Source organism: Podarcis filfolensis (assembly GCF_964270895.1).
Source record: "Podarcis filfolensis genome assembly, chromosome: 16".
In the NCBI taxonomy this organism is placed as follows: Eukaryota; Metazoa; Chordata; class Lepidosauria; order Squamata; family Lacertidae; genus Podarcis; species Podarcis filfolensis.
Genome location: NC_139620.1, coordinates 8,544,830 through 8,665,116, shown reverse-complemented (window position 1 = coordinate 8,665,116; position 120,287 = coordinate 8,544,830). Strand labels below are relative to the sequence as shown.

Below are 120,287 nucleotides of genomic sequence, written 5' to 3'. Positions count from 1 at the left end.
TTCCGCCTCAGTTGCCTAAGCTTCTTGCAGGGTTGTTCAGGAGATAAAATGGGAAGAAATTGTGTGCTACCTAGAACACCTTGGAGGAAAGGCAGGATATAAATATAATAATAAATGCTGCTACTATTTGTAATACAGTGGTACCTCAGGTTAAGTACATAATTCGTTACGGAGGTCCGTTCTTAACCTGAAACTTCTTAACCTGAAGCACCACTTTAGCTAATGGGGCCTCCAGCTGCCGCCGTGCCGCCACCACACAATTTCTGTTCTCATCCTGAAGCAAAGTTCTTAACCTGAAGCACTGTTTCTGGGTTAGCGGAGTCTGTAACCTGAAGCATATGTAACCTAAAGCGTATGTAACCTGAGGTACCACTGTACAAGGTGTGACTGGAAAGTTCGGTGAATGATCACAGAAATCGGAACAGCGAGAAATGTTTGAACATACAATCAGCATTGGAAACCCATGAAATGCTCACAATTGTGTATGGAGATGAAGCTCTAACTTGAAAGACAGTTTGTGAGTGGTTTAAGCGTTGCCGTGAAAGGCGTCGAACCATCAAAGATCACACTTGGTCTGGCAAACCGTCGATGAGCAGAACGGTGGCAAATGTCAACAGAGTTCGTGAGTTATTCATGTGGGATTGGCGTTTGTCCGTCCGAATGATGGCGGAAGAATTGCATTTTCCGCGTGAAATTGTTACTGAAGTTACTGAGTTGCCCCACCCTCCATCTTCTCCCAATCTGGCCCCACCGGATTTCTTTTTCCAAAACTGAAATCTTCGCTGAGAGGGCACAGATTTTCCAACATTTTACACGTCCAAGCTATTGTGACGAGGGAACTGAAAGCAGTACGAAAAGAGGACTTCTCCAGAAGTTTCCAATAGTTCTACAAACGTCAACGGTGCCTTGTATCAGAGGGGGCCTACTTTGAAAGCCTGTATGTTCAAATATTTATTGCTGTCCAATTTCTGTGACCATTCACCAAACTTTTCTGGTCACACCTTGTAGCATAGCTGTCAACGTTTCCCTTTTTTAAAGGGAAATTCCCTTATTCCGAATAGGAATCCTCAGAAGAAAAGGGAAAAGTTGACAGCTATGCCTTGTAGTGGATGTGGGTGGCGCTGTGGATTAAACCACAGAGCCTAGGACTTGCCAATCAGAAGGTCGGTGGTTCGAATCCCCGCGACGGGGTGAGCTCCCGTTGCTCAGTCCCTGCTCCTGCCAACCTAGCAGTTCGAAAGCACGTCAAAATGCAAGTAGATAAATAGGTACCACTCCGGTGGGAAGGTAAACGGCGTTTGCGTGTGCTGCTCTGGTTCGCCAGAAGCGGCTTAGTCATGCTGGCCACATGACCCAGAAGCTGTACGCCGGCTCTCTCGGCCAATAAAGCAAGATGAGCGTCACAACCCCACAATCGGTCACGACTGGACCTAATGGTCAGGGGTCCCTTTACCTTTACCTTTATGCCTTGTAGAAACACACACTACGGACACACTAGAATGGTGTCAGGCTAGGACCCGGAAGAATTTCCCACTCGGCCATGAAGTGCACTGGGAGGCTGTGGGCCAGTCACTTTCTGTCAGCCTAACCTACCCCTCATTAAACTCCTTGGGGTAGAGAAAGTGGGGGAGTAAATGTAATAATCCGGATGACTGCTGTTGTTTTATATTTGGGGGGCTGTGAAGAGGGCTTTCTCACAGTTCCCAAGTCCTGGCCCAGGGGTGGGCAACCTAAGGCCCGGGGGCCAGATCTGGCCCAATCGCCTTGTAAATCCGGCCCACGGACGGTCTGGGAATCAGCGTGTTTTTACATGAATAGAATGTATCCTTTTATTTAAAATGCATCTCTGGGTTATTTGTGGGGCCTGCCTGGTGTTTTTACATGAATGTGTGTTTTTATTGAAAATGCATCTCTGGGTTATTTGTGGGGCATAGGAATTAGTTCACTTTTTTCTCCAAAATATAGTCCGGCTCACCACAAGGTCTGAGGGACGGTGGACCGGCCCACGGCTGAAAAAGTTTGCTGACCCCTGCCCTGGCCTGTGGACTCTGTTACGTAGGGTTGCCATATCTTGAAGGGCAAAAAAGAGGACAGCCCGACCAAGGAAAGAGGTGTTTGTGCAGAACAACCTGAGCCTGAGCTGCTGCCGGCCCGAGTGGAGACAGGACCCCAGCTCTTACCTACCTGATCTTCGCCGCAACGGCCTCGCTTCACTGCAACGCTTCTGCTGCTGGGACATGGCGCCCTCCTGAGCAGGTGCATGTCACCCCCCAAAAAACAAAAGAAGCCTACCCCACCCCAAAATAAAAAACCTCCAAATCCGGACATTTCCTTAAAAATGCAAAAATCTGCCCAGATGGGCATGTTGGCCACCACAAGGAGGGCATGTCCTGGTTTTCCCAGACATATGGCAACCCTACTATTAAGGTAGTTCCCAGCAAGGCTGCAGAACAGTCAAGAGTACCTGTCATGCTTCCCTGCCTTAGATTTATTGTTTCTGATGGCGGAGATTGAGGCCGTTTTGACCAAGGCTCGGATGATCAAAACAGAGACTGGCATAAACCTGGCCTGGAGCCTGCGATTTTCATAATACGGTGCTGGTAGAAGATTTTGCTCCCGGGTCCAAACACAGAAACAGGCAGGCTGGATGCTGGAATGCTGTCCGTTATCGGAGGCTGAAACGGACAGGATGTTACACCGGCATTCAAAGGACTTTGCTTACTAAAAGAAGCCCCCCTGTTCCATTAGGAAGGCAAGGCTCACAGTTATTAAAATATGAGTCTGTGCTTTGATTTGCAAAACAGAGGGGGAAATGAAGGAGACGGCCCCCTGCCGCACACCTGCACTTTTCAAATGAATTGTTGAGGGGAGGGGGTCTGATAACCAAATACTACAGCATAACCTTCTCCCCCTCCATTTAACAAAATGTAATGCAGGCTTTCCAGCAAGCCCAGCAACAATTTTCTCTCCTTCCATCTCCCCCCTGCCCACAATTTTTTGAACATCTATGTCTCTCTCCCCCTGCCCGCCTCCAACCTCTTCGAATCATCATAAATCATTTTTTCCAAGATAGTCTGATGGTGTGGCTGCCTTGCCGACCTCACGCAGAAAGATAGGAGGTATAAATTATACCAACAAAAACAGAGTGGCTTGCCAAATTATTGGAATATTACAATATATCCAAAACAATGGGAGAAATTGGAAGGATCTCAGAAGAGAAGATAGACAGGGACTGGAAGGTGTTTAAAGGATACTTGCAAAACTATGTTGAAAAATCAGAACTCCTATTAGAATAAACAAGTTCTGTTTTGAATACTGAAATACTACCGTATTTTTCGCACCATAGGACGCACTTTTTCCCCTCCAAAAATGAAGGGGAAATGTGTGTGCGTCCTATGGTGCGAATGCAGGCTTTCGCTGAAGCCTGGAGAGTGAGAGAGGTCGGTGCGCACCGACCCCTCACGCTCTCCAGGCTTCGCACACCTCTCTGCAAGCAGCGGGAGCCCAGCGCTGGGCTCCCGCTGCTTGCGGAGACTTGCCTGCATGCCGAAGCCTGCGCGCGCTGAACTCAGCGCGTCCAGGCTTCGCGGACCTCTCCGCAAACAGCGGGAGCGGTCCCGCTGCTTGCGGAGAGTTGCCAGCATGCCGAAGCCAGCGCGCGCTGAGATCAGCGCGCCCAGGCTTCGCGGACCTCTCCGCAAACAGCGGGAGCGGTCCCGCTGCTTGCGGAGAGTTGCCAGCAAGCCGAAGCCTGCGCGCGCTGAGATCAGTGCGCCCAGGCTTCGCGGACCTCTCCGCAAACAGCGGGAGCGCTCCCGCTGCTTGCGGAGAGTTGCCAGCAAGCCGAAGCCTGCGCGCGCTGAGATCAGCGCGCCCAGGCTTCGCGGACCTCTCCGCAAACAGCGGGAGCGCTCCCGCTGCTTGCGGAGAGTTGCCAGCAAGCCGAAGCCTGCGCGCGCTGAGATCAGCGCGCCCAGGCTTCGCGGACCTCTCCGCAAACAGCGGGAGCGCTCCCGCTGCTTGCGGAGAGTTGCCAGCAAGCCGAAGCCTGCGCGCGCTGAGATCAGCGCGCCCAGGCTTCGCGGACCTCTCCGCAAACAGCGGGAGCGCTCCCGCTGCTTGCGGAGAGTTGCCAGCAAGCCGAAGCCTGCGCGCGCTGAGATCAGCGCGCCCAGGCTTCGCGGACCTCTCCGCAAGCAGTGGGAGCGCTCCCACGGCTTGCAGAGAGCTGCCTGTTTGGGGGCTGGGGTCGGGGGAAGCTCGAGCTTCCCCCGCCCCAGCCCCGCGCCTGGGGGGAAAATAATTTTTCCCCTTTATTTCCCCCCAAAAAAACTGGGTGCGCCCTATGGTCCGGTGCGCCCTATGGTGCGAAAAATACGGTAAATAAGATGGATAACAATGTGTAACAGAAAAAGAAGCATGGAATTAGGTTAAAGGTGTGTGAAATAAAGTATTAGAAGTGGAAAGAAATTGCAATTGAGTAGATTGGAAGTCTAACACAAAGGTGGGGTGAGGGGGGTGGATGGTGATGGGAAAAGGAATTATCTGTGGGACTGAGTGTAGGTATGTTTGAACATTTTTAAGGATTGTATGAAATGTATGTTTGTATGCTTGTATATTCGCAATGTGTGTATTAATGCTGAATTATTTTAATCATAAAAACTTTTCAAAAAAAAGAAAAGAGAATTTTTGCAGCGGATGCCTTGCCGACCTCACGCAGAAAGACAGGAGGTATAAATGGAGGAAGGGGGTGGGGTCAGGCCCTGGAGCTAAACGCAGCCCTCTTATTTGGCCCTTGGAATTTTCAAGAGGCCACACCCCTTTGCTCAACAAGCCACACCCCCTCACAGGCCCTGCTTTGCATCCTCCGGGAGTGTTTTTGCCTGGCTGGGATATGTCTTTGAACTCTGATCATGACTTTAGCTTTACTAGACAAAGCTAAGAGAGGGAGAAGTGTGTGTCTGTGTAGCAGCTAGCCTACTTGTGTTCTCTCTGCCCTGCCGACTTTTTCCTTTGGCCCCATTTGCCCCTGCGATGAGGACCCTGGGAGGCTGCTGAGCAGGCCCTGAATCTGCAAAAGTTTTCCCATCCTGAAGATAAATATTGCATATTAAACCTATTGTGAGGGATGCGGGTGGCGCTGTGGGTTAAACCACAGAGCCTAGGACTTGCCGATCAGAAGGTTGGCGGTTCGAATCCCTGCAATGGGGTGAGCTCCCGTTGCTCGGTCCCTGCTCCTGCCCACCTAGCAGTTCAAAAGCACGTCAAAGTACAAGTAGATAAATAGGTACCACTCCGGCGGGAAGGTAAACGGCATTTCCATGCGCTGCTCTGGTTCACCAGAAGCGGCTTAGTCATGCTGGCCACATGACCCGGAAGCTGTACGCCGGCTCCCTCGGCCAGTAAAGCGAGATGAGCGCCGCAACCCCAGAGTCGGTCACAACTGGACCTAATGGCCAGGGATCCCTTTACCTTTTACCTTTAAACCTATTGTGCTTTGATTTTTGGTTCATCGTCAATGGGCTCACATCTTTCCCTACAGCTTTTAAAGGTGGTTTACACCTTTTGTAGGGTGGGACGCAGGTGGCGCTGTGGGTTAAACCACAGAGCCTAGGACTTGCCGATCAGAAGGTCGGAGGTTCGAATCCCCATGACGGGGTGAGCTGAGCCTGGATAGCTCAGTTGGTTAGACCATGATGCTGATAACGCCAAGGTTGCAGGTTCGATCCCTGTATGGACCAGCTGCATATTCCTGCATTGCAGGGGGTTGGACTAGATGATCCTTAGGGTCCCTTCCAACTCTACAGTTCTGTGATTCTGTGATTCCCGTTGCTCGGTCCCTGCTCCTGCCAACCTAGCAGTTTCAAAGCACGTCAAAGTGCAAGTAGATAAATAGGTACCACTCCGGCGGGAAGGTAAACGGTCTTTCCGTGTGCTGCTCTGTTTCACCAAAGTGGCTTAGTCATGCTGGCCACATGACCCGGAAGCTGTACGCCGGCTCCCTCGGCCAGTAAAGCGAGATGAGCACCGCAACCCCAGAGTCGGTCACGACTGGACCTAATGGTCAGGAGTCCCTTTATCTTTACATCTCTTGTAGACTTACACTTCCACGGTTGTTGGGAGAAGCGTCCCACTGACTCCTAACCCAACATCCTGTTTTCCACAAGTGAGGCATGAGAGCAGCTGGCCTCTCTCCTGCCGCTGCTGCCAGAAGCTGGTCCTGAAAGATAGACTGCTTTCTACACAGAGGTTTTATTTGTTTGTTTGCTGTTGGTGAACTATCCTCGCCTGACTTCCATGTGTCTAATGCTGAACAGAGGAAGCTGCTTTACGCTGAGGCAGACCACTGGCCCATCTAGTTCAGTGGTGTCTGCACTGACTGGCAGCAGCTCCCCAGGGTTTCAGGCAGGGAGGTTTCCCCCCAGCCCTGCCTGGAGATGTTGGGGATCGAAGGTGGGACATTCTGCAGGGCTCCATCGCTCTGCTGCTGCCCTTCCTAATGGCTGGCGCTTCTGCTATGCTACTCAGAGCCGTGTGCCCCTGTCTCTCTGCTCTCAGCTAAAGAGATCGGCCGGCCTGGTTGCGGCTGGGTCACCGTGCCAGGTGGAGTGTGTGAGCCGGTGGAACTGACGTGGAAAGCCGACCTGCCAGCCTGCCATCTGCTGCGGTTCAGAGGGAGCCAGGAGATTGTGCTTCTGCAGCGAGCTTCTTTCTGCCTCGTCTTGAGGATGAAAAGCGGGGGCAGCGGGACACCATCCAGGCAGCTTGGCAGAGCCGGCCACGTGTTAAGCGTTTGGGGATGATGTATGCAGATCCAGCTGGAAGGTAGAGAGCAATGCAGCAGCCGGAGACTCAGAAAGAACAGGAAAGAGTCCAGAATATTTTGGTTTGAGGGACAGCAGTGGGGGGAAAGTTGCTGAATGGATCAGACTGGGAAACCCAGAGAGATGGGTGGCGTATAAATATTATCATCATCATCATCATCATCATCATCATCATCATGATCTATCTACCGTATTTTTTGCTCTATAAGACATACCAGACCACAAGACGCACCTAGTTTTTGGAGGAGGAAAACAAGAAAAAAGATATTCTGAATCTCAGAAGCCAGAACAGCAAGAGGGATCGCTGCACAGTGAACGCAGCAATCCCTCTTGCTGTTCTGGCTTCCGTGATAGCTGCGCAGCCTGTATTCACTCCATAAGACCCACACACATTTCCCCTTACTTTTTAGGAGGGGAAAAGTGAGTCTTATAGAGCAAAAAATACGGTATTTATTACTGATGCTTTTAGACACCATACATTCAAAGCACTATGGTGCCACTCTAAACTGTCATTCTTCCACGGTGACTTAACAGAACCTCTCTCTCTCCCCCCCCCCCATATTTTCAGGTATTTTGTCACTATGCTGAGGATTAGGGACTTCTGCAGGTTGTTTGCTTATTTAAAAGCTGAATGTGGATCTGGATTGGATTGAATTTATATTCTGTTGGAAGCTGCCCAGAGTGGCCTGGAAAAACCAGCAAGATGGGTGGAGTATTAATAATGATAATAATAAAAATAAAACAACAACAACAACAACAACAATTTATTCATTCATTCATACCCCACCCATTTGGCTAGGTTTCCCCAGCCACTCTGGGCAGCTCCCAACAGAATATTAAAAACACGATAAAACATCAAACATTAAAAACTTCTCTGAACAGGGCTGCTGTCAGATGTCTTCTAAAAATCAAACAGTTGTTTATTTCCTTGACATCTGGTGGGAGGGCGTTTCACAGGGCGGGTGCCACTACCGAGAAGGCCCTCTGCCTGGTTCCCTATAACCTCACTTCTCGCAATGAGGGAAATGGCAGATGGCCCTCGGAGCTGGATCTCAGTGTCTGAGCAGAACGATGGGGGTGGAGACGCTCCTTTGGGTATACTGGGCCGAGACTGTTTAGGGCTTTCAAGGTCAGCACCAACACTTTGAATTGTGCTCGGAAACGTACTGGGAGCCAGTGTAGGTCTTTCAGGACCGGTGTTATGTGGTCTCGGCGGCCGCTTCTAGTCACCAGTCTAGCTGCTGCATTCTGGATTAGTTGTAGTTTCCGGGTCACCTTCAAAGGTAGCCCTTATTACTATTATCTGTAGATTAATCAGGATGTTGGTTTGGCCTTCACGGTTTAGAAGACATCTGAAGGCAGCCCTGTTTAGGGAAGTTTTTAATGTCTGACATTTTAATGTATTTTTAATCTTTCGTTGGAAGCCGTCCAGAGTGGCTGGGGAAACCCAGCCAGATGGGCGGGGTACAAATAATAAATTATTATTATTATTACTACTACTACTACTACTACTACTACTACTACTACTACAGTGGTACCTTGGGTTACAGACGCTTCAGGTTACAGACTCCGCTAACCCATAAATAGTACCTCGGGTTAAGAACTTTGCTTCAGGATGAGAACAGAAATCGTGCTCCAGCGGCAGTGGGAGGCCCCATTAGCTAAAGTGGTGCTTCAGGATGAGAACAGAAATTGCACGGCAGCAGCAACCCTAACCTTGAAATGCGCTTAAAAAACAACCACTCACACACAGCTGAACCGAAAGAAGGAATCTCTCCCATCTATGTGACCTATTTTATTGGTATTGCAGTGTCAGCGTTTGGCTTTTCAGGAGCAGAGGAGGACAGGGCCAGGAAGACACACCCAATGGCTCTGTGGGGGGACACTGGTCTCTCTACCGAGGCTGCTGGTGATGGCCCAGAATGGAAGACCCCGCCTGAACCAGACCCTGGGTGGCTGGAGCACCAGTCTACACTCCATCTCCTCTGGCCACACATACACATATTGTTAGGAGACGTGGTCCTGGCATCAGTCTGTCCTGAGAGATCCCGAGAGTCCCTTCTTCTCGCAGGGTTGCCACCTGACCTTGTGGATGTATTGGTCAAATCTCACGGGTGGTCCTAGGAGCCCCCCTGCAAAATGTCCTTTTTTTTCCGCCAAGCTCTCCCCACCCCACACCTCTCCCCGCCGAGGGTTGCGCCCCCAGGGTGGCCTTCCAATCTGCAGCTGCTCCTCAGAGATGGAGAGTGTAGATGTGGATATTTAATTCTATATAGACACATAGATGATGATTATTTTTTCCCTGAGTTGGGAGCTGGTTCCCCGTAATTGGCACAAGCCAGGGGGTATGGGGTGGGGGGCAGGGAGAAAGCTGTAGTCCGTATCCAAAATGCCCTCGAGGCTGCAAGACTCACTGCCCCCTGTGCCCCATAACGCATCCAGACAGCCGTCCAGGAACTTGACCTCAGCCTCTTGGAAGGAACTGACTCCTCCTGGCTGCTTGGAGCTGACACCTCTGATCAATGGGAATGGAGGAAGCTGCCTTAAAATAAGCAGATCAGACAGCCAGGCCTGACCCTGCTGCAACCTTTTCCACCACCACCACCCATTATTTTTTTTAAGTGGGGAAGCTGGGGATCGAACCTACGACCTTCCGCATGCAAAGCAGGTGCTCTACTGTTGAGCTACCATATCAACCTGGCAGCCTGGAAGAAACCAACCTATTCCAGTATTGTCGTTTTAGCTCTGGCCGGCTTCTCTGCAAGCAAGGCTCTGTTCTCAGTACTGAATCTTGAGCCGGGGCAATGGCAGACAGCAGGGGAAAGGGCCCACAATCCCATATTGAGCGCGCCTCAGGCCAGCGTCCATAAAAAGCAGGGATTGGGTAGGGTGTCTCTCTGTCCTGCTCCATCTCCCTCCCTCCTCCCTCCCTCTCTCTTTAATCTTCCTTGGCCCGCCTCTCTCCGCTCGCTCCGAACAGGTTGGCCAAGGAGAAGGGCGAGCCCAGATGCTACTTGGAGCCGGAACCACCGTGGTTGATCTGCAAGAGGGAGTTGGTGGCATAGTTCTGGAAGAGAGGCTGCAGGAACATGCCGATGGTGCCAAAGACGCAGACGAAGACGAAGATCCACAGGAAGAGGCGGTCGATCACCATGGCAACGTACTTCCAGTCCTCGCTCACCTGGGGAAAGGGCAATGATACAGAAGTTAGCATCTGTCAGCTGGAACCCGTTTTGGCTTGGCAAGCACCTGTTGTGTGTGGGCCCACTTGTGGGGCCCGCTTCTGACCAAACAGGTGCCAGATCTAGGTAAGGTAAGGTAAGGTAAGGTAAAAGGTAAAGGGACCCTTGACCATTAGGTCCAGTCGTGACTGACTCTGGGGTTGTGGCGCTCATCTCGCTTTATTGGCCGAGGGAGCCGGCGTACGGCTTCCAGTTCATGTGGCCAGCATGACTAAGCCGCTTCTGGCGAACCAGAGCAGCGCACGGAAACGCTGTTTACCTTCCCGCCGGAGCGGTACCTATTTATCTACTTGCAGTTCATGCTTTCGAACTGCTAGGTTGGCAGAAGCAGGGACCGAGCAACGGGAGCTCACCCCGTCGTGGGGATTCGAACCGCCGACCTTCTGATCGGCAAGTCCTAGGCTCTGTGGTTTAACCCACAGTGCCACCTGTGTCGCAAGGCAAGGCAAGGCAAGGCAAGGCAAGGCAAGGCAAGGCAAGGCAAGGCAAAACAAAACACAACACAACACAACACAACACAACACAACACAACACAACACAACACACACACTCCACAGAAAGCCCAATCTGGGCTGTCTTAAGCATATGCAGTGCCGGGGTGCAAAGATCCACCCAGTGCCCCCCCCCGGTTGCCCAGGGTTATGGCATAATTGTATACAGTGGTACTTCGGGTTACATACGCTTCAGGTTACAGACTCCGCTAACCCAGAAATAGTGCTTCAGGTTAAGAACTTTGCTTCAGGATGAGAACAGAAATCGTGCTCCGGCGGTGCAGGGGCAGCAGGAAGCCCCCATTAGCTACAGTGGTGCTTCAGGTTAAGAACAGTTTCAGGTTAAGAACGGACCTCCGGAAAGAATTAAGTACTTAACCCGAGGTACCACTGTAATTATATGATCACTGTCTAATCTTAGGGGTGTATGAGGGGCGATTTCTGTGACTGTCTTGAAGGGACCCTGCACTTCTGAATTCGCCACCACACTCCTGGTCAGGCCCCTTCCTCCTTCCTTACAGCCAGTCCAATGGGTAGCCCTGGCTGTTAGCTTTCTCCTTCTGGGTCTCAGTTTTGCCCTTGTAGAACAGAGCAGATAGGAAGAGCAGAAGCAATTGGCCTTGCCTGCCATCATCTCTGGCGCCACCTGCTGTTGATCTTCTTCTTCTTTCTTCTATAGTGATCACTCATAGCTGAGTAAGATTGTCTCCCATAAACACGGTTTTAACAGTGAGTCCGTAAGTGACTGTGGAGGCCAGTTCTGGATCCACACATCCTTCCACAGTGGGGCATAAGTTCCCGGGCGCGAGTTCATCACGGTGAGGTTTGCCAAACGTGCTTTCCTCTTAGCACGTTTCTCCCTTTTGTCCTGAGTTTGAGTGTCTTCAAAGTCCATGACCACCTTTGGCAAAGGCTGTTCTCCAATCAGAGCACCTGCAGGCCAGTGTTTCCCAATTGTTGGTGTCTATACTACTTTTTTAGGGATGCGGGTGGCGCTGTGGGTTAAACCACAGAGCCTAGGACTTGCCGGTCAGAAGGTCAGCGGTTCGAATCCCCGCGATGGTGTGAGCTCCCGTTGCTCAGTCCCTGCTCCTGCCAACCTAGCAGTTCGAAAGCACGTCAAAGTGCAAGTAGATAAATAGGTACTGCTCCGGTGGGAAGGTAAACGGCGTTTCCATTCACTGCTCTGGTTCGCCAGAAGCGGCTTAGTCATGCTGGCCACATGACCCAGAAGCTGTATGCCGGCTCCCTTGGCCCATAAAGCGAGATGAGTGCTGCAACCCCAGAGTCGTCTGCGACTGGACCTAATGGTCAGGGGTCCCTTTACCTTACTTATACTACTTTTATTTTTGGTCCGCTGCCCTAACAGCCCCAATGAGTACCAGCCACCACAATTATTAGTGGGGTTTTGTTTTTTTTACAATTTCAAATGTTGCACGCCCCTCCCCAACCCCCAGAGAATCCTAAGTGGGGTGTGTGTTGCTAATTCTCCTTTTGTGATTTTTAGCCTCCTTCCCTTCCTGCCACAGAACCTGTTCCTGGGGAGAGGCAAGACCTGCTTAAATATTTTAAAGAGCAGACTGCTTAGCCTGCTTTTAAAGAACAGTTTCAGCCTGGGCTCCCCTCCACTTACTTTCTTTTCTGTAATGCTGGTTTTAATTACTGCTTTTGTTTTAGGAAGTTTTTTTTTGCTAATTTTGCAAACTGCCTTCAAACCGATGGTGAAAAGCAGAATAGTAAAGTTAGCATTAAACAAAAACAACAATAGAGTTCCCTGTGTTGATTGCACCCTTTACAGTTGTGTTAGGTAAAGGTAAAGGGACCCCTGACCATTTGGTCCAGTCGTGGCCGACTCTGGGGTTGCGGCGCTCATCTCGCTTTATTGGCCGAGGGAGCCGGCGTACAGCTTCCGGGTCATGTGGCCATCATGACTAAGCCGCTTCTGGCGAACCAGAGCAGCGCACGGAAACGCCGTTTATCTTCCCGCCAGAGCGGTACCTATTTATCTACTTGCACTTTGACGTGCTTTCGAACTGCTAGGTTGGCAGGAGCAGGCACTGAGCAACGGGAGCTCACCCCATGGCGGGGATTTGAACCGCCAACCTTCTGATCGGCAAGCCCTAGGCTCTGAAATGACAGCTCCCTGAAGGCTATCTGAAGCCTGGTTTGCTGGCAAACCAGGAAAGTCCTTCAGGTTTCTGCTCTGGGTCAATTTTATTTTCATTCTCATGAGGGCTAGAGCCCTGGATATGCTTTTAAATGAAAGCTGGGTTTCCAAGGCTTCTAAATTCTCTGTATGGGCCATACCTATACCGGGAGAATGGGGAGGGAGTCTCAAACACAGTACACAGAGGATACACTCGTCCTCAGCTCCAGCTCAGCTTCCAATTATATTTAAGTGTGAAATCTCTCATAGACCCATGTTTACATGGGGTTTTTAAGATTTATTTTCTGAAGTATGCCAGTTCTCAAGGGTGAGACCCAAATCCTTTGCCAGGAAAAAGCAAGAAGGCTGGGAACTTTGTGCCAAAAGGAATATTTGCTTATTGTTCACTTCTCATTGCCCACAAGAGTGTCTTTAAAGCCTCAGAGAGTTTTATTCTATTAAGTGGGTAATATGGAAATTTGTAAAATGCAAATCATAAAGGCTGGCTCAGGAATGGGGAGCCTTCTTTCTCCCTAAGGGCCGCATTCTGGGGGCCACACACACCAGTGATGAGCAGGGCAAAAATTGGGCAGAGTGCCAAATCTAAGTTTTACCTTTGCGCTATAAGGTAAAGGTAAAGGGACCCCTGACCATTAGGTCCAGTCGTGCCTGACTCTGGGGTTGTGGCGCTCATCTCGCTTTATTGGCCGAGGGAGCCGGCGTACAGCTTCCGGGTCATGTGGCCAGCATGACTAAGCCGCTTCTGGCGAACCAGAGCAGCGCACAGAAATGCCATTTACCTTGTGCCAGAGTGGTACCTATTTACCTACTTGCACTTTGACGTGCTTTTGAACTGCTAGGTGGACAGGAGCTGGGACTGAGCAATGGTGGCAAGCCCTAGGCTCTGTGATTTAGACCACAGCGCCACCTGCATCCCTCTCACCTCCAGTAAAGGTAAAGGCAAAGGGACCCCTGGCCATAAGGTCCAGTCATGGCCGACTCTGGGGTTGCGGTGCTCATCTTGCTTTACTGGCTGAGGGAGCCGGCGTACAGCTTCTGGGTCATGTGGCCAGCATGACTAAGCCGCTTCTGGCGAAACGCCATTTACCTTCCCGCCAGAGCGGTACCTATTTATCTACATGCACTTTGACGTGCTTTCGGACTGCTAGGTTGGTAGGAGCAGGGACCGAGCAACGGGAACTCACCCCATTGCAGGGATTCGAACCGCCGACCTTCTGATCGGCAAGCCCTAGGCTCTGTGGTTTAACCCACAGCACCACCCGCGTCCCTCCAGTAGTTTCCAGCAACTGGTATTCAGAAGCATTCCTGCCTTCGACTGAGGGTGACGAAGGGAGAGTCTCTCCGGTCTCCTCCCCCCCCCCCATCAGTGCTCAGCTGGCTTGGCCCCAAACCTGCAGCCTCAGAGCGCAGCCTGGGGCAGTGACATCACTCTGCTGCCGTTCCAGGTTCCCCTTCCTCTCGGTTCCTATGGCAACTGCTTCATACCTGACACCTCCCTGGTCCAGTGGGCATAGAGCATCTCCTTCTGCAAGTAGTTTCTGGCAAGGCTACCAGATCAGATGAATGATTTGCTTTGGTGGGGAAGGCGGTGGCGGTGGCGGGGGCTACCTTTAACCCATTGCTCTCTGGCCACAGATGGATGGGGGAAGGATTTGAACAAATGCCCGAAAAACCCCCAGCACCCCTTGTAATGTTTTATTATGTTTTTATGTATGTTGGAGGCTGCCCAGAGTGGCTGGGTCAACCCAGTCAGATGGGCAGCGTACAAATAATAATAATTATTATTAATTATTATTATTATTATTACAGTGGTACCTCAGGTTAAGTACTTAATTCGTTCTGGAGGTCTGTTCTTAACCTGAAACTGTTCTTAACCTGAAGCACCACTTTAGCTAATGGGGCCTCCTGCTGCCGCCATGCCGCCAGAGCACGATTTCTGTTCTCATCCTGAAGCAAAGTTCTTAACCCAAGGTACTATTTCTGGGTTAGCAGAGTCTGTAACCTGAAGCATATGTAACCTGAGGTACCACTGTATTATTATTATTATTATTATTATTATTATTACACCAACAAAGCAGCAGACATCCAAGAAATAGAAGTCTGCTTCTCCCGACTTCTCTCTCTCTGTCTCTCCCTCCCTTACATCCATATCTCACGGCACATGAATTTTTCATGCGCCTTCAGCACAGGGATCCAGCCGAGCAGAAGGGAAATATTGATTCTGGAGCTCGCCGGTGTCTCAGTTGGAGAACACAGCTGCCCTGCACTCAGAGGTGGGGAACAGGTCAGTAAAGGACAGGGTATTCTGACTCATGGCTTGGCAAAGGAGAGGCGGCAGGGAGATGGGGAAGAAGCAAGGAAGAGCTGTGTCTCCCCCAGGAAACGTCAAACGGATGGGAAATTGCCACAGCCTTTTTCTAAAAAAAACCCAAACAAACAGTGCATCATGTTTCAGGAGGTGATGATTCGAGATATAGTGGGGAAAGCTTTGTAAGAAGTGCCCTGACTGATCAGAACGAAGCGTCGAGTTATACAGCGGTTCCTCGGGTTACAGACGCTTCAGGTTACAGACTCCGCTAACGCAGAAATAGACCTCGGGTTAAGAACTTTGCTTCAGGATGAGAACAGAAATTGTGCGGCGGCAGCGGGAGGCCCCATTAGCTAAAGTGGTAACTCAGATTAAGAACAGTTTCAGGTTAAGAATGGACCTCCAGAACGAATTAAGTTCTTATCCCGAGGTACCACTGTAATGTGTTCAGGCAGACGTGTCCAAATCAAACCCTTAAAGGCAACCACTGAGTTTGTTCCCCAGCTACTGGAATTCAGAGGTAGACTTTGCCTGAACAAGGAAGTTCTACATAGCTACATAGGTAAGATTACCAGATGTCCCTGTTTCCTGGGACAGTCCTCGGGTTTACAAATCAGTCCCTTGACAAAATCCATCTATTCAATAGGAAGTTGAAAAAATGTCCCCAGATTCATTGAAAAAAATCTGGTAACCTTAGCCCAAGACCACACATTGAAAGCAACTGCAATTGCAATACAGTGGTACCTCAGGTTAAGAACTTATTTCATTCCGGAGGTCCGTTCTTAACCTGAAACTGTTCTTAACCTGAGGTACCACATGAGCTAATGGGGCCTCCCGCTGTGGCGGCACGATTTCTGTTCTCATCCTGAAGCAAAGTTCTTAACCCGAGGTACTATTTCTGGGTTAGCGGAGTCTGTAACCTGAAGCATCTGTAACCTGAAGCGTCTGTAACCCGAGGTACCACTGTACCACGTTAAACGCTCATGGCTCCTCCCCTTGCAAAGAATCCTGGGAACTGTAGTTTAAGGGTGCTGTGAGCTGTTAGGAAACTCCTGTGACCCTCAAACGGCTACAGTTCTCAGAGCTCCCTGGGGAACAGGATGCAGGATTAGGTAATAATAATCTTATTATTTGTACCCCACCCATCTGATGGGTGATTAGCTTAGTCCAGCAGGGGCTTTTCTTATGTCTTTATATCAAAGACAGGAAGTTTGGTTTTCACCCAGAGATCATTGCCACTGTATGTACATGTGGTAAAGAAATAAATTAGAAAGCGAGTCCTATCAGGTGTCTTGGGACTAAAGGATGCTGTCATGGAAGCTTTAGCTGAGATTCCTGGATTGCAGGCGGTTCGACCAGATGACCGCTCTCTGAAGCACCCACTCTCCTTTAAAAGGCGTTGGGGAAAACTTTGATGGGGGGGCCTTGCAGAAAACTGTGAGCAGAGGGGGCTGGAGGAGCTGCAAGGGAATAGGTGAGGGATAAAGGGGGGAATGGGAGTGGGGTTGGAGGAGTGAGCAGGAGGGCAGCGCTAGTATCCTGCACACACACACACACACACACACACACACACACAGCAAGCTAGTAACTTTTCGTGGTGCGACTCATGCAACACGTTGGGGATTAATATACACAGAACAATAAATATACATACTTTATCAACCTTCTGAGAAATATACAAAACATTAAACAAAGCAAATCAGTCTCTTAAGCTTAAGCCGAGAAAGAGTATTCTCGGAATGTTAGAAGGATGTTGGAATGAAGTTACGCGGTTTTAGCAGAAAGGTTGTAAAAGATTAAGTAAAAATAGATTGTTAATTGGTGAGAATGTAAAGTTACATTATATTAAGATAAATTATTAGGATAAGAACAAAGATGGAAAGGATTTGCTGAAATAGCTAATTGAACTAGAACACAAAAAAGGGAGGTGTGAGAAGGTCAAGGAAACAAGCAAATGAAAGGTAAGTTATGGAAGGATTGATTTGTTGTTTTTTTTCTTAATTGTTTTTTTCCCCTGTGTTTTTGCTCTTTCTTTTCTTTTCTTTTTCTTTAATTTTGTAATCTTTCAAAACCTGAATAAATATTATTTTTTTTAAAAAAAGAAAGAGTATTCTCTATAAGGTTGAATTTCAATTTACGTATCAAGACTTTGAGATTAGATCACTGAAGAAGCCCGGAAAACTACCTTGGGAGTGGCTACCTGCAAGCCCCAGTTAAAGGGCCCCATCGGGGGCGAACAGCGGCCTCTTGATTACTTGGACTGCCAGGGCGAAACAGGTGCAAAATGCTGGCACCCTGTCGTCTACAACTTCATTAACTTTATTAACATCTATCTACAACTCCACTAGCATCTCTCGGTATTGTGAATAACACCGAACTGACCTTTTGTTGGTATCTTCATGAACTTATCTAAAAGACTGAGTTAAGCATTTGAAAACTCTATTGAAACCAGACAATGTAAGTTCATCTTAGGCTGGGTAGTTCGCAAATCTCTGTGGCTTTGTTTAATGTTTTGTATTTTTCTCAGAAGGCTGATAAAGTATGTATAATTATTGTTCTGTGTATATTAATCGCCAGCGTGTTGCATGCATGAGTCGCACTACTTCTGTCAGCAGTACAGGTTGCATTTTTCTAGCATAGTAACTTTTTGTGGGCTTATTTCAGGCCCTCCAAGGGTCTCTATTTTCCAGGGATGGTCCTGATTTGCAGAAGCCGTCCCGGTTTCTGATTTGATCCCGGAATGTCCCACTTTCCCTTAGGACGTCCCTATTTTCATCAGAGAAATGTTGGAGGGTGTGGAGTGACTCCCGAGCCAAGGAGATCAGTAACTACAAAACCATTAGAAGACATCAGAAGGCAGTCCTGTATAAATGTTTTTAATGTTTTTGTATATGTTGAAAGCCGCTCAGAGTAGCTGTGGCAGCACAGTCAAATGGGTGGGGAATTATTAGTATTCTTTAGGAACAGGACGTCCTTATTTTCTTAATAATATTAATAGTAATAATTTATTTATACACCACCGATCTGACTGGGTTTCCCCAGCCACTCTGGGCAGCTCCCAACAGAATATTAAAAACACAATAAAACCAACCAACAATATCCCCAAAGATAAGAAGAATATATTCCTCTATGTGACAGCGGCGGCTAGATTACTAGTGGCAGAAAAATGGAAAACAGGAAAAATATTTCAGAATGGAGAATTAAGATCTGTGAATTTATGGTGATTGCAAAATTAACGGCATCAATTAGGGGCTGCCCCAAGCAAAAAATTAAGAGAGAGTGGGAGTGTGTAGAGATACATATGAAAAAATATGGATATGGAAATTAAGTTTAACATAAATGTAAAAGGAAAGACTAGCAAGGCTACAAGATGATATTATAAAGGATATGACTATTACATATAAATAACTGCTAACACAACAAGAAGCAATAATACAAATGCCAATAAGATCTCACATGAGTGAGGGGAGGTTGGGTGGGGGGGAGGGGTGGTATTTGGAAAATTATTGAGAATGTGATATAAGAGTAAAATGATTGTGTTTGTAATTTGAATTATTTTGAATGATTGTGGTTGTAAGTTTTTTTTCTAGTTTTTACTCCTTTTTCTGTCACAAAAAACTTTAAATAAAAAACAACAGTGAAACATCAAACATTAAAAACTTCCCTAAACAGGACTGCCTTCAGATGTCTTCTAAAAGTCAGACAGTTATTTATTTCCTTGATGGGTGGGTGCCACCACCAAGAAGGCCCTCTGCCTGGTTCCCTGTAACCTCACTTCTTGCAGTGAGGGAACTGCTAGAAGGCCCTCGGAGCTGGACCTCAGTGTCCAGGCTGAACGATGGAGGTGGAGACGCTCCTTCAGAAAAATGTTGGCGGGTATGTTATTTACAAGACTGACTTAAGGCCACAAAGCCCCACCACCACCACCACCCTGCCCTCAAGCCCCTTCCCTTCCAGACACTCACACTCTGGTCGTCGTCTTCGCTCTTCATATGATCCGCGATGAAGCGTACTCCGTCCACAGCCTCCTCCAGGCCGCAGCAACAGGGGCCTGGCGGTGGCACCGTTTGACCCGGCCTGTCCCGGTAACCGTTGACTCCCGGCTCCGACGTTTCCGTAAAGGGCCTTCCCCCGCCATCGCCGCCGCTCCCCGTCCCGAACTTCTTGACCGTGGACGGGTTGACGTAGCAAGTGCAGGACCTGGCTCCTTCGCGGAGGAAGAAGCTCCCGGTCGTCCGCTCCTGGTTCTGCCGCTTCTGGCGCAGCCTCTGGCGGGCGCAGTTCTGCCGGGGCTGCTTCATGAAGAGGAGGGTGGGCAGCTTGTCCAGGAAGACCACCTTGACCCAGGGCGGCATGGTGTGGGTGGTGGGCGAGCGGTGGTGGACATTCAACACGCAGACGCTGGTGACAATGGAGAAGGTCACCAAGACCATGGTGAACATCAGGTACTTGCCCACCAGCGGCACGTCCAGCGAGGTGGGCGGCACGATCTTGGAGATCAGAAGCAGGAAGACGGTGAGGGCCAAGAGGACCGAGATGCAGAGGGTCATCTTCTCGCCGCAGTCGGAAGGCAGGTAGAAGACCAGGATGGCTAAGGAGGTGATGAGGATGCAAGGGATGATGAGGTTGATGGTGTAGAACAGCGGCTTGCGGCGGATGATGAAGTCGTAGGTGATGTCCACGTAGGTGGAGTCGTTGGGGTTCTCATTCCGCCGTCCCGGCAGGGCGATGATGTCCCACTCCCCGCTGGGGGTGAAGTCGTCCAAGCTGGCCACCTCGCTCTTCAACACCAGGTCGATCTCCGTCCGGTCGTAAGTCCATGAGCGGAACTTCATGGTGCAGTTCTGCTGGTCAAAGGGGAAATGCTTCACCTCGATTTTGCAGGCACTCTTGTAGATGGCCGGAGGGAGCCAGAAGATGCTGCCGTCGTAGGAGACCACGGCGTTGGAGTAGAAGGACACCTCGTACATCCCGTCGGCGCTGGGGAAGGGGAGAAGAAGGGGAAGCAATGCTCATTGTTGGTCTAGAACAGGGGTCCGCAACCTTTTTCAGCCGTGGGACAGTCCGCCGTCCCTCAAGCCATGTAGTGGGCTGGACTATATTTTTTGGGGGGGTGGGAAATGAATGAAGTCCTATGCCCCACAAATAACCCAGAGATGCATTTTAAATAAAAGGACACATTCATGTAAAAACACGCTGATTCCCAGACCGTCCGCGGGCTGGATTGAGAAGGCGATTGGGCCGGTTCTGGCCCCCGGGCCTTAGGTTGCCTACCCCTGGTCTAGAAGGTGCATGTCAGAGGCTGGACTGAGGAGGAATGGTGGGAGCCGCTGCCCTGAACCTTCCCAAGGGCAGGAGGACAGTATTGATTTAGAACAGTGGTTTGTAGAAGGGCATAGCCCAGAGGTGAAAAGCTGGGAAATACTGGATAAGGAACAGCTAGAAGAGGAAACACCAGCAGAGGGTCAGCTGGCAGATTCAGTGTCCTTGGACAGCATTCCAGACCCCCCTTCACCTAGGACTAGACGGGCTCCAAGAGTGATAGAACAGAGAGCACAGCAGCAACAAGCTCAGGTTACCCAACATAGGAGTGGCAAAGATTAATGGGGGCAGAGGAGGGGAAAACCTTTACTGGGAGCACCGCCATTTCTCGAGAGATATGCATTTCTTTGTCTCTCGCTGTGTTTATTAAAGAAACTAACTGGTAAGAACGCTGCTTTCATTTGATCTGCTTATTCACTGCAATCAGGGGAGGGATCCGATTCTCCGAAGCCTGACGGTGCAGGTGCACAGATCAGAGCTTACACACCATGTGCACAGCCCTACCCATGCCATCAACACGTTCATCATAATGCAGGCCACCCGGACTCTGCCTTTTATTCTGTTTATGAATCGTGGCCCATAACATAGTTTGAAGCGCTTTCACAGTAGGAACCTCCACAGCCGAAACAATGAAAAGAAGAAAATTGGTCTATAAAACCGCTTCCCTATATAAAAACAATTAAAAACTATTTAATGTTGGACTGGACGACCCTCGTGGTCCTTTCTTACTCTACAGTTCCATGCGGAAACCAGGGCTTTTGTTTCAGCCGGAACTCAGTTCCAGCACCTCTCAGGTGGGCGCCATTGCCATTCTAAGAGAACAAGGGAGGCATTCGTGTTTCGTGGTGAGTTCCAGCACCTCTCTTTCTAGAACCAACTGCACTGGCTCCCGGTGGAGTACAGGGTCAGGTTTAAGGTGCTGGTTTTGACCTTTAAAACCCTATGCGGCCTAGGACCCACATACCTACGGGACCGCCTCTCCTGGTATGCCCCACGGAGGACCTTAAGGTCCACAAATAACAACACCGAGCCCCGAGCCTCAAGGAGGTTAGATTGGTCTCAACTAGGGCCAGGGCCTTTTCAGCACTAGCCCCAACGTGATGGAATGCTCTGTCACAAGAGACTAGGGCCCTGCGGGACTTGACATCTTTCCGCAGGGCTTGCAAGATGGAGCTGCTCTGCCTGGCCTTTGGTTTGGACTCAGTCTGACCCTTATGTTTCCCTCACCTTATGGTCCTTATTTATCAGCTATTTTAAAATCAGGCTGCATTTTAACCTGTATTTTAAATTGGTTTTTTTTTCTCCCTCTCTTTTCCCCCTATTATGTTTTTACTGTGATTTTATTTTATTGGTGTTAGCCGCCCTGAGCCCACCTCTGGCAGGGGAGGGCGGGGTACAAATAAAAATTATTATTATTATTATTGTTGTTGTTGTTGTTGTTGTTGTTGTTATTTCAGATCCAATAAACGTACAGTTACTCTGTCTCTCACACATATACACTCACTCTCAATCAAACATACACGGTCTCTTTCTCTCTCTCTCTCTCTCTCACACACACACACACACACACACACAAGCATGTTCCACTTTCTAACCTGCTTTTAAACCACCTCAATCCCTATCTAGCAGCAGGCAAGTGTGGTGTAGTGGTTAAGAGCGGTAGTCTCGTAATCTGGTGAACCGGGTTCGCATATCCGCTCCTCCACCTGCAGCTGCTGGGTGACCTTGGGCCAGTCACACTTCTCTGAAGTCTCTCAGCCTCACTCACCTCACAGAGTGTTTGTTGTGGGGGAGGAAGGGAAAGGACAATGTTAGCCGCTTAGAGACTCCTGAAGGGGAGTGAAAGGCAGGATATCAAATCCCCCCCCCCCAAAAAAAGCAAGTGTAGGGGACCTTTGGCCCTCCAGATGTTGCTGAACGACACCTCCCATCATCGCTGCCCATTAGCCATGCTTGCTGGGGCTCATGGGAGTTGTAGTCCAGCAACGTTTGGAAGGCCAAAGGTCCCCTACGCCTGGCTTTGAAAGCTCTTCTGATACCGCGGCGTTGTGACAAGGAGGAAGATGGGGCCAGGGTGGCCCCTCCAGATGGTTCTGCAGTCCATGAATTGCAGGTTCACTGTTGTCGTCTGAGATCCGCAAGCATTAGACCAAGGGCAAAGAATGCCGAGGTGCACCAAATTGAAATTAGGGGTTGCTGGAAAAGTTTAAAACAGGGATGCAGAAAAGGGAGGTATGGGGAAGTCGTTGAAACAAGGTTTAAGAAAAAGAGGTTATGAAATTATACATGTTTATATGTTTGTTTGTTTATGTATTGTCAGTTGTACTGTGTCTTAATATATGTTGGAAAATTAATAAAAATTTATATAAAAAAAGAATGCCGAGGTGCACCTACTTGTTGTAGAGCACAACATCCGGAAGCCAGATGTGTTTGGATGGCAGCCGCACCTTCTTCATGTCATCAAACTCCTCTGGGTTCCACGTAAGGCGATAATCCTCCCATTCCTGCAATGGAGAGAGAAAGAGAGATGGGGTGGGGGGTGCTTGACACAATCGGGATGGCCAAATCCCCAAGCCTGACCTGAAGTCTCCAGTTTTGCCTCACTCCTTCCAGGTGGCAGGGGGAGGTCCTGAATCTCCAGGTAGGTGAGAGTGGCTTATTTTGGGTTTTTTTTAGTATTAAAAAGATGCATGTGGCTTGCAAGGTTCTATTAGGATATAGTTCTGTTCCACCTTAAAAGAAACAGGCATGACTGTTGTGTGTCACATGCCTGTTTACTTCCAGCACAGGCTTGCTGGGAACGTCCGTTTGTATATTGCTATTGCTTTGCTCTTTTGTCGGACACGAAGGGAAGCAGACATGTTTTTCCTTTGTTCCTGAACTATGCTGAATAAACACCTATAAGTAATGCTTACACATGTCTCTGGCAACTTACCTGGGTCAGCCACACGTTGGTGGTCATGATCTGCTCCCGCTCGTGCTGTCAACAGAAGAAAAAGAAAAGGCATCAGAACAACAACAACAGCAGCAACAATTTATTATTTATACGCCGCCCATCTGGCTGGGCTTCCCCAGCCACTCTGGCGGCTTCCAACAAAATACAGTGGTATCTCGGGTTAAGAACTTAATTCCTTCCGGAGGTCCATTCTTAACCTGAAACTGTTCTTAACCTGGGGCACCACTGTAGCTAATGGGGACTCCTGCTGCCGCTGCACGATTTCTGTTCTCATCCTGAAGCAAAGTTCTTAACCCAAGGTACTATTTCTGGGTTAGCGGAGTCTGTAACCTGAAGCGTATGTAACCTGAAGCGTATGTAACCCGGGGTATCACTGTATTAAAATACCACAATACATCAAACATTAAAAGCTTTCCTAAACAGGGCTGCCTTCAGATGTCTTCTAAAAGTCTGGTAGTTATTTTTCTCTTTGACATCTGATGGGAGGGCGTTCCACAGGGCGGGTGCCACTACCGAGAAGGCCCTGTGCCTGGTTCCCTGTAACTTGGCTTCTCGCAGGGAGGGAACTGCCAGAAGGCCCTCGGCGCTGGACCTCAGCATCCGGGCAGAACGATGGGGGTGGAAACGCTCCTTCAGATATACTGGACTGAGGCCGTTTAGGGCTTTCAAGGTCAACACCAACACTTTGAATTGAAGTGAAGAACACGAGAAGAGCCCACTGGGTCAAGCCAATGGCTAGTCCAGCGTCCTGTTCTCACAGTGGCCAACCAGATGCGGGCAGCTCCTGTGCACAAAAGCCATCCCCGCTCCTGCAGCTTCCAGCAACTGGTTCTAAGCAGCATTGCTGCCTTCAGTCGTGGAGGCATTGTGGCCAGTAGCTACTGATAGCTCCTGTCCAATCTTCTTTGAACACAAGCTCCAGCTCCCGGCATGGCCAATGGTCAGAGGTGGTGGGAGTTGTAGCACCACAAGCTTTGGGGAGGATGACACCACATTATAGAGAGTACTTACATTATGATGGTTACTCGGTACAAGCAATGATCACCTTTCAAGATCTTGAGAAGCAGTTCCTCCTCTGGCAAAGAGGAAAGCTCCGCCTCCAGTGGGGAAGGGGCGGAGGGACCAGGAGATGCTGGGGAGAGCCTCAACACCGAGCCTGAGCAAAGCGGAGGGGAGGCAAGTCCCCCTTTGCCAGCGCCCACTCTGCGCAGTAGGTTTCAGCGCAGAGAGGGGAGGAGGAGGATGGGGGTCACACGACTGTTATGCTGGGGGAGATACAAGGACCGGCCACTCCCAGATTCTGCTAGCGACTTAGCCGGACATGAACTTGTGATGCTCTTCACTGTAAATAGTTTACACTAACAATAAAGCCTGGAAAAGACAGGTTGGAGTCTTGCCTGTTTGCTCTCGAGCAACCACACCACCACCTGACATAAGCCAATGGTAGAAGAGGGACGCGGGTGGCGCTGTGGGTAAAACCTCAGTGCCTAGGACTTGCTGATCGTATGGTCGGTGGTTCGAATCCCCGCAGCGGGGTGAGCTCCCGTCGTTCGGTCCCAGCTCCTGCCCACCTAGCAGTTTGAAAGCACTCTTAAGTGCAAGTAGATAAATAGGGAGCGCTCTATAGTGGGAAGGTAAATGGCGTTTCCGTGTGCTGCGCTGGTGCTGGCTCGCCAGCTGCAGCTTCATCACGCTGGCCACGTGACCTGGAAGTGTCTTTGGACGGCGCTGGCTCACGACCTCTAGAGCGAGATGAGCGCGCAACCCCAGAGTCGGACACGACTGGCCTGTACGGGCAGGGGTACCTTTACCTTTACCTTTAGAAGAGGACCAGGAAAAATCCAAAAAGGAGAACCAACTCCTAAAGGTCTGGTCTGATCATCATAAGCAAGAGACCCCAAAATTATAAAGGAAAAGCACACCCTTACACGATTTGCAATGCCCTGTGAGCGAGCAAAAGGACAATTTCTCTATAGAAGAAAACACTCTAATAAATCAATTCTGGTCATTCCCATCCTCAATCCAAGCTGAAATTTTAGAAAGACTAGAAACATTAAGAAACAGACCGGCTGGGAAAGACACATATAATGATACCAAGGTAAGGTAAAGGTAAAGGGACCCCTGACCATTAGGTCCAGTCATGACCGACTCTGGGGTTGCGGCGCTCATCTCGCTTTACTGGCTGAGGGAGCCGGCGTACAGCTTTTGTATTATAGGAATCATGTGGCCAGCATGACTAAGCCGCTTCTGGCAAACCAGACCAGCACATGGAAACGCCGTTTACCTTCCCGCCGGAGCGGTACCTATTTATCTACTTGCACTGGCATGCTTTCGAACTGCTAGGTTGGCAGGAGCAGGGACCGAGCAACGGGAGCTCCCCCCGTCGCGGGGATTCGAACCGCCGACCTTCTGATCAGCAAGTCCTAGGCTCTGTGGTTTAACCCACAGCGCCACCCGCGTCCAATGATACCAAGGAGGATGACCTAAAAAAGGGCCAGATTTTCTCCAAAATGATTCCTACACAGGAATATAACTCAGCAAGGTGAAAACTGTTTGACTGTGGAGCAGGTTCCCTCAGAAGGCAGATTCTCCTTTTAAGCAGAGATTGGGTGGCCATCTGTCGGGGATTCCTTCGCTGTGATGCCCACCTTGCAGAGGGTTGGACTAGATGACCATTGAGGTCCCTTCGAACTCTGCACTTCATTGATTCTAAAAGGGCAGCTCCAGGGAGAAAGCTTCCTCCAGACTTACAGAAGACCTCTGCTTTGAGCAGCATTTGACCCGTTTGGCAGTTCCCACTTCCCCATCTATCTATCCATCTATCTATCTATCTATATCTATCTATCATCTAATTTTATTAGTTTTTTAACATATCATTTTATTTTTTTAAAAAAATAATATTTATTAACAGTTTAAAGACTATAAAAGAAAGAAAAAGAATTCAACAAAACAGTACAATACAATGCGAAAACAAAAACACTACATTACAATAACACTAAAACATTAAATTAACAACACAAAACAAACACAGTTTAAAACACATCCATTAATTTCAGTGTCTTATCTTTCATTCACTTGTTTCCACGACTTCCTCACACCTCCCTTTTCGTATTCCATTTCAATTAACTGTTTCAGCAATTCCTTTCCATCTTCCTCTGTTTTCTGTCCTGTAATTTGTCTTAACTTATTCTAACCTTATTTTTTTCCCTTTAATACCTTAAAAATCTATTTGTACTTAATTCCTTATAACATTTCTGCTAAAGCCATATAACTTCATTTTAACATATCATTTTCAACAGTAATTAAACATACTTCTACATCTTATTCAATTTTTTTTTACTTCCATCAGTCCTGTCTGAAAATTTTCCAACCTAATCTCTTAGTATGCATTTCTTATTTTCCCTATTACATTTCAAACTCATAACCAATATCTCTATATTTTTCTACTTTGTAACAATTTGTATATTTCTCCCTACAAAACTTGTAATCCTAGACATTAATAGACAAGATGTCAAACTGTTCTTATATGCAACAACTGCGGCAAGAGTACTGTTAGCCCAGAAATGGAAGCAAGAAGAAATTCCGACGAAAGAAGAATGGCAGACGAAATTAATGGACTATGCAGAATTGGACAAAATGACAGGAAGGATTCGAAACCTGCGGGACCAGAGATTTACAGAAGATTCGAAGAAGTATATGAATTATTTGAAGAGCAACTGTAACCCACTTCCCCATCTTGGGTACGTACCACGCTGATGAGCTGGGCCAATGATACCATCAGCTGCACAGTGACCAACTCGGATCCATTGGTGGCTGGGCGGATCAGCTTGTTGTACCGTGACGGATCCAGGAGATGTTCTACCAACCGCTCTTCCGTGTCTGTGCCCAGGGTCCCTGCGTGATGGCGGAGAAGGAAGCAGGCAGAGTAAAGCAAACACCGTTCAGAACGAATACAGAGCATACGCACAACAAGGCAGACATTCCTACTGTAATGTACTGAGTTGAATAGGATCCAGAATGCAGCAGTCTGATTGGTCCTAGAACAATAGGATCCAGAATTCAGCAGTCTGATTGGTCCACAGGAGCCACCCAATCCAGCTCCAGGTGGAAGTGAATCCGCAACCTGATTGGCCTACAGGAGAATTCCAGAATTAGCCAATCACATGGGACCCATTGTGTAAATAATGTATATAAAGCAGACTGTTAAGTTGTGGGTGAACATATCAGACGACACAGCGATTCTCCAAACAGCTCATGTTTATTCACAGGTCAGAACAGAACTGAACTGAAGGGTTCAGTCAGCCTGCTTATATAGAGCTCCAGTACAACGTAACTGTAACAATTTTCTAAAACTATCCAATCACTGAATGTCACTTTCGATCCCTTATTTGCATAACTATCTACAGTATCCCCCTGCTGGCCCAGGGTGAGAACTTCAGTACATAACACAGACATTCTGCGGGAACTTCCATTCCTCCTCACCACTATGAGCTGAATAAAGAGCATGAAATCCACTATCAACTCCGAGTATATTTCACCTACTTATCTCTTTTCACCAGTGAGCCATACAGCTTCCTAAATCAGGATGTTCAGTGATTGGTATTCAGACACTGACTGCCTATTAATACGCACGTTTCGTTGAGCTACCGTGGCTGTATTAAATATCAGTAAGCCTCCCTCTCATTCAGTGTCTCCTCTTTTTAGAAAACTTTTTTTTTTTAAGATTAAAAGTTTACATTCACATATCAGACGTGCAACATGGAAATAAGATTCCAAGGAATCTCCTGGACTTCCCTCCTCCCCTTTGTGGGTCCTGTTGTTAATCACTTCCTCCGGCATCTTTTATAAGAATCCACATCTTTTACATTTCCATTGTGTCCAAAATTCACCCTTAAACTACAAGCGATATTCCAATCCTAGTAACGATTTTAACTGTTTACAATGTTTTTTTTAAGATAGGTTAGATAGATAGATAATTTATTACAGTCGGAGACCAGCTTATAAAACACACTTGGGGGTACAATCCAAAAAGGAAAACAAACATTTAAAACAATGTAAAAGATAGGTTATAAATTCCCCCCATTCCTTATTAAAATTTTGGTCTTCCTGTTATCTTATTCTTCCGGTCATTTTAGCCATTTCCACATAATCCATCAACTTGATGGATCTGCTGTCCTTCTCTGGTAGGGACTTTCTCTTCTAGTTCCATCTCTTCTAGTTCAGTGTTTCCAAAACTTGGGCCTCCAGCTTTTGTTGGACTACAACTCCCATCATCCCTAGCTAGCAGGACCAGTGGCTAGGGATGATGGGAGTTGTAGTCCAAAACCAGCTGGAGACTCAAGTCTGGGAAACACTAGCTTCCTTTTCCTGAAGACACCTTTCGGTCACATCTTGTGACAGAAACGGCCCTAAGCCAATGAACATTTGTACGAAAAAGGACTATTTTGGGGAGGGATTCAGGGCTCCGTCCTGAATCTCTCTTTCTCTCTCTCTCTCCTCTCCACAAGGAGCTCCCCTGACCACAAGCAACAGCCTCTCAAGCAGGCTCGTTTCCAAGCCAGCTTCCTGATGGATAGCTAATCCCCAGGCATTCATGAGCCCATTTTGGCAGGCTGTTAAAATGTCACCAGCTCTTAGCTTGCTCAGAATTACGGCCTGCCCTGATCCAGCAGCCCTTGAGCAGAGCCAAGGCTGCAGCTGAGTAGACATGGAGGCTGTGTGTGTCTTGCTCTTCCTGTCTCCGAATCCTTGCATGGCACCAGCGCCAATAGGGACGCGGGTGGCTCTGTGGCTTAAACCACAGAGCCTAGGACTTGCCAATCGGAAGGTCGGCGGTTCGAATCCCCGCAACGGGGTGAGCTCCCGTTGCTCGGTCCCTGCTCCTGCCAACCTAGCAGTTTGAAAGCACGTCAAAGTGCAAGTAGATAAATAGGTACCACTCCGGCGGAAAGGTAAACAGCGTTTCCGTGCGCTGCTCTGGTTCGCCAGAAGCGGCTTAGTCATGCTGGCCACATGACCCAGAAGCTGTACGCCGGCTCCCTCGGCCAATAAAGCGAGATGAGCGCCGCAACCCCAGAGTCGGTCATGACTGGACCTAACGGTCAGGGGTCCCTTTACCTTAACAGAGCCAATGGTAAGTGGAGCCAGCTTGCTCGAATTTTGTCCCCTTCACCCTCCTCCTAAGACTAGGGAGGAGGAAGGTGACAGACAGTGTCACCCCATGATCTGGGAGTAAGTGCGAAGGCAGCCAGGTGGGGAGTTGACTAAAGGCAGGCAGAAGTTCTTGAGGTAAAGCCTGAATGGACCAGCCTTCATCGTGGCTGCAGCATTATCTGAGTCACGTCCCACCTATGATTATCAACTCTTTTTGTTTCTTTCTTCCTGGGCTCCTTTTGCTTTTAGCTGTTGGATAACAGGCTGAAAGCCAACAGGTCAAGCTAGACCTGGTGTGGCGGTACGTAGCAAGGGAGGAATTTGGCCAGCAGCCAAATTTTCTTCCCAGCTGTCACCAAAGAGGCCTATTTCAAAAATCTCACTCCTAACTCTCCTCTGCACCTCCTTCTTCAACACGGTAATATTCTTGTCGTTCCTGTATGTGTGCCTATATCCCCACACTTGGTGTTGGTTGAGGTTTTGGTGAGTGGTGCGTGTGTGCCTTTTAACTCCGAAAGCCCTTTTAGCCTCGCGCACAAAGACCACTTAAAAACAACCACATGCCGTAAGGATGAGCGCAGCTAAAAGGAAGCCATCAGAAATGCATTAAAACGGCGGTATAAATAGAATTTGAAAGGCCAACTGCATCAGGCTCTCTCTCCCTCAACTGCCACCAGGTAGCAGTCATTCCAGCAGGCTACGTCAGTGGGAGAGACGAGAAAGGCCGTCAGCTGAAAGGCCAGTTTTGTCTGGCACTTTCTACCCCTGAGCTGCTTCCATTCCAGCTCCTCATGATAAGAGTTCCTGTTTCACTTTAAGAAATGGTGCCTGAGTTTACTTCTTTCCTCTTCCCTGCTTGTTGCCTTTTCCTTTTGTGCCGTCGCTTTTAGGCCTGCGGGCAGGTAATGCCTTGTTTTAATTTGTAGTCCACAAACTGCTCTGCGAGCCCTTTGGCTTAAAAAAGGGAGTTCAACCGCTCTAAGGGAAAACAAAGAATTTTTTTTCCTTCCAGTAGCACCTTAAAGACCAACTAAGTTAGTTCTTGGTATGAGCTTTCGTGTGCATGCACACTTCTTCAGATACACTGAAACAGAAGTTGCCAGATCCTTCTATATAGTGAGAAGGTGGGGAGGGGTATTACTCAGAAGGGTGGTGGGAATGGGTGATTGGCTCTAAGGGAGTCCAACTGGGACGCGGGTGGCGCTGTGGGTTAAACCACAGAGTCTAGGACTTGCCGATCAGAAGGTCGGTGGTTCGAATCCCCGTGACGGGGTGAGCTCCCGTTGCTCGGTCCCTGCTCCTGCCAACCTAGCAGTTCAAAAGCGCCTCAAACTGCATGTAGATAAATAGGTACCGCTCCGGTGGGAAGGTAAACGGCATTTCCGTGTGCTGCTCTGGTTCGCCAGAAGTGGCTTAGTCCTGCTGGCCACATGACCCGGAAGCTGTACGCCGGCTCCCTCGGCCAGTAAAGCGAGATGAGCGCCACAACCCCAGAGTCAGCCACAACTGGACCTAACGGTCAACTGCTCTAAATAAGTAACACTGAGAGGGGGTTGTGGTGGGACCCTGATGGTTCTTAACTACTGTTAAAATCTTTGCCAAACGGGACAGGCTCTGCCTGGTGTCTAAAAGAAAGCTATTAAAGGTATGCTCTTTGGCTGAGCAGGGATTTGAACCCAAGTCTGCATCCCGATCACTGAATCCCAACAATCTAACTACTAGATCACACTGGTTCTTTGTTTGTCTCCATTTTCATGCACTGGAACATAGAAAACTGCTTTGTACTGAGTCAGGCCATCTAACTTAGAATTGTCTGCACTGACTGGCAGTGGCTGTCCAGGATTTCAGACAGGGGATCTGGAGATGCCTGGATTTGAACCTGGGACCTTCTGCATGCAAAACAGCTGCTCTGTCACTGAGCTATGACCCTTCCCTTAAATATAATAGTAAGATTTGATTATTCCTCATCGTGCTGATTTAAATAGCAAGTTGTCTCCTACCAAATCAGACCATTGGTCTGTCTATACAGTGGTACCTCAGGGTACAGACGCTTCAGGTTACAGACACTTCAGGTTACAGACTCTGCTAACCCAGAAATAGTACCTTGGGTTAAGAATTTTGCTTCAGGATGAGAACAGAAATCGTGCTCCGGTGGCGTGGTGGCAGCGGGAGACCCCATTAGCTAAAGTGGTACCTCAGCTTAAGAACAGTTTCAGGTTAAGAACAGACCTCCAGAACGAATTAAATTATTAACCCAAGGTACCACTGTATCAGGGTTTCCGAAACTTGGGTCTCTATCTGTTTTTGGACTACAACTCCTATCATCCCTAGCCAGTGGTCAGGGATGATGGGAACCAAAAAAACAGGGTTTGGGAAACTCTGATCTACATTCACTGGCAGCAGCTCTCCAAGGATTCAGACAGAGGAGTGGGGCTCTCTCCCAGTCCCAGGTGGGAATGCTTGGTGCCTTCTGCATGCAAAGCATATGCTCTACCCTTCCCCTGGGCCAACGATCCCCTGCTGGATTGCTGAGACATGCTTTCATTTCCTTTTTCCCCTCCCTGGCATCTGTTAGCTTGAGGGGAAGTTCAGATTAAAACAACAACAGAACCATTTTTTAAAAAAAAAATACATGAAACAGGAGTGTTGAAAGGGGCATCAAGGGAAGGGGAAAGTTTAAGAACCAGACATTCAACAAGCACAATTTTGCCCCCTCCCTTTAGCTGCTGCTGCTGCTGCTTCTGCTGCTGCTTCTTCTTCTTCTTCTTCTTCTTCTTCTTCTTCTTCTTCTTCTTCTTCTTCTTCTTCTTCCTCTTCTTCCTCTTCTTCCTCTTCTTCTTCTTCTTCTTGGCCCAGTATACCTGAAGGAGTGTCTCCACTCCCATCGTCCATCCCAGACACTGAGGTCCAGCGCCAAGGGCCTTCTGGAGGTTCCCTCACTGCGAGAAGCAAAGCTACAGGGAACCAGGCAGAGGGCCTTCCCACCAGATGTCAAACAACTACCTAACATTTAGAAGACATCTGAAGGCAGCCCTGTTCAGGGAAGTTCTTAATGTGTGACATTTTAATGTATTTTTAATCTTTGTTGGAAGCTGCCCAGAGTGGCTGGGGAGACCCAGCCAGATGGGTGGGGTACAAATAAATAATAATAATAATAATAATAATAATAATAATAATAATAATAATAATTTATTATTATTATTATTTTCTTCTTCTTCTCCTTCTTCTTCTTCTTCTTCTTCTTCTTCTTCTTCTTCTTTGCCAAAGCTGCACCAGTTGTGTGTCAGGTTGCTGCGAAAGGCATGGGGTGACGGTGCTGGGGAGGTCCGGGGTGGAGAAAAGTGCAACACTTTCCACTGCCTTAGCTCTCTGTCCCAGCGCGCTGCGATCCGGACCTGCCCACCTCCCTCCCTTTCCTGCCGAGGCTGTGAATTGCAAACGCTTCTGCTCGCTCCCTTGACAGCTTAATTGCAATTTTGGGAGGTGGCTGACAGGCGTTGGAAAACAAGAAGCCTGACTTGAGTAAAGAGGTCGTTGGGAGGATCGATCGAAGGGAGGGAGAGAGCGAGGGGATAATGTACTACTGTACAGAAAATATATTTTACGGGGGGGGGGGCGGGAGAGAGAGAGAGCGAGAGAGAGCGAGAGCGCACGTTTAGTTGGCCGCAGATCTCTGTGCCAACTTTGTCCTTGCGCCAGCATGGCTCAGGCAGGCAGCATCACTTGGGGGCAGGATGAGGATGAAGATGGAGATATTCTTGGAGGAAGGGTGCTCTTGAGCCCAGAGTATCGTGTTTCCCTTTCTGATGGTGAGAGCCATTTGACAGAGGAAACAGACTACATCACTGGAAGTTTTTAAACAGAGGTTGGATGGCCATCTGTCAGAGATTATTTAGCTGTGAATCTTTCCTTGCAGGGGGGTTGGACTAGATGACCCATGGGGTCCCAGCTCTATGATTTTACTTTGATAAACTCGATTTAATTGTCCTTTAACACCAACTCTGTTGGGATGGGGAACCTGCAGCCCTCCAAATGTATTATTATTATTATTATTATTATTATTATTATTATTAATAGAGCAGTTGGTTAGAGCATGGTGCTGATAATACCAAGTTTGTAGGTATGATCGCCAAATCGGACAGCTGCATATTCTGGCATTGCAGGGGTTTGGACTACTTATGATTCTCAGGGTCCCTTAAAGGTAAAGGTAAAGGGACCCCTGACCATTAGGTCCAGTCGTGGCTAACTCTGGGGTTGCAGCGCTCATCTCGCTTTATTGGCCAAGGGAGCCGGCGTACAGCTTCCGGGTCATGTGGCCAGCATGACTAAGCCGCTTCTGGCGAACCAGAGCAGCGCACGGAAACACCATTTACCTTCCCACCAGAGCAGTACCTATTTATCTACTTGCAGTTTGAGGTGCTTTTGAACTGCTAGGTTGGCAGGAGCAGGGACCGAGCAACGGGCGCTCACCCCGTCACGGGGATTCGAACTGCCGACCTTCTGATCAGCAAGTCCTAGGCTCTGTGGTTTAACCCACAGCGCCACCCGCGTCCCTTTCTCAGGGTCCCTTCCAACTCTACAATCATCTACGATGATGATTTAAACTTATTGCCTACTTTTCACCATCAGGTCCCAGGACAGCTCCCGACAGTTGAAAATTAAATATTAAAAACTATTAAGCCAGGATTAAACTATACTTTATTATTCCAGCTTTTGAACTAACCATCATTTACAACTACGTTTATCATCCCTGACCATTAGGCAAGCTGGCTGGGGCTGATGGGTCCAAAGATATCAGGTGGGCCAGAGGTTCCCCATCACAGCTGTACAGTGGTACCTTGGTTCTCAAATGGCTTGGTTCTCAAACGCCGAAAACCTGGAAGTAAATGTTCCAGTTTTTGAATGTTTTCCGGAAGCCGAACATCCAATGCGATTGTCGGCTATTGTTTCTGGGGCGCCTGCACCAATCAGAAGCTGCGTATTGATTTTCGAACATTTCGGAAGTCAAACGGACTTCTGGAATGGATTAAGTTTGGCACTTTGGTTTTTGCTATATATTTTGCGTTTGTTTTTTTTGTTTGTTTTTGAGGCTTTTTCGGTTAATTTGTTTTTGTGGTTGTGTGGAACCCAGTTCAGCTACTGATTGACTGATTTGTGTGACTGCGGAAATGGATAAAAGCCCCCCATCCAAACTCTATCATCAGTGCAGGTAAGAAAAAATAATGATTTTAATTTTTACCATCTACAATACTGTCTTATTTATTTTATAGTACAGTACATTGATTATTGCTTCCATTTTATGGATCCATGGTCTCGTTAGATAGTAAAATTCATGTTAAATTGCTGTTTTAGGGGTTGTGTTTAAAAGTCTGGAACGGATTAAGCTGTTTTGCATTACAATGGGAAAGCGTGCCTTGGTTTTGGAACGCTTTGGTTTTGGAACGGACTTCCGGGACGGATTAAGTTTGAGAACCAAGGTACCACTGCAACACAAAGCCCACACAATTGTGACACCCTTCCAAGCTGATCGTAGCCTATCACTTGTATCTTATAATTCATGGGGCAGGGAAGAGCTCACTTCTCTCTCTCTCTCTCTCTCTCTCTCTCTCTCTCTCTCTCTCTCTCTCTCTCTCTTTCCTCCCCCCCCCCATTTTTGTTACTTGTGTCAGATGGCAGCAAGTGGGCATGACCAGTCACTCGGTCAAACCACGCTAGCTTTGCCTTGGCAAGGTGGAATTTGCCTCTGCATCTTCTATTCTTGGCAGACAGCTCGACAGTTTTGGCTGGATTCAAGCATCACACCCAAAACAAGGCTTGTTTTTGTTTTTTACACCTGAACCTTTTGGGCACTTTCCAGTGCAATGCTAAATGCTTCTGGCGTGAGCTGGCGTGAGCTAGAGGCTCCTGTCTTCCTCCCTCTTGTGGTGCCTCTGGGGTGGAGAAGGTGCCACCTCTGCTTTTAAACTAGCCAGAGTTCCTTGTTATGCCAGAACTTAGGGAAACACTGGTTAGTTTAAACCAACTGGGTGGTCTGCTCTCATCATCCCTAGCATGGCCAATAGCCAGGGATAACAAGAGCTGGTGTCCAATAACATCTGGAGGGTTGAATGTTGCCCAACCCTGGTTTAAATGGAGAGAGAAGGAAATGTTCATCAACTCAAGGATTGCTATTCCCTATGGGCTGCCTTTGGGGCAGAGAGGACCATGGCTAGCGCCGAAGAGAAAACTGGGCAGAACCATGGATGTGACTCTTTACTGAGCTATGGCCCTTCCCTAAAACATAGGGACAGGGGAAGCTGCCTTATACCAAGTCAGACCATTAGATTCACCTTAGCTCAGTACTGTTTACACTGACTGGCAGCAGCTCTCCCGGATTTCAGGCAGGGGGCCTTCTTCCACCCTACCTGGAGATGCCAGGGATTGGACCTGGGACCTTCTGCAACAAGTAGATGCTGTACCACTGAGTGATGGCACTCATAGAACACTGGCAGCAGAGGCAACAAGAATAGAGAAATGAGATCGCTGTGCTTTGTTCCTGGAAGATGGGAGATGTGGGGAAAACCATTGGGTGAGTGGTCCATGATTCATACATTGCTTCCTTTCATAACACATCACACCCAATGCATAATGAATGGTGCAAGCTTGCCCATGAAGTCATGTGTTGTTGCTGCATAGGGACTGGGGTTTGGTGGGTGGGGGAAAGAACGGAGGCAGAAAGAGATCCGAAGAATTATATGGAAAGGGAAGATAATGTAAATATTGAAAGTTTATGGGATTTCAGCAGTGGGGCTTGGAAGGTCATGCAAGGACAGCCCAGACCCCTCAAGGCTCACTGAAGACCTGCCTGTCACTCAGCACCCTTCTCTACTCCGTCTTCCTTGCATTGCTCTACATTTGAATACAATATTTTTCTCTCTTTAACATAGGAAATGAGGAAACTGTAGGCCTCCAGATGTTGCTGTACTACAGCTTCCATCATCCCAGACTACCTGGGCCTGATGGGATTTGGAGTCCAGAGGGCCCCAACTTCCCCATCTCTGCAAAAGAGAGAAAGAAGAGTTGTAAAGACCTCTTGTCTTCAGGAGCGAGTCTCCTCTAAAGCAGAGGTTGGGAACTATGGGCCCAGGGGCCATACACATCCCTCAGGGCTTCCCTGGGACCCTCCTCAACCTGCACACCCACCCATGCCACACCCCTCACTCACCCTGCTTGGCTTGAGGTTTTCCCCCTGGCTATAATGTGCTATGGTTTTCCCAGTAGTGATGTATGGAAGTGAAAGCTGGACCATAAAGAAGGCTGATTGCCGAAGAATTGATGCTTTTGAATTATGGTGCTGGAGGAGACTCTTGAGAGTCCCATGGACTGCAAGAAGATCAAACCTATCCATTCTGAAGGAAATCAGCCCTGAGTGCTCACTGGAAGGACAGATCCTGAAGCTGAGGCTCCAATACTTTGGCCACCTCATGAGAAGAGAAGACTCCCTGGAAAAGACCCTGATGTTGGGAAAGATGGAGGGCACAAGGAGAAGGGGATGACAGAGGACGAGATGGTTGGATAGTGTTCTCCAAGCTACCAGCATGAGTTTGACCAAACTGCGGGAGGCAGTGGAAGACAGAAGTGCCTGGCGTGCTCTGGTCCATGGGGTCACGAAGAGTTGGACACGACTAAACAACTAAACAACAACAACAAATAATGTGTCCTTGACCTTGATAATGCTTCTTCCATGCTGAACGGAGGACAGAGAAGTGTGTCTATGAAGACTCACCTACTGGTCATTGGTAAAATCAGCCACCTTTTAAAAAGTAGTTACATAGAAACAAATAACCTTTATCTATTCAGGAATATGAAAACTGTGGTCTTCGAGACACCATTGGACTCTGGTTTCTAACATCCCGGACCACTGGCCAGGCAGGATGGCACTGATGGGGAGTTCAGCAACATCTGGAAGGACAAAGGCTACCCAACACTGGACTGATTGGGTAAACATTGCAATGATGACGCTTGTTGTTGCTTCGTACATGTATAGCATATTTCACATGGGCAAAGTCTGTTGCATACCTAAAGCAATCCTTACGACAGTCTTGCAGGGCAGACTAGGGAAAATGTTATTTTCCCTAATTGACTTGGGTGGGAGGCGCAGTGCTGAAGCAGAGAGGTGGGGAATGGTACCTGTGGATGAGCTGACAATGGACTCAGCTGCTTAGCCACCAGGGACCCTGGAGTCCTTTAGAGTCTGGATGCTGGAGGCTAGCAGTAACTCACAAGTAACTGTGGTTCATCCGTCTTCCTCGCTGCTGCTGCTCTGTGCAGCTCTCCTGCGTGACAGGGCTGGAATTCCCTCTGAGAGTTAACTATATATACAGCACACACACATACACCCAACTACATGATTAACTGTGATTCCTCTTGGCATGCATGAGAGAGGAAAGGATGTTAAGTTGCCCTTCTACAATGCACACACGGAATGGATTTGCCTGCCAGAACAGGCATTGCAAATTCCAAATTACCTACACAATGTTTATAAAGTTCTGCTTGCGTGAGCATCATCTGATCCTCCTCAGGAATGTGACAGAAGTTTATAAGATCAGGAGTGATGTGATGTTGAAGAGAATGTAGTGTGAAATGTTTCTCTCTCTCTCTTTTTCTCTCTCTACTTCCACCACTCCTCCCTCAAAGCACTATCCCTTGAAATGGGCTAGGTAGGCATTTCCTGTTAAGAGAAATGGCTGGATTTCCTTTTAGAGCAGGTAGGGGGAACATGTGGCCCTCCAGGTGTTTCTGGTCTTCAACTCCCATCATTCCTGACCATTGGCCATGCTGCCTGGCGCTGATGGGAGTCTGACAACATCTGGATGGCCCCATGTGCATTTAATATGTGATCCCTGACGGGTTGGGACATGTGGCTAGGAAATAGGTTGGTAGCTTCTGGCCCTCCTGATGTTGCTGGACTCCAGCTCATCATCATTCCTGACCATTGGCCATGCTAGCTGGTGCTGATGGGAGTTGGAGTCCAAGAATTTATGGAGAACCAGACATTCCCCATTCCTGATCTAATAAATAACCTATAGAATTCTGCTCTGTGGCTTTGTTTAAGACAGTTTGATGGACACACAAGGTTCTTCTCTGTTGAATCAAGTGTTAAGGTTGCTCTACTCCACAATAGAAGATGGATCATGTTCATGGAGAACAGGACTTTGGGCATGTCATTAGCTAGAAAATGTTGTGTGTGAGGCATCCATAAGGGGAGGGAATCTACAGGTCAACACAAAACAGCAAGAACCTAAATACAAGGCATCTAATTTATCTACTGGAAGCTGCAGAATACCCAGATGTTAAACCTGCTGCCTTGAGGGAATCTACCCTCTCGGGATGATCCCTCGTTTTAAATATTGTGGGGTGGCTTTTGTTTTTAATGGATATCTCACTCCCCCTGCAATTCACCCCAAAACACCTTGCAATTAAAAAACACACAAGTAAACATTATGTATTAAAAGAAACCCATCACAGCAACAGCCAAATAATTCTAGGCCTGTAAGGCCCAGTTTGTGCAACTGCACCATTCAGATACTTAGTAAAGGGCCCCTTCTGCAACAGGAGTGGGGGGCCTGTGCCCATCAAGGCTTGGTTGGACAATGATTCCCATCACCCCGACTGTCAGCCAGGCTGGCCAGGGATGATGGGAGCTGGAGTCCAGCGATGTCAGGAAGACTGCAAGCTCCCATCCCCTACTCAACACTGTCTGCAACTGCCATACAACTGTCCTCTCATAGAAGTCTTGCAAGAACCCAATACCCAGTGGAGGCTGGTCAATTAGGGCACTGCCCCACCAAGCTTAGTGTGCCCCCACCTGCCTGCCTTTTGACTCATAACCAGGCCGGGGTTGGCCCTGCCTGTTGGCACCCTTAGTCTCAGTGATGCCCCTTGCAGAACTCAGCAGGGAAGAGGGGGATGGGGACAAAACTATAATCAGTTAGCTCTCCCTGTCATTGGCTCTGGCTCCGCCTACTGTCGGGCTCCCGGCCTTCCGCCCCACCAGCCCCAATGAGCACCAGCCACCAAAGCCAATAACCGCCAGATCACCATCTAGTGCTCCTATCAACCTCTCCTCCATCCTCAGAAGATCCTCCGGCGTTTGCTGGTTCTCCCCTTCTCCCTCTCCCTCTCTTCTTGTTTCCTTCTCTCTCTCTCATCGTCATCGTGCCTGGGGTTATGAACTTTCCAGCTTCTGCAGCTGCCCCTTGCTGGAAGACAGATGGAGCTAGCTGGACTGTCAGACAGAGCCAGTCCCATGGAGTTTCCCTGGGGCTATCCTCCAGCTGTAAACAGTCGTGCCTAAGGGGAACCTAATCTCAGCCCCCATCCTGCTGCCCCACTCCGCAGACTCTTTCGCCTTGCCTAGTGCGGTTCCTCGGATGGAGGATGGGCAGATAAATGACCTTCCCAGATTCCTCCCTCCCGTTTTTCCCCCTTTCCTTTTTTCTTTTTGAGGAGAGGGAAACTTCAGCATGAGTTGGCCTGTTGAGATGGAAGTCGCCTTGTCCACCCTAAGTACTGGTTAGGCAGGAGCTGGACGGGGCGATCTGGCTTCCCCGCTAAGCCATCGGCGGCCTGTCAAATCTCTGCCCAGCTGAGTAACTGACGTATTTTTCAAGAGCATCATTTGGAGACACAATAAAAATAGAAGCTCGTACTCGCGACCGGCAGCGGCTCCCCTCCCTAGGAAGCCGAGAGGAGGAAAGGGCGCACTGTCTGACTCTAAACAAAGCCTCTGCTTTCATTTAGAGTAGGATGCTAGCGTTGGGGGAAAGGGAGCCCTAAACGCTATAGGGAAAGGAGGGGGTTACACTTACTTCTCAGGATCCCAAGAAGGCAGAGGCAGATCAGAAGAGCCATTGAAGCGGGTGGGCGAGGAATCTTCTCCCTCAAAATAAAGACATTGCCTCTGTCCTTACGCGTTCCACACACCCCCTCCAATATGGGGGGGTTACAATCCAAGTGGTGCAGGCGGTTCCGGCAGCTCCTAGGATTGAATGAGGTGTGTGTGTGTGTGTGTGTGTGTGTGTGTGTGAAGGTGGGGAGACTGCAGAGAATGGAGGCTTCTCTGAGTTGTTTGGGGGGGGGCACCGCAATCTCTAACCCAGCCCAAGTTCCTTCTAAGTCGCCCCCCACCTTTCGGCCGCTGTCCGTGGTGCTGAAGTCCAAGCCGGCGCTTCCTCTTTCGGGGCAACGGCGCGCTCTCCGTGGTGCTGGAGCGCTTTGCCGCTGTCCCTGGTGCTGAACGGACCGTCAGCCCCGCCGGAGAGCCATGCGCAAAAACCCGGGAGCCCCCATCCACTCACTCACCCACCTACCAACCTACCCACGCCTCGACCTCGCCTGGCTCGCCAAGGCGATGCGCAGGAGAACCTGTGAAGGGGCCGAGATGAGATGATGCTCGGGAGGGCGAGGGGGGGTGGAGAGAGAGAGGCAAGTGCCAGGATGCTCCAGGCTCTCTCTACATTTGGCGTCCTCTCTCTCTCTCTCTCTCCAGCGCCTTGGCTCCGGCTGCTCCCCTTGACGCAGAGGCCACCCCTGAGGAGCTGGCGAGCGCTGGCTCTTACGTCCCCTGAACACACGGGCCGATCCAGGTCCGCGGGGACCCATCCGCCGTCTGCCGCTAGAGGCGGAGGGCGGGGGGGGGGCGGTAGCTGCCCTTTTCCCAGCGCAGGGGAGCGGAAGCGAGTGTCTCAGAAGCTCGGAGATGAAGATGGACAGGACCACGCCGGCATCCTTAGGACTGGCCTATACCGAGCCCTCCTGATGGAGCGCATTGCTTGGTGTATGTTCAGGATATGGAGGAGAGTAGAAATCTGAAGGATGGGAGATTGGGCTAAGATACAGCTAAGATATTTGCTTGCACTTAGATGGCTCTCTCTTTGTGTGTGTTATTTCCTTTGTCGCGCAGACATAAAGGTACGGATATAGGGAGTGGGAGAGACAAAGTCTTAATGCTCTGTAAAGACCCTCTGCCCCGCCTTGTGCAAGTCTGGATGAGTATGGGAGGAAGGGGGGAGACTCCTTCCAGGGGGGAGAGAGAGATAAAGAAAAATGCGTGCACGAGGGAAAGAGACGTAGGAAGCTGACTTATACTGAGTCAGACCACTGGTCCATCCGGTTCAGTGTTGTCTACATCAGGGGCTCCCAAGCTGTGATTTGTGCACCGCCAAAGGTTAGCAGGCTTTGTTCAGGTGATCCGAGGCATTGCTGCATTAAATATGCATATTGAGTTTCAAATTGCCTTTTTACTGCTTCTTTCTTTCTTTCTTTCTTTCTTTCTTTCTTTCTTTCTTTCTTTCCTTCTTAAAATTATATTATCTTATTAAATGTATAACAAACAAGACGGACAGGGTATTCCAATGATTCAACAAAAGACCGAAGGAACTGAGCACGCTCAGGTATAAGGTAAGGAGATGAAAGGTATAAAGAAAAATACCTGAAGAAACTTGTAGAGAAGAGGCAAAACGGCAGCATCACAAGATAAGACATAAACAGCAGATCAAAAACTCGTATAATCAAAAAGAGCGCCGGATGAAATTGTATTTGGATGGCATTTGCCATCCGTGTGACTGTGTAAGCTACAAAAACCCACTACAGTAGACAGTTCAAAGAGTGTACTTACCCTCTGAGAACCTGGAGTGGGTGGGCCAGTTATCTGATGTGGCTATAAATAAGGCTTTAAAGAAAAAACACCCAGCTTGCTTTTTAAATTTATTGTATTGTATTCTGTTGCCTTACCATTTTAATTCCGAGATACAATTAGAAATCAACTAGCACAGCCCATTTCAATTGCTTCAATGGGCAGAAATTTCACGACGTGATACACCAAGGCAGTTGAACAATATTCAAGTAGTCCAATAGTCTACAATGACCAGCAGCCGCTCTCCAAGGGCTCCCCCAGGGGATGTTTCCAGCCCTACCTGGAGATGCCGGGGATTGAACCTGGAACCTTCTGCATGCCAAACAGGTGCCCTAACACTAAACCAAGGCCCTCACTGATGGGACACTCAGTTATACTGTGCCAGACCACTGGTCTCTCTAGGTGAGTAGTGTCTACTCCGCTCCAACTGATAGCAACTCATTCCCAGCCCTACTTGCAGATACTGGAGATTGAACCTGCATGTAGTGCAAACGCTCTACCACCCAGCTACAGGCAGATCTGTTACAGTATGTGCATATCTTCTTCTTCTTTGGCGATCACTCGTAGCCGAGTGAGATTGTCTTCCATAAACACAGTTTTAACAATGAGTCCGTAAGTGACTGTGGAGGCCAGTTCTGGATCCACACGTCCTTCCGCAGTGGGGACATTGGTTTTCGGGCGGGAGCTGATCACGGTGTGGATTTGCCAAGCGTGCCTTCCTCCTACCACGTTTCTCCCTTGTGCCCTGAGTTCGAGTGTCTTCAAAGCCCATGACACCTTTGGTAAAGGCTGTTTTCCAACTGGAGCACTCACAGGCCAGTGTTTCCCAGTTGTCAGATGATCCAGCAAGTGGATATATATATATATGTGCATATATAATATGTAAGCAGAAGCAGGCACTGGAGAGAACTATATACTTCCCACCTTGTAGTGTGTGAGAACCAGAAAGTGGGGGTGGAAGGGGAGAGATTCCCTCCCTGTTTATTGTAGGAAAAGGTATTCGCTGTGGTCAAGTATGTACAGTAAGCATGCACGAGTGTATTGATTTGATCATGTGCAAGAGGTCCCACGAGTGTGATTCTGGGTACCTGCACAATAATTCCTGAAGCCTACATGCATCGTTTTCTGTGTCTGTGTGTGTGTGTGTGTGTGTGTGTGTGAGAGAGAGAGAGAGAGAGAGAGAGTGTAACAGGATGATAGTTCTGTGTGCGTCATCCTTCCATCCATTGATGTTGGAAAATTCAGGACTGAAGAAAAGAAAGAACTTCTTTTTGTAGTTAAACTATGGGATTCCCTCTGGCAGGAGGCAGTGATGGGCACCAACCTGGATGGCTTTAAAAGATTTGACAAATTCATGGATGAGAGGGCTATCAGCAGCTACTGGCCAGTGGTCACTCCTCTGTTGGAGGCTTCATGCCTCTGAATGACAGGTGCTGGAGATCACAGGGAGAGTGATTCAGGTCCTGCTTGTGGGATTCCCAATGGGCATCTTGCTGTCCATTGTAAAAACAGGATGCTGGAGTAGACTGGTCATTGAGCTGATTCAGCGGGGTTCTTCTTATGAGTAAATAAGCCATGGTTGTACAATCTGTATCAGAACTCCTTTCCTGTATTGTATGGCTGCGCTTCTGGTGGGGGAACTCAAGAGTGGTACCTCGGGTTACAGACGCTTCAGGTTACAGACACCGCTCACCCAGAAATATTACCTCGGGTTAAGAACTTTGCTTTAGGATGAGAACAGAAATCGTGCTCCAGTAAAGTGGCAGCAGTGGGAGGCCCCATTAGCTAAAGTGGTGCTTCAGGTTAAGAACAGTTTCAGGTTAAGAACAGACCTCTGGAACGAATTAAGTTCTTAACCCGAGGTACCACTGTATGACTTTATGTGTGAGAGAGTGTATGTGTTTGAGTTGTGTGAGCCTTTGTGTGGAGTTAGCTGCACACGGGTATGTCTGTGTGTTTAAGGTAAAGGTAAAGGGACCCCTGACCATTAGGTCCAGTTGTGGCCGACTCTGGGGTTGGGGCGCTCATCTCGCTTTATTGGCCGAGGGAGCCAGCGTATGGCTTCTGGGTCACGTGGCCAGCATGACTAAGCCGCTTCTGGCGAACCAGAGCAGTGCACGGAAACGCCGTTTACCTTCCCACTGGAGCGGTACCTATTTATCTACTTGCACTTGGACATGCTTTTGAACTGCTAGGTTGGCAGGAGCAGGGACCGTGTGTTTAGTTGGCAGGAGGAGGGACTGTGTGTTTAGTTGACTCCAGATGCTTTTATGTGGAAATGTGGAAAACTGATTGGAGAAAGGAGAAACTGAAACAAAAATTGACATGGTCACGCATCCCTTACACACACACACACACACACACACACACACACACACACAATGACAGCAGAACAATGCATTTAATCTCTCAGTGTGCTTCCCTGCCACTCATATACCATTTTGCGTTCTGTCTTGTTTACAAACACGAAGCCTTCCTGACTGAGCAGGCGACTGGAACACATTGCACTCCACTCTGCCCCCCAAACCACCTAGGGTTTGGCCAGGAAGAGGAATGTGTGGAGAGGGGGAGCTAGACTGAAACCAGCCAAATTCAAAGCAGGCTCCATTTAGGTCAGTCAGGGCTTAACCCACAAACAAGGCCTGATGGATGCCTGGCGAGGGGGCTGGCTGCTGGAGTGGGGGGTTAGGCAGGACACAAGAACACATCAGCCAAGAAGCCGCCCAGATGAACAGCCTGGTCTTTGTTTTCATTTAGTTTATCGAAAGCATCTACACACCTTCATACAAATACACCCCAGGGCAGTTCACAAGAAGAAATGTCCATTTCTTCATGAAAGCATTACCAAAATTTAATAATAATGCATCTGATGAAGTGGACTCTAGTTCTTCAAAAGCTGTGATGCATATGAATGTGATTCCTGCATTTAGCTAGCTGTGATTTCTTCAAATTTGCAATCTTCTTTGCCCAAGCTTTCCCGGGCCCAAAATATTTTTTTTTTTAATATAAATTCATATGAATGCCCATTTTGCAAGCTTTTATATATTTTTACACTACTGTTTTCAATGTTTCATGCTGTATTTCTGTTTTAGTTTTAACAATATTCTTGACCCCGTTTTTATGCTGTGTACACATCTTTGAGATTTTTCAAAAACAAAAAATGATTGTTATGTGTTTTGCGGGTGAGGTTGGGGCTCAGTCCGGATATCATCTGGGGTCCTCCTCCAATATACGAAAGCAAGCTTGCCAAAGCTGGTCCATTATCAAGTTAACGGCTGGCTAGTTAAGTGCCACGATTTAACATCCCCAAAGAAGTCGCTCTGTTGCCATAAACCAACTCAGTGTGCTTTCACCCCCTGCCCTGCTTCATGAACTTGCCAGCGTTGTGTGTGAGAGCTGAAAAGTGGAATGCTAGAAGCTGCAGACAGAGAGACTGTGCTTCACTCTGTCCTGGATCTAAAACTGTGACCAATGGAAAAGCAAGACCTGCTGAGGTGTTAATGCTGTGCCACCCTATGCTCAGGTTGTATGTATATCTATCTACCTATCCCAAATGCGTCACAGTCTCCTCTTGTTACAAGGAAACTGAACCCTGGGCAAGTGCTGGAACGGCTGGAGTTTCTCACTGCTTGGAGATTGGGGCGGTATGTCACAATAAGAAGCAGTTTGTAAATGCTGTAAATTTGAATAAATCAGTAAACCCACAGCACGGTCCCACCAAGTCCAAGAGAAGCTGTCTCCACATTTTACATTCCTTGTTTCTTTGGTTTCATTTTTAAAAAAATAATCTTTTTAAATTAAATTTTCAAATTTACGAATTCTTTTAAAAACACAGTCACAACAAATCTCTCCTATCCATTGATTTCCAATCCAACCTTCCATGGTATTGTTTTATGCCCTGATAAAGCTGCTATGTTGCTTACATTTTATCCATCAGATGTCAAGGAGATAAAAGAACTACACAACTTTTAGAAGACATCTGAAGGCAGCCCTGTAATGGGAAGGGTGTTTTTTTTTAGTGTTTGACATTTTACAATGTTTTTATATGTGCTGGAAGCCGCCCAGAGTGGCTGGGTAAACCCAGCCAGATGGGCAGGGTATAATCAGCATCATCATCCATTATATACGTTAATTCCAAATGGTTAAACTACAGAGTCTCATCTTTTGCTATACTTCAAATCCTGCATACCATGGTATTTTTTTTCCAAATGGAAATATTACACAATGGCAATATTTTGTGGAATATTTGAAGGTTCCCTTTGGTTTCAGTAGCAAGGTCAACAGCCGTGTTTCTCAAGTTCCTTCCCTGCTCGCCCCCCTCCCCACCCCATTCAAACAGCTCCCCTCCCTCATCGGAAAGTCAGGAGGTCAGGAAAGGCAGGCGCAAGGGCAGCCATGCAGATGGCGTCTGGCATTTGCTCTTCTGTTCTAGCCAGGCGTGATGCTCTGGGCCAGAATGCCTCTCCATGCGTGAAGAGCCTATGGAACAGAAAGGCAGGCTGCACAGGGGGGTGAGGGGAGCTGGAAGAGAAGACAGTGCTCTCCTAGTTAGCTGGACTAATGGCTTTGTCTGTAGCCAGCTGTAGGAACCGAGAGGCGGCCTCTAACTCACCTGCTTTGCACGCAGAAAATTCCAGGTTCAACCCTTGCCGTCGCCAGGTAGAGCTGGGAATGCCCCCTGCCTGAAACCCCGGAGAACTGCTGCCAGTCAGTGTAGGCAGTGTTGAGTTCAATGGGCCAATGGTTTGACGCTTTTTAAGGCAGTATCTCGCGGGATGCAGGTGGCGCTGTGGGTTAAACCACAGAGCCTAGGACTTGCTGATCAGAAGGTTGGCTGTTCTGCGATGGGGTGACCTCCCGTTGCTCAGTCCCTGCTCCTGCCAACCTAGCAGTTCGAAAGCACGTCAAAGTGCAAGTAGATAAATAGGTACCACTCTGGCGGGAAGGTAAACGGCGTTTCCGTGCGCTGCTCTGGTTCGCCAGAAGTGGCTTAGTCATGCTGGCAACATGACCCGGAAGCTTGTACGCCAGCTCCCTCGGCCAATAAAGCAAGATGAGCGCCGCAACCCCAGAGTCGGTCACGACTGGACCTAATGGTCAGGGGTCCCTTTACCTTTACCTTTAAGGCAGTATCCCACGTCCCCTTATTTGGAGAAGGGCCATAGTTCAGCCGCAGAACATCTGCCTTGCCTGTAGAAGGTCCCCGGTTCATTCCCTGGAGTTCTGGTACGACATCTGCTGACATCTGTGCAAGCGCAACAGCTGTCTCAAATATCCGAAGCTGGGAAGCAGCTGCGGTGTGTGTTTTCAAACCAGGTGGAAGCTGGTTTGAGGGGGAAATGCTTCAAGCGGGTCAAAAGGATCACAGTGCCTCAAGGACAGACTCTCTCCACGTGAACCTACCCAGACCCTGAGATCACCTTCTTTGTGTACCTCCTCCACGTTGAGGTCTGGAGGGCGGCAACACGAGAACGGGGCCTTTTCTGCAGTGGCTCCCTATTTGTGGAATGCTCTCCCCAGGGAGGTTCAGCTGGCGCCTTCATTATACACCTTTAGGTACCAGGAGAGAACGCTCCTCTTCAACCAGCCCTTTGGCTGGTACCCTTTTAAATGTGTTGTGGGAGGGGGGAAATTCTTGGTTTGTTTTTATTATGTATTTTGTGTTTTGTATATTGTAATGTTGTGAACCACCCTGAGATCTAGGGATGGAGGGTGGTATTTTATTTTAACAACAACAATTCTCAAGAAACGATGGCATAGATACGCATTGTGGCTCATGTCATGTGTACATGGCGTCGCATACCGGCAACAGGAACACACTGGAGCCAGAGTAATGTGTACACAGACTCAAGTGTTGCCACTGTAGAACTCAACAGGGAGCTCTAGCACCACCTACTGTTGGCCTCCCTGCCTTCTGCCCTACCAGTCTCAACAGCCACCAGTCACCGCTGACTCTCTCTGAGTGTGCGATATACACTCATTTGTATCCTTTTCCCGCCAACCACGGTGCTCTGATGATTCAGCATCCCTGCCTTTAATAATTCACAATCGCCCGAGAGTGAGACGAGCATTTAGCAGGGGAAGCGGGAGCTGGATGATGAGTCAAGTCTAATAAAAGAAGTGGTGGGGACATTGCAAGGAATACAAATGTTGTCCTCCTCCTCTTCCTCTCTCCACCGCGTCCTCCCTCCAACCCCACCCTTATTATGTTTTGTTTGCACCCTTATTGTGTTTTCTTCTGGCCCTTGATGAAGAGCAGTTCCTTCCCTGAAGTCTCTTCTCCAAACAGCAGATCCAAGAGCAGGGCAGGAGACCATGTTGAAGCTGAGAGGCCAGGACAGCTCCTTCCACACAGTCCTCACAGACTGCGCAGGCAGATCTCTCCCCCAAACACAGTTTGGCCTTGGGATGTGATTCCCTGCACCCCAATATTTTTGTCTGGCGCTTCTCCTGCAAATTTCCCTCCGTGTGTTTGAGACACACACAGAGATAGAGAGAGACGGAGAGAGAGAGAGAGAGAGAGAGAGAGAGAGGAAGAAGAAGAAGAGTTTGGATTTGATATCCCGCTTTATCACTACCTGAAGGAGTCTCAAAGTGGCTAACATTCTCCTTTCCCTTCCTCCCCCACAACAAACACTATGTGAGGTGAGTGAGGCTGAGAGACTTCACAGAAGTGTGACTGGCCCAAGGTCACCCAGCAGCTGCATATGGAGGAACGGGGAATCGAACCCAGTTCACCAGATTACGAGTCCACTGGGGGCCCTCAACACAATCAGGGTGGCCAGATCCCCAAGGCTGACCTGAAGTCTCCAGTTTTATCTCACCCCATCCAGGTGGCAGGAGGAAGGCCTGAATCTCCAGGAGGGTGAGAGTGGCTTATTCCTCCCCCCCCCCCTTTTAGATAGATAGATAGATAGATAGATAGATAGATAGATAGATAATTTATTACGGTCAGAGACCAGCTTATAAAACACACTTGGGAGTACAATCCCAGAAGGAAAACAAACATTTAAAACAATGTACCGCAATAAATTTAACATTTATAAATGCGATAAGCGTATAGACACTTAAGACTTTAAGATAAGCTACCGCAGAGAGGTGACCCAGAGTCACCCATGGAACTGAGTTTGGGGGTTTTCTTAACGAACTAGTTTGAGTCGGGGGATGGTCTGCACCTACAGATCCGTACACAGAATCTGGCGACTATCTGGGTCGTCTTACGATCTTTGCCTAACAGGAAAAGGAACCCCCCCCCCTTTTTTTTAGTATTACGAAAACTGTTCATGCAGCTTGCAAGCTTCAGCCTTGCAGAAACTGGCTGCAAATGATTGCGTAGTGTCTCTGGGGCGGGGGTCTGTTCCCCTCTGCTCCCCCTCCCCCTCTTCCAATTAACCTCCCTCCAGCATAATGTGAATCAGCCACAGTACCACAACCTTGTTGGCAACTATAAAGGTCACACCACTCTGTGCCAGCTGCGTACTTTGGTAATGGAGTTTCCATGTTTGAGGGCAAATGCGCAGGGCCCTTGGAGGGGGGGCGGGGAGAGAACGGGGCCCAGGGAAGCACTTTTGGAGTGTGCCTTTCCGCTAAGGCATTTCAAAGGGAAACAGCAAATTTCGCGTCTCCAGGATTGATTCTCCAGGGAAGCCTCCTCAGTGGCCTAGAAACATGTTCTAGAGAGGCTGGCTGATGTGGGAGATGTCATTAGTTTGATTATGGCAAGGAAGGAAGAATTGATGCGTTGACAGGTTCTCGTCATTTCGCCATCTGTAGAAGAGTAGCAGTGTGGGAAACGGGATGGCGGCTGTTCTTAGCTTGCCCACTCAGGTAGGGTGTGAAAATGGGTAGTACATTGCTGCAAGGTGGGGGACGGCTTCCCCTTCCAGGGTCAACGCATAATATGCACATGGCTCGCTTCCGGATGCCAATGGGGCTCTGGAACGGATCCCTTTCGCATCCAGAGGTACCACTGAAATAACAATAACAATAATAATAATAATACAGACTATGTAATGAGGAAGTGGGTGGAGTCTAAGCTCAGAGGAAGGGGGTTGTTAAACCAGAGCAGCTGATTGGCTCACATGTAACGCCTGGCAACTAAGCAGACCTTTGCAAGACCTAAGTAGCTTTGGAAGTGGTGATCAGCAATGCTGAACCTGATCTGTGAGGGAGCTCCAACCAGAAACAGCATCTTTTCCCCTCAGCTCTTGGCAAATACATCCGAGGGCATGGAGGAAGATGCAAGCGGCTAGCTCGTTCCCAGTGAAGACTTGGTCACCAAAGACGGTGATCAGGATGTGGCAATGCAGCCAGACTCTTGGTCCTTTAACCTCGGGCCTTGCTGAAAGTGATGCAGCCTCTCTCGCCACCCTGAAGTGCCCTTGACGAGAGGTGGTGTCTGCTCCAGCTGTTTTTGCTGCTCACAAGCCAGCTGTCTGCTTGTGTGCATGGAGTCTGTTGAAAAATGCATGTGGTGGTTCAGTGGGGGACTCTCTGGACCAGTTGCCATGGATACCAAGGACGGAGATTCCTCCCTCATCACCGTTTGTGCTTCGAGAGAAAGGCCACTTCCTCACTGAGGCGACAAACACTGTAACCACAGCGTTTTCTAGCGAGACTTCAACTGTCCAAATGCTCCTTTGTCTGCACTGAAGGGGAGCTTTTTACTATAGTTTCCCTGCATTGGCAGGTTTCGCCTTCCCCGTAGCAATTTCGTCACAACTTTGGCGGTTTTAGGCCTTGGCAAGGTATCCTTTAGTCTAACATCAAGTTGGGGGATGCATTCATGCTCCCTCCCCATGCGGCGGCACGTGCAGGGCCCGTTAAAGGGCAAACCGGGAGTCCCTGGCCCTAGAGCAGCGGCATGTAGGTCAAATTCCCCGGACGAGGTCAGTGGAAGGGCATGCTGTGTAAGTTTGCGCTTTGCAGTCCCCTCTCACTGGGCCTCAACTGCCTGCATATCCTCAGCCAGGCGGGCTGAGAGGGTTACCTGCCAAGGCCTGTGCCAAGTCTCCTACTTCTGAAGTTCAATAACGTTGTGGCCAATTTGAACCCATACTCTGGTCTCTTGTGTTATCATTTGGGAAAAGGGGTAGGCACCACAGACAGGGTTTAGCACGTGTGCCCGCAAATCCGAACGTAACATCTGTAGCTGCTTCAGCACAACCGAACTGCAAAACTGGTCTGAGCTGGATTTCTTCCGCAGGCTACTTGTTTTTCTGCTGATTCATTAAAAAGGCTTCCTGCCCCTCCTCCTTCAGCAGGAACGCAGCTGGTGAGATAAGAAGGCCTCCAAAGGCCTTGAGCATTTCTAAGCAACTAGCATAGAATTCTAGGGCTGGGAAGGGACCCCAAGGGTCATCCAGTCAACCCCCCTGAAATAAAACCTGCTGTAGCTTTAATCTAACAGAAGCCAAAGTTGATATACGAATTTTCCCACATTCACATTCTCTTTGTAAACTGTTGCTAAGAGGAGAAACAGCTTACAGTGCAATCTTATGCCTGCTGTCTCAAGAGAAGGTCCCATTGAGCTTAAGGCACTTACTTCTAGGTAAGCATGCATAGGCTGCAATGCTAACTGTACAGCCTAGGAAGTAATGCAAATCCTACGGATTTCAGAGGGGCTTCGTTTGGAGTAGCCAAGCAGAGAGATAGGTGTGCACAATAACATTATAAAAAAACAAAGTATGATATTTTAAACAGCTGAAAATAAATTTTCGTTTATTACACAGCAGACAGATAAACGCCATTAGGAGCAAGATTATAAAATCAAGACCTGGAGAAAAAGAAAAGGAATTTGGGAGAGTGCAGTCTGAGTGGACCCCAGGCCCTGCACAATTCTTCCTTCTCACAAGGTTGATAGCACCTTCTAAATGTCTTTATTTTGTTTTGAACAGTGCATACAGTATTACTGATTTGCACGGAAACCCTGCTCTAGAAACTGTATATAGGAAGGGTGGTCTATTATAAATGAATGAGTAAGGGAGCTTTCCTGACTAGAGACAGTCTACCAGCTTCTTTGGAAGGCGGCAATAAAGAAGCAGGTAGCCAGGCCTGATAACAGGAGGGCCTCATATGCTCCAAAAATAAATAACACATCCTGTGGTAATCCCTCGCTATGACGTCACCGTGAGGATTGAGGGTATTAACACCTAGGGATTCTCGCCATGTCATTGGCCACTCATGCCCTGACGTCACCAAAAAGCTGTCCGTCACCCTCCCCCATATTTCCTGGGAGGTACATCTTCTTGCGTCACATTGGAAGCAGCCAATTGCGAGGGAAGTTCTCCAGGATTCCAAACTGCGCCCCCCACCCGCTTTTCCCATCCCACTTCAGGGCAAGAGCTATTTCTCCTTCATTTCCGCCCGTTTCCTTGACTTGACTTCCGTTTCCTGTCCGTAACATTCGAGTCTAACAACACCGGAACTTCCGGTGAACTTGGGAAGTCATTTTAATTCTCGAGCTGCGTATGGAGTAGCGTAGAGCCGCTCTAGGCAAAACCGGAGGCTTCTCTACGGCCGCTATTGGCGCCGCTCTATACCTTACAATCTCCATGGTAGAAGTATCATTTTCTAAATAAAGCTCCCCAAGTCACCCAAAGGAGGAGCAGCTGATACTTCTGTGAAGCATATTGGAAACACGACATTCTGGCCCCTTTATGAAGTCGCGCTACTGCGACGCTCTAGGGCTCACCACCTCTGTGGCAGAAAGGAGAGAAAGAACGGGCATTGGGATTCCACTTCCGCTCGGGCCCGGAAGCGCCCGTCTCCATGACGACGGCGCCGTGCGTGCGGCCGCGCGGGCCTCCGCCGTCACCTCCTGCCGGCGTGGCTCCTCCTCTTCCTCCTCCTCCTCCCCCGCCCGCGCGCCGATGGGGGGAGGAGCAGGATGCGGGTCGTCACTTCCGACTGCGGGCCCTTCCCGGCCGCCATCTTGCGGTGTGGGGGGACGCGGGGGGCCCGGGGGCCGCGGCGGGCCGCTCGATGGGAAGATGCAGCGCACGGGGCCGGGCGGGGCGGGGCCTGGCGCCGTGCTGGGGGCGGGGCCTGGCGCCGCGCTGGGGGCGGGGCCGGGGCGCGCGCTGCTGAGGCGGGAGCTGCGGCTCCTCGAGTCCATCTTCCACCGCGGCCACGAGCGCTTCCGCATCGCCCGCGCCTGCCCGGACGAGCTGGGCTGCGAGTTCCTGCCCGGCCCGGGCGGCGGGGGGCCCGTCCGTATCCATGGCAACATCACGGTGAGTCCCCGGGTGGGGGGGGGGAGGAAGGGGGCGCCTTCAATTGGGCGGGAGACCCTCGCCCTCCCTCGGGGGCGGGGCTTGGAGGAGAGTGGGGTGATGGGGCGGGGCGTGTGGAACCGAGGCGGGGCTTGCAGAGGTGGGCGGGGCGTCTTCTGGAAGGGGCGGAGCGTGTGTGGGCGGGGCTTGGAGGGCGGGGCCTAAGGCGGGCCGTGGGTGGGGGTAGTTGGCAAGGTGCAAGAGGGATCATGGAAAGCCCCTGTGCAAACCTATGAAAGTTGCAAACTTGGCATATCATGGTATCCTGTGTTAACACACTGGCTGCAGTGGAGGCGGAAGCCCCATTTTCCATCAGTGGCATGTAGCTTCCAGGTCAACATTGCATGATCTAACCCACTCACCCTCTGCCAGCCCACTTCCAAGCGACAGCAAAGACTTGCCCTGCCTTTGCAACGGCGACACAAACTCAGTGGGTTGGCAGAGGAGGGTTGGAGGGTTCCTCCCTCCGCCAGCCTACTCGCTCGCCTGCGTGGAATTTCTGCTCGCCTCTGATGACCACGCTGAGGCTTAAGCACAATGCAGGCAGCTAGGAGGCAGGGGGTTTCCCTTCTTGAACACTTCCGCAACAGGAGAACCCAGTGGGGCCACCAAATGTTGGACAGACAAAAGAAAGTAGTTCTTCACACAGTGCACAAATGATGGGATGTAATACAGACACCAAACTGCATGACTTGAAAAGAGGATTGGACAGATTTGTGAAGAATAAGGCTATCAAGGCTATATTCTCCTTCCCCTGTGAAAAACAGTATGCCTCTGAATTGCCAGCTGCTGTTGTGCCTGAGTCCTGCTTTCGGGTTTCCCAGGGGCACCTGGTTCTCCACCCTGAGGACAGGATGCCAGGACAGACTGGCCTTTGAGCCTAATCCAGCAGGTTTGGGAGACCAGCCTTGATTTAGCAGGGGAGATGTGAGTTATATGGGGCAGCTGCCAGGGTAACACAGTGTGCAGCATGTAGCCGAAAAGGGGTGCAGGCTGCAGCATGGAAGCAGAGGTGCAGGATAGCCCAGATGCTCCAATGGCCTAGGTGGAAAAAGATGAGAAAGGATCAGGTGAAGAGGTGTCACTTTTGCTTTTACGACTCAGCTCTTCAGCCCCATTTGCCTTCCTTAATGGTTTAGACTTCTGAGAACTGGGAAACGTGTAGCCCCTCAACCCTGACCATTGGACAACTTGGCTGCAGCTGATGTGTGTTGGGAGGCCAACAGTATATGGACGGACCAGCAGGATCTCCAGCTCTGGAATAACAGATGCCTGGGTCAAAAAGCAGGGAGGGTTGTTATCTCAACTAAGACCTTAGACTTGAGACCCCTTGAGATTGGACTGGCAGACTTCATTATGGCATCAAGTTAGCCCCTAGCTGCATGGTTTTAATGTTCAGAGGGCCACAAGAACCTGGCAGGTAGAATAACATTGCTAGCCCTTGGGAGCTGAAGTCAAGGTATTTAGCTCAAGACTGGAGAACCTCAAGGTGCCCTCAAGGTATCATTGGACTCCAATTCCCATCAGCCACAGCCAGCATGGGTGATGGGAGTTGTAGTCCAGTGACATCTGGAGGACCATAGCGTTCTCATCCCTAGCATAATGGGCCTGTGGCAGGAAGTTGCAGAGGACTGAAGCAGGGCAACATGGTCATATCTGGTTATCTCTGTGAGATGCTAACCCCCTCGGTTTCCCCCCCTTCTCTAGGAGTCTTATCCAGCTGTCCCCCCAATATGGTCCGTGGAATCGGACGATCCCAACCTGGCGGCGATCCTGGAGCGGCTAGCAGACGTGAAGAAAGGAAATACGTTGGTGAGGCGGAAGAAGCGCCAATGTCTTTGGGGAAGGAGGGGGAGCGATTGAGCTGGAGGAGGCGGGTGAGGGGTGATCAGCATTCCTCCTTTTTCCATAACTTTGTTCTTGTTGGCTTCCTTCTTGGGTAGCTTCTGCAGCACCTGAAGCGGATCATTTCCGATCTCTGCAAACTCTACAACCTTCCCCAGCATCCGGACGTTGAAATGCTGGACCAGCCTCTGCCTGCTGAGCAGGTAAGCCAACCTTGTGGCTCCCGGCAAGGCTCCTGGGCCAGGTGGCATTCCGCTGCCATGGAGGCTGCTTGAATGGGCACAATTGGTTCTGTGTTTATTTCTGCCTGTCCGGCACATTTCCTCTGTGCAAAACTTCTTCAGGCAGTAGCAGAGTTCGCAGCAGTTGCTTCCGTGTAAGGAGAAGGAAAAGTCCACACACTGTTCTTTCTATCTAACAGCGTTTATTTTCATCAAGCAAAGGAACAAAGAAATCCACCCAAACACCAGTCACAGGTGTACTAAAATAGGTTCCATATAGGAAGGTGTTAGGAATCAATGCCCCAGGACACTCCTGACTGTTGCCTACGCAGCAAAGTAGCAGAGTAGTGGAACTCTGGTAGACGTGGGATTACAGGGAAACACAACACGCAGGAAAAATCATTCATAGAAGTTTACTAAGGCATAAGTTCTTTGTCAAGAGTCCAAATACAGCATAGCTCCTCTTAGAGCAAAAAAAAAAAATCCAGTTTCAGCCTAAAAAGACGCCACACAAATATAAATGCAAAAATATAAAAGTAAAAGAAGTCAGTTGAAGAATGAAGAAAAAGAAGGAGGAGAAAGACTGCTCACTGGGCTGCAGATAATACGCTTGCCTGTGGCCTTGGTACTAAGATAAGGCACACAGTTCAAAACAACAGCTGCTTGCTTTGAGCCGAATGGAAAGTTACAGACCTGCTAGAACGGCACTAGCGTGTTCCAGCTTTTATTGGCAGCTTCTGCAAATACATAAAACTTCACTCCATGACAGAAAGGGCAGTGGACTGTGCTTTATGATGAGTTCCATATTGTCTGTACTGACCTGCAGCAGCAGTCCAGGGTTTCAGATGGGAATCTTTCCCAGCCTTAGTTGGGGATGCTGAGAATTGAAGCAGTGACCTTCTGTGTGCAATGCGGCAAACAAACATTAGAATCTTCTTTTAAAATAAATTTTATTAATTTTGCAAATAAAAAAATTCAAATAAACACACATTGATAAAGTAACACTGTATGTGGAGATTCTCCGAATCTCGTGACTTCCCCCCATCCCGTCCATGAAGTCTTGTGTTAAAACATCTACAACTGCATGTTCGTTTGTGCTCCAGTTATTATATCAAACCATATTATCCATGATATTTTTTTACACTACAAGTGTGTCAAAATCCTGCTCTGGTTTCCATCTGCTTATGGTGGTCTCCTAAATAACTACGATCCCCCCCCCATTCTTTTATAAAGTTTTTATCCTCTTGATTTTCAGACATCAAGGAAACTCAGAAACAAACATGAGAATCTTCTGTTTAACCTTTTGTCCAAGCCAAGAAACTATGACTAACAGCTCTGGAATGAGCCACAATATTAAAATATAGTTCAAAGTTGTTTTAATTCCTTGCAGTGCGGTTCATAGGAATGCAGGAAACTGCCTTATATTGAGTCAGACAATTGGCCCACCCAGCTCAGTTTGAACCTGGGACCCTCTGCACACAAAGCAGATGTTCTGTTGCTGAGCCGCAGCCCTTTCCTAACTACATCAACTCATAAGTCTAAATCCTATTGAATTCCACAGGGCTTACTCCTGGGTAGTTGGGATTGCAGCCTGTGTAGTGTTAATGGAAACGTCCTGGTTTGGTGGCACAAAGTTTGCCTGTGAAAGGCTCATTCATATTTTGACATATTAAGATGAGAGATGATTGTCTGAATGCAGTCGCTTTTATAAAACCTCTAAACAGCTTGTTTTCAGGCTGGCGTTAACATGTAGTGTTTGGAGTAGAGTCAGCCTAACTTAAGGAAGCTAAGAGTTGTTGGGAGGTCTCTATTTCTCTCACTGAGCTACAACTCCCAGAGCAGTTCAGCAGCCTGTCCCTCTTCCCAGGGAACTCTTAACACCTAACAGCTCCCAGCGCTCTTAACAAACTTCCAGGAACTGGGAACACCATGACATCATTGCAATTTAAACATAGGTTGCAAGAGTGGTCTTACGGCAGTGTTTTCTAGAATAACTCCATGCACCTGTCCTCCTGCTGTTTTGTTCCATAGAGCACACAGGAAGAAGTGTCCTCTGAAGAGGAAGACGAGGAGATGCCAGAGGTAAGGGGTGCATTCATTTAAAAATTCCCAGCTCCTGTTTGCTCAGCCACCTCAATTCCACAGCCATTCCTGTTCCTTCAGAAATGTTCAGGACAGGGGCAATTATTATTATAATTTTATAACATACCCCGCCCATCATGTGGACTGGAGATTTTAATGTGATAGCGAGCAAGGATTTGGATACATCCATCAGTGGTAAATAATAGACACATCCAAATCCATAACAGCTTTAAAAATTGGCTGCAGAAGCCTTATGTTAAAAGGTCTATGGAGATACATTTTGGAGACATAGAGCACCCTTCCTATTTAGCATGCAACAATTCTGGAATGGTTCCACGTTGCTAAATTTCTATGTAAGAAATCAACCTTATAGTGTAGCAGCACCTACACCTCGGAACTACCTTCCTTTTGATATTAGACAGGCTCCTTCACTGTACCGTTTTCGGCGCCTGCTATAAATGTTTTTGTTAGGCATGCCATGAGGGAATGTGGCCCTTGGGTGAAAGGAAGTCCCTCCAACCCGCTGCTTGCAGTTGTGAAAGTTGAAGCAGCATGAAACAGACTGTGTGGCTTGTGCAGCTTTTGATTTCCAAGGAGAGAAAAAGAGAATTCAAAGCTGTCGCGAGTCAGGAATATAATAATAATAATAATAATAATAATAATAATAATTTATTTATATCCCGCCCTCTCCAGCCGAAGCTGGGCTCAGGGCGGCTAACAACAATCAAACAATCAAATAATCCAACATTCTAAAAACATTTCATTATAAAAATTAATTAAAATCAAATTGATGGCAACCGTTAAGCAAAATTCTGTGCAGATTGCCAGAGGAGGGAGTCAGGCTGTGCCCTGGCCAAAGGCCTGGTGGAACAGCTCTGTCTTGCAGGCCCTGCGGAAAGATGTCAGGTCCCGCAGGGCCCTAGTCTCTTGTGACAGAGCGTTCCACTAGATTGGAGCCGCAGCCGAGAAAGCCCTCACTCTGCTTGAGGCCAGCCTAACTCAGTCTTCTTGAATCGCAGGGGGGTTGGACTAGATGGCCCTTGGGTCCCTTCCAACTTCACCATTCTATGGCTCTCTTATCGCCCCCCAAGGACACAGAAGAACTCGATCACTACGAGATGAAAGAGGAGGAGCCGGCGGAAGGGAAGAAGGCGGAAGATGACGGCATTGGCAAAGAGAACCTGGCCATCCTCGAGAAAATAAAAAAGAACCAGAGGCAAGATTACTTAAATGTACGTGTCGCCAGGCGGGAGGGCAAGGCGGGGAAATGGGGGGCGGGTTGGGGGTGGAGATGGAGAGGAGGGTCGCCCAGCTGACGTTTCAAAGCCTGCCTCTCCCTCTTGGATGCTGGGAGTGGCACATGGTTGGACTGTGGCTTCCATGAGCTCTGGCTGTTGGCTGCGCTGCCTGGGGGCTGGTGGGGGTTGGAGTCTACCTTGCCAGGAGAGCACCAGGCCAGCCCTGGGCTTGGGCGATAACTTGTCTCCGTTCTGGGGCTGGGGGGGGGGATGGAGTAACCTGGGGCTGGGCAGCCCGTCTTGCTAGCAACATGGGTGTAACAGTGAAATTCCTCCTCCCTCTCGCCCTCTCTCAGGGGGCAGTGTCTGGGTCTGTGCAGGCCACCGACCGGCTAATGAAGGAGCTCAGGGATATTTACCGATCGGCAAGTTTCAAGGGTGGTGAGTATCTAGCCTGGAAAAGCCCCGAGGCTGGGGCCTGGCCTTGTTTCTGCTTTTTGGGGAAGTGGTTGTCATCGGTCAGGAAGAGGGGGGCAGGACTGTTGAGAAACCTGGATTGTAATAAGTAAACTGAGTTGGTAGATAATGTGATGCATTATTTTCTTGTGGTTGTGTGCCTGATGTATACTGATGCCTATAATGTAGAATTTGAAATTTATTTTGTCACCCCTGTTCGTATTTTTGTGTTGCATTGGTCTTTTCAGTGGGGTGTAGATGATGGAGCAATTGTTTTGTTCATGGTTTGTTTAGGTTGATATATATACTGTGGGCTGTGTCCTTGCTCACTCTGCTCGCCAACCCTAACCAATAATAATAATAATAATAATAATAATAATAATAATAATAATACTTTTATTATTTCTACCCCACCCATGTGGCTGGGGTAACCCTGTCATTCTGGGCGGCTTCCAACGTATATAAAAACATAATTACCCCATTAACCTGCAGCCTCCCTTTCCCAGGATTCTCATGTTCCACTGCAAATGGGGGCTGCACAGTGACAGCCTTACATATACAGTGGTACCCTGGGTTAAGAACTTAATTCGTTCTGGAGGCCCGTTCTTAACGTGAAACTGTTCTTAAGCTGAAGCACCACTTTAGCTAATGGGGTCTCCTCCTGCCACTGCATGATTTCTGTTCTCATCCTGAAGCAAAGTTCTTAACCTGAGGTACTATTTCTGGGTTAGCGGAGTCTGTAACCTGAAGTGTCTGTAACCCGAGGCACCACTGTATTTGTATGTATACAGGCAACTCCCCACTTGTACGCGATCTACTTACATGCGACAGCCCAAAGGGACATCCTCTTTAGGTTCTGGGGTCTCCCTGAGAGCCACAAGGACTCTCTAGGGCGCTCCCCACTTAGGTGCATTTCATTTGTGCACATGGGGCCTGGAACGTAACCCCTTTGTGAATGGGGAGCCGCCTATATATATTGTGGAAGCCCAAATTGGTTTGCTGTAGGAATTTAATTCTGTTTTGTTGGTTACTTTAAGGTTTGTTTGTGTGTGTGTTTGTGTATAGAGCCATTCTTCCTTTCCTTTCTCCTGCAATACCGACTGCTTCTTTCTATTTCCCACAGGAAACTATGCAGTTGAACTAGTGAACGACAGCCTGTACGACTGGAATGTCAAACTCCTGAGGTAAGGGTCTGACTGGTCCCGTGTGGGTGGGCGATGCACCCTACCCTAAGCAGGATGCCTGGGTGTAGGGGGAGGCCCTGACCACCCCTCCATTCCAGTATGAATCGGGACTTCACACACCCTTGAAGACGCCTGCTCTGCTTTTTCTTCCGGGCCGGTAGATTGGCAAAGGGATTCCCCCCTCCCCTCTTTCTCCACCAGCGAGAGAGGCTGGGGCAGAGCACCTTGGAGTGGGCCGCTTCCAGCCAAGCTGGAAAAAATCAACAAAGGCTTATCTGAGCCTGCTTTCTTGATTCATAGCCAGCATTTTTATTGCAGATCTTCCAGCAACGACAGCAAAGGCTCCCAGAGCAGTTCACACATGCTGGGGAATCAGATAGTCCTTGCCCTCGGGTTCTTCTCATGAAGTTAGCTAGTGCTTTGGTAGATGGAGAGGTTAAAACTTCTCTGCCCATCCCAATGCCTCTGAATATATCCCAGATACCCTCCTCCCCAGCCAGCAGATCTATTTAACCAGTTTAGTGAGGATTTATGTGTGCGAAACATATATATATATATGGGCTGCCCTCTGTCCCTTCCCCCACCTCCCAGAAAAGCCAGCAAGAGCCACACGCTCTTTAAAGAGCCGTGCCTAGCATGTGTGGGGCTCTTGGGGGCTTTTCTGCGAGGTGGAAGAAGGGACTGACCGGCTGCCCTTCTCCATCCTTGGGGGAAAGCCCCCGCTCCATGCGGCTCTTTAAAGGGAGTGCTGAACAGAGCCTCCCGCCTGCATTCGCTCCATAAGACGCACACACCTTTCCCCTTACTTTTTAGAAGGGAGAAAAGTGCATCTTATGGAGCGAAAAATACGGTATATGTGCTGGTGCATGGACAACCTGCCCCCAGTGTGTGTTTATTGCACCATATCCCACCTTTCTCTCCAAAGAACTAAAGGTGTGGCATACATGAGTTTTCTCCCTATCTCACTTAATCCTCACAACAGCCCTGTGAGGTAGGGTAGGCCGAGAGGCAGTGACTGGCCCCAGGTTGCCCCCAATGAACTTCATGGCCAAGTGGGTCTCTGCCATGTCCTATACCACACTGACTCTTGTTTCGGTCAGGAGTGAATCCTGCCCACTGAACAAAAAGGGTTCCACAGATCACAGAACCACAGAATTGTAGAGTTGGAAGGGACCATCTAGCCCAACCCCCTGGAATGCAGGAATACAGTGGTACCTCGGGTTAAGAACTTAATTCATTCTGGAGGTCCGTTCTTAACCTGAAACTGTTCTTAACCTGAAGCAGCACTTTAGCTAATGGGGCCTCCCGCTGCGCGATTTCTGTTCTCATCCTGAAGCAAACTTCTTAACCCGAGGTACTATTTCTGGGTTAACGGAGTCTGTAACCTGAAGCGTCTGTAACCCAAGGTACCACTGTATGCAGCTGGATCAAACCTGCAGCCTTGGCGTTGTCCGCACCATGCTCTAAGCAACTGAGCTGTCCAGGAGAGTTAGAAAGTTAGCCCCACCCCCTGGATAGAAGGCCCCCCCCATCTAGGCCAAGGTTGGGGAATCTCTGACCCAAATGTGGACCTCCAGTGTGCTCCATCTGGCCCTTGGGACCATTCCCCAGGCGACACCTCAGGCAAACCTCTATGCACCTTCCACGAATGTTTTCGCCTGGCTGGGGCGTTTCCTTGAACTCTGGCTGTGCATCTTGCTTGCCAGGGCAGAGGTGTGTGTCGTGACGGTGCGAAGAAACTACCCCATTGTACAAAAGTGGGAGGAAAAATTGCATTTGTTCTTCCACCTGCTTTGGCTTCTCGTCCAGCCCAGCATGTGACCCCCAAAGCGGGATCTCTGACCTGGGGAGGGGCGAGTGGCCTTCCTCTGGCCTCGGCTCAGCTTGCCTCCCTCTCTCCCCCAGGGTGGACGAGGACAGCGCCTTGCACAGCGACCTGCAGATCCTCAAAGAGAAAGAGGGGGCAGACTTCATCCTCCTCAACTTCACCTTTAAGGTCAGGCTGGTGGGAGGGAGGAGGTGGCAGCAGCAGCGGCAGCAGCTGATGGCCAGGGTGGGAGGGAAAGGGAGGGCTGCCGGGCAGCCAGCTCAGCCTCTCTCTTCTCCTTTCAGGACAACTTCCCCTTTGACCCGCCCTTCGTAAGAGTCGTGTCTCCTGTGCTGTCGGGAGGGTAAGTGCCTGACCATCTCCACCGGTGGGATTTGGGTGGCTGGTATTAGTAACTCAGTTCCCTATCAAGGGCGAGGACAACAACCCGTGTAAAACCATGCTGTTTTAAATCAGTGTTATTATTGCTGTTCTGTTTTGCCTTGCTTATTTTGCTCTGTCCCTCTTGATGATTATTTACGTACCTGGCACAGTCCACTTGGAATTTCTGTTGCCCAAACCTCATTTGAAACAAAATGGGCTTGCATGTCAGCATTCCGCTGCTCCAGTTGTGCATGCTGTGCGCATATGCGACTAGCAGTTCCTGGCAGACTGTATTTTTTTTTGCCTTATCCACATTGCATGAAAACATCAGAGGATAATAATAATAATAATAATAATAATAATAATAATAATAATAATAATAATAATAATAATAAAAAAAAAATAAGAGGCTTTAGTGAAATTGATTTATTTTTATAATATTTAATAGCTGTCAATACCCATCTATATTAACTATATAAAAATCATGTTTACCTTTTTAGAGAAGGCTGTACAGGTTTTTGGACATAAGTGTTAAAACTGTAAATCTGAATAAAGGTTGTTTTGGAGAAGACAAGTTATTTCCCCCAAAAAAATAAAAATCAGTATTATTTAAATCTATATTACCTCCCTTCTTCTGAAGATCTCAGGGCAGCCAGAACCTAGGAAACTGTCTCATACTGAGCCCAGATCCTTGGTCATCTATCTCAGTATTGTCTACACTGACCGGCTAGTCACTGGGTTTCAGGCAGGGGGACATTCCCAGCCCCTACCTGGAGATGCCAGGGATTGAACCTGTGACCTTCTGTCTGCAAGGGGGATGTTCTGCCCCCAAATTCTTACAGGACACGGAATTAAAGCCCGGTTGAAGGCCTTCCCCATATTCCTGCGCTGCTGGATGCCCTGTTCCCCAGAGGCAACAGTATTTGGACCCTAGTTCTCTGCTGGACAAACTCATCGGGTGTTCCTTGGTTCTGAAGAAAACCAGAGGCGGCCACATTCCGTCTGCTCCATCTAGAGATGTAGAGCCAGCTTCCACCTGCCTCCCCCCCCTCAAAGGACAGGCCATCTTAGCTGAGCAGCAGGATTGGTTGTGGGGCAGGAAGCACATTAATAATTTTATTATTTATACATTAGGATCTGCCATTAGGAAAGGGCTTTGATTGTGAGGAACTGGGTTACTAATCCCCTTTTAAATGAATTTACACAGAGAGAGGGAAAGAGACAGGCTTTTTGGCTAACAATGGATTTTCCTCTGTCCTCCTCTCCCAAGGTATGTCCTGGGCGGAGGAGCTATCTGCATGGAGCTTCTAACAAAACAGGTGAGCGGCTGGGAGGACTCGCATTTGGGGCCAGGTCCACATCCCACTTCTGCAGCAGTTGGGCTGGTGTATTCGGCTGGCCTGCTGCTCCCTGGGATAGCTCAGTCCGTAGTGCACGAGTCTCTTAATCTCAGGGTTGCAGGTTCGGGCAAAAAGATCCCTGCATTGCAGAGGGCTGGACTAGATCACGCTGGTGGTCACTCATTCCTTTTCCCTCACTTCCCCAGGGCTGGAGCAGTGCTTACTCGGTGGAGTCCGTGATCATGCAGATCAGTGCCACACTTGTGAAAGGCAAAGCCAGGGTCCAGTTTGGCGCCAACAAGGTAACCTGGGGCTAGGCTACGGTCGACATGTCCCCTGCCCCAATTCCCCTGCGCTGGTGCTGTAGAGGAGTCGGCTGCCAGAGGTTCCAACCTCTGGCAGAAAAGAGCCAGCAAACCTTTAAAGGGAGTTACAATTCCCCAAGTGCTTTGACAATCCTTCGCAGAGAACTCTGGAAAGGGAATTGTGGGCAATCTCAGCACCCTGAACAAACAGCAGCTCCCAGAATATTTTTTTTGGGAGGGGGGGGAACTGTGACTGTTCAAAGTGATGTCATGGTGCTTTAAATGTGTGCTGTGCAACGCGGCCTAGGTCAGTCTCGGGTCTTTAGCTGTTCCAAGACTACAACTCCCATCATCCCTGGCCGTTGGCCTAAGCTAGCAGTGGATCATGGGAGCTGTAGTCCTGCAACATCTGGGGACCTGAGGTTGAAGAACACTGACTTAGGAGACCTTGAATGAGCCGCAGACCTTTTCTCTCTTTCAGCCCTCAAGGTTGTGGCAAGAATAAAACAGGGAGGGGAGAACTATGTCCACTGCCTTAAAAAATGGGGGCCAGCTTCCTATGGTCACACCATGCTTGTCCCAAAATGGCTGGTTGCATTAAAAAAACCAAAAACCACCACTTACAAGATATTCAGCACAGTGAGTGTTTTGTGGTTGGAGCAATGTGGGAGATATAATCTGGCAAAGTCGCCTCTAGGAGTGTAACATTTCCTTTCACGGGTGTGTGGCTTTTCAGGGTAATCGTGTTTCTGTGATTTAGAGGCAGGAGCCTCTAGGGCACCCTATGGCTGGGCGATAGCTGGCTTTCAGCTTTGCGATATATTGCCAGCTAAACATCGCGACATACTGATGTATCACAATGTCTGAAATAAGGATGAAAATGTGTAGAGGCATTGGCGGGCTTCGCGGTTTTTCCCACGTTTTGATTTTTGTATAGCACACACACATAGCGATTCACAATATATTGCCACATCAAAAACACTGGAACTGATATGGACTTCAGACCGGTTTTGGACGATACATTAATATATCTCCCAGCCCTATTGCACCCTTTGTGGCAGCCTTCTTAATATTAAAATCCATTCTCCGTTCTCCCCCCGCAGAACCAGTACAGTTTGACAAGAGCGCAGCAGTCGTACAAGTCCCTGGTCCAGATTCATGAGAAGAATGGTAAGGACTAGCGCCTTGGTTGAAGCGCGTCCGGTGGAAGGCTGAGGAGCCAACCTACGTTGTTGGCCACTGTTTCTTATCCTCACCTTAAGGGACTTCCAGGCTTAGGGAGGAACAGGTGGGACCCCACAAGTGGCTTTATAAGGATTTAAACCAGCAATTTGAGTTGAGCCCAGAAATTCTGCGAGAGCCAAACAGTAAAGCCATTAACGATAACAGCAGTACTCGGCAAGTTCCATTCTGTACACCCATGGCAACTGGTGCCAGGTGCAAGATAAAATAGGAGCCAAATGTAAAATGAGGTCACGGGGGTGGAGTCAGTGACGCCATGCAGCAAGAACCTGCATTTACAAGTACACAACTACACTGAGATATTACAGGCAACAGCCTAATCGAGGGAGAGAGGGGTGGTGTTGCGATTGTGGGAGGGGAGCTCAGAACTCCCTACCTTCTGCCCTCATCCCCTTGTCCTAGGGGCATTCTGTCTATACTGAAGAGTCTCATTGCAGTGGAAGATGAGTAGCAGCAGAGCTTTCCCACTCCAGAAAGCTTGTCTGCCATTACTGACCCTCCTATTCCCGACTGAGGCTGCCACCAGTTTGAAAACCATCCCATGGCAATCCTTGTAGGGCACGGGTGGGTTGCCTGGTGCCCTCCAGTTGTTGTTGGGAGGGTGGCTGCAACGTACCCCCCAGCAAGGTCTCTGGATCAGGAGTGACGGGAGTTGGAATCCAGCAAGATCTGGAGAGACCCACAGGATTCCCATCCGCCTGGAGAGGATGGCCCCTAGCTCAGTGGCAGAGTGTACGATTTCTATGCAAAAGCTCCCCTGCTCCTCCAGTTCTAGAGGAGAATCTGGGCCTGGGAAAGAGCCTCTGAGCACCCAAGTTAAGAAGAGTATTTTGAGGGCTAGACCAGCTCCATGTGAGGCAGGGGTGGGGAATTGCTGGCCTGTGCTGTAGTTTAAAAAACAAAACTGGGTGGTGGGGTTAATTCTGTGCTGGCTGTATGCTGCAAGCAGGCAGGCCCAGCTAAAGCTCAGCTGTTTGCAAAAGGACTTTCAAACAGCCCCTCTGAAAAGCAGGGGTTTGAAGAGCAGCACAAGGCAGTTTTACAAAAAGGTTTCCAAACAGCTGTGCTTTTGCATTCCTGACAATCAGGACGCAGCATTGCCTGATGGGAGGATGGTGACTGACGGGAGGGTGGGGGACCCCCACAAGGGTGAAGAGGTTAAGAATATGTAGGTTGCCCACCAGCAAAAGTTTCCCAGCTTTGATCTACAGAAACGGTGTCTGTTCACCTAAACCCCACGTCTTCCACCTTTCCTCACAACCTTTTACTTTGCTCTCAGGCTGGTACACGCCCCCTAAGGAAGATGGCTAAGCATGGAGACGGTCACCCTGGACAGCCTCAGACCGGCCTCGACTTCCCTGCTGAACGCTGCTGCATTTGGATCGCAAGGATGCCTGCTCTTCCTCCTCCTCCTCCTCCTCCTAGGACAGGACACTCACACCCTCCTCCCTCCCTCTTTCTCCACCGCCCGTACTTGCAAGGCGATTTTAGTGAGCGGCTCCAGCGGGGGACTCTTACGGAATTATAAACACTTGCGAGCAGCCGGGCCGTCCCTCTGCTCGGGCGACTCGCTTGGACCCGCGCTAGCAGGCAAGCTGGCAGTCACTCTTATTAAAAACCACACACACACGAAAACAAAACAAACAGCAAAACTCTTTGATTCTCTTGTTATCGCTGGAAGCTACCAGCTCCGCTGCAGTCTAGAGCACCTCTGCCTCTTCCCTCTGCTACGGATTTAATTTATTTTCTTATTTTCATGTACACTGCTTTTTTTTTTCTTTTCCTTTTTGGTTACAGTGTATGATGGATGTGTATGGGGGGGAAATGTATCTTCTTTGGAGAACAATTACATTTGTTAATTTGAAGGGGAACTAGTCTTACCTCTCTGTCTGCAATGCAGGTGGCAACTCAGGGTAGGTTAAAGGGTGTTGCCTTCCCAAGAGAAAAAAAAAACCACAAATCCATGAGGTCTAGAAACTTTAAAATCAGTTCCTAAAGATCCTCAGGCTCGTGGAATTGCCATAACTTGCTAGATTTATATTGCGTCTGTGTGACGTTCCCTATGATCCTGACACAGTATCTGCACTGTGATTTTGTTTTTCAACCAGGACCAACTCGGCTTAGTAGTCGTAAGGATGGTTGCTTTTGAATCCTCACAGTCCTGTTGTGTTAACTCCTTGTACACAAATTTTGGGTTAGCAATTAGGTGAGGGCTTTGTGGCTTTCTGGTGCTCCAAGGACACCTAGGTCAGACCAGGGCAGCAAACAGGTTTCCACACTTCCACTGTTACTATTCTTTGACTTTACGCTCCTGTGGACCACTTGAAAATTGCCAAGGGTATTTGATTTGGTTTTTCGGCCAGCTATAGCGTTCATAATGCTGTGTGATTTTTACTCGTGTTTCAATTGCTCCTTTAAATTTCTTGTTTTGTACTTCGCTCCGTTAGAACTGAAATTGCCTAGAACTGAAATGCAATAAAGTACAAGAAAGAAAGAGAGCAATAAAAATGCAATTAAAAATCTTAACGCAGGCACATCATGGACTACCTGAAAGGAGCACATGGGCCACTGGTGGTCTGTGCACCAGTTTGGAAGCCCTTGCTGTAGGTCATATTTTAAAATCAGCAGACCTTGGGGGGGGGGGTAGAAAATCAAAGAAGTGGGGAAACTCAACAGCAAAAATGACTCCAAAGGAAAAAGCTCACCTGAGTGCAAGAGACAATCAGACAATTTCTTCCTCAGCATCACTTTTTTAAAAAGCAACCAAGTTTTAGGTGTACATGTATATATTTGGTTTTAATCAACTAAACTACAGAAACAAGGTGGGAAGAACAGGCTCCAATCAATAGGCAAAATTTCAACATTCCTTGCCTCTTCAAACCCTCCATCTTTGAACACCACTAATATGCAAAATGCTTTTAATTAAGAGACATTTTTTTCCTTCCTGTCGCAACAAGGCACAGTTAAACTGCCTTGTTTTAAACAGATACGGGGGGGGGGATGCATAGAAACAGGAAGGTGTAGAAAATTAATGCAAAGCGTCTTTCCGCTTACCCCATCTCCCATCAAAAACAATTTACAATCCTTTTCCCCAAGAGCCCATCAGCTTGCTTGTCGGATGTTCTCTCCAGAATTTCTTTAAACAACTTCCTCCTACTACTCATCTTTGATGGCAAACTTCAAAATGTGGTGCTGTAAAAAGTTACCAAGATAGACTTAGAAAAAAATATTAGTGTATTTTAAACACATCTCCCCGCCCCCAAACACCCATCATGACCCATAGCTCCTGTCACCCTCCAGCCCTTATAACAGGCTGCCCATGTGGGGATGTTTTTAGGAATTGGCTATGAACATGGGGTTCAGTTGTAATCCAGCCAGTTAAATGTTTTTTTTTCCTCATAGAAAAAGCTGTTAAAATTTAACATAATCCAAAGAGAAACTCTTGAGAGTGTTGGTAAATCCCCACTGAGACTCCCAAGCTGTGCTTTAGTTTCTCATGCCTAGTAGATGAAGAATTAAAACAAACACCAAATGCATTAGCTGCACATAGAATCGCTAGGTGTCCAGAGACACTTTGGAACTCTTGGGGCAGAATTTAGATTCAGGGCCGAGTGATCTCCAACTTGCATTGACCCTCAGAACATGAAGGAAGCGGCCAGTGAGTTAATTCCCTAAACTCTGTGTGCTACACAGGAGCTAAAACGCACCAGCGAGCGTAGAGGTGCCCGTTGCATCTCTGCATGATACCCAGACCTTCCCTCTGCTAGGATGTAAGGGATCAAAGCGTTGTTTCTTTGGGTCAGCCAGTTCTGCAGAGCTTCAGCAGAATTATCCACCATGGGAAGAGATGCCTGTTGCACCTCTGGATGATTCACTTGTCGCATTAAACAGCAGTTTTTAAAACCTAGAGTTTATTTAACATGAATGAGGAGCCCCAAACCGAAAAGTTATCAGTGCACACCAACTCTGCTCCCAGGAAACCAGCTAATTAGTTTGGCATGAGTAGATCTCCCATGAGAAGAGGTTACAACATTTGGGGAGTATTAATTTGGGGTGGGTGGTATCATTGTAAGAGGTGTCTAGGATAATGCACGGTTTGGAGAAAAGCATGCAGGGAGATCTTTTTCTCCCTTTCTCATAACTCGGAGATCAATGAAGTTTGAGTGTTGGAAGATTAAGGACACACAAATGGAAGTACTTCCGGCAGTGCATTGTTAAACTTTGGGACTCGCTTCCACAGGCATTGCTCTTCCGCAAAGCTTGTGGGCAAATTTGCTGTCGCAAGATGTACTGATGGCCCGCAGCAGGTGAAAATGTGAAGGATAAGACTCTCAGTGTCCAGTAGCAATGATGGCTGTGTTCTAATCTTGGAGGTAGTTCACTGCTGGGAACTGCAAGCAAGGAGAGCCGCTGTTGTGCTCTGATCCTTGCAGGCTTCCCAGAGGCATCTGAAGGAGCGTCTCCACCCCCATCATCCAGCTCCGAGGGTCTTTGGGCGTTTCCCTCGCTGAAGTCACAGGGAACGAGGCAGAGGGCCTTCTCGGCAGTTGAATGCCTTCCCATCAGATGTCAAGGAAACCGACAACTACCGTATTTTTTGCTCTATAAGACGCACCAGACCACAAGACGCACCTAGTTTTTGGAGGAGGAAAACAAGAAAAAAAATATTCTGAATCTCAGAAGCCAGAACAGCAAGAGGGATCACAGCGCAGCGAAAGCAGCAATCCCTCTTGCTGTTCTGGCTTCTGGGATAGCTGCGCAGCCTGCATTCGCTCCATAAGCCGCACACACATTTCCCCTTACTTTTTAGGAGGGAAAAAGTCTTATAGAGCAAAAAATACGGTATTTGACTTTTAGGAGACATCTGAAGGCAGCCCTGTCTAGGGAAGTTTTTAATGTTTGGTGTTTTATTGTGTTTTTATATATATTAGAAGCCGCCCAGAGTGGCTGGGGGAACCCAGTCCGATGGGCAGCATATGGAGAATAAAACTATAATAATTATCATCCAGTTGGGCACTGGGAGAAGGGCCTGTGCTGGACTAGATGGGTCACTGGCCTGATCTAGCAACCAGGCTCTATTTTGTCAAGGGTGTTAGGAACTCTAAATGGCAGATCCCACAATTCTCTAGGGCAGGCACCCCCAAAGTCGGCATTCCAGATGTTTTGGGACTACAACTCCCATCATCCCTAGCTAACGGGACCGGTGGTCAGGGATGATGGGAGTTGTAGTCTCAAAACATCTGGAGGGCTGACTTTGGGGGTGCCTGGTCTAGGGGAAGCCATATGTGCTAATGGTGGTGATGTGCATATGCAGTTGGGGGGTGGGGGGAGGAGAGGACAAGGAAATGCCTTAAAACAGTGTGGATTTCCCCTACTGGGAGACTAGGATGTGGGTCGAGGTGGGCTTTTGGCCTCATACAGCAGGACTCTTCTTATCCAAACCTGGGCTTATTGTTCATTTCTCTCTTGACAAACCAGCAAACCAATAACAAACCCTGACTGCTGTTGGTTTGCAGAGCAACCAAAGAGTTAGGGGAAGACACGTTTCAGTTCACCTTGAACCACAGGTTCATTTTCAACTACAGTGGTACTTTGGGTTACAGATGCTTCAGGTTACAGACTCCACTAACCCAGAAATAATACCTCGGGTTAAGAACTTTGCTTCAGGATGAGAACAGAAATCACGTGGCGGCAGCATGAGGCCCCAGTAGCTAACGTGGTACCTCAGGTTAAGAACGGACCTCTGGAATGAATTAAGTTCTTAACCAGAGGTACCACTGTATGGTTTAACGCAGGCATGTCCAAAGTCCGTTTTGGGGGGGTTTAATCCAGCCCCTGTGGCAGTTTATCTCCTGGGGTAAAACCCTTAAAAAAGCTCAAATACCTCAATCCTAAAAAAAGCTGAACAATTCTGGTCGGCCCTCATGTATGCTCACTTCATCAAATCTGGCCCTCTTTGAAAAAAGTTTGGGCACCCCTGGTTAATGTGATATATGAATCGGGATTCTCCGTACAGTCGCTGTTCTGGAGCTTCCAATTTGGAGGCACATCTAGTGGATCGATTTGTGGGTCTCCTCTGCAATCAGATCACTCATCCTCTGGCCACTTTAAAAATAAACCTTTTGAGGATTCACCCATGTCGATTCAGGGGACAGAGAAGTGGTTCTGTGGCTATCAAAAGTCTGGAAGACGACAAAAAAAAAAATCATTTCCTCTGCACGTTAAGAGTTGCAAGACACTTCTGTCCTTACCTCTGTCTTCAATGCGCCGACCACCTTCCCTTCCAGGATTTTTCTCATCATGAGTTGAGGTGGGAAAACCTCTGCAAAAGAAAAAAAAAGTACGAGTCAAAAGGAATTATTCAGTAAGCAGTACAAGAGGGACTTGCAATAAAAATGCTGCAATATGGAGTCCTGGCCTTCCATTCCACTTCTCCAGGGTTTTGGTTTTTGTCTCTGCCTCCCTCAGACACTCAGTTACTGGATTTGGCCAGTGGATGTGGGTGGTGCTGTGGTTTAAACCACAGAGCCTAGGACTTGCTGATCAGAAGGTTGGCGGTTCAAATCCCCACGACGGGGTGAGCTCCCATCGCTCAGTCCCTGCTCCTGCCAACCTAGCAGTTGAAAAGCACGTCAAAGTACAAGTAGATAAATAGGTACCGCTCCGGCGGAAAGGTAAACGGCGTTTCCATGCGCTGCTCCGGTTCGCCAGAAGCGGCTTAGTCCTGCTGGCCACATGACCCGGAAGCTGTACGCCGGCTCCCTCGGCCAATAAAGCGAGATGAGCGCTGCAACCCCAGAGTTGGTCATGACTGGACCGAACGGTCAGGGGTCCCTTTACCTTTTTAACCTCTTCAGATTTTTTTTTTTTTATTGGGGGGGTGCAGCGTTGTTAGCAGCTTATCCTACAGCACAAGGGTGAAATTTGCGTTCACCGCTCCACTGACTTTTGCCTTCACTTGCCTTCCTGGAGCGCAAACGGCTGTGCCAAAGGTTTGATGGCCCAGACATCATCCCTGTCCAGCTTCCGCAGGGAATTAAGCGGGACAGTGGCAGAGCGGCCAAAATCCACAAAGAACACTACCGCCATATCCTCCACCTTCTCCACAACCCAGCACCTGAGAAAGGGAGAGAGGCAAAAGAGAGAGAGAAAAAAAGATACCTCCGCTTTTAATTTTCCACCCAGTATTCTGTTCCCAATGAGGGGCAGCCAGGTGTCGCTGGGAAGCTTGCGACCTCCCCTGCTGTAAGTCCCCAGCCTCCAGTACCCCCAAGGTATACTGCTGTGGCACAGGGAGGCTCAACTGTGCCGTCATAACTAACAGCCACCTGCAGATATCTCCATTTGTCTTAACTACATGATTTGTTCTCAATCCCAAACGCGCAACATGTATTTGTTTCCATAATCCCCTCACCTGTTCCAGGCATAGCCTTCGTCCCCAACAATGCACTCTGCCAAGCAGCGTGTCCCTTGTTGAACCTCTTTCTTTGTCAGAAAGGGTGCACAAGACTCACTTTCCGCCAAGGCCCCAAACAGCATCCGCATAGCCTGATGGCATTCCTACATTTTTAACAGCAAAAACAGTATCCGGTGTATTTTAGCTCCTGTTGAACGTTCACATACACAAGCAAAAGTCCTCTAGCATTTCATTTCTCTTTTAAGTGGCATACCGTCTTTCTGAATTACTGTACATAAGGCGGTATACAAGCTGAAGAAACAACAAAACACACAGCAACGATCACATACGCCTGATAATCTGATCCAATACAAAGAAGTCCCAATAACTTTGAAATAATCGACTTATATCAATTAAAGCAATATTCAATAATCCACTGTAATACAATAGTGAACAGTAATATTTAATATCAGCAAATAATAATTAAACAGTTTACATTAATCAATTACAATAAATAATAGTGCAATCCAAATTTCAAAGGTCAGTCCTTCAAGTCCCAAAATGTGTCTCTAATGCTACTCTGAGGCTAGAGACAGGCTTCACAAAAGTGGAGGCTGGAGTGTGGGTGACCACACTCAATTATTGGCTTAAACTATTTCCCTGTGGCCTTGGCCCGCTAACTATGAATGATGATTTTCAATCTATGTGAAAAACAGGCAGAGGCAACTAAAATCTCATCCCTGGGTTTCTCTCCAGGTCTTCTACTTAGAATGGAATATGATCAGGCTAAAGCGCTCTTTAAACAACTTGTAGTAGACACAGAGCACCAATTGGATCTAGCCAATTGGATCTTGCCATGGAATCCACCAGGTACCGTATTTTTCACCCTATAGGACGCACCGTCCCATAAGGCGCACCTAGTTTTTTGGGGGGGAAATAAGGGGGGGGGAATTATTTCCCCCCCAGGCGCGGGGCTGGGGCGGGGGAGGCCCGAGCTTCCCCCGACCCCAGCCCCTAAACAGGCAGCTCTCTGCAAGCCGTGGGAGCTGAGCGCTGGCTCCCGCTGCTTGCGGAGAGGTCCGCGAAGCCTGGAGAGCGAGAGGGGTCGGTGCGCACCGACCCCTCTCACTCTCCAGGCTTCAGCGAAAGCCTGCATTCGCCCCATAGGACGCACACACATTTCCCCTTCATTTTTGGAGGGGAAAAAGTGCGTCCTATAGGGCTTTGCCTCCCCTATGGCATATCTAACCAAACTCGAAGTCCCTAAACACCAAAGGGCTTTTACCCTGACTCGATGTCATGCCCTCCCCTTGGCCGTTATTGAAGGCCGATACAGGAAGATTGACTACCCAGAGAGACAATGATCCTGTGACTCTGGACAAATAGAAACAGTAGAGCATGTCCTTCTCCAGTGCCTGTTATTACAGAGACATTCGTATCAGCCTGATTTCCCCACTACTTCATAAGTACCCAGGCCACACAGGGTGATTCTATACCTCCCTGCTGCTCTGATACCAATCCTGCTACAACATACAATGCTGCTAGATTCTGCACAGCAGCGCTCAAAATTCATCAGAGGATGACCTGTGCTACAAACTAGATTCAATGAACATATCAGAGTGCTCTGTAAATTAATATAGTCTATGTAAGTCTTTTATATAGCAACCTTTTATGCTCTTCCATACCCACCCAATGCTCCTATCACTTCTTTTAGCTTCTTTTAAATTCTTATAGACTTTTATAGTCACCTATTACTGTAATACCTTTTAGCTTTCCAAAACGCTTTTCAGGTTTTAAATGACTGTATCTCACCCGTTTATGCTGGTCTATGACCGTAATAAAGATTTGTATTGCATTGTGCTAAACTATAATCAAGAAAAATAACAGCAAATCACAATGCACAAAATACCACAAAACATACAAAGCCATGAAAAACTGAGAAACAAGGACACACAACCCTTAAAACTATCCCTGAACTACTCACTTTCTAGCTGCTTTCCGCTGTTCTCAAAGTCATGGTCTGGGAAAGGCTCCGAGGGCTGGAGGGTGAGGCAAGGCAGGTGTAAAAAGCCATTGCCTGATGGGCAGCACAGCATCCCTCTCCCCTCACATTTCCACTTGCAGACGCTCCATTTAAAGAAGAAACATTTCAGTTCCTCTAGCCTCCTTCCTTTCACTACACAACGTGTGCAGAGGCCATCAAAAGCAACTTTCTACCATTTGCCCTCTTTCCCGAACGAGGCCAGTGCCATTCAAAGTGCGTTAGAGCTCAATGAACCGCCGTCTGTTGCATTGCAGCACATTGTGCGCTTACGTTGCTTTCACCGCTAACAGGGGGCACTAAACTGTTTCGCTTTGCCAGGCTGTATGGAGCCAAAATCCTGGGAAGCGGTGGGCAAACAGGCAAGTGGTATAACCAAAACGAATTTGCGGCTTGCACCAACCTCTGTGAGATGGATGGCCCAGAAGAAGGGGGTCTGCGGAATGGTATCCAACACCAGAAGCGCAGCTTTCCCGACAACTTTTGCTATGGAGAACAGCCAGCCCACATCCTTAAAGCAATCTGCTAACATCTGCAGCAAGAACAAAGTTCTGGAAGGAAAGTCACAACACGGATCAAAATATTCTTCTGGTACTCAGTTTAAAATACCGTATTTTTCGCTCCATAAGACACACTTTTTCCCTCCTAAAAAGTAAGGGGAAATGTGTGTGCGTCTTATGGAGTGAATGCAGGGGGGAGGCAGGAAGGGAAAGCCCCCAAGCGCCGCACACAGGCTCCGCGTGGCTCTTGTGGGCTTTTCTCCAGGAGGGAGAAGGGACTTCTCCCTCCTTGTAGAAAAGCCCGCAGGAGCCGCGCGCTCCTTAAAGGGTGCGCGGCTCCTGTGGGCTTTTGTGGGAGGTGGGGGTATTGCCATAGCTGCGCGCAGCCCCTCCAGCCGGGAGAGGCTACGCACGGCTATGGGTTCTTTAGCCACGCACAGCCTCTCCCGGCTGGAGAGGTTGCATGCGGCTAAAGAGGAAGCCAAGACAGCGAGCGGGATGGATCCCGCTCGCTGTCTTGGCTTCTTTGCTCTTTGGGGCTGGGGGGGGGGGACCCAGGCTTCCCCTGGCAGCCCCAGAAGCTCTTTGGGGCTGGGGAGGAAATAAGATTTTTTTTCTTGACTTCCCCCTCTAAAAACTAGGTGCCCCTTATGGTCCGGTGCGCCTTATGTATCGAAAAATACGGTACCTAGCAGGAGAACATAAATCACAGAAGTCAAGAGATGATCAAGGAGTCAAAGAAAGTGCCCAATGGGGTTACAAAATTTTGGGCTTGTTCGTTCAGAGAAGAGGCAAGTAAGAGTCGGGGTGCAGGGGTGGAATGTATAAATGACGAAAGTAGACAGAGAAGAGTTTCCCTTCCCTTCTCATAACTATGGAGCTTTCATACATCCAACAAAGTGAAGTATTTGAATATTCAGGAGGGATAAAAAGGTAGGATTTGGCCTTTGACACCATCGACCATAACATCCTTCTGGACCGTCTTGAGGGGCTGGGAGCTGGGGGCACTGTTATACGGTGGTTCCGTTCCTTTCTCCTGGGCCGTGTCCAGAAAGTGGTGTTGGGGGATGAGTGTTCAGACCCCTGGGCTCTCACTTGTGGGGTGCCTCAGGGTTCCGTCCTCTCCCCCATGCTTTTTAATATCTATATGAAGCCGCTGGGAGAGATCATCAGGGGGTTTGGGCTGGGTGTTCATCAGTATGCAGATGACACCCAGCTCTACCTCTCCTTTAAATGAGAACCAGCGAAGGTGGTGAAGGTCCTGTGTGAGTGCCTGGAGGCGGTTGGAGGATGGATGGCAGCTAACAGATTGAGGTTGAATCCTGACAAGACAGAAATACTGTTTTTGGGGGACAGGGGGCGGGCGGGTGTGGGGGATTCCCTGGTCCTGAATGGGGTAACTGTGCCCCTGAAAGACCAGGTACACAGCCTGGGAGTCATTTTGGACTCACAGCTGTCCATGGAGGCACAGGTTAATTCTGTGTCCAGGGCGGCTGTCTACCAACTCCACCTGGTACGCAGGCTAAGACCTTACCTTCCTGTGGACTGTCTCGCCAGAGTGGTGCATGCTCTGGTTATCTCCCGCTTGGACTACTGCAATGCACTCTACGTGGGGCTACCTTTGAAAGTGACCCGGAAGCTGCAATTAATCCAGAATGCGGCAGCTAAACTGGTGACTGGGAGTGGCCACTGGGACCACATAACAGCGGTCCTGAGAGATCTGCATTGGCTCCCAGTACGTTTCCGAGAACAATTCAAAGTGTTGGTGCTGACCTTTAAAGTCCTAAATGGCCTCGGCCCTGTATACCTGAAGGAGCGTCTCCACCTCCATCGTTCAGCCCGGACACTGAGATCCAGTGCCGAGGGCCTTCTGGCAGTTCCCTCATTGCGAGAAGTGAGGTTACAGGGAACCAGACAGAGGGCCTTCTCGATAGTGGCACCCGCCCTGTGGAACACCCTCCCTTAAGATGTGAAGGAAATAAGCAGCTAACCTATCTTTAAAAGACATCTGAAAGCAGCCCTGTTCAGGGAAGTTTTTAATATTTAATGCTGTACTGTCTTTAACATTTGATTGGGAGCCGCCCAGAGTGGCTGGGGAAACTTAGCCAGATGGGCAGGGAATAAATAATATTATATTATTATTATTATTATTATTATTATTATTATTATTATTATTAGATTTATTCACACAGTGCATAGTTAAATAATGGAGGCAGTGATGGCCACTACTTTGGATGGCTTTAAAAGAAGACTGTACAAATTCATTATCAATGGCTATTGTTCTCCTGCTACTGTCCAGTATTTTTCTGATTATCACTTGCTGGGAATCTAAAGTGATTAGAGTTGCTCTTGCACTCAGGAGCTGTTTGTGGGCTTCTGGTTGTAAGAACAGGATGTTGGACTAGAGGAGGGTTTCCAAGACTTGGGTCTCTAGCTGTTTTTGGACTACAGTTCCCATCATCTTTGACCACTGGTCCTGCTAACTAGGGATGATGGGAGTTGTAGTCCAAAAACAGCTGGAGACTTAAGTTTGGGAAACCCCTGGACTACAGCCAACAGGGCTCTTCTTATGTCCGGCCTCCCCAATGTGCACTTCTCAATTTTTCCTCTGAATTTCGCAATATAGTTCTTCAGCCAAGTGATGTATGCAAAAATGAATATGCCGAGGCAAAGCATGCGTAGAAGTGCATATAATCGTGAAAATAACATGACTGGGGAAATCACTTTGCAAAAAAGATATGCATGCGAGTAGAAATTTACACCCAAATTTGGGATGTTTATAAAAAATATGTTTAAAAATACAATAATAGTTTTGACTCCATGCTAGCATTCGAGTGATAAAGGAACTAAAAGGAGGTGGACTACAATTAAGGATTTATTATGTTTTCAGAATGTATTAGAAAAATTATATAGAAAGGTTTATTGTTTTGTGTACATTCGAATGTAAGATAAAACATATGCAAAGGGACTTGACAAAGTTGAAGAAAAGATTTTGGAAGATAAAAGGGGAAAAAATATTTACTTTCATTATTATTTTCTGTGCGGGTGTGGGTGTGTGGGTGTCTGCACATATGTGTGTTGTTGTATGCAATGTTTGGGAGGAAATAAGACGGTAAATAACAAACTAAATATCCATGTATGTAATTTTTATTTCTTAATTATATTTAGTGGTAGTATGGCTGTATTGTTTTTTGTAACATAAAACCATTCAATAAAAATTATTAAAAAAGAAAAAAGAAAAGAAATGTACACCCAAATGCGGATGACATTTCATGCTACTTCGTGTTGTTGTAAGATATTCCTCCTCACCTCATTTCCATGGGAATGGCATAAAGGGCCTTCAGCTTCGGAGGGTCCAAGGTCTGCGTGTTGGCTTTTGGGGAAAGATCTGCAGAGAACAAGACAGGAATTCAGGGGGAATTAAAGAAGAGGCAAGGTTTGAGAATGGCAGTAGAAACGGAACTGAAACGAAGTCAACAGAGAGAGAGACAGAAAGCCTGGTCTCAATATGCTTAGGGGGATCCCAAGGTGAAGAACACCACACTGCCCCATTAAAAAACCCCAAAAAGGGGTTCCCACCCGGAACTCAGTCCAATGAGGACTGAGCATGCTCAGTAGCCGTGGAATGTTGAGGGTCCGTGCAAAATTCTCACCGACTGTCTGTAGGGGCACTTGGGAACCTGCGCAAGGGAGTTTGACAGACAACCAATAAGGTGATGTACCGTATTTTTCGCTCTATAAGACACACTTTTCCCCTCCTAAAAAATAAGGGGAAATGTGTGTGCGTCTTATAGAGCGAATGCAGGCGGGAGGCTCTGCTCAGCGCTCCCTTTAAAGAGCCGTGTGGAGCGTGTGTGCGGCTCTTGGGGGCTTTTCCCCGAGGAGGGAGAAGGGCTGCCCCCAAGAGCCGCACACACACTCCGCGAGCACTTTACAGGGGAGCCTTCCTCCCGCTGCCCTCAAGAGGCTTGCTTCACGCAGCTATCCCATAAGCCAGGACAGCAAGAGGCTATCCCAGAAGCCAGGTCCCTCTTGGTGTTCTGGCTTCTGGGATTCAGAATATTTTTTGTCTTGTTTTCCTCCTCCAAAAACTAGTTGCGTCTTATGATCTGGTGCGTCTTGTAGAGCAAAAAATATGGTGATCGTGATGTCCTGTGATTGACAGGTGGGCATCCCCGCCCACCCACCACATTTGATCCTAATATAATAATACCGTATTTTTCGGTGTATAAGACTATAGTTTTCCCTAAATTTTTGAAGTTTAAAGTAAGGAGTTGCCTTATACAAGGATAGTGTATAGTGCGTTTTCTTAATTTTGAGTCCCAAAAAATAGGGGGCGTCTTATACACGGGGGAGTCTTTTACACGGAAAAATACGGTAATTATTATTAATTAAATTTATATATTGCCCTGCAGCTGTAGATCTCAGGGCAGTTCACAACATAAAATTACAAAAGATGCAGGTGCACACAGCGGCGTAGCATGGGTTGTCAGCACCCGGGGCAAGGCAAGTAATTTGCGCCCCCTAACCCGGGGCAAGGCAAGTAATTTGCGCCCCCTAACCCCTAACCTGCCGCCGCTGCCAGCTTCTTCTTGCTGCTGCCTGGGCTGGTCTGGTGTGGTTCTCTCCCGCGCTCAGTGCTGCGCTGGGCGGCCGCTGCACTGTCCCTCCCCCAGATAGTCCCTCGCTCTCTCTCCGCACCGCACGCCTGGCACCCACCCCCTCCACAGTGGGCGGTGACCCGGCGGCTCGGATCGGATTCGCACAGCCAGCACTGCAGTGAGAGAGAGTGGGTGAGCCAGGTAGGGGCAGAGAGCTGTGAGTGCGAGCGCGCCCGCCCCAAATGTTGCGCCCGGTGCAGCCGGCCCCCCCTGCACCCCCCACGCTACGCCACTGGGTGCACACACTTTTGTGTGTGGCGTGGTGTCTGAGCAGAGCCCTTCATCTGATAAGGTGAGCTCCAATTCATCGCTGTTGCAATTAAACAACAACAATATGCCCTTCACCCTAAGGTCCCAGGGTGAGTTGCAACAATTCAAAACAGCTTACATTATCGCAAAACGACTTAAATCAAAATGAAAAAGCGTTTAAAAAAACAACTCAAAGGCACAGGAGTCTTTGAGTTACTTTTTTAAAGAAAAAAAATCAGTGGGTTTAACAAGTAATAAATATTTAAATTTGTTGGTTTGGGTTTTTTTACAGGTGCCATAAGACACCATTATCATTAATTATTATTCCTACCCCCCCCCACCCTAAGGTGCCATGCATGAGTCACAACATTAAAGCACAGTGTTAAAAACAGTTTAAAACAACTTAAAGATAAAGGTAAAGGGACCCCTGACCATTAGGTCCAGTCGTGGCCGACTCTGGGGTTGCGGCTCTCATCTCACTTTATTGGCCGAGGGAGCAAGCGTACAGCTTCCGGGTCATGTGGCCAGCAGGACTAAGCCGCTTCTGGGGAACCAGAGCAGCGCACGGAAACACCGTTTACCTTCCTGCCAGAGTGGTACCTATTTCTCTCCTTGCACTTTGAGGTGCTTTCGAACTGCTAGGTTGGCAGGAGCAGGGACCGAGCAACAGGAGCTCACCCCGTTGCGGGGATTCGAACCACCGACCTTCTGATCAGCAAGTCCTTGGCTCTGTGGTTTAACCCACAGCGCCACCCGCTACAATCCTCCAAGTGAGGTGGGTCCTAAAAACACACACATCAAGTGTCAAAAGCCAGGGTAAAAAAAGTGGGTCCAGGTAAGCGTGTGTTAAATAGGTTTTAAGTTTACAATATCATTCTCATTTCATTTGGCCTGAAAATTTGATTTCTTCGCCCAGCGAGGAAATCACTGTCATTTTGCAGGGTGGATGGGGGAGAGTGGAAAGCTGCCCTGAGCCCCCAGGATATAGCAGGGAGGAAATAAAGAGAAAAACGCCCCCACGGGTGCAACATACCACACTTGGGTCCGGTCTCTTCCCAAGGGATGGGTTCCAAATCCTGCAATGAAACGTGAGGTTTGGAGCCCCGTCATCCAGAAAAGGAAAAACACCTAACACCTATCGGGAAGCGCTTATTGCTCAGTGGGTAGAGCAGCAGGTCACGAGTTCAAATCCTGACATTTTTAGGTAGGGCTGGGAGAGAAGGACCCTGGCTAAAAACCAGGAAGAGAGCTTCTGCCAGTCAGTGTAGACCAGGCTTCCTCAATCTCGGCCCTCCAGGTGTTTTTTTGGCCTACAACTCTCATGATCCCTAGCTAGGACCACTGGTCAGGGATGATGGGAATTGTAGTCTCAAAACATCTGGAGGGCTGAGGTTGAGGAAGCCCAGTGTAGATGATGCCAGTCAGTCAGTTTTATTGCACATAGCCAAAGGCTACCACAATGTACACAGAATCATTCAACAATTAAAAAAATATATACTGGATTGATACAAAAAACTTAAAACATTTATGTTATCAAGACATTACCTACTCTAAACAGAGCTATAAAAGTACCTTAATATACAAATTAAGACATTAAACAATAAAATTTATAAGCTAAAATTATCACATGGCCACTAATATATTAAAAAATGATGTTAATTAATACAGTGCGCAGTTATATTCGGAGTTTGGTGATCAGGATAAAATACAGCTTGATATAGATAGGGTCAAATAAATTCATCTCCTCTACAGTTGGTGGCTACCTTGGCTTAATAATTTGCTCTAATTTTCCTAGCGGCAGTTGCAAAGAGTGCTACACGCCAGGTCACATACTTATCTGTGTCTGCGAGGAGATATAAAATCATGTCAGAGGGGTTCTGGCCAGGGGACCTTGTCATTATAAAGTAAAGGGACCCCTGACCGTTAGGTCCAGTCATGACTGACTCTGGGGTTGCGGCGCTCAACTCGCTTTATTGGCCGAGGGAGCCGGTGTACAGCTTCCGGGTCATGTGGCCAGCATGACTAAGACGCTTCTGGCGAACCAGAGCAGCACACGGAAACGCCATTTACCTTCCCGCCAGAGTGGTACCTATTTATCTACTTGCACTTTGACGGGCTTTCCAACTGTCATTATAGATGATGCTAAAAGAGAGGTAGGAATATTTACCGGCATCTCTGTGTCCGTGTTTGTGGGCTCGCGGACCCTCCTGTCCTCCGCAACGGCCACTGTTATGCGTCGCCCGTGAACCAGGCTCCCGTTCATCCGCTTGATGGCAAGCTTGACCATGTCGGCGGACGCCAGCTCCAGAAACCCAAAGCTGCGGAGAAGGAGAAGCGACGTCAGCTGTTGCGCCATGTTGGCATTTCAATCTCTCCAGAAAAAAGAGAGCCAGGGAAGGAGAATCGCTCAGCGTTGGCTAAGGACATGGGCTACATGCCCTTCCGGAACCACACGCCAGTGGTGGGCGGGGCCAGAGGCAAAAGTGGGAGGGGCCACTTTTTTATATACAGTGGTACCTCTGGATGCGAACAGGATCTGTTTCAGAGCCCTGTTCGCATCCTGAAGCGAACGCAACGCGTGTCTGGCAATTCACTGCTTCCGCGCATGCATGTGACGTCATTTTGAGCATGTGCGAGTGGCAAAACCCGGAAGTAACGCGCTCCATTACTTCCGAGTCGCCGCGGAGCACAACCCGAAAAGGATTAACCTGAAGCGACTTCAACCCGAGGTATGACTGTATGGTTTACAAGTCCCAGCCAGACAAAAGCAAGCATGGATGGTACGAAGCAGGTGAGTGAGAGGCGTGGTCTAGGGAGAGCTGCGAGGGCCAGATCGGTCGGCCTCAGGGGCCACAGTCCTCCCACTCTTGGGGGAAAGTGGGCAACAGCAACCTACTGGGGGCAGCAGGAAGCGTCCAAGTCAAAGGAGGTGGAGCCAGATAAAAGCAGGAGGGGGGCAAAGACCCCCAAAGCAGGCAGGGTATAGTCTCTCCCCATTCTCTTCCTTCATCCTTCATCTGAGCATCACCACAGGTGGAAGGGAATGCATTCAGCCCCCCAGGCTATCCGCCCATAATGGGAAGATCTCGCAATGAAGGAAGGTGAGGACAGGTGACCCCACCTAGGCCCGAAGTCACCCCCCCAACCAGGCCTCAAAAGTGTCCAAAATTCCTTTTGTCTTCTAAAAACCCACAGCTACAGCTTTTCTGTGGATTCTCACAAGATGCTGGTACATAGGCAAAATGCTATTCTTTTATCAGCATGAGAAGGCTTCAAAAGGCTCTGTCATTGCCAAGAATACTCAGGCCTGAGAACTGACTTTTATCTCATTCTAGTTGCAACATCTGAACACTCTGAAACCCCTTGGCTTCTCACCCACCCCCCCTTTCCTGGGAAGAGTCCACAATAGTCCCAAGACAGCTTTCTGTTCATGCTCAGAGGAACTCATGGACAGGACTCCCGAGGGAGGAGAAAGGGGAGGTAACTGGAATGGGAATATATACTCTGTGCACATGACTGTGAACTCGTGCATGTTTTTGTGAGTTATCACACTTGCTCCTTCTACCAGTTCATGGATGTTAGAAATAAAAGCCTTTTCTCCGAAACTATTCCTTGAGTGTCTGTTGACTCCCATCTCCCTTTCCCGGGCGCAATATTTTTCCCACCCGAGGGCAAAGCCTCATAAGGCTACAGCAAGGCCAAAGAGGATCACCCTCGCGGGAGGGCGGACATTCCCCAATCCCTGAACGGAGGGTTATCAAAGGTTTCTTCCAATACCTCCCGTTTAGCGCAGGATGTACCTGGTAAAAGTTGTCTTGTGTTTCTTGACCGTCTTCACACCAAACTCCCGGAATGCAAGCGCTAACTCTGTCTAGAAACAAGAGGGGAAGATTCACAACGGGATTAACACCCCACCCCGAAAATCACTCTCGGGCTAAACCCAGAGAGATCCCTGCAGTTTAGTTACAGCACACAAAGGGATATATTTAGAGGCAAGTCCCCGAGTTTCAAATCTAAGGCCTTGCCTGCACGGTGAATTTAAAGCAGTACTGAGCACTTTAAACAGTCATGGCTTCCTCCAAAGGAATCCTGGGAGGTGGAGGTTTTTTTTTTTTTAAATAGATATTTATTAGAATTTTACAACACATAAAAAACAGACAAATCCACACAAAAAACCAAAAAATACACACTTAATGAAAAAGAAAAAGGATCCACTTTTAAATTTCAATGTTCTATAACCCTCTTTCCTGACCTCCTCACATCTCCCTTTTTTGTGTTCCTCTTTAATCCGTCGAATTCAGCAAATTCTAACCCTCTTTCGTATCTCATTTATAATTGTGTACTCCCACTTGTTATATCTCTAATTTCCCCTCTTTTTTAAATCCTTTTTTTCATACCTCTTTTAACTATATCCCAAATGCCGTGTTACCTTTAGATCCCACATCATTTTAACATTCAAACAATTTACTATATTTCTGTAGATAATCTTTAAACTTTTTCCAGTCCTCTTTCATCAACTCTTCTCCCAGGTCTCGAATTCTGCCGGTCATTTCTGCCATCTCCATATAGTCTATCACTTGCATCTGCCATTCTTCCACGGTGGGCAAATCTTGTGTCTTCCAATATTTAGCGAGAAGTATTCTTGCTGCTGTTGTTGCGTACATAAAAAATGTTCTGTCTTTCTTTGGCAGGTGGAGTTTTTGTTTAAGGGGCTGAGTGCTAGGCAACCCCTCCCCACCAAGCTGCAATTCCCAAAGTCCCTTGGAAAGGACTGATCACTCGGCTACTCACAGAATCGGGGAGTTGGAAGGGACCCTGAGGATCATCTAGCCCAACCCCCCAAAATGCAGGAATATGCAGCTGCCCCTTACAGGGGTCAAACCTGCAACCTTGGCGTTATCAGCACCACACTCTAACCAACTGAGCTATCCAGTAATGCAACGTTAAGGATAACGGTAAAAATTTCCTTAAATGGGGATATTTACTTATGTTAAATTACTGTGTATTTTTGACATGGGTTTTTTCTCCCCTTTGGCAGTAGCCCTCGTGTGATTGGCTGAGTCACATGAGAGAGGCATTCCATTCCGTTGTGACTGTTATTCCAGTAACTGTCGTTTTTTTAACTGCTTTCTGCTCCTCTCTGTGTGTATGTGAGGAGAATGGCTGCTCTGCTGAGGACAGTGTGGGTCTGTGTGATTTGTCTGGAGTGAAACAGAAACGTTAATCGGGAGAAACCTGCACAGGAGCTCTCGATAAGGAACAAAGTGAATAAGCATGAGATTGTAAATGTATTCTTCTTGGTTATATGTTTATGAAAGTAGAGTTCTTTTGAATATAAAGTCTGGACATTGTATAGTCTTTACAAAGAAGTTACCAATCACCTAAAAGAGTTATTTAGCTTCCGAGCTGTAAGCTACTGTGTTACTTTATATACCATCATAAATTTATATATACATACAACATGCAATGCAGGAATCTTTCTGGCCAACGTGGAACTTGAACCCACAACCCGGATATTAAGCGTCTCCTGCTCTACCAACTGAGCTATCCCAGGTGATAGCTCAGTTGTGTATAGTTCAGTGAAGGGAACAGGGGTATCCTAATCACTCGAAGCACCCTTAACTAACAACTTTTCCCAGGATTCTTTGGGGAAAGCCATGACTCTTTAATGTGGCATGGTAGTGCTTTAAGTGCAGATGGACTGGGGTGAAGGCGGGCTAGAAACCAGGGTGGGCGGAGCCTTCTGAGCCAGATTACGCCCACAACGCTGTACCACATGACCGTGTCACATGACCCCGCCTGTCCTGGGTTGTAGGCAGAGGCAACCCACGTCCGGGTCCCACCTTCTCGCTGGACATTTCCTTTGCCCAATATACATCCTTGTAAGACAGACACATTCATGATGGGTGTTTTGGTTTAAAGAGGAGGGTTGTAGATGACAACTTAGGTGAAAACCAAAACGGGGAGTATCTAGACCATATCACAAGCCCATTTTTCACGGCTTAATATACATCACGAGAAAAAGGCAGTCGGCGGAAGTGTCCGCAGGAAATATATTCCAAAACAGAAAGCACCAAGCCTCACCTCCTTGATATCCAACGGGAGATTGCCAACAAAAAGTTCAGATTCTTTTTTCTTGAAGGACCCTGGAAGGAGAAAACCAGAGCAATTTTTGAGAGATGCCTCCCACTCCCCACAAATAAGGGGTTTGGTTTGACACCCTAAGACCCCATCTGCAGTACAGTGGTACCTCGGGTTACAGACGCTTCAGGTTACAGACTCCACTAACCCAGAAATATTACCTCGGGTTAAGAAGTTTGCTTCAGGATGAGAACAGAAATCGTGCAGCGGCGGAGTGGCGGCAGCAGGAGGCCCCATTAGCTAAAGTGGTGGTTCGGGTTAAGAACAGTTTCAGGTTGAGAACAGACCTCCAGAACGAATTAAGTTCTTAACCCGGGGTACAGGATACATATTTAAAGCAGTATCATATCGCTTTAAACAGATGCAGCTTCCCCCAAAGAATCCTGGGAAACTGCAATTTGTTCAGGGTGCTCCCTCCCCCGAGCTACAATTCCCACAGTCCCCCGTGAAGAGGGATTGACAGATTAATCCACTCTGGGAATTGTAGCTGTGCCAGGAGAATTGGGGGTCTCCTAACAACTCTCGGCACCCGTAACAAACTACAGCTCCCAGAATTCTTTGGGGGAAGCCATGACCATTTAAGTGGTATTAAAGGTAAAGGGTCCAGTCGCGGACGACTCTGGGGTTGCGGCCCTCATCTGTTTCTGTAAAGCAGAAAAGGTAAAAGGTGTTTTCTTCCCCTTCCCTCCCTGTATTTATATACACACACACACACACACACACACACACACACACACACACACGGGGAGGTTTGTTCTTTCAATTTATTTGTTTAAAGTGGAGGGGAGGGAAAAATCTCTTTATTGCTTACGTTGACCTCCCACGAAAGGGGATTGAATCCGGGAGCTAAAGAAGCAAAGCAGAAAAGCCCAGGGAGGACTTATCTATGTTCAGAAGCCAGTGGAAGTCAGGGAGAGGGGATGGAATGGAGCATCCTGGCAGAGGGCATGGCTGGCAGGAATCAACCTTAAAAGGAACGCTAAACATTGCACCATTCTCTGGTCAGTGCAGTATAGTGGTTAGAACGTCGGATTAGGACTTGGGAGAGACCAGAACTCAAATCCACACTCAGACATGGAGTTCATTAGGGGGGCCTCAGGCCAGTCACTCACTTTCGGCCTAACCTACCTCACAGGGTTGTTGTGAGGGTCACATGGGGAGGAGAACTCTGTATGCTGCCTTGAGCTCCTCGGAGGAGAGCTGGGCTATAAAGCTAAAGGGACCCCTGACCATTAGGTCCAGTTGTGACCGACTCTGGGGTTGCGGCACTCATCTCACTTTACTGGCTGAGGGAGCCGGCGGACAGCTTCCGGGTCATGTGCCCAGCATGACTAAGCCGCTTCTGGCGAACCAGAGCAGCGCACGGAAACGCCGTTTACCTTCCTGCCAGAGTGGTACCTATTTATCTACTTGCACTTGACGTGCTTTCGAACTGCTAGGTTGGCAGGAGCAGGGACCGAGCAACGGGACCTCACCCCATCACGGGGATTCGAACCGCCGACCTTCTGATCAGCAAGCCCTAGGCTCTGTGGTTTAACCCACAGCGCCACCCGTGGCCCTAGTCAGTCACTGTCAGAAGGATGCAGGACCAGATTTGGCCTAATCCCCTGTGAGGGGTAAATGTCAGTTCCCAGGATTCTCTGGGGCGAAGCCACGCACTCTAAATGCGCATTATGCTGTGAATGTGGCCTAAACTGGCACATCCTCTGATGGGCTCTGGCTCCACCAATCGCCAGCTTTCGCTCCACCCACATTTGGGCTCCTTGCCTTGTGCCCCACCATCCACCCCTAGCATGTGGGGGGTGGAGAACTTGGACGTTGCGCAGCTGAGCACACTAACCCACTCGCCCAGTAAAAATGGCTCCGGCACAAGCACAAAACCTCCAGCCGGCCGGCCTGCCACTTGTCGGCTGCTTTCCAACCTGCCTGCCCCAAACGAACAAAGATAATTCAGAGACAGGACACAGCTATAAATAACCGGACAATGGCTTTCTGACTTCTGACCCCAGTGAGGGGAGAAATGTTTGGCCGTAAAGGATTATGCCCTGTTCAGAAGCCTGCAGGCACATTGTGTGGAAAGAAAACCCAGCCGAGAGGGCTGGGAGGAGAATGGAGCACCGCGGTTCCCGTTTTCCTGAAATGGGTGCCAAAGAAACACACACACACACACATAATCCTTAAAAACAGCCCAAGATTTTGCAGCCAGATTGGTTTGGGGCAGGGAACGGGGCATAAATCTCTGCAGGGAAACCAAAATATTTTCCCTTTTTCTTTTTTAAACTTTATTCCAAAACCGAAAAAGAATTACAAACATCTAATTCAAAATCCATATTTGTTTTGTAACATAAGCCTATTACAAAGTTGAGTAAATTAAAATATACCTAATTGCTATAGACTTCCCTTTACAGTATATAAATGCAATGCGATTAGAAATATTATATTAGAAATTTTTATAAATTCCCCTATACCCCCCCACTCCCCTTCACCCATGTGTGATCTCAATATTTTTTTTACTTCGTCCATCTTGTTGTGTTGTTGTAGTTTAATAATTATTCCATTTATTCTTTTATTATTTCCTTGCTTACCCCTGCACGTTTTACACATTATCTACTAATATTCCAGTTCCGGAACCGTATTTTTTCAAAATGTTTTTTTCTTATGTGCCTTTATTTCAGGGGTGCAGAATTCTCTCCAGCCTGAGGGCCACATTTTGTTCTGGGTAATCTCTCATAGGCCACATGTCAGTCTGTATGGTAGGCTACTTTCCATACAAACAAAGCCCCCTCTATCCTCCATCCAGGCGAATCAGGAAGCATTATCAAAATTTGGCAAGGCAGGCAGAAAGTCTTAAGGAGGGTGCAAACAGGGAAGTGTGGGGCACGGCCTGGAAAGAGTCCCGAGGGCCAGACAGAGAAGTTAAATACTGTATTTTTTGCTCTATAAGTCTCACTTTTTCCCTCCTAAAAAGTAAGGGGAAATGTGTGTGCATCTTATGGAGCGAATGCAGGCTGCGCAGCTATCCCAGAAGCCAAAACAGCCAGAGGGATTGCTGCTTTCACTGCACAGCGATCCCTCTTGCTGTTCTGGCTTCTGAGATTCAGAATATTTTTTTTCTTGTTTTCCTCCTCCAAAAACTAGGTGCATCTTGTGGTCTGTTGCGTCTTATAGAGCGAAAAATACAGTATATTGGGCAGTGCATACAAATCTCTCTTCATTATGCTAATACCTTCACATTCTCTCTTTTTTGAATCAATTTTATTTAAGGTTTTCAACCGAATATGCCATAAAATTCAAACTAAACGAAAGGGAATAATAATAATAAAAAAAGATCTAACAGAAAAAACCTAAAGTAAAATACATTAATGACCCTCATGAAACAAAATTATAAATATATCTATGTGGCCCTCAGTCAGCATTTTATATTAATCTTCACACATACAGAGAAGTTGAATCTTCCCACTTCCCATCTGGGAGAGCTTCACCCACCCTGAGAAAAGCCACTCTGACCTGCCTCTCATACAGACCCTTTCCTGTTCCCATTCTCCATTATTTCCCTATTAACTTCAAACTTATGTTGGCCCATTTGCACATGCCCCTTCTTTCTAAATACAGTCATAACTTGCTTTTTGAACAGCTTAGTTCTCGAACCAGAAGTGAGTGTTCTAGTTTTCAAACGTTCTTTTGGAAGTCGAACATCCGACGCGGCTTCCGATTGGCTGCTGGAGCTTCCTGCAGCCAATCAGAAGCCGAGCTTTGGTTTTCAAACACTTTGGGTCAAACGGACTTCCGGAACGGATCCTGCTCGACTTCCAAGGTACGACTGTACATTAATTAATGCAAGAAGTTGTCTTTTGTAATCATGCTCCTCACCTTCCATGATCATCGAGTCAACAATGCCACCCAAAGCCCTGAACTCCCATTGACATTTTCCTATGAAAATGTTTTCAGCTGACATTCGTGCAAATGCTTGTACAGTGGTGCCTTGGTTCTCAAACTTAATCCGTTCCAGAAGTCTATTCCAAAACCAAAGTGTTCCAAAACCAAGGTACGCTTTCCCATAGAAAGTGATGCAAAACGGATTAATTCGTTCCAGACTTTTAAAAACAACCCCTAAAACAGCAATTTAACATGAATTTTACTATCTGACGAGACCATGGATGTATAAAATGAAAGCGAGAAACAATGTACTGCAGTCACACAATCAATCAGTAGCTGGACTGGGTTCCACACAGTAGTTGGACAATCAGTAGTTGGACTGGGTTCCACACAGACACAAAACCAAAAAAAAAGAGCCACAAAAACGCAAAAAAATAGCAAAAACAGACAGATCTCAGCGTAACACTCAAAACGGAGGTGTGACACTCAAAACAGAAGCGTAACACTCAAAATGGAACACGTTTGGCTTCCGAAAAAGGTTCGCAAACCAGAACACTTCCTTCCGGGTATGCAGTGTTTGGGTTGCAAGCTGTTTGAGTACCAAGGTGTTTGAGAACCAAGGAACCACTGTATGTTGGTTCATGGAGATGTGGAGGTGATTGTGTATGCTGTTTTTTTCTAGACGGGGGGGGGGGGGAACCAACCCAGAGCCATCAAAGAAAAACTGTGTTTGGGAGAAGCTATGAGGATGAGCAACAGGATGGAACTATAATGAACAGATATTGTGTCTTTTGTGTCTTTTATATTGTAATTTAATGTGAACTGCACTGAAATATGTGGATGAAAGGTGGTATGCAAATTTTATTATTATTATTATTATTATTATTATTATTATTATTATTATTATTTATGGTAAAGGCTAGGAAGTGGAAGGGGCAAGCAGAATATAAAACGGAAGAATGGTATAAAGAGGTGTGGGATATAGCTCTTGATGATAAATTAACATGTGCCATTAAGGTAAGACGGGGAATATGCAGGAGAAATTATTTTGAGGAGATACGGTGTTTGCAGAATTTATACTGTTAAAACAGAAAGGGGTCAAACCATCACGAGAGGTGCTGAATTTTTGGGAGGTTGAATAGTTACAATGGAATGGTCTCGGAGGTGGGGTGCACATTTTATTCTTATTTACATTTTATCATTACTTTGTCGAAAAAATTAAAAATATATAAAAACGCTAAGGAAAGTTTCTGTAAAGCAGAAAAGGTAAAAGGTGTTTTCTTCCCCTTCCTTCCCTGTATTTTTATATATATATATATATATATATATATATATATATATATATATATATACACACACATACACATACACATATACATACACACACACACACACACACACACACACACACACGGGGAGGTTTGTTCTTTCAATTTATTTGTTTAAAGTGGAGGGGAGGGAAAAATCTCTTTATTGCTTACGTTGACCTCCCACGTAAGGGGATTGAATCCGGGAGCTAAGGAAGCAAAGCAGAAAAGCCCAGGGAGGACTTATCTATGTTGGGCAGATTTGAGGGTAAACCATACACAGCACGGGTCTGCCCTTGTGGCTCGTTGAAAGTTGAAACTGCTTCACATGTACTATTACGTTGTCGTTTCTATGAGGATATACGTTTGACTTTTATTACACCTGTTTTGCAAAAGTCCAGGAAAGAATCGGAACACCATAGTTTAAAACTACTGCTAGAGGACAAGAATCCCAAGACTACATTAAATGTAGCTAAATTCTGTGCGTCTGCAATCAACTGCAGGAAGCAAGTGGTATTCCATAGTGACTAAACCCCTAAATGTTATTTACAGGGGGCACGCTAATAATTAATTTTAATTTTTATATTTAAATCCTTGTTATATTCATATTGTCTTTTGTATTTCTGATATATATTTTTATGATCTGTGATATTGTGTGTGTTGACGCTGGTCTGTGACCGTATTAATAAATTCATTCATTCAGACTTATCTATGTTCAGAAGCCAGTGGAAGTCAGGGAGAGGGGATGGAATGGAGCATCCTGGCAGAGGGCATGGCTGGCAGGAATCAACCTTAAAAGGAACGCTAAACATTGCACCATTCTCTGGTCAGTGCAGTATAGTGGTTAGAATGTCGGATTAGGACTTGGGAGAGACCAGAACTCAAATCCACACTCAGACATGGAGTTCATTAGGGGGGCCTCAGGCCAGTCACTCACTTTCGGCCTAACCTACCTCACAGGGTTGTTGTGAGGGTCACATGGGGAGGAGAACTCTGTATGCTGCCTTGAGCTCCTTGGAGGAGAGCTGGGCTATAAAGGTGAAGGGACCCCTGACCATTAGGTCCAGTCGTGGACGACTCTGGGGTTGTGACGCTCATCTCGCTTTACTGCCCGAGGGAGCCGGCATACAGCTTCCGGGTCATGTGCCCAGCATGACTAAGCCGCTTCTGGCGAACCAGAGCAGCGCACGGAAACGCCGTTTACCTTCCTGCCAGAGTGGTATCTATTTATCTACTTGCACTGCATGCTTTCGAACTGCTAGGTTGGCAGGAGCTGGGACTGAGCAACGGGAGCTCATCCCGTTGCGGGGATTCAAACCGCCGACCTTCTGATCGGCAAGTCCTAGGCTCTGTGGTTTAACCCACAGCGCCACCCAAAGGCAGTAAATAAGGAAATCCTCCACGCTGCAACACTGTGTTGCAGGTGCCATTTGTTTATTACTCCCCAGCCCAAACATTTTCAAAACCTGAGCAGCACAAACTTACCAGGATGCCTTGGTGGGGCTGCTTTGACAAGCTTCTTCAGAGTTTTGCCATTATTCCTCTCGTTGCCAGGGTTTGACCTGAGAAGCAAGTTCAGAGAAACCTTAGATGTCATGTGTGTTGGATAGAATAATTATTTCCGAAGGGGAAAGAAATAGGGTAACACACATTCATCACAGCAAAATTTGGCCTTTCTCGCACATCAACCTGAGTCATGGTTTATTAAATCTCAACTCAGTATTAGATGTTTCAACTCTGCCCCAGCAGCTTCACTGTGGTTTGTTTAATCAACTGAAACCATGGTTTGTTGCTGGCTTACAAACTTTGGTCCAGCTCAGTATAAGCCCAGCTGCCTCTAGAGGGTTAAAGGTTCCTCAGCCCTGACACAATCCCACAGAGAGATGGAAAACTCCGTAGAAATAAAATCGCTCTCTCAACCACCATAAAAGGCAGAAATTTAACATCCCAATAATAGGGCTGGGCGATATCTGGTTTTCAACATTGCAATATATCATCAGCTAAACATTGTGATGTATTGATATATCACGATCTGAAAATAAGGATGGAACTATGCCTAGGATGATGTTAAAAGGGCTGGGATTCTTTTTAAAAACTTCACTTGACACCAAAAGTCGGGGGACTTCATAGGCAAAAGGCGAGCCTCTCTGGGGAAGATCATTCTACCATCTGGGAGCCACCACTAAAAAGGCCAACCTCCTTATTTCAGGCTGAAGAACAAAATCCACGTTTATTTGTAATCATACTAGCTCACATTCAGCCATTGCTTGGATATCTAAGGCCTTCTCTGAGCCACATCTTATCCTCTACAGCGGTACCTCGGGTTAAGTACTTAATTCGTTCCAGAGGTCCGTTCTTAACCTGAAACTGTTCTTAACCTGAAGCACCACTTCAGCTAATGGGGCCTCCTGCTGCTGCCGCACTGCCACTGCATGATTTCTGTTCTCATCCTGAAGCAAAGTTCTTAACCTGAGGTACTACTTCTGGGTTAGCGGAGTCTGTAACCTGAAGCGTATGTAACCTGAAGCATATATAACCCGAGGTACCACTGTACTCCAAATACTCACATCTTCAAAGGGTCCATGGAGACATCAACCTGAAAAGGAGACCAGAAGTAATTATTATCAATTTAAACAACAACAGCAGCAACCAGCAGGAAGAAATAAAGTTACTGGAATGGCCTTTCATCATTTTCCCCTCCAAGAGCAAATGTGACTGGCGCAGTGCCAATCATTTTGGGAGCAAAATGGAGCCACCAAAAAACAAGACAGCATTTTCTAAATACTATGGGGGAAGGGCTCATCAGGTAAAAATATTTAACCTTGTGGTGGTTACTAACAGTCATTATGTCACAATAAAGTTTCAAAAATTTAAAAGGAAAAAAACCCCAATATTTAGCTTCGCAAGTATTAAGGAAGAAAACCCACAAAACTACCTGACAACAACCTTTCAGGTTGTGAAAGAGATGTGAGGAATGCGTGGTCCTCCAGATGTTAATTACCGTATTTTTCGCTCCGTAAGACGCACTTTTTTCCTCCTAGAAAGTAAGGGGAAATGTCTGTGCGTGTTATGGAGCGAATGCCTACGGATGGCGGGGGGATCTGCTGCAGTCGTGAGCAGAGGATCCATGGTTCCCCTTCCTTCCCTCCTCTGTGGCTCGCTTTGAAACAGCAAAGCGGGAGAAGAGCCACTGAGTGGGGAGGAGAGAGGGACAGAGAGCCTGCTTGCTTTAAAGGAGCAAAGCGGGAGAGGAGAGGAGCCGCTTACATGAGTGTAAGTGGCTCCTGTCCGGTTGGCTCCTTTAAAGCAAGCAGGCTCTGTCCCTCTCTCCACCCCACTCAGCTGGCTAAATAGCAGCAAAGTTTTTTAGTGAGCCGGGGAGGAGGGAGAGAAGCAGAGCCTGCTTGCTTCTCCTCCTATACCCCTCTTCTGCATTATTAACAGCATCCTTCTCCACCCACCCCACACGTGTTCCTTGTCCCTTGAGTGCTTTTCCTTCCCTCCCCACTTAAAATGTGGTTACAAAGCACGGATCCACATGGATCCTCAGGATTTTTGCACTGGGTCACCCCAAATTCACCATCAGATCACATAGCATGTCCATAGCTACAGCTTGCACCAAAAAAATCACGCACCCACTGTTGCCTGGGGCCGCAGTGGTGCAAAAACGTGGTTACTAAGCATGGATCCTCAGAATTTTTGCATTGGGCTACCTCAAACTCACCGTCAGATCACATGTCTGTGGCCACAGCATGAACCACAAAAATCATACATCCACTGTTTTGTTTAGAATATTTTTTTTCTTGTTTTCCTCCTCTAAAAACTATGTGCGTGTTATGGTCGGGTGCGTGTTATAGAGCGAAAAATACGGTAACTACAATTCCCATCTGCCCCAGGAAGCATGGCCTGTGTGTGTGTTTATATTGCAAATCGTAATAATCATCATAATAACCAAAATAATCATACTATCCTTTTGAGTAAAAAAAGCTCTGGTTTGGGATCGTGGTACACGTTTTACAAGTCCAGCATCTGGGCACAGCCTTAGCTCAGTTGCTTGTTTTTGCTCAGCTAATTAGAATAGCAGAATAACGGAATTGTCGTTGGAAGGGACCCCAAGAGTCATCTAGTCTAGCCCCCTGCAAAACAGGAATCTGTTGCTCAAAACTGCATTTTTACTTTGTAGTGTTGCAACTCCCTCTGGGGCCAAAGTAACACCTCTAATGGGTCACAGGTTCTCCACCCTAAGCAATGAAGAGAGGGGGAAAGGGAAAGAGAAATAGGTGGGGGGAGGGACTGGAGAAAGAGCAAGAAGCAAGAAGGAAGACTCCCCATGACCGCCCCCCTTCCAAGGCGAATTAAAAATAGAGATATCTCGCCATTTCAGGAGAAGAGGAACCCGCAGCGTCAAGGGCCAAGGCAACCTCCCCACACTTTATCTGGGGCCATACCTGAGCGCGCAGCAACGCTTGCAGGGCGGCGTGCGGACGCAGCTGCCGTGCGCGCTTCGAATCCGGAATCAATCCGCATTCCTCCGTCCCGCAGGGCTTTTATTGGAAAGGGAGAGTTGCAAAACACGGATAGCAGGGTGCCGTTTCTGTTAGCGCTCTTACCAGCAGGTCCCCCAGTCCTTGCTGGCTAAAGCGCAGCTGCAGCACCCGCGCCATGTAATGCAAGCAGGGAAGAGACTTTTTAATACCACCGCTCCGCTCCTTTTATTCAATTTAAATAGTGGCGCGACAGATCTTGCAGCTGTAATGGATTGCGGTGCGCCGGTTTTTATTTTGCAGAGGCGGGAATGTTTCTCCGCGCCGGAATTTCTCGTGCAGGAAGAGCTACTTTGCAAACGAGAGACGTGCTTGCAAAAAGGAAAAGGAAGAAGTCCCTCCCCGCTCGCCAGGGCAATTTTCGATTTTTTTTTTGCGCGAGGAACGCGTGGCTTTTAAAAACTCTTCAATGGAGGTTTTTGCAAACGCGCCGTGGACCCAGTGAAATAATTTCGCGAGGCAGATCTGGGATCGCCCAGCCGGGAAAGCATGAGACGCTTAAATCCCATGTTGAGTAAAAGATTCCTGTTCCGCAGGGGGTTGGACTGGATAACCCTCGGGGGTCCCTTTCAACTCTGCAATTCTTCGATTCTAATTAGCCGATCAAAGCAAAGCAAACGAGCGAAGGCTGTGCACAAATGGCTTGGCTTGTAAAACATGCAGAGCACAAATCCAGAGCAGGCCTTTTAAACTCAAAGGCAGTGCCGGATTTACGTATAAACTAAACAAGCTATAGTTTACAGTGGTGTCCAAACTTTTTTCAAAGAGGGCCAGACTTGATGAAGTGAAGGGCTGTGGGAGCCGGCCAAAGGGACAACCAAAGTTTTTGACCTTTTTTAGGATTGAAGTTGTTGAGGGTTGTTTTTTGTTTTGTTTTTACACCAGGAAATAAACTTCCAAAGGGGCCAGATCCAGATTAGCCCCCCGCAAAAAAACAGAGTTTGGACATGCCTGGTTTAGGGCCCCGCTCTCTTGGTAGCCCCCAAAAAATTTTAAGGGGGAAAAACTGGATATACATTTCTAAACTATAAGATAAAAAAACAAATAAAGTAAAACCTACTTACAGCAACAGTGTTTTGTGTTGTGTAGATACTTATTAGGTCCATAAATTACCATATAGCATACATTCAACACAAAAAACAGTGACAATTTCTTGTTGACCAAGAACAGCTGGACATATAAAGGGCCTCATTACCTTCAGTAGCCTAGGGCCTCATCAAACCTAAACCCAGCCCTGCTCAAAGGATTATTATTATTATTATTATTACCGTATTTTTTGCTCTATAAGACTCACTTTTTTCCTCCTAAAAAGTAAAGGGAAATGTGTGTGTGTGTTATGGAGCGAATGCAGGCTGCACAGCTATCCCAGAAGCCAGAACAGCAAGAGGGATCGCTGCTTTCGCTGTGCAGCGATCCCTCTTGTTGTTCTGGCTTCTGAGATTCAGAATATTTTTTTTCTTGTTTTCCTCCTCCAAAAACTAGGTGCGTCTTGTGGTCTGGTGCATCTTATAGAGCGAAAAATACGGTATTTCTATACCTCAATCAAGTGTCACAGGGCACTTTACAATATAAAAACACAAAAATACATCCCATAGTAACAAATGAAAACAATAATCCTCACACACATAGTTTAAAAGGCCGCAGATTGTCTATGCAGCCCAAGGCCTGGGAGAAGAGGAAAGTTTTTGCCTGGTGCCTAAAGTCATGTAATGAAGGTGCCAAGTGAGCCTCATTGGAGACAACATTCCACATATAGGGAGCCACTGCAGAAAAGGTCCTGTTCTCATGTTGCCACTCTCTGGACTTCTCACAGAGAAGGCACACAAAGAAGGACCTCAGATGATGGTTGCATGTCCCAGGTCGGTGCATGCTTTTACTTGGGAGTAAGCCTCATGCGTGGCAGTGGGATTTGCTCCTGAGATCGTCGCTGTGCCGAAACCCAATTGGGTTTCCCAAATAAACCCATGCATAGGATCGTGGCTTTCCAAGACAGGATCCAGAATTCAGCAGCACAGTGGAATTTACAACAAGAAAACATGTTATGTCAGATTTCACCCATACAGACCCACCCTGTCCCTCTTGTTTACTCATGAGCAAGTTCTGTATAAAGTGCATTCAATGTGCATTTAATGAGCATGAGTTCCCACAAAAAATCCTAACAGCTACCATTCCCAGCACCCTTAACAAACTACAGTTCCCAGGATTCTGTGGGGGCGAGTCATGTCCTTTAAATGTGCATCGGGTGTGCTTTAAATTTATGGAGCAGATGGCAACATTTTGTTTTTAAATAGCACTTTTGGAGTCCCCAGTCTGGGCTCATTTGCAAAAGCTCCCTCCTTCTTATCTTTCTGCATTACAGTCTGTGGCGACGGCCAGGAAGAATGAATATGTACAATGCTTTGAATAAATTTGCATATTTTAAAACACGAACCACTTAGGAAAGAAATTAATATGCTGGTCCCTTTACTATGGTGATTATCAATGGCTAGAGATGGATGCATTTTTACAGAGATTAACAGGCTGGTATAGACAGGGATTTAAAAAGAAAACAATATTTATAGCTTGCTCTTCATTGAATCCTTTCAATCCCAGAGCAGGGAACAAAGTATTTAAAAATTAGGGGTGGGGGTGGGAATGGCAATATGCAAAACTTTTGATAGCATGTAAGACGGATCCAATAAAAGACAAAAATAACTGTGCTGTCGTAAGGTAAACAAGCAAAACTACAGTGTCAAAAATAAAAAATTCCAGTTTAAGCAAATACGTAAGTAACAGCAAACAAACACAATATATTGGGAGCCTTTTGTGGTTTACTGGTTCAAGTGTGTTGGACTAAGAACTGGGAAATGGATGGACAGACAGATCTGTACGTGGATGTGTGGACACATACAAATCAGTCCATTCATCCCCCCCCATACATTGGAGCGGCTGGGGCAACCCAGTCAGATGAGTGGGGTACAAATAATAAAATGCCTATTATTATATGGATAAACAGACACATGCATCTGAATGGATGGAAATGGAAGACTGGAGAGGTAGATTTGTATGTGGGTGGATGGGCAGGTACGAATCTGTCTGTCGCTAGATGGATGGATGAATTGGTATTGTACCTCGATCAATGGGCATAGACGGACGGTTAGACCAATTTCAGACACAGACATGGATGGATGGAGAGACAAACAGATACATATATGGATGACCGATAGATATGGACATGGGGGCCATGGATGGATAGACAGACTTGTATAAACATGACTGGACCAGGTGAATAGACAGAAAGTCAAACAGGTGGATGATGAAGAGGCAGACATGTTGCATTTAGGCAGACGAAAGGAAGAAAGTGTAGATATATATGAGCGTCATGAAATATATATGTGGATGGATGGAATATATCTGTATGGAAGAACACATGAATATTTGTACATGAAGTGATGGATGAGAATATTCATGGGTGGATGGACAGAAAGAAGCTGTCTCCAGTGTTACAACTACTTAGAGTAAACCCCTTGGAACTGATGGGCATTCTCTTGAGAATTATAGGATTAGAACTACCCAAACAGTATAGTTGTTTGTTTTTTATGCATGCTACTACAGCCGCAAGAATGTGATTTGCCCAAAAGTGGAAAGATGAAGAGGTCTCGACGAAAGATTGGATACAGAAATTAATGGAGTATGCAGAAACGGCGAAACTTACTGGAAGAATAACAAATAAAGATAACAAACAAACTCTTTAGAACGCAATGGAAGTGGTTTATTGTGTATTTACAAGCAAGTTGTAAACAGATTAAAACATTGGCAGGATTATTGCAAAAACCTGCAAATAGATAGATAGATAGATATCAGAACAGACGAATATAATAATAAGTTAAGATAATTTGGAGCATGCAGGAAAAGATGGGAAAAAATGTAAGGAACCGCAGGAGGAGGGGGGAGTCGAAATCGGAAATGTTAAAATCTGGCAAAATAATATAAATGTATATAAATGAAAATAATAAGAAAAGAAACTGATGGGCATGACTAACTCGATCCATTAATTTCAAGGGGTTTACTTTGAGTTGGAGACAATCTATAGAAAAGAAGGAAGAAAGGGGAGGATGGAGAAGTAATGTTTATAATTCACCACGCAACCTTTTTTTTTTTGTAAAGTGCATGTTTACTAAATCTCAAACCTTTAAGAAAAGCTGGCGTACAAGCCCCGTGAAAACGCGCAAGTTGCGCGCCCGGGCTCTGCTCCTCGCCTCTCTCTTCCGCGCCCAGAGGCCGGACCCCTCGCGGCTCTCCAGGCCGCCCCCTCCGGATCTGGGCGGGGAGGCTTCTTGCGAGAGCCAGCCGCCCTCTCGCCTTCCCTGTCCGGCAGCAGCAGCGGGAGAGGCGCCTTGGGACAGCGTGGAAAAGCAGCGGCCGGGGGTCCCGTCGAGCAAAAGCAGGTAAAAGCAAAACCAAACAGCGGAGCCCGAGGACGCCATGGGGCGACCTCACCCCAGGGCTGGGTGAAGCAGAGGGAGGGATGATCCTTTGCCGCCCCCTTCCCGCTGTGTAAAAGGACCCCCCTTTTGGAAAGACCCCTTTCCATGCCCCTAATAGCCTTGAGAGGCACCCGCCTCTTGTTTTCTGGCCCCCTCCCACCCCCAGGACCAAGAAGCCCCACTTCTGCCTTCTAGCTGGATCTCCCACAAATTATTTTTCTCCCCTGCCTCTTATTAGGAAAAGTCTATGTCTTTTTTCCTTTCCAAAAATGAAAATTTAAGACCCCTTCTGTCTGCTGCAAAGCGTTTAGGAGATACAACTTGTTTGATCTCACCCCCCCCCCCAAAAAAGTGGGAAAGCACTAGTTGCCCTTCCTTCCAAAGCCCCTCCTAGTTACAATTCAAAATTCTTACTCCTCTGACTCCCAGCTCACTTCCTTCTTGGCAGAGAGAGAGAAAGTTGTCTACCCACTTTTGGGGGGCTACAGAGCTGGGCAAATGAGGCATTAAAAGTGGGGTCCAGGGGTCCTCCACCTCCATGCGCTCTCCCAGTTGCTCATATTGTTGGGTGAGTTTTATATTTCCGTAGGTGTAACTGTTTTACCGATCCACTCACATTGATGCTTCCCTCTCCGCTGGCCAGTTCCGCTTCCTTTTAAACTCCTTTACTATTCAGTTGGAAGTGGTGGCTTTTAATTCCTTGGGAGAAAGAGGAATTGGGCGGGACAAGGTGACCAAAGTATTGGCCCTAATCCCGGCCAACTCCTCACCTCCTTTGCCCAGGGAATGCCTTTCCTATCCTTTGGGCGCTGGGCCTCCCCTCACCTCTGGCTGCCCCTCTCCGAGTTACGTGGCTGGGTTGTCAGGGGGCGCGTGGCCAGTTTGAGGCCTCCATCTCAGGCTCCCGAGACCGCCTGTGCCAGCCTTGGCGCAGGCCTCCGTCCTTTCCCCAGCGGTGCCCCAAACTCAGCTTCTCCTTGACCCCTGCTGCCGTCTGGTGCCCTCTGCCCCCCCCATGGCTGCCAAGTGGTTCAAAGAGTTTCCGTCCAGCCTGAAAACGGTTTCGGAGAGAGCCAAGCCGGGCAGTGCCGCCAACCTTGGGAAGCTGTGCAGTGCCTCACGCAAGAGCCTAGGTCCTCCCGAAGCGGGCACGGCGGCTTCTCTGCCCGGGAAGAACCGGAAAAACTCTGTTACTGAGCTGGGCAGCCAGCGGACCCTGCTTCTGCCAGGGAAAGATGGCGGAAGCGGCCGGCTTTCGCGGGACAACCTCCAGGGCCTGCTGCAAGCCGCCGCGGGGAAGATGCGCAAGAATTCGCGGGTGGACGGGGCCCCCGCGGACGAACCGGCACGGGGGGCACCCAAAGGCAACGCCGGCTGCGGGACCTACATCAACCGGCTCATCAAAGTGGATGCTCATGAAAAAAATGGAAAGAACTACCCTGGGAGCACCCCGAGTCCCACCCTGGTTGCAGCTCCCGAGTCAGAGAAGGCTAAACAGGAGACGGTAAGGATCCTGCTCATTCCGATACCCTTTCCATGGTGGTGCCAGCGTATGCCCATTGGGCAGGCTTATAATGGGTAGGCCGCATTCATTCTCTGTGCCCTTTCTCAGTTGCCAAAAGAAGACGACCTTCTAAGGACGCTCTGCCTATACCAACTTGACACCGCTTAATGCCACTTTTGGTTTTGCTACCCAATTAACCTCGCGGGCACCCCTCGCCCTTGCATCTTTCATCTGCCGCGGATGTGCTTCCAATTCCTTTGCCTCTCTTCCACTCCCTGCACCAGCTAATTAATCACTTTTTTTAAAAAAAAGATATAAGCCATTGCTTGATTTGTGAGAGCCTTGATGCTACGCTTAATTTAGCTGGACTCAAAACCACTGTGTTTCTTGTTATGCAGAGTGAGAATATGAGGCGAGGAAGAGAGTGGGTGGCTCTTTGAGCTGCCCTACGTCTGAAGAGAAGCGTGTCCTTAGTTCAGGGATGGGCTCAGGCTGTCGACTGCAGATAGAACATGGTGGGAAATTATAAAAGGGCTCCTTAAAAGCAAAACGAAAAGCCTAAAATAATTAATCTGCTTTCTGGGGTTCCGTTTTGAAGGACGTCCGAACAGCACTTTATATGAAAGGAGAAACTCCTGTGGTTTTTAATCCCGTATATAGAAATATAAATAGTTCCGTTCTTTGTTTGCACAGCACCATCACTATACAGAATTTGATAAGCAACCTCCCCAGAACTTCTACTTTATGTAAAAATCATTGTTGTTACTTAAACTCTGAGGTGCTCCTGTCATTTATGGGGGGTACAATTGTCGTTGGTTCTTCTGTTTACAATGTTCGGGGGAGTGTGCCTATCATTGCGTAGCCAAAACAGCACCAGCCACACACAGCAGGACGGTGGCAGCAGGTTTACCTGGAGGGGGGTCTCGAGCTTTGCAGAAGGACACAATAATCTTTAGAAAAAGAGGGTGGGGAAGAGGCAGAAACTGCTGAATGAGGACTGAGCATGCTCAGTGGCCACAGAAGACCTGAAAACATGAGGGGGAACGGAATAGAGCACCTGAAAGGGAGCATGGCTGGCTGACTGGCAGGAACCCAGAACAAGCACACTCCATGCCGCAACATTTTGTTGCAGGCCCCGCTATTGATTGATTTATTTGTAATTTAAGGTGATTTATACACTGCCATTTGCGCAAGCAACAGGGTGCTTTACGATAAGACACGTAAATGAAAAACAAGGAAACCACCAAACCCATAAAATAGTGCCGTCCTTTAAAAGAGGGCAACCTTTTCCCAGACCAGCGGGTGTGGCTTGGGGAGGGTGTGTGGCTGAGAAGGTGTGGCCTCAGGAGAGTTTCCTGGGAAGAGGGATGGATGACTAAACCACTCTGGGAATTGTAGTTCTGGGGAGGAAATACGAGGGCAGGAGTCTCCAATTTTGAGCACCCTGAACAAACTACAGTTCCCAGGATTCTTGGCGGGGGGAGCCATGACTGTTTAAAGTACTATCGTAGTGCTTAAAACGTAATGTCCAGACGGCCTGGGGTAGGATGTTGGCCACATGAGAGGAACCGCATGCAAATACACATTGCAGGGGTTGGACTAGATGAACCTTTGGGTCCCTTCCAGCTCAACAGTTCTGTGAAATAAGCATCACCTGCTTGCTTAACGCTGCCTTTGCACCACTTCCCTTTGCCGTCAAGGTTATTATCCTGGAAGATTACGCCGACCCGTATGATGCCAAGCGCACCAAGGGTCAGCGAGACGCCGAGAGGCTAGGAGAAAATGATGGCTATATGGAGCCATACGATGCCCAGCAGATGATCACCGGTAAGTGTCCGGGCGTGTCTGCCGGGGGGGGGGGGCATTAGGCGGCCACGCCAGCCTCAAAATCCCAAGACAAGGGGAGAGTTGGCATCACTTGCCCATGTCCCTTTCTGGAGTCTGTCCGTCCGTCTATGCCCTCTTGGCGACATCGAACGGAGCGTGAGACAGCTTAGCAGTTTGGAAATCTGGAGCCGCCGTTAATTGTTGCAAAGAAAGGTCATCTTTTTAACGTTTCCTTTCTCGACACCCCGAGGGGTGGAGGCAAAGAAACCTGGCAGGCCTTGGTTTGCCAGCCCAGTTGTTTAAATGCCAACGCCGCCACCTCACTCATGACTGACTGATCAGTCAAATGCAAGGTTTTTTGAGGTGTCTCGCTGGAGGAAAATTCTTGCCACGATGTTTTCTGAGGAAACCTTGCAAGTTTGTCATGGGAACCTTGGTTGTTGTCAAGAATTCTGGGACATTTTCTTTAGGGTTCATGCAGGTTCTTGGCCAGGACCAAGTTGGCCTTCATAGTTTCCCTGTGAGAACAGAGGCTGCACCCTAGAACCCACCCATGGCTCTCTGGAGGTGGCTGGAAGCCTGGCACCCATCATCCCTGACCATCAGTTTCCCTGTGTTGTTGTTGTCGTTTAGTTGTGTCCGACTCTTCATGACCCCATGGACCAGAGCACTCCTGTCTTCCACTGCCTCCCGCAGTTTGGTCAAACTCATGCTGGTAGCTCATGCTGTCCAACCATCTCGCCCTCTGTCATCCCCTTCTCCTGGTGCCCTCCATCTTTCCCATCATCAGGGTCTTTTCCAGGGAGTCTTCTCTTCTCATGAGGTGGCCAAAGTATTGGAGCCTCAGCTTCAATTTTCCTACCAATTTTCAGTTTTCCTACCAATGATCTAAAGATATCCCCCACATCCCATAAGACCACTGAGTCAGAATTAACCACTGTACCACTTCCTACTTCTCGACTTCCCATCATTCGAGTGCCTGGTCAGTTACCAAATCTTGTGGCAGGGAGTCCCACAGGCTAAGCTCTGACTGTGCGGAAGAAGCGGTTCCATCTACAAGGTGGGGCAGTGATTTAGCCCTGATTTAGATACAGGGGTGTGTATAGAAGCTAGTCTACTGTACAAAATTTAAACCTCTTGCTCCACCCACTTTTGCCCCAGGCCCCACCCACCACTCCCATGCGGCCCCCAGGAGGTCACCCAGAAGGGAATGTGGCCCTAGGTCTGAAAAATCTCCCCCACTCCCAGACTACAGCACCTAGAAGCAGCCAATGTGGGCATGGTTTCGTGTTATTAAATTCAGATTTCAAGCGGCCTGAACCCCCACTGATCCCCTATTTCCCACATTGTCAGTGTGAGGTTGGGACCCCTTGACCCACCCTGCTGGGGGTCACTCGCACCCCAACTGCTCCTTTTCTCTTCCCACCAAAATTAAAACAAAACAAAACAACTCCCCCACAACCTTATCTCTCCCAGCAGAGAGGCAGGAAAGGAGAGAGCTGGTTTCCTGACCCAGATTTCTTTTTCCCGTTAGACCCCCCTCCCCTGCCCGTCAGCCGCCACCAGATTTGTGCCCTGTCTCCCAGCTGTGCCAAAAATTTGCTTTCTTAAATTAAAAGCAGCATGCTTGTTTTACAGTAGCTAACTTTTATCTCAGGTCATCTTTTTTTGCAAGGTCGCTTTGCAAGGGCAGAGAGAGTGATGGAATATAATGGTGCTTTTTGAGCGCATCTGCAGCGTGTGTTTAAAGATCATGGCTTCCTCCCCAGTGAATACTGGGACCTTTGCGCCTACGAACTCTGGGAATTGTAGCTCTGTTGAGGGGAAGAGGGGGTTGCCTAACCAAGAACTACAATTCCCAAAGGAAGAAGGGTTGCTTGTTAAAGCAGACCCTCCAATTGTCCCTATTTTCCAGGGACAGTCCGGGTTTATAGAAGCCATCCCGGTTTCTGATTTGATCCCAGAACATTCCTCTTTTCTTTAGGACGTCCCTATTTTCGTCAGAGAAATGTTGGAGAGGACGTGTCTATTCTCACTGATGAAATGTTGGAGAAAATCCTGAGAAAAGTCATTTACTTCTCTCAGAGTGATCCCTCCAAGTGCCCCTATTTTCCAGGGACAATCCTGGATTTACAGAAGTCGTCCCAGTTTCAGATTTGATCCCGGAATGTCCTGCTTTTCCTTAGGACATCCCTATTTTCATCAAAGAAATGCTGGAGGGTATGGAGTTATGCAAACCTCCCCCCCGCCCCCGAGCCAAGGAGATAAGTAACTGTATAACCTTTAGAAGAAAACTGAAGGCAGCCCTGTATGGGGAAATTTATAAAGGTTTTATTATGTTTTTAAATACGTTGGAAGCCGCCCCGAGTGGCTGGGGCAACCCAGTCAGATGGATGGGGTATAAATAATAAAATTATTATTATTATTATTATTATTATTATTATAGAATAGGACATCCCTATTTTCATCAGAGAAATGTTGGAGGGTATGTTAAAAGCATGCTGAGAATGGTAGCTCTGGGATTGGAAGTTTATAAAGGTTTTATTATGTTTTTATATACATTGGAAGCCATCCCGAGTGGACGGGGTATAAATAAAATAATTAATAATAATAATAATAATAATAATAATAATAATAATAGAATAGGACATCCCTATTTTCATCAAAGAAATGTTGGAGGGTATGTTAAAAGCACGCTGAGAATGGTAGCTCTGGGATTGGAAGTTTATAAAGGTTTTATTATGTTTTTATATACGTTGGAAGCCATCCCGAGTGGACGGGGTATAAATAATAATAATAATAATAATAATAATAATAATAATAATAATAATAATAATAATAGATTAGGACATCCCTATTTTCATCAGAGAAATGTTTGAGGGTATGTTAAAAGCACGCTGAGAATGTTAGCTCTGCGCAGTGAGCGGAGAGAAGGATTTCTTCACAGCTCTCAGCGCCCATCGCAAGCTACATTTCCCAGGATCCTTTGGGGGAAGCCATGACAGTTTAAAGTGGTGCAATTTACCGTGTCAAGTCTGTAATTCAGGGCCTTATTTCTAACTTGCTCTAGTCAGTTAGCACCTGAGGGGCCTCATTCTGCCGCGTGGGGCCCTGGACCTCTGCCCCACCCCAGGCCCTGCCCTGACGGACCCCTGCCTTTTTGTAAAAACAAACAGGCCTCAAACGTGGCCGGTTGCCTAGCAACCACCGGATGCCTGCCCTGGGCTCTCAGGCCCGTGGCGTTCCCACCCGGAGCTGACACAGAATAACAGGAAATGGTAGCGCCGGAAGCTGGAGGCGATGTGGGGCATTGTTGGTGGAGGTGGCGTCCGTGCGCAGGATATGGGCGCTTTTACCTCAGACGCTGGTTTCGAGTGCGAGGGTTTCCCAGATCCTACATTCGCCTCTCCCGGTTTTGACCCACCGCCGGGTGGGAGACAGTCCAGTCCTTCCTGTCAAGAACAGAGGAAGCTGATTTGCATTGAGTCTGAAACCTGGGTCCACCTTTCTCAGTGTTGCATGCACTGGCTGGCAGCATCTGTCCAGGATTTCAGGCAGGGAGTCTGGATCTCTCTCTCTCTCCCAGCCCTCCCTGGAGATGCTCCCAGGATTTGAACCCAGGACCGTGCAATGCAGATGCTCTCCCACAGGACGATGGGTCTTTCCCTGGAAATAAAGGGAGTTTCTACTCCTCATGGCGTCACATAAAGGGTTGATTTTAACATCATAGCCAGACCTGTCAGCATGGACCAATGGTCCAAATAGTATGGGCAACAGCCTCATTAGAAAAACGAACCAATAAACTTTAAACTGACACGGGGAAAGATGGAAGAAGACGCCTATGGCTCCCCTTTATCACATACACAGCCCAACAAGATGACGACAAGAACCCACCAACAGCATCCAATATGGCTAACCTGATTCAATAATAATAATAATAATAATAATAATAATAATAAAATTTTATTTATACCCCGTCCTTCGCGGTTAAGAAAACCGGTCTCCACGAAAACAAAGTTCACCACAGCCGGTCACAAACAAACAACCACACCTGAGGCCAACCCCAACCTCTCTCACCACCAAAGGATCACAAGCGAATAGTAAAGAGAACCTGCACAAGCGATGCTGACACAAAACCCCACACATACATTAAATAAAATAGAAACATCGCTACCGGACCCCAACCCACTCACCATGACCCCCTCCACCTCTTTCCCCCTTTTCTTCCTAATGTAACATTAATGCAGGGGTCAGCAACCTGCGGCCCATGGACCACAAGCAGCCCTCGGGGGGCGTTTAAACGGCCCACGAGTCGCCCCCAAACTGAGCCGTCCGCTCAGTGAGTCCCCGTGCGCTGCGCTAAAGTGGCGCAGCGCGGAGCAGGGACTCGCTTCCGTGGCGCCGGAAATCGCATCTGCGCAGACTCAGGCGCCGGAAATTGTGCATGCGCAGACGTGATCCGGCCCACGGAACGATCTCCGCGGGAGTGAACTGGCCCAGGCGAGGTAAACCTTGCCGAGCCCTGCACTAACGTCTCAACAAACAAAACTGATCTGTAGAAAATGTGCCGTATTTTTCGCTCTATAAGACGCACCAGACCACAAGATGCACCTAGTTTTGGGAGGAGGAAAACAAGAAAAAAAATATTCTGAATCTCAGAAGCCAGAACAGCAAGAGGGATCGCTACGCAGTGAAAGCAGCAATCCCTCTTACTGTTCTGGCTTCTGGGATAGCTGTGCAGCCTGCATTCGCTCCATAAGACGCACACACATTTCCCCTTACTTTTTAGGAGGGAAAAAGTGCGTCTTACGGAGCGAAAAATACGGTAAGTCCAGTCAAAGGTGACTATGGGGTTGTGGCGCTCATCTCGCTTTCAGGCTGAGGAAGCCGGTATTTGTCCACAGACAGCTTTCTGGGTCATGTGGCCAGCATGACTAAACCGCTTCTGGCGCAACGGGACACCGCGACAGAAGCCAGAGCGCACGTAAACACCGTTTACCTTCCCGCCACAGCGGTACCTATTTATCTACTTGCACTGGTGTGCTTTCGAACTGCTAGGCTGGCAGGAGCTGGGACAGAGCAACAGGAGCTCACCCCTGTCGCGGGGATTTGAACCACCAGCCTTCTGATCTCTATGCTAAGCATAGAGTGCGCGTGCACACACACACACACAAATGTGGTACCCAGAGAAAAATCAATGGGTACCTTTTACACAAACGGTGATGGGTGCAGAGAAACCCTGACCTTTCCACCCTGTTTTCCTCCCAGAAATCCGCAGGCGGGGTTCAAAAGACCCTCTCGTCAAAGCCATCTTGCTGTTGGATGAGCCGGTGGAGGCCAAAGGAGACCCCCCTGCTGCTGTTGCTGCTGCTGCTGCTGCTGCTGCTGCTGCTGCTGCTGCTACAAGTACAACTATTAAGCGCCAAGGGACCAAACCGCCACAGCTCTATGACACCCCCTACGAACCAGCAGAAACAGGGCCCAAGCCAGAGGCCCGACTCCCGGAGAATGACGAGCGGCCGCCAGCTGAGTACGAACAGCCCTGGGAGTGGAAGAAAGATCAAATCGTGAAAGCTCTCTCAGGTAAGAGACAGTGTGCGCATTCGGAGATTAGGGTTGGGAGTGGGGTGTGTTGTCTCAGGTTTATTTGCCTGGTCACCTGTGGTGAGCTCAGAAATTCGTCCAGGCGACCAGGCAGAGAAGTTTAACCAGAAGCTGTCCTTCTTCCGTTCTGTTTAAGACCCAAATAACTCACGTAAGGGGACGTGGGTGGCGCTGTGGGTTAAACCACAGAGCCTAGGACTTGCTGATCAGAAGGTTGGCGGTTTGAATCCCCGCGATGGGGTGAGCTCCTGTTGCTCGGTCCCTGCTCCTGCCAACCTAGCAGTTTGAAAGCTTGCAGTGCAAGTAGATAAATAGGTACCACTCTGGTGGGAAGGTAAACGGCGTTTCTGTGTGCTGCTCTGGTTCACCAGAAGCAGCTTAGTCATGCTGGCCACATGACCCGGAAGCTGTACCCGGCCAATAAAGCGAGATGAGCGCCGCAACCCCAGAGTCGGTCACGACTGGGCCTAATGGTCAGGGGTCCCTTTACCTTTACCTTTACCTAACTCACGTAAATCTATGTGTAGATGAATAAATTCCATAAGCCTACTCCAGAGGGCTGACTTTGGCACCCACCCATCAGTCGCTGGCCATAATTATGACACCAGATGATCCACAGATTGACTACAGATGCAGTTGATAATAACTTGCAAGTCGCTGGCAGCGCTGGATTGGTGGATGTGTGGCGCATCCGTGAAGACTCTTCCCCTTTCCTTCCAGTGCAGTTTGACGGGCCAGAGAGACCCCCAGCGTCCAAGGATGAGGCTCCAGCACAGCCGCGGCAACAGCAGCATCGCCGCCAGCGGAGCTGGCCCTCCAAGATGGTGAAGCCCATGGCAGTGGCAGAGCCAGACCCAGATGGGGACCGTGTGGATCCTTCACTTGCCTTGGAGAAACAGCCGTAAGCATCCAGCAGCCAAAGATAGCCTGAGCACCATAGTCGTGTATATTCTGTACCTCTGCAGGCCTCTTAGAATCCAATAGTCTGGGATGTAGTTCAACATCCCCCAGCATTCATTTGTTTAAAAACAAACAGAAGAAGGCAAGTTGCTGGTCCTCATTAAGTGGCACAAGAGTCCTTGCGAATTTCACCAAGCCTGTCTGTCTGTGGATATTTTCCTTGCCTTCCCTTCCACCCTCCCAGCAAATGCGTTCCAAGTTCTTCCCAACTGAGGAAACAGAATAAATTCAGGAATTATGTACCGAACAAGCATACTTTATTTAAAAAGTCCTGCTTTTATTGTGCAGAATACACATGGTGTGGTCTTATCCTCCCTCCCCTGCTTCTACCAGCCTTTTGAAACGTTGAGATTTGGGGGTCTCCTATGCGTGGTGTACACAGCCCCTCCTTGGAATGCATCACCTAAATTCAGAGCCCTGAAAATCTCCCTTGTTTATTTGAAAAAAACAAAACAAAAGTAAGTTTCTGTCCCTCAGGGTAGAACCAGGAGGTACATTGACTGAGTTCACTGGTGGTTATGGAGCATGTACAGTGGTACCTCGGGTTAAGTACTTAATTTGTTCCGGAGGTCCATACTTAACCTGCAACTGTTCTTAACCTGAAGCACCACTTTAGCTAATGGGGCCTCCCGCTGCTGCCGCGCTGCTGGAGCACGATTTCTGTTCTCATCCTGAAGCAAAGTTCTTAACCCGAGGTACTATTTCTGGGTTAGCAGAGTCTGTAACCAGAAGCGTATGTAACCTGAAACGCATGTAACCCGAGGTACTACTGTATAAGATCTGGGGCAAAGTTTGCCCATTTATCATAGGATCTGAACAGCTCAGCTAGTAAGCAGCTGAGTGCTATGCTGTTCCTCACTGTGGACTGGAAGCTTGCTCTGATCTCATGGGACCATTTGTACTCCAAGCTGGAAGCAGTATTCAATTTCCTTGCCATGTGCTGAAGGTTCTCCACCTTGCTTTAGGCAGAATCCATCTGGAATGCTGCAAGTTGCAAGATATTGTCTTGACTGGAGAGCTGGAATAGATGACTATGGTCCTTTCCCAACTCTTAAGAATCTCTAGTTAATCCGTGTGAGCTCCTACTGCACTGCAGTGTGAAAAGGATACAACTCATTGGGGTGAGGGAAGACACACAGTCAATGCTTTAACTCCACTGTTTTTGGGGTATTTTTATTTTTTAAACCCAGCCTGCAATAAACGCCACCTTAGTGTTTTATAAACCGATGAACCCCAGGCAGAGAGCAAAATGAATTGGGGAGGGTTTTGTTCTTCCTTCTTTCTCCAAACACGGAGGCGCAGGTCCATCTCATGAATAGGCTGATTGGCAGGCAGCTTTCAAGGACGGAGAAGGGGAAAGCTTTTCATGAGAAAGCATAATGAACCTGCGAAGTTAATTGCCATGGGATGTTGCTATGGCGACTTAGGATAAGTAGCGCTTTAAAAAGAGCAAGGTGGGGGGGGCAGTTTTGGAAAAATCCGTGATAGATAGGGTTATCGACGGCTTTCCACTGAAAGCGAAGCCTCCATGTTTAAAAGCAGTATACCTGGGGCACCTTGGAAGACAGTCTCAACGTTGCCTGATCACTTATGGCGAGTTAAGAAATTTGTCCAGGCAACAAGGCAGAGAAGTTTGATAAGAAGCAGGTTCCTCCTCCGCTTTCCTTCTTGTTTATTTTAAGACCCAAAAAAACTAATGCAAATATATGTGTGGATCAGGCATCCCCAAACTCGGCTCTCCAGCTGTTTTGGGACTACAGTTCCCATCATTCCTGACCACCGGTCCTGTTAGCTAGGGATGATGGGAATTGTAGTCCCAAAACAGCTGGAGGGCTGAGTTTGGGGATGCCTGGTGTGGATGAATAACTTCCATAAACTTATGGACATTCCAGCGCCAGGCATTATTCCAGTGCGCACTGACTGCTTTCAAGCGCCTGAATGGGGAGCCCGGTGCCCGCCGGATGCCCTTGAACTAGAACTCCCATCATCCCTGACTGTTGGGCCATGCTGGCTGGGGCTGATGGGCTTGGCTTTCGAAAAACGGGGTCTGTAGTACTTCGCTAACTGGGAACCACTGCTCTATGGTAAGAAAAGCCCTGCTGGATCAGGCCAGAGGCCTGTCCAGTCCAGCATTCTGATCTTTCATGAGCAGATCATAGATTCATAGAATTGGAAGGGACCACGGGAAACACCTGGTACATCTTGGTTCCTGAATAGCTTGGCTCCCAAACAAATTGGCTCCTGAACGTCGCAAACCCGGAAGTAAGTGTTCTGGTTTGCGAACGTTTTTTGGAAGCCAATGTCAACATTGTTTGGGGGGGCCAATCAGCCAATCAGAAGCTGTGCCTCGGTTTGCGAACATTTTGGAAGTCGAACAGACATCTGGAACACATTACGTTTGAGAACCAAGGTACGACTGTACCATTTTCAGTCTCTCCGACAGTCGGCACGTCCAGAACAGATTGAGTTTGGGAACCAACCTCTTGCAATGCAGGAATCTTTCGCCCAGTGTGAGACTCGAACCCACAGCCCTGCGATTAGGAGTCGCCTGCTCTACCAACTGAGCTGACAATAGCCCACCAGGTGCCCACGAGCTCTCGGTCTCTCCCCTCCTGAGGTTTCCATCAACTGGTATTCAGAAGCACTGCTGAAGCTGACTCTCTCCTTTCCCTGCAGCTGGTTTCACGGCGCCATCACTCGAACCGAGGCGGAGAGCCGGCTGCAGCCGTGCCGGGAAGCAGGCTACCTGGTCCGCACCAGCGAGACAGCGACCAGCAAGTACTCCATCGCCCTCAAGTGAGTGCCCGTTCTCCGAGGCAGGAGGGCTGGATGGGGGCAAAGCAGACTCTGATCTGAAGTCAACTCACTCCCAGATCTCCCTTGCCAAGCCATTGGGTCAGTGTTGTCGGCCCAGGCCGGCAGCATTCCTCTCTGCCTCCTTGGGGGATGCCAGGAATCGAACCTGGGACCTTCTGCATGCAAGGCAGATCCTCTACCACTGAGCTATAGCCCTTCCCTTGAATGTAATAAGGTTCTAGTCCTCATGCTTCTGAACAAAGGGTTGGTTTAAAGAGGGACTTAGGAACCTGCCTCATCCCTTTGGTCTAGCAGGCTCAGTGTTGTCTACACTGACTGGCAGTAGCTCTGCAGGGTTTAAAAATGGAGGGGCATTCCCAGTCCTACATGGAGACGCCGGGGATCTAACCTGTGACCTTCTGCATGCAGGGCAGGCGTCCCGAACCCGAATCGATGGCCGCCTCTACTTTAGTTAACGCACCACCACCTGTCCAAATAGCCTTGCATTTTGCAAGAAAATTGAGAGAGGGGAACCTGAAATGGGAGCGGGGGCTGCAGGACCAAGGAGGAAAAGGAGATCCATTCAGCCATCCCTGCCTCGTTCTCTACCCTGCCCACCCAGATTCCCGGAATCCTTTCACCTCTCTGACCTTGCTTGTGTAGCTCTGCTGCCTCCCTTTCCAGCACTGGCTCCTCAGCGGAGGATCGCTGGCCGGGTGCGGCTCACACTTCCTTCCTCAGGATGCTGAGCCCCTGGATTAGAAACAATCGGAGCTGGGAAGGGAAGGGGATTTGAAAAGAGAGGGCGAGGGAGAAGTGCAGGGGAGGGCTAAGGCAGCGAGAGGCAGGCCAGGGACCTAGAAGGGCAGAAGGGACCCCCTGGCACCAGGTCTCCTGGGGGTCCTGAGCCCCTTTGCATTTCCTGACTCCGTTCCGTAAAAGGAAAAGGCCCCTTTCCCTTTTTTTCCCCTACTTTGCTGAATGCTGAGATGGGACCCTGCCATCCTGCTGGACCCTTATTCCCATCATCTCTGACCTTTGGCCATGTTGGCTGGGAGCTGATGGGAGCTGGAGCTCCAAGAGCCACTTTGAGCCCGGCTTCGGCTGGGGAGGGCGGGATATAAATAAATAATTTATTATTATTATTATTATTATTATTATTATTATTATTATTATTATTGTTATAAGAACGTTGATGAACTACAGCTCCCTTCATCCCAGCGATTCTGTGTTCTGGATCCGGGCCTCACCTGCAGCTACTTTTTTATTGGCTTGGTTTGTTCCTTCAAAAGAAAAGGGGTCCATATTGGCACACATAAGAATTTTTTTTTAAAAAAAAAAACCCTTTTATTGTAAGAAGTCAATAATATTCCCAAACGACCTACACAACCATCCACACGAGGCAGGGTGACATCAAATCCCAGGTGCAGGAGAGGAATACACACACACACCATATTTATTCGAATGTAATGTGCACCTTTTTTGGCCAAATTACATTGCGAATATTCAGGTGCACATTATATTCGATTGCAAGCTTGAAAAGCACCGCTGACGTAGCGAATAATTTTTTGGGGTCTCAAGGTTTTAAAAACTGAGGTGCGCATTAGATTTGTTGACGCATTAGATTTGCATAAATACGGTATATATATCTCGCCTTTTCCATTGATGGGACTCAGCTTACATATACAGTGGTACCTCAGGTTACATACACTTCAGGTTACATACGCTTCAGGTTAGAGACTCCGCTAACCCAGAAATAGTGCTTCAGGTTAAGAACTTTGCTTCAGGATGAGAACAGAAATCGTATAGCGGCAGCGGGAGGCCCCATTAGCTAAAGTGGTGCTTCAGGTTAAGAACAGTTTCAGGTTAAGAACAGACCTCCGGAACGAATTAAGTACTTAACCCGAGGTTAAGTCATACCTTGGTTCTCGAACACCTTGGTTCTCGAACACCTTGGTACTCATACGTTTTGGCTCCCAAACGCCAAAAATCCCGGAAGTAAGTGTTCCGGTTTACAAATGTTTTTTGGAAGCCAAATGTCTGACGTGGCTTCTGCTTGAGTGCAGGAAGCTCCTGCAGCCAATCGGAAGCCGTGCCTTGGTTTGCGAACGTTTCAGAAGTCAAACGGACTTCCGGAACAGATTATGTTTGAGAACCAAGGTATGACTCTCATTTTCAGTCTTTCCAACAGTCGGCACGTTTCCTTTTAAAGCGCGAATAATGTGAATAAATCAAGTGGGCTGGGAGTTTCAACTTGGAGGGGGACTAAGCCACAGGTGCCTTTGCACCCAGCAGGAAGGATGGAGAGGGGAGCGGGGAATGCAAGCATCCCGTTCACACACACCCAATTTTGTCCCCCTCCACGCCCAGGACCAGCCAAGGATGCGTCCACATCATCGTGGCCCAGACCAAGGATCACAAGTACACGCTCGACCAGTCCGGCGGCCTCTTTGACAGCGTCCCCGAGGTGGTGTGCTACTACTCCAGCGAGAAGCTGCCTTTCAAAGTGGCTGAGCATATGATGCTGCGCTACCCAGTCGCTACACCGAGCAAGACCCACTAGCGCCCCCTCTGCCCTACCCCCCATCCCCATGTACACACACCTGGAATCAGAACTGGGATCTGACTGGAGAAACGCTGGACTGGGGAAGGTATACATTTACGCTCGTGAAACAGCCACGGATCAGCAGCGGATCTTCCCCACATTCTACCCCTCTCTGCTCATGGACTCCCCCCCCCACTTCCCTCCCCCCAAGATCTCTGGGATCAGGACCCTCTGTTCTCGTGGATTGGCCCACCCTCCTTTCCTTCTGCACTGTAATTTATGTATAAATAAATTCATTCTGCCACAGGGCTGGGAGAAGCAGTGGCCTTCCTGATGTGGTTGGACTCCCAGCCAGTGTGGCTGATAGGGCCTGGAGGAACCATAGAGTTGGAAGGGATCCAGAGGATCACTTGGTTCATAATCCTGCGATGCAGGATTATGCAGCTGTCCCGTACGGGAATCGAACCCACAAACTTGGCGTTATCAGCCCCACGCTCTAACCAGCTGAGCTATCTAGGAGGATGGGAGTTAGTCCATTAATTCCCCACTGGTTTCCCACCCCTAATCTAGTGTGACCGATCTGCTGTGCAGATGAAAGGGTGTGGCGGCAGCAGTGCTGACCCCTAGGGGGCCCCATGAAGTTCCATTGGATATTATAAGGAAGGTTCGGATCTGAGATTCTGTGGGGAGGGGAGAGAATCTTCTCATCTCAGATTCTGTGGTCAACAGGGGCAGGAGGGAGCTTAGGACCCCTAAGGCCCCCCCCCCAATATTATCCGCAGTGATCCTCTTTTGCTTTCTCCCATATAAATGAATGGTTACCATTCATTTCCACGGAGGGAAGACACACCCGCAGCCATATGGGAGGAATTTAGTGCATCGTAATCTAGACCGGTGGCGCTGTGGGTTAAACCACAGAGCCTAGGACTTGCCAACCAGAAGGACGGCGGTTCGAATCCCCGCGACGGGGTGAGCTCCCGTTGCTCGGTCCCTGCTCCTGCCAACCTACCAGTTTGAAAGCACATCAAAGTGCAAGTAGATAAATAGGTACCACTCCGGCGGGAAGGTAAACGGCATTTCCGTGCGCTGCTCTGGTTCGCCAGAAGCGGCTTAGTCATGCTGGCCACATGACCCGGAAGATGTACGCCGGCTCCCTCGGCCATTAAAGCGAGATGAGCGCTGCAACCCCAGAGTCGGTTACGACTGGACCTAATGGTCAGGGGTCCCTTTACCTTTACCTTTAATCTTGACCGGTGCCATCCTCCGAGAAGGGGATGCTGGGCTAAGATGGGCAACTGGCCTGGTCCTGCTTTTACGTTCTTAAGACCTGGGGTCATGTGCCCCTTCCTCAGTGTTTTATGGATCTGATGACCAAATATCATCACAGCCCATAGGGTTGTTGTGAGGGGAAAACAGGGAGGGCAAAACACTTGTATGTGGCCACCTTGAGCTCCTTGAAGAAAAGATGGGCTAGAAATCTAATAAACTAATTCTAGTTTTATCCCCATCTTCCTCCTCCCCGGTGAGTTCTGAGGGCAGACCAAAGCTCGTGGGGCAGAGTCTATTTTTCTGCCCTCGCGAGTGACACCTCTGGCTGGTTTGTTGGCTGTGCTTGTGGCTTTCAAGAGGGCAGATCTGCTACTTGCAACCCCCCACTCCACAAGGGTGACGACCATCTGGAAATCTCATCTGGGGACCACTTTCGCCTTGACCACAGTGTCTGGTTCCACTTCCTAAGATGGGCCTATGCCAGTAAATAGGTGCCGCATTTGACATCTCCCAGGGGATGAGAAGGGAATCCCCTCCCAGCCATCAGCTCAGATCCTTTCCTTTGCAGACCTCCCTGAGCACCATTTGCTGGAAAGGAAGGGTACGGATTTAACAAAGTGAGGAGGCACTGCCAAGCTAAGCTTTCCAGGGACTGCCACCAGAATGTGCTTTTCCCACTTAAACCTGGAACCAATTCAACTACACATCATTGGGGTGGCGCTGTGGTCTAAACCACTGAGCCTCTTGGGCTTGCCAATCAGAAGGTCGGCGGTTCGAATCCCCGCGACGGGGTGAGCTCCCGTTGCTCTGTTCCAGCTCCTGCCAACCTAGCAGATCGAAAGCACGCTAGTGCAAGTAGATAAATAGGTACCACTGCGGCGGGAAGGTAAACAACATTTCCGTGCACTCTGGTTTCCATCACGGTGTTCCGCTGTGCCAGAAGCGGTTTAGTCGTGCTGGCCACATGACCCGGAAAGCTGTCTGTGGACAAACGTTGGCTTCCTCGGCCTGAAAGCGAGATGAGCACCGCAACCCCATAGTCGCCTTTGACTGGAGGTCCAGAGGTCCTTTACCTTTACGTTTTACATCAGCAGTGGTTGGTGGCCGTTGGGACACTGGTAGGGTGGAAGGCAGGGAGACTGGCACTAGGGGGCACCAGAGCCAATGGGAGGCAGAGTAGACCGATTAGCTGTACTCCTCGCTGAGTTCTACAAGGGCAACACCAAGAGGAAGGAAGAGGAATCTTGACAGTCAACACCCCCCCCCCCCCCGCCTGGTTGTTGTAAATAAGAAGCCACCCGCTGCTCCTATTTGTTGTTGTTGTTTAGTCGTTTAGTCATGTCTGACTCTTGGTGACCCCCTGGACCAGAGCATGCCAGGCACTCCTGTCTTCCACTGCCCCCCCCCAGTTTGGTCAAACTCATGCTGGTAGCTTGGAGAACACTGTCCCACCATCTCGTCCTCTGTCGTCCCCTTCTCCTTGTGCCCTCCATCTTTCCCAACATCAGGGTCTTTTCCAGGGAGTCTTCTCTTTTCATGAGGTGGCCAAAGTATTGGAGCCTCAGCTTCAGGATCTGTCCTTCCAGTGAGCACTCAGGGCTGATTTCCTTCAGAATGGATAGGTTTGATCTTCTTGCAGTCCATGGGACTCTCAAGAGTCTCCTCCAGAACCAGAATTCAAAAACTGCTCCTATACACACACTCAAAGCTATGCTGTCATGATGGTTAAGTTAAGGTTACCAGACGTCCCTGTTTCCCAGGGACAGTCCCCGGATTTTCAAATCACTCCCCATTCAAAATCCATTGACGTTGAAAAGTGTCCCCGGATTCATTGAAAAAAATCTGGTAACCTTATGTTAAGTAGCATCTGCATGGACAGCGGCGTCAGACCTCTGAGTAACATTCGGGGGAAGCAATAGGCACGAGAAGGCTGCGCCTCTTTGGCCCTGTAGGCTTCAGTCGCTGTGGGAAATGGGATTCTGGGACTAGATGGCCCTTTGGTTAGGCCCACCTCAGCTTCCCTTACGTTAATAGCTGTGATAGCAATGGAACCTGCATCTGCAGGAGCAGTCTACCTCTGGTCTGATCCAGCAAGGCTCTTCTGATGTTCATACACCTACCTATTTTATATTTTGCTCATCATCAATCTTTATTACGGTCCAGAGACCCAACAAATGGTTACAAAGCAATGCACAATTCAGATAGCCTACCTCCAGGTTAAACAAGCATTTTGTTCTGACTTAATGATAGGGATCGTTGGTTCCTGCAACCACCGATAAAAACTTCGCCGCTGCTAATGTTCTAGCGTTTGTCTTCCAATAGGAACCTGACATAGTGAGCCTCTGATTTTCATGGGAAAGGTACCAGCAAGGGTAATATCAGTTCAGCCCTGGCTTGCTTGTATTTCGCACAGTGCAGCAAAATATGTTTAATAGAATGGATGTCTTGAGCACACGAGTAAAGTCTGTCCTTATTTTGCTCATGCACACACACACACACACACACACACACACATATGTTTATCTTGATCAAAAACACATAATTCAAGAACATATCAGAAATAGCGAAAAAGATACGGTTAAATTAAAATTAAACATACCAAAATAAGGTGCACATTTGGGTCGCTGCATTCACACTAGTATTTGTCATTGAGAATAGCTTTAGTTACAGGTAGGTAGCCGTGCTGGTCTGCCGTAGTCAATTCAAAATAAAAAAATTCCTTCCAGTAGCACCTTAGAGACCAACTAAGTTTGTTATTGGTATCTGAAGAAGTGTGCATGCACAGGAAAGCTCATACCAATAACAAACTTAGTTGGTCTCTAAGGTGCTACTGGAAGGAATTTTTTTATTTTGAGAATAGCTTGATAATCTTCCAAACTGGAAAACTTCACTCCTAGTGCCTTGAAACTGGGGCAATGCCGCCCCTGCATGGCTCAACTGTGTATTGCAGCTCAAAGGCAGTCTAAACAGAAATTTAAATGCTGTTTTTCTCCTGTCCTTGTTTATCTCCTGTCTGGCAGGTTACTTGATTGGATTGCCTGGGGAGCCTGGCCATTCTTTTGTAGTGATAAATACTTAGTTCCTG

The 120,287-nt window shown here is 48.2% G+C and overlaps 4 protein-coding genes across 8 annotated transcripts; 2 read left to right on the top strand and 2 right to left on the bottom strand.

Moving 5' to 3' along the window:
• Nucleotides 1-8,576: 8,576 nt before the first annotated feature.
• Nucleotides 8,577-40,459, bottom strand: CHRNB2 (cholinergic receptor nicotinic beta 2 subunit). The gene is made up of 6 exons (XM_083591280.1): nucleotides 40,314-40,459; nucleotides 27,059-27,204; nucleotides 23,290-23,334; nucleotides 22,749-22,858; nucleotides 18,998-20,012; nucleotides 8,577-10,005 (listed from the first exon to the last, which is right to left on the bottom strand). Exons 1-6 carry the CDS (start codon nucleotides 40,354-40,356, stop codon nucleotides 9,835-9,837), a joined length of 1,530 nt encoding a protein of 509 aa, XP_083447406.1. The 5' UTR covers nucleotides 40,357-40,459; the 3' UTR covers nucleotides 8,577-9,834.
• A 12,323-nt stretch (nucleotides 40,460-52,782) lies between these two features.
• Nucleotides 52,783-67,381, top strand: UBE2Q1 (ubiquitin conjugating enzyme E2 Q1). Its single transcript, XM_083591281.1, has 13 exons — nucleotides 52,783-53,373; nucleotides 55,120-55,224; nucleotides 55,356-55,460; nucleotides 57,510-57,560; nucleotides 58,652-58,792; nucleotides 59,155-59,239; nucleotides 60,378-60,438; nucleotides 62,344-62,434; nucleotides 62,551-62,609; nucleotides 63,900-63,948; nucleotides 64,176-64,271; nucleotides 65,378-65,444; nucleotides 66,796-67,381. Exons 1-13 carry the CDS (start codon nucleotides 52,798-52,800, stop codon nucleotides 66,825-66,827), a joined length of 1,518 nt encoding a protein of 505 aa, XP_083447407.1. The 5' UTR covers nucleotides 52,783-52,797; the 3' UTR covers nucleotides 66,828-67,381.
• Nucleotides 67,382-68,284: 903 nt separating this feature from the next.
• On the bottom strand, nucleotides 68,285-108,361 carry TDRD10 (tudor domain containing 10; the record flags this gene model as incomplete). 5 transcript variants are annotated; one of them, XR_014542655.1, is made up of 15 exons in its annotated part: nucleotides 68,285-68,484; nucleotides 68,597-68,708; nucleotides 71,768-71,838; nucleotides 72,479-72,633; nucleotides 72,931-73,076; nucleotides 75,357-75,504; nucleotides 78,763-78,841; nucleotides 81,397-81,439; nucleotides 82,531-82,681; nucleotides 84,164-84,234; nucleotides 86,448-86,509; nucleotides 93,173-93,249; nucleotides 94,255-94,283; nucleotides 107,385-107,480; nucleotides 108,222-108,361. XR_014542655.1 is itself a non-coding variant. In XM_083591325.1 (14 exons), the coding sequence occupies 14 exons, from the start codon at nucleotides 108,222-108,224 to the stop codon at nucleotides 68,673-68,675; spliced, it is 1,167 nt and encodes a 388-aa protein (XP_083447451.1). In that variant the 3' UTR covers nucleotides 68,285-68,672. The 5 variants fall into 5 exon arrangements, 3 of the variants coding, with proteins under 3 accessions (XP_083447451.1, XP_083447450.1, XP_083447452.1); XR_014542656.1 differs by lacking the exons at nucleotides 107,385-107,480; nucleotides 108,222-108,361 and adding an exon at nucleotides 96,298-96,500; XM_083591325.1 differs by having other exon boundaries at nucleotides 68,285-68,708; nucleotides 108,222-108,239.
• SHE (Src homology 2 domain containing E) lies at nucleotides 101,704-116,251 on the top strand. The gene is made up of 6 exons (XM_083591318.1): nucleotides 101,704-102,201; nucleotides 103,902-104,028; nucleotides 109,297-109,611; nucleotides 110,353-110,533; nucleotides 113,269-113,388; nucleotides 115,759-116,251. Exons 1-6 carry the CDS (start codon nucleotides 101,713-101,715, stop codon nucleotides 115,949-115,951), a joined length of 1,425 nt encoding a protein of 474 aa, XP_083447444.1. The 5' UTR covers nucleotides 101,704-101,712; the 3' UTR covers nucleotides 115,952-116,251.
• The last annotated feature ends 4,036 nt before the right edge of the window (nucleotides 116,252-120,287 follow it).

Excerpts from the sequence above, each read along its gene's own strand:
- CHRNB2 (XM_083591280.1), bottom strand. The coding sequence starts at position 40,356 with ATGGCTCTTCTGATCTGCCTCTGCCTTCTTGGGATCCTGAGAA. Across the intron at positions 23,335-27,058 it reads TGGCCCAGCTCATCAGCGTG|CACGAGCGGGAGCAGATCAT; the intron begins GTACGTACCCAA and ends TTCTGTTGACAG. Across the intron at positions 20,013-22,748 it reads GATGTTGTGCTCTACAACAA|CGCCGACGGGATGTACGAGG; the intron begins GTAGGTGCACCT and ends CCCCTTCCCCAG.
- UBE2Q1 (XM_083591281.1), top strand. The coding sequence starts at position 52,798 with ATGAAGTCGCGCTACTGCGACGCTCTAGGGCTCACCACCTCTGTGGCA. Across the intron at positions 62,435-62,550 it reads TCCTCAACTTCACCTTTAAG|GACAACTTCCCCTTTGACCC; the intron begins GTCAGGCTGGTG and ends TTCTCCTTTCAG. Across the intron at positions 65,445-66,795 it reads CCAGATTCATGAGAAGAATG|GCTGGTACACGCCCCCTAAG; the intron begins GTAAGGACTAGC and ends CTTTGCTCTCAG.
- SHE (XM_083591318.1), top strand. The coding sequence starts at position 101,713 with ATGGCTGCCAAGTGGTTCAAAGAGTTTCCGTCCAGCCTGAAAACGGTT. Across the intron at positions 102,202-103,901 it reads AGAAGGCTAAACAGGAGACG|GTTATTATCCTGGAAGATTA; the intron begins GTAAGGATCCTG and ends TTTGCCGTCAAG. Across the intron at positions 110,534-113,268 it reads CTTGCCTTGGAGAAACAGCC|CTGGTTTCACGGCGCCATCA; the intron begins GTAAGCATCCAG and ends CTTTCCCTGCAG.